The sequence below is a fragment of the Tyto alba genome, unplaced genomic scaffold, assembly GCF_018691265.1.
Source record: "Tyto alba isolate M040663 unplaced genomic scaffold, T.alba_DEE_v4.0 Super-Scaffold_41, whole genome shotgun sequence".
Classification (NCBI taxonomy): domain Eukaryota; kingdom Metazoa; phylum Chordata; class Aves; order Strigiformes; family Tytonidae; genus Tyto; species Tyto alba.
Window position 1 is genome coordinate 22108197 of NW_024881317.1, and position 136571 is coordinate 22244767.

At 42.8% G+C, this 136571-nt stretch overlaps 3 protein-coding genes across 7 annotated transcripts in view; 1 reads left to right on the plus strand and 2 right to left on the minus strand.

Annotated features, from left to right (window-relative positions):
- The window catches only part of CD276 (CD276 molecule), a 13484-nt gene extending 13372 nt beyond the window's left edge, over nucleotides 1–112 (minus strand). Inside the window, exon 1 of one of the 2 annotated variants that reach the window (XM_042804335.1) lies at nucleotides 67–112. The gene's annotated coding sequence lies outside the window, so the exon portion shown is untranslated. The remainder of the gene's footprint in view (nucleotides 1–66) is intronic. The other variant, XM_042804334.1, reaches the window with a different exon arrangement.
- Nucleotides 113–18500: 18388 nt separating this feature from the next.
- Nucleotides 18501–76738, plus strand: NPTN (neuroplastin). 4 transcript variants are annotated; one of them, XM_042804041.1, is made up of 9 exons: nucleotides 18502–18734; nucleotides 43853–44200; nucleotides 49561–49729; nucleotides 54106–54200; nucleotides 63164–63297; nucleotides 64802–65075; nucleotides 75248–75269; nucleotides 75784–75857; nucleotides 76293–76738. In XM_042804041.1, the coding sequence occupies exons 1-8, from the start codon at nucleotides 18647–18649 to the stop codon at nucleotides 75842–75844; spliced, it is 1191 nt and encodes a 396-aa protein (XP_042659975.1). In that variant the 5' UTR covers nucleotides 18502–18646; the 3' UTR covers nucleotides 75845–75857; nucleotides 76293–76738. The 4 variants fall into 4 exon arrangements, with proteins under 4 accessions (XP_042659976.1, XP_042659975.1, XP_042659977.1 ...); XM_042804043.1 differs by having other exon boundaries at nucleotides 75260–75269; XM_042804042.1 differs by having other exon boundaries at nucleotides 18501–18734; nucleotides 75784–76738.
- Nucleotides 76739–77412: 674 nt separating this feature from the next.
- REC114 (REC114 meiotic recombination protein) lies at nucleotides 77413–101811 on the minus strand. The gene is made up of 6 exons (XM_032990380.2): nucleotides 101644–101811; nucleotides 101053–101142; nucleotides 86560–86643; nucleotides 82258–82470; nucleotides 80304–80372; nucleotides 77413–77673 (listed from the first exon to the last, which is right to left on the minus strand). Exons 1-6 carry the CDS (start codon nucleotides 101809–101811, stop codon nucleotides 77512–77514), a joined length of 786 nt encoding a protein of 261 aa, XP_032846271.2. The 3' UTR covers nucleotides 77413–77511.
- Between the last annotated feature and the right edge of the window lie 34760 nt (nucleotides 101812–136571).

The following is a 136571-nucleotide window of genomic DNA, read 5'->3' on the forward strand; positions in this document are numbered from 1 at the left end:
ACCACCTCCCGGGAGCCCCCGTTCCCCGCCGCGACCCCACCCCCCCCCACCCCGCCGGGCACTTACCGGGAAGGCGGCGCGGGACGGGCGGGAACGCGCGCGCCGCCGCGGGCGGGCCGGTCCCGGGGCGGCGGCCCCGGCCCCTGATTGGCTGCGGCCGCTTCCTGCCGGGGTCCCGGGGGGGGGGAGGGGGGGAGGGAGGAAGAGGAGGAGGAGGAGCAGGAGGTGGAGCAGCAGCCCCGGCGGGGAGAGGCGGGATTGGGGTGCACAGGGCGGGAGAGTTGGGGAGCACCAAGTCACAGGATTGAGTTGAATGGGTCCAAGGGATTGGGGCGCACAGTGCTGGGGAGTTGGAGATCACTGAGTCATAGGATTAGGGTGCACTGAGCCAGGGGATTGGGGTGCACGGGGCTGGAGAGTTGGGGAGCACCGAGTCACAGGATTGGGGTGAATGGGATTGAGGGATTGGGGTGCACAGCGCTGGGGAGTTGGGGATCACTGAGTCATAGGATTAGGGTGCACTGAGCCAGGGGATTGGGGTGCACGGGGCTGGAGAGTTGGGGAGCACCGAGTCACAGGATTGGGGTGAATGGGATTGAGGAGCACTGAGCCAGGGGATTGGGGTGCACAGGGCTGGAGAGTTGGGGAGCACCGAGTCACAGGATTGAGTTGAATGGGCCCAGGGGATTGGGGTGCACGGGGCTGGAGAGTTGGGGAGCACCGAGTCACAGGCTTGGGGTGAATGGGTCCAAGGGATTGGGGAGCCCTGAACCAGGGGATTGGGGTGCACAGTGCTGGAGAGTTGGGGGGCACCAAGTCACAGGATTGGGGTGAATGGGATTGAGGGATTGGGGAGCACTGAGCCAGGGGATTGGGGTGCACAGGGCTGGAGAGTTGGGGAGCACCGAGTCACAGGATTGAGTTGAATGGGCCCAGGGGATTGGGGTGCACGGGGCTGGAGAGTTGGGGAGCACCGAGTCACAGGCTTGGGGTGAATGGGTCCAAGGGATTGGGGAGCCCTGAACCAGGGGATTGGGGTGCACAGTGCTGGAGAGTTGGGGAGCACCAAGTCACAGGATTGGGGTGAATGGGATTGAGGGATTGGGGAGCACTGAGCCAGGGGATTGGGGTGCACAGTGCTGGAGAGTTGGGGAGCACCGAGTCACAGGATTGAGGCGAATAGGTCCAAGGGATTGGGGTGCACGGCGCTGGGGAGTTGGGGAGCACTGAGTCATAGGATTAGGGTGCACTGAGCCAGGGGATTGGGGTGCACGGGGCTGGAGAGTTGGGGAGCACCAATTCACAGGCTTGGGGTGAATGGGGTCGAGGAATTGGGGAGCCCCGAACCAGGGGATTGGGGTGCACAGTGCTGGAGAGTTGGGGAGCACCAAGTCACAGGATTGGGGTGAATGGGATTGAGGGATTGGGGAGCACTGAGCCAGGGGATTGGGGTGCACAGGGCTGGAGAGTTGGGGAGCACTGAGTCACAGGATTGAGGCGAATGGGTCCAAGGGATTGGGGTGCACGGCGCTGGGGAGTTGGGGAGCACTGAGTCATAGGATTAGGGTGCACTGAGCCAGGGGATTGGGGTGCACGGGGCTGGAGAGTTGGGGAGCACCAAGTCACAGGATTGGGGTGAATGGGATTGAGGGATTGGGGAGCACTGAGCCAGGGGATTGGGGTGCACAGGGATGGAGAGTTGGGGAGCACCGAGTCACAGGATTGAATTGAATGGGCCCAAGGGATTGGGGTGCACAGCGCTGGGGAGTTGGGGATCACTGAGTCATAGGATTAGGGTGCACTGAGCCAGGGGATTGGGGTGCACGGGGCTGGAGAGTTGGGGAGCACCAATTCACAGGCTTGGGGTGAATGGGGTCGAGGAATTGGGGAGCCCCGAACCAGGGGATTGGGGTGCACAGTGCTGGAGAGTTGGGGAGCACCAAGTCACAGGATTGGGGTGAATGGGATTGAGGGATTGGGGAGCACTGAGCCAGGGGATTGGGGTGCACGGGGCTGGAGAGTTGGGGAGCACCAAGTCACAAGATTGAGGCGAATGGGTCCAAGGGATTGGGGTGCACGGCGCTGGGGAGTTGGGGATCACTGAGTCATAGGATTAGGGTGCACTGAGCCAGGGGATTGGGGTGCACCGGGCTGGGGAGGTGGGGAACACTGACCCACGGGATTGGGGAGCCCTGAGCTAGGGAATTGGGGTGCTCACTGACTCTTGGGACTGGTATTCACAGAGCCAGGGGGTTGGGGTGTATGGAGCCGAGGGATTGGGGCACACAGGGCTGGGGAGTTGGGAACACCAAGCCAGAGGGATCAGGGTCCATGTAGCCAAGGGATTGGGGTGCACACAATCAGGGGATTGGGATGCATGGAACTGGGGCATTAGGGTGCGCAGAGCCAAGGAATTGGCGTGCACAGAGCCAGGGATTGTGGAACACGAAGCCAAAGGGGTTGGGGTGCACACCAAGCCTCAGGACTAGTGTTCACAGAGCCGGGGAACTGGGGTACACAGAGCTGGGGTGTGAAGCCCTCAAAGCTGGGAGGTGCAGACTCAGGGAATTGGGGTGCACAGAGCCAGGAGAGTGGGGTGCACGGAGACAGGGATTTCGGAGACCTCAAAGCAGGGGGACTGGGTGCACAGAGCCAAGGGATTGGAGCACTTGCACCTGAGGGCCTTGGGGTGCACAGAGCTGGGGCTTTGGAGTCCTCAAATTTGGGGGACTGGGGTGCACTAAGCAAGGCTGTGGTGAGGCGGGAGGGCTGAGCCATCTCCTCTGGAGAGAACAAAAGGCAGCTGGAGTTTCCCTAAGGGAGACACAGGCCACTCCCTGGGGAAAAAACCTGGCAACTGATTTACCCACACCCACTGCCTGGAGGTATCTGCAACCCCACGCTGTGCTCAGTGGCAAATTCAGCTGGGGGCTAGAGGGGAACCCCCAAATAGTACTGGAAAGGGACACCCAGGATGGTCTACCGTCTAGAAGAGCAAGACCTCAGACACACGAGGCATTGAGGCAGCCTCCCTCCTCCATCAACCACCCACAGGGATCACAGTTGCCTTGGAAAACCCATCTCACTGCATTTTGGAGTTCACTTTTCTGGGGATGCAGCCCAGCTGGGTCACTTTTAGCCGGGGCAGGGCACTGATCTTCCTCCCACGCTCCCACATGCACAATGTCTGCTTTTATAGAGCCTCGGGCAGGCAGGCACCCAGCCCCGCTCCCCGACACGCACGGGGACTGAGACCGGGGCAAGGAGCAGGGCAGGAAGGGATGAAGAAGAGGAGGAAAAGCCAGGCTCTTTGCAAGGGTGACTTTTCAGCAGCATACACACACAGCCCCCAGATGTTTCCCCAAAGGAAGCAGCTTATCTTTAACCTGTTTTTCGGAGAGGGCTGTGTCCCAGAGGCTCCTGTGGCTGGAAGCTCTGCCCCAGAGCCCACGGGGGAGGTTTGGATCTTTCATTGCTCCAGAACAAAGGAAGCTCCTCACCCTTTTGATTACAGAGGAAAGCTAAAACAACCAAACCTGGACAGCTTAAAATTAAAAGGCAAATAAAAATAACCTGAAACATGCTATATTTAAATCCATTTGATTTTTTTTTCCTCCCTTGCAGGCAAAGAAAGATGTTTGCAGCGACAGAGCTGGTAATAAGGCCGCATGCCTTGACCCAGGCACCCCAGCAAGAAAAGAAATTATGAAGTCAACATACTTCAAAAAGCCTGCAACTAAATTGGGAGCCCTGTGCTCAATTTACAGATGTGCCCTGCAAGTCAAGAGGATTTCTCTTTCCATGCCCAGCCGGGTGTGGGCAGTGCTGGACACTCAGAGCACCTGCGTGATCCCAGTCTGTGCTGGCTCTGGCTACAGAACTCCTGCAGACCAGACATGAGCCCTGTCAACTCTGTTGGCACATCATCCCTGTCCTTTTTGGGGGGGGCTGATGGAGAAGACCCAGCCATCAACCCCCCGATGCTGCAGCAGGGAGATGGGGGTGGGTTGCAGGGACCTTCTGCAGGAGATGTTTCCCTCTCCCAGGAGCAGTAGGTCTGTGGGTACCTCCAGCATCAAAGCTCAGCAACCCAAAACAGCAGGTGGAACCCACAGGTTTCACAAAGACAAAGACACACACACACACACACCCCCTCCCCACAAATGACACACAAACTCCCAGCACTGCCCAGGGCAGGGCTTCACACCATCACAGCTTCATCACTTTGTCCCTTCTCCCAACAGTTCACATCATAAAAGCAGCATCAGGGCTTTGATATCTTAACTGCAAGTGCAACTGCGCTCCTGTTGGTCTTTGAAGATACAAAGTGAGCATCTGAGCAGCAGGAGCTTTCTTAGTGTTAAATAGAAACACACACACAAAAAAAAAAAAAAAAAAAGTAAAAACTAAAGAGCTTTGGAACAAAGGCAGATTTTTCAACATCATCACTAGCTAAAAATTAAAATCTATGCTGTTTGCAAGTCTGCTCATAATTAACAATAAAAGGGCTTCCAGGAAGGAAATCAAATCGTTGATGCTCTCCATCCCAAATGATTATTTTTGGCTAATTTTCCTTCCTTACACCCTGCAGTATCCAAGGTATGTGCATAAGAAATGTGCATAATAATGACCAAAAAAAATATAGAAAGGCAAAAGGCTGCAATTTGCAGGTTTAATTTCATGCTCAGCCAGAATCTGATCAAGGGGAGGAGGGATAGCTGGAGAGGATGGATGGAGGTGCTGGGGCAAATCCAGAGTCTCCCAACAAGGTGGCTGGAGCACGCAGGTCAACTCTGCACATCCCAGTGAGGCTGGTGTGGCTGCTTCTCCTTCCCATCAACAGCACGGAAATACTGCACAGCACCAGCAGTTTCCAACTGCTAACAATGTAGGAATCAAATATGTGATGGCCAGGAGGATCTTCTGGTAATTCCTTCCAGCACAGGGCATTTGGCACACATCTTCATGATCAAATTCAGTACAAGGCAGGGGGTGGAGGGTAAATCCCACCTTGGCTACATGAAGATCTCCATTCCCAAAAAGCTGCCAAAATCATCCATTTTGGAGCACTTTGGAACTTAACAGCAGCTGGATCCACATGGTGGCAACTGCATTATCTCAATATGTGAGTGGCTGTAGCTATTCCACTGCAGGATCCTTGGACACACAGGAAACAGCTTCTGCTCCTCTCGCTGCAGGCTCAGACGAGTGCAAGGAACATCAGAGTGGCAAAAAGCAAAGGATCTGGAGGAGCAGGAAGAGGGTTTTGAGGCTGCTTTGAACCAAGAGGCACAGCAGTGAGCCAGTCCCAAAAGAAAACAATCACCACAGTGCTAACCTAGGACTCCTGAGCCTATTTTGATGAGGCTGCATCTGGATAACCTCAATCCTGCTCACCTAGGAGGAATAGAGCTGAAACACTTTGGATGTGGCCATCCTGAGGCACAGGGTCAGGGCTGGGGACAGTGAGTCACTCGCCACCGCCCGAGCACAGATGTTTTAAGTCTGTGCATGTGGCAGGAGGCTGCTTTGGAGAGAGCTCGGCATTTTTGCAGCACACAAGGGTCATTCATAAGCAGAGAGCCTGGCAATGGACTCCAGATGCAGAACCACTCCAGTGGGATGCCAGCAAAAACGGGACAAATTCCCAGATGCGGGTGCACGCCTGGCCAAGCCCCGATCCTGCACCTGGGTGGCACCCAGGTACACACCAGCCCTTTCCCTTCCCCTTCCCAAGCACAGACCCAGCGAGTCCCCACCACCAACAGATGCTCAAAATGGGGGCTCAGAGCTTTCATCTGTCTTTTAGTTCAGACCAGCTACCACAAATGGTTCCTCCGTAAATTCAAGGGGGGCTTTATCTGTCCTAAAAATCTGGATGGGATGCAGAATATCAATAGCTGAAAGTGCTAGAGGTCTGGGTTGCCAATGCTGGTGCTGCCACAACTGCAGATGAACCAATCTTGCTAATTTATTTGAGAAGTTAAGAATTTATTTGGATTAGCACCTGAAATTCTCACTGGGGACCCCTGGTGAAAGGGAAGGGGTGGGAGCAAGCAATGGGGAGTGGGGAAGGGGCCAGCACTGCAACCACCTTTAGTTTTGCCCAAACTGTTGTGAAATTGCCCTGAGGAGCTTTCAAGGGTAATGAGGGAGGGTGAGCACAAGGTTACCCCATGGCATGGGGATCTGAAACCCCTGGAAAATGCTTACAAAAGCCCATGCCAGGAGAGCCCTTCCAACACATGTGCATGCCAAGGGCAAGTATCTGCCTGCTGTGCCCGGCAGCCAGCCAAGCTCACACAGCCTTCCCAGGCACAGACCCAAAGGTATTTATTTTTTAAAACGGTATTACATTTGCAGCAGTGGTGGAAGCAATCCTTGCAGTGTATCCCTTCACTAGACCCTGCCACTGCTCTGCTGGGCACAGCTCAGGCGAGGTCCTCGGTGGGGCTGGCTATTCCCCAGCACAGAGCCGGAGCATGTTAAAGGGGTTTTGCCCAGATCTGGGCCCCAAGCCTGTCTGTGTGCCACAGACACCCCGAAACCAGTCACTCCCTGCCTCTTCACTTCACACAGGGGCTCTCAGGAGCAGGAAGATGAAGCTGCCCTGCTTGCAGAGGATTTTCTGCAGCCTGCCTTGGAGCAGACGCTGCAGGATGAAAAGGTTCCTCTGTTGAAAAGGCTGCCTTGCCTTTGAGGCACACCAGGACAAAGAGCAAACTCTTAGGCTGAGCTGTGTACCAGGCCCTTGGAGAGGACTACACACACACACACACACACTTACTTTTTCCCAAATCTAAGAAATATGAGAACTGCTCCCCCAAAGGCACTGCCCCTCTGTGCCCAGCTCCAGGCACCGCCAGAGCCTTCATCTGTCCCCACAGCATCCTCTGCTGTCCCAGAGCCACCCTCATCATAGTGGGATAGCCAGGGTCTGTCCCCCCTCATCCTCCTCCAGCCAGCCAGGCTCTGGGTACCAGCCCGGAAGGGAGAAGGCAGGAACATTGCACCTGCAAAACCTGGGGTCAGAGAAATGCCCCGAATCCAGCACCGACAGCTTTACAAAAGGCATCACCCCATCCTGCAAGTAACTGGGACCAACGAACACCCCAGCTCTGGTCCTGCCGTGCGTGCTCTTTAATGTAGACTGAGCTGGAGATGGGAAGCTGCAGAGTCCACCCTACCATGGCATGAAGGTCCCATTGCACTGGCAGCTTCCTCCCAAATTTCACATTGCAGAGGCAGAAGGAATGTCACAGCAGGGATGTCTCATCCATGCATTTCTCCCCTTACCTGATGGATACTCCCATTAATCTCCCGAGCTCTCATTGCTTTTCAGTGACAAAAACCAGATGAAGCTTTCCAAACACTGCCCCATCCCATGGCCACCTCCCACCTGCTTGCCATCACCCATCATAAGCACATTTACCTGGTGTCCCTGGACACATCCCACTGTGTCACGGGCTCCATCTCCCAACCGCACCAGACAAATTGCCTGTTCACAGAAAAGCAGAGAGGAGCGTGGGGTTTTCTGGTTCAGTTACAAAGCATGTAGTGCATTTTGATCTCCCAGGAAATTAATTCAGTTCAGAGCAAGCTAGCTATCTGTAAATATTAGCAAGGTATTTTCTTATCAGAGAAAAGTCGCAAGGCTTTTCTTTTCCCTAGTAACACCTCTGCAAGATTACTTTCACCATGGCTTTCATCAAGCCACGATTTGGAAAAAAAGTAAGTTTTATCTGTAAAGCCTTTCCTTAAGGTGTTTTCTTCAATAAACTCAAAAGCCCACATTGCAGCAATAAGCAAACTCCACGTAGGCAGCACAGCAGCAACAGCACAGCCAACTTCATGTGCCCACGCAAGGGAAATCAAGCAGAATAAATACCTGGGCAGTGCCAAAGTGGAGCCGCAGCACTGGATCACCCTGTCCCAAGGAAAGCGGTGACATTACAGTCCAGCCACGCAGAACTTCAAAAGATCTCACGCTGGTGAAGAACAAACCATGCCTGGGCCATTAGCTACTCAACCTGCTTACAAGACAAGCTGCAAAGGATACACGCTGCTCCCAATTTGCGTGCAGACAAACACTAGGTTTGCCTAAAAGCTGCACAAACTCTTAATGCAAACTTAACGGTTGACTCAACACTTCTATTTACAATGACAAGGTACTCGAAGTTGGCCAAACCTTACAGCAGGGCACGACTGAGCTAATGCAAAGCTTTATGCTATTCCCCCCCAAAACATAACCTTAATCATCCACAGGGCTGACTTGTAAACAAGCGGGGAGTCTGAGGCTGCTTTGCACCCAGATTCTCTTCGGATCTCAGCTCCTGCCTGGGAGATGCCCACCAGAGACCACGCAGGACCTGGCAGAGCAATGGGCAGCAGGTCCCTCTTGGCAGCCTCCACCACCCAGTCGTCCCTCACCATCTGCCACGCGAGCTCCGAAGGCAGAGCCTGCTGTCAGCCTGCAGACGGACACACAGACCTCTCCCGTGCAGCACCCCCACTGCTCCAGCAAAAGTTTCCGCAGCGCAGCAGCCACCCTAAAGGGACCACGATGCCATTAGTGTCCCAGCTGTTAGACACACCAAATATCCCTTTTAAGCCCAGTCTCCTAGGAAAGCTAAGTGCTGATCACACTGCTGGCTGTCCCTCTTCTCCCCAGGAATGCGCTAGCAAACTTTACCTAAGTCTGAAACGAGGTCAAAGCCTAAGGGGTGGTTTGGTTCCTACCAGCTTGGGTAGAAATTAAGCAGAAGGATTCAGAGGAACACACGCAGCCCAGGGCGGCAGCCAGCTGGCATTGCAGCACATCCTGGCTGCCCATCAGTTGCTCCATCCGAGCCATAATCTGTGCCAGAGCTGTCCCGAGAGGTCACAGGGGAGGAGGAGTTATTACAGCGGTGGGAAAGGGATGATTTGAAGGAAAACGAAGCCTTGAGAGGGAATCACCCCCACGCTGCTGCTCCCAGAAAGCCACGCGCTAGTGCACCACGTTTCCAGACTCACCCACACATTTTTGGAGCCCACCCTGCGCTGCACAGAACAGAGCCTTTTCCAAGAAAAGCCCTTCCCAAAGCAGCTCCTCCATCTCAGCCCCACCATCCTCCTCCTCCTCATTCTCCTCTTCCTCCAAGACAGCTGCCAGCAAGGGAGTACAGCAACTGCAGAAGTCACCATGAAGCTCATTTGCAGCTGATGCTTTAGGCTTATAAATTGCAGCTGTCCCATGGCGACACGTCAAACACATCACACACAAGATGCTGCGTTCACACCATTATCCCCATCACAGTCCTCCTCATCACCATCTGTTTGGAGCTGGGCCCCCTCGACAGGTGGCTGGTGGGACGGCAAGAGGAACCGTCAGCTTTTTCGGGGATCTTGCAGCACGGGATACACCGACTTTCTCCCAAATATCTTGCTGCCTGCTTAGGAACAGTCCCACAAGGAGATTCCCACTCCCAAAAGCCAGGCAAAGATGCTGTCACGACAAGCTGAAGATCAGCTGTTTGTTCCCCCACAGTTTAGCAGCAGCTTGATGGGCCTCGGGGGAGGTTTGCAGCACAGTCTCCCTTAACTCATAGCAGGACCCACCTGGGGATGTGGCTGCAGGACCTACCTGCCTTGCCTGACCCAAGCAGGAATACAGGTAGTTTCAGGACAATTATTTGAGCTCATGAAAACACATTCCTCTGGCAGCAATTCTTTTTTTTTTTTTTTTTTTTTAACCTTTAGCCTGCGGTTTGTTTACACTATGCTCAAATCTAGCCCAAAGAAGGGCAGATGTCAGCAGAAACCTGAAATAACCACATACCTCTGCACCCTCCTCATTTGCTTTTTCTGGAGACCACGTGGCCTCGGGACTGAGGTTTAACTGAAGTTTGGGAACCGTTCCCAAAGCCCACCAGCATCATGGTGTACAATGCCACATGCTAGAGCCTGGAGATGGGATGGAGGGTGAAGAGATGCTCCTGGTCACAGCTGCACAAGCACCCACCTCTGCTCCGAGCACCCCAGCCTTGCTAGAGCACAGCCATCCTCCACCACCCACCCAACCACAGGTTTTGAGAGGCAAACCAGCCAGGACTGCTGGCAAGGGCCTCCGGAGATGAGATTTCCAGCCTTCCTGCCACTCTTCAGCCTTTCCCAGACTTGCCTCTTGCTCCTGGCAAGCTCAGAGTGGGTTCCCTTTCCAGGCATACATGCCACAGCCTCAGCATCTCTCTCTAAAGTCCCTTTTAACACATCCTTTGCTCTTCTTTAGGGGTTGCCCTGCCCAGTTTATCATTTTGTTTCCAAAACTAGTTCTGCTTTCTAAAAGCACATGGGAAGGAGGTTTCAGACTTTCCACTGAAACAAGCTTTTTTTCTCCGCCTGTGCTTCCCTAAAACTGTAATTCAAACAACTTTAATTGCACACTATTTTTTTTTTCTGAATTGCCCCAATGGATAATTTATCTTCTTTCAGTGTAGCTGTAGGGAATACAATCTTATCTTTCAGCTCCAGCAATGATGACAATTTCCTATCTTCTGATGCCTTCTGCTCTTTGCTATGTTGGGGCTTTGTTATATAGCTGATTAAAGCAAAATTGCTTTTTGCTGCAGTTTTACTGCAATCTAACCCAGAAATGCCCAAAGAATCATAGTCATCTTTCACAATGCTCATCTGCTCACTGCTATAAAAGCCCTCCCTGCTCAGTCTGGAGCATCTCTAATTCCTTACCAGACAATGTTTGCCATCAGTTAAATCTCCCCCATTGACAATCCTCAGAGCTTTTGTAGGTGAGATACTGAAGATATTCAGCTGAGCCCATCATCACTCACTGCCATCCCCCATTGTTCATTTTCTCCTATCAATAAAAGTTCTTCTGCTCTGAAATCACTTTACTTTTTTGCATTTGCATCCAGAAACTTTTCCCAACCCCTCTGCACCACAGCTTCCTCAGTAGCTTTTGTTTCTCAAAGGTGCAAAAAAGTCTAAAATGCAAACATTATCCCCAACACACACAGCCTAAAGCATCCATAAGAAATCCCTAATTCTCCCAATTTAGCTTATTTCCAGGCCTTAGCAGGTCATGGCACCACCTAGCACAGCCCCAGCCCTGAATCCAGTTCTTGGTGGGTTATAAAAATGCTTTTGGGCTACTCTAGGTGACTCAGACACTTTTGCTATCCCCAAGCACCTAGGAGGTTTCTGGATCTGTATAGTGTATCATACTTGAGTTTCTGGAAGGTTTTCAGCTGCACCATGTTGCATCCCTCCTCCTCCAGCACCCAAGGAGCAGCAGCCAAATATATCATGAAAATGGCCTTTTCCATTACCCTGACAAGGCCTTGGAGTCTCACAGGGTGAGCCCATGCTTGCTGTGATGGGGAGCCCGAGCTCCCAACTCCAAGGGAAGGGGCACAGCTATATTGGGGGGCACAGCTTGCAGATCAAGAGACAGAGGTGGCACTGCCCCAGGGCAGGATCCTAGCAAGGCCCTACCTGCTAAGAAGGAATATGCAAGCCCCCGTTTTGGTTCACCAGCACACACTTCCTCATTGCTCAGACAATAAGTCAAGTTCAAGGAATAGCTCCCGTCTCAGACATGAGGGTTGCTGCTACCAACAGCCCCCCCAGACCCCACGTCAAGTGGTGCCCAGGCAGAAGAAAAGCTGGCCTTTAAAGGGCAACAGACTCACCACCTTCCCCAACCACCAGTAAAGAACAGGAAGGGGTTGAACCAAGAGACAAAAGTGACCTCACCAACAGGGACCATCCTACAGGATCCAAGCAGCCCCAGAGAAAACATCCATGTCCAGGATCCACCCAGAAGCAGCAAGACAGAAGATGGGGCTACCTACAATAGACATCTGGAGCCCACCCTAAAAAGGCAAGACCAGTCCAGGAGCCTAAGCTAACACAAACCCACCCACACCCCAGCTCAGACCAAGGGCAGTACCCTGGTGCTGAGCTTATATTGAGCAATAGGCAGAGAGTGTGTGGGTGGGGGTCCCAGGTGAAGCTGCTCAAGGCCATTAAAGCCAATTAGCACCCACAGGGTTGGATCCAATTCTTTCTCATGACTTTCTCATTACTTTAGGTGTCATACTCTCAGGGAGAAGGGAGCCTCAGGTTTCAGCAAATCACTTTTATTAAACCATTGCATCATTGGCTAAAATAAATGTGCCCCAGGCCCACCCAGACAGCCCCATCTCAGAAAGCCTGAGCAGAGAAAGCCCAGAGAGCGGCTGAGGCTAGAAAAAAACACATGTCTAATCTGATCTGCATCACACAGGCTTAGGAAAATTGTATCTAATTGCATCATTTACAAAGGCCGGCTAATACTTTTAATTTTGATTGAGCTAGGAAAGGATGACCTGCAGGGGTTGCTGAACATAAGGATCATGTACAATGGATACGATAACCAGCACACATGACGCATGCGGTCACCCACTGCCCACCAGCACGAGCAACCTGTGCGGCCACTGGCTGTTGTCTGTCAGCTGGGTAATGAACTCCTGGCCAGGCTCTTCCCTCTGCCATCCCCCAAAGATCCAAGCCTAATCGTCCTCATTTCATTTTAATCATCAGCGTTTAGTCAAACATATCGGCGTTTCTGCCTGGTTGGCTGCGTGTGGCTGGGACCCAGGGGGAGGCAGCGGGAGGACTGCGGTCGATGCGAAGCCATGACAGCACAGCTGTCATCCACGTGTGGGTCACTGGGCTGCCTCCGTCCCCCTGAAACCAGGCTCGAGCACCCCCACAGTGGCACCTGTATGTGGGTGCTCCTTTAGGAAGAGTGGCCCATCGTGGGGGGAGCTGGGACCGGGAACCACCAGCCCAGGAAAGCAGAGCAGAGAGGCAGGGTGGCACGGCCAAATACAGCCCTGACGAGGGGCCACAGGGCTCACTGAGGTGTCCCTTGACGTAAAAAACACTGTGTAGTGATTTGAGGATGGCACAAGCCCTTCTACCTCTTGAGCAACCTTTGCCTGCAGGCTGGGTGACCAGTCCTGGGGGAGCCCCACCTAGGACTCCCACCCAACCTTGGCCAGGGGCTTGGGAGCCCTTTTAAACTCAGCCCAGAGCCCTCAGTCCTTGTCCGAGCTGTGCCCCTGGGGTGCTGGTCTCTAGTTCAGCCCCAGCTACACTTATACCTGAGTCCTGTTGATCTAAACCTGGATCCAGAGTGATTTCCCAGCTTCATCTCCAGCCTGTTTTGTCACTCTGGACCATGCTGGGGATCACCTGGCTGTTTCTGACCCTGGTTGTCCTCACCAAGATTGATCCTGAGCTATGGATTGATTTCTCAGCTTGATCTCAAGCCTACCTTATTGCTGTGGACGTGCCTGATGATTGGGACTCTTGGCTGACCGTGGATGCCCCCTGCTCTCCTTACGCAGATACCTGGGGGGGTGGTCGTTCCCAACCAGCCATGGTGCCCCCATCCCTTAGGGAGCAGTGCCCTCGCTACTCCTTGGCACAACACCCCTGCTTGCTGTGGGCACCCCTTGAACAATGCCAAGCCTGATCCCTAGGCTAACAAAATGTGATAGGAATAGCTTGGGTGATAAAATGGCCATCCCACACAGGACACAGAGATGCCCCCGTATGCAATAAGAGAGCCCATTTCCCTGCTCTTCTACCTCTTCCACAAGATAAAGCTAAACCTGAGCGGCAGGCCTTGCCCAGGGTGGAGCAAGCCCTGCACTAATCCATGGGTGCCACCTGCCGTCTACTTCTGATGGCATCACCCACAGCTTCACCTTTGCCTCATGCAAATTGCTCCCGATGTTCAGGTTTTCCCCTGTGCCTTCTTGGAGGCCTCTTGCTGGGACCCACAGCGTGTGAGAGCGAGTTGGGGTGCAGTGTGGCTGACCCTGTGCATCCTGCCCGTGGAGGGATGGAGCTGCTCCCAACGAGAGCAGGAGGATAACGTTATCCCTTTCCTTGGGATAATGAGGTCAGGGAATAGTTCTCATGTATCTGTAACTGGAAACTAAGCTATTGGACCCGGTTCCCTAAAAAACTGGGTGGAGAAAAACATTACCACATGGCTGAGCTGGATGAACAATTTGCAATTGAGAGAAGTAACTTTGAGGTTGGGTCAGAGAGCAGAAAAAGCACTTTCCTTTCTTTTTGTCCTCGCTCCTTTTCTGCCGAAAATCAGGTTAGACAAACTTCAGATTCTTGTCATAACAAAGATAAAATCAAATGTGACGATATTTCTCATTGGACTATTTGTTTACATTGCCAATCATTCTGACCAGAATTACCCTTTCTGTTACAATGTTTGTCTTGCGTGAAAAGACATTTCTTCTCAGAAAAAAAAAAAAAAAAATCAGTTAAAACATTTTAACCAGTTCTGACAGGAACACTTGAACATGTAGGAGGATGGGAGATTGCTCGAAATAACCAAACCGCCATTACCCAGTGGGGTTGAGATGTGTAAGCCAGCTTTCTGCAAAATAAGAGGGAATATCTACATTCTCTTCTCTTCACTACCCTAGGATCTTTCCTCTCTTTTTTTTTTTTTTTTTTTTTTTTTTCAGAAAGCCTGTTTCTCTATTTTATGAGCTTTTTCCTTGCCTCTCATTCCTCAGTGTGCTACTTCTTTTGCAGTTCAATCCTTCTCTGGCTATTTAGGATGAAAACTTGTAAGGAGTCCCCTGTGCAGCACACCCCTGTCTGCAAGAAGAGCCAGAGCGCCCTTCTGATGAGTCACTGGGATGGGTGTCACCCCTGTCTGATAGCTCCATTCTGTTATCTGATTAGGCTAATGGTGTTCCCCCACCCGATGTTGTGCTTTTGGAGAGATTTATGTACATTAATCAGATGTATAACCCAAAGGCCAGAGCTACCTTTTGGGATGCTTTACCTCCGGCAGTACAGCTCGCCGCAGAGCCACACACCTCTGCCACGCTGCAAGGCAGGCAAGGACCGCCGAGGGCCAGAAGCCAGAGTTTGAGTCTCTGCCCTTATATAACGTATATACACGCACACACGTATTGCATTGTGTTTGCTCAATCTTCTCTCCCCCAAAGCACACAAAACAAACGCAGTGCAGTTATCTTAATCATGCGCTTAACAATGCAGCCTCACAGCGCCGAGGCATTCTGGTTTGCAAATACACCCCGTGTGTGCGTGTGTGTGTCTACGAGCTGATCTGAGCCTGTTGGATATGGATCTGTGTTTTTCCTAGCATGTCGCCCTCAAAGTATTAACTGATGTTATTCAGCGTTTTTCAGCCCTGAGAGCAGCTGCAGTCGCTGAGTTTCACTGCTAGACGTCAGCGAGTGTTCCATGCTCTACCCTACATTTTCAACTTGCCAATAATAGATTCAAAAGAAGGTGACTGCAAGTGAGACTTCTAGAGGCAAAGCCTTCTCCAAGTGCCAAAGCATATCAATAAATACATTGATATAACAGGGATCTCTTAAAACACTTCAAGTTGCAAGAAGAGAGGCTCAAAGATCATCCAGTAAAAAGGACCGTGCCTCTTTGCTGCTCTGCCAGTGCGAGAACTGAAACTCTTTCCCGAATTTGCTGCTTGTTATGTTTTGGCTTATTTTCTTCCTCTTTGCTTGTTTCAAATCCAAGATTTTCTGTCCTGCTTTTGCTGAAGGCCTAAGGAATAGTCAGAGAATAATCAAAATTAAGACACCCCGGGTGAAAAGATGGGTCTTGACTGAAGGGCAGGGATTTTGAGTTACTGTATTTGGAAACTTTGACATGCCTGAGTTCCCCCTGCCACTCAGGAGGTCAGGAATCACCATACCTACACAAGCAAAAGACATCATCCATAAGCCTGCGAAGACTCTGTCTGGTGGAATACCAGCTTTTGTAAAAAACCCTGTCTCCTCAGTACCAAGCCACTGCATTGAATTCACTGCTGGTGAATCTGCCTTTTCTCCACAACTCCACTATAAGTGCAGCCTGTTGCAAGGGGATGCACTCGTGCATGGTAGAACAGGGTTTTACCCTATACTAACCATGGCTGGATACCTGAGTATGGCATGAACAGAGCTTACTATATATATTAAGGATCTGTAGGAACCTGTTTATGTCCCCCAAACGACTCTTGAAGGCAACAGCAAGCTTCGGATCTGGTCCATCAGCATAATCTTCTTCTGGCCGCGGCAATCTTCTGCTTTGATTTTTTGTGCTGTATGTTCACAGCACCTCTGAGTCAACCACAAACCCACAAGTTAGCTCAGTCTGTGCAGCGTCTTCGCTAACCGCTCTGAGTAACCATCCCTGATCGGAGCCTTCGAGGGAAACCCCGGCGTGCCCCAGCAGAGCAAAGCTCCCAGCAAGCGCCCGCACCAGGGTGAACCCAGCGGTAAAGGGGCAGCAGGTCCCCGGGGTTGTCCCCAGGACAGAAACAGAGCAATGCGAATGTGATGGGTGAGTTATGCAATTGTGGGGAGAAGATCTGGCGAAACAACAGTGTGCTGAGCTGGTTACAGAGGGAAAAAAATAAGCCTTCTGCTAACTTCGGCCCAGGCCTCTGGCAGCGTGAGTCATGGTGAGCTGCCATGGTTACGAAACAAGTATTACTGTGCAGATACCAACCATGCTTAGAGGCAAGTACATCACTGACTAGTTCCAAAAAACAGTCGAGTGTAGGTAAGGCCTAATACCGAGTGGGTGTTTGCAAAAAGGAGAGTTATAGCAAAATCCTCTGGAGCTAATATTCAGCAGGCAAAACAGCATGCAAAGAGCAGAAAGCACACCACCATGTGAAACCTTGATTTCTGGATCTTTTTGCGTATTCCTTCTGGTTTGGAAGGGCTACTGTCAGAACGGTTCCACAGAGAGAAGAAAAAGGATGTTTCTGCACCATGGCAAGAAAACAAATAGTAGTGTCACAGATGATTCAGCTGGCACGAATAGTGAGTCATGGAAATGCACCATGGAAATTCTCCAGCGCAGAATCCACGGCACAGTGGAATATCTGATGCGCATCCAATCTAGCACCACAGCATCCTTGGAGAGTTAGGGGCAGCCAGGGTTAGTACAGCACTAGCACATGCCTAAACGTTTCTCACGTGTGACCTCAGCTCTGTGAAGCTGCAGTTGTTAAGCCCACGATCGTCATCAAAGTCCTTGAAGTGCTCAAGCAGCGATTTCACTGGCTTCAAGCCAGTAGCGGGTTTTTCATAAAAAAGGTGTGTCCCATCCTCCTTTTCAGTCTTTGAGTCACACCAACAATAATATGACTCTCCTCTGAGTCTGTTTGCTAGCGATCAGCTGAGAATACCCAGGCCAGGGTAAAGATTGAGGGATTCAAAGCCAAGTGGCTGCTTTGAGGGGCGAGGGGGAGCAAGGGCATGATCTGTGCAGCCGCTGCATGCTGTGCCCTGGGCAAATAAGCTCTCGCTGTCACGGTAGATTGGTGTGAGGAATCACAACTGTTTTGGATGTTTCCAGCACGAGGTGAGCAGGTTCTGCACCTGCTCCCCAGTCCATCGCGTTGCAGGTTCACCGATGCCTGCAGAAGACTGGCAACAGAGGACTCGACAGAAAGAGAAGAATCTGTTCTAGAGGGATTTTCTGCCTTTTAATTTTCCAGCATCCTTCCCTACTGGTCTGTCCAACAGTCTCCTGCAACTCTTGCATCTCCCCCACTTCAGGTGTGTATTAGAACAAGCAGCTCACACTCAGCAGCAGGCTCCAGCCGTTCGTGCCATCCCTTGAAGGAGAGCAATCAGAAATCTGGTTTAAGTAACTACACTGAGTTTACCAGCAGCTGGGGTCACCAGCGCAGCAACCAGTGTAAGGAGTAGATCCGACCTTAGCATCTGTTTTACAGACAGGAAAACAAAGAGAAAACTTGCCCAAAAGCTCATCAGCGGTCATTTTTGAATGCTTGGCAAGCCCGGTGAACTGGGAACGAGCTTTTATGCCCAAGCCCCACCACTAATCTGGCGCAAACACCTTCAGTTCTTGTGGCCGTAGTTTCCTACCCGTGCAAAAAGAAGAGGGCCTTTGGAAAAACACATTAACTATTTTTTTTTTTGTGTGTGTGACTGATAAAACGGTATCTAATGTCGCTTTGGTCTTCCACGGCCCTAAAGCTGAGCGCTTTGGGATGGATTCTGCATCCCTCCGACACCCCCCGACCCCCGCAGAATGGCGCACAGGTCTCCTCCGTTACCCTGGAGGCTACGCCCGCCGCTCCCGGCCTGACTCTCTGCCGTTACTCGGAGCCCACGGAGCCCACGGAGCCCACGGAGCCCACGGAGAGGCAGGGCGGCGTCCCGCGCTCCCGGCAGCCCCGCTCCCCCGGCGGCAGGAGGGACGGCCCTGCAGCGGGGGGGGGGGGCGCCTCCTCCTCCCGCCAGCTCGGCGCCTGAGGGGCGGGGGCGGGGACAGGCGGCAACATGGCGGCTGAGGGGGGCGGGCAGCGTGACGCGTGACACACACCCCCCCCCCATACACACACCGTCGCCCCCCGCCCCGCACGGCGCGCGCGCCCCCCCCCCCCTCCCACCCCGCCCCGTCAAATCTCGCGAGAGGTGGCGCAGGCGTCGCGAGAGCGGGCGCAGCGCTGCGGTAGGAGGTCGGCGGAGAAGGACGGAGCCGCTTCGCTCCCGCCGCCCGCCTCACCCTGCCTCCTCCTGCCTCCCCTCCCCGGCCCGCGGACAGGAGGATGCCGCGCTCCGGGCCGCTCCCCGCCGCCCTCTCGTTGCTGCTGGTGACGGCCGCCCTCCTGCCGGGACCCGCCGCGGCGCAGAACGGTGAGGGCGGGGAGGGGAGGGGGGGGGCGCGTTGCTACGGGGGCGGCTGGTTGCTACGGGGGCGGGTATGGCGGTGAAGGGGAGTCAAGCCGGTGGGGGGTGTGTATGTGGACCCTGGGCTTCCGCGGTTGTCCCCTGAGCCCGGGGAGGGGGGGCTCGACCCCGGGTTTTGGGGGGAGCACCCCGGGTTTTGGATCCCTGAGGGAAGGGGGGGCTGGCAGGGCCGCGCCGCGGCGGTTCCCCCCCCCCCCCCCCCGCTTCTCCTGAGGCGTCTCGTGCTGCCGGTAAAATGGAACATCTCCTCCCGCCTACTAAACCTGCATCTGCCGGGCTCCCTTAAATCATTTATAATGCAATAAACCCGTAGTTCCTTAGCAACTAAAGAGGTCTTCTGATAGGAGCGTAAAAGAAGGAGGAAAAAAAAAAAAAAAAACCCACAACCTCTCTTCCTTGTAGGATAGCATGAGCTAAATCTAGCGCGGCATGCCTCCTCCCTGATGAGTTTGCAGCCAAGTGCATGACAATTAGTGGCAGAATCAAGCAGGGCCAAGAGGCTGGCCTAACCGACTGCGAGCCTCCTGCTCGAAGGAAGGTCCTGCAGCGCTTATAAAAATGCATGTCTTATCGTGCCATCCGAAGGCGAGAGCGAGCTGTGGAGGCAGGTTTCATCTGCTCCAGAAGTGCCCGAGCACAGTCTTTCTGGAGCGGCTTCTTATGCAGCATCACGGTGAAACTAATGTCAGGGATGCTTTGGCCTGTAAATGCTGCAAAGGGCAGGGATCTTGGCTCACAAGAGACTCCAGTTTATGTGCACTGGGAAAATTTACCTTGAAGGAAGGGATACCTTACTAATATACCAATCCCACACAAGTATTCATCATTTCATACTTCTTTCTCTCTTCTTCCTTACTGCTCTGCAGATATTGTTCAGTCCAAGCATTTTCCCTCTAGTGAAGTAAATTTTGCCTTGCAGCATGAAGTCAGCTTTGTTGGCTCTTTACTCTAGAAGAAACGCTGAGGCTTTCAGCATATTTGTCAATGCTGGGAGAGATGTAGATGAAAGAAATAATGTCCCAGGGATGCCAGATCAGAATTATTGCTGTAGTATGTGCAGATTTTGCAGTCTGAAACCAGAACCGAGCTTCATGTCTCTCTCTGCTAACCAACCAGAAGCAGCTTTGGCATCCACACTGTATGAATGAAAACTGTAGGCCTTCTGCAATATGAGGGACTTTTTGTGGTGCTTAAAAGAGCCTGGGCAAATCCCACTGGAGTTCAGTGGGAATTGGGGACCTGACTTCCCGTGAGCTTCCAGGAATGTGCTGCTGAGTTGTGGATGAAGTCCGGTTCTCTGTTGCAGAGATGCTGTCTGCTTCCTGTGATAGCTGTCCCATCTGAGCATCACCATCACAGGGTTAATCTACCGGTGCTGTGTTTCCTCCCCTTGTATCTGGGTGGATTGAGATGAGCAGTCTTCTGAGGCGCAAGTTAAATGGGTCATGGGCCTGAAGCTGTTCCTGTGCAGAGTTAGCAGGCAAGGTGTCAAATGCCGGCAGCTGGCATAACAATTCCAGATAGCTGGTAGGCAGTGCAGACATTCGGTGTTTGACAGCAGTTATCTGTCTGGAGGTCGACAATAAAATAAGTTTTTGGGATAGATGGAAGGCTTTAGCCTTCCAGTGTCTTAATCATGACTTCCACTCTTGACAGAAGCTAACCAAGCAGTAGCAGTTCTTGGTGTGAGGTAAGACTGTAGACCCCAGGTGTATCCTGAAGGCTCATTAATTTTTATGTGGTTAACTAGAATCATCCAAGCAGTTAAATGGTAAGGGAGGCTGAGTATTTGTACTGCTGTAGGAGTTTACACAGGTGAATGAAAATCTTCTTGGAAAGGAGGAGAGCGCTTTCAAGTCAAGTGAAAGGTGGAGACTCTTCTGAATAAGGTTTACTGCTGCTGTTGAATTTCTACACCAATTCGAATGCTGTTGTAACAGAGGGAGACAAATTTAAAGATTGTAGGACCTGCCGCAGAGGAACTGTTTTCTTTCAGCAAATTAATGGCCTGTGAGATGCTTCATGAAACAGAACAATTCCTCTTTTGCTTTGGCATGAAGAACAGGTACAGCCATTTCCTGAATTGTGTATACTCCTTGTAAGTCTTAAGAAAAATGATGTTTTGGTTTGAACAGGCACGTGCTAGTATGTCAGTGACAACTCCTTTAGAAACAAAACATATCTAACACACAGGTTTATGCTTTGAAGGTATGTGGAAGGATTCCAAAGTGTATATGCAAGAAGTGCATTATCTATTATTGATACAAAGCTGCTAGTATAGCAAAAGGTGATAGTTCAAGTAACACATGTGAGTTTAGAGATGATAAAAGAATGGTAATGTTCATGTTGAAACTGCAGGGAAGGTCACCGCTCACCTTGCACAGAAGATGCTCAGTGGAATATTGAGTGTCTGTGGGAAGCAGCCTTTTTTTCTGCTTCTGACAGGAGATCACGGTTGAATTGCCAGTGATTTTTCCAGAGTTAATGTAATTCAGAATATTTTGAATCAGACTCCCCTATAGATTTAAGCTTACTAAAACTGGAAAGAGGTTTTTGACACCCGTGTGGATTATTTTTTAAAGCTCTTGCATAAATACCTAAAGATCACAGAAAAAATTGCATGTCAGAAATGTAATTTTTCCTGAATATTCTTCAGAGAAACTTGCCAGGTTCTTCAAGGCTGCGTTTCTGATGCATGCTAGCTTGTCACTTGTATCCAGAGCATAGTTTAGATGAAGTGACGGAAAGGAGGGTTAGAAGAGAGATGAGGAAGCATGAGGAGGAACAGCTGGAAAAAGCCAGTCTGTCAAGATCATCTGTGTTAAACCTGTAGTTTCCAACTGGTATTTGTTGGAAAATCACTTCAGTGCTTCAAAAGTGACAGCATCCTCCTTATGGAATGGTGCTTGACTTGCTCTTTGGTGATGAATAACATGCCTTTTCCAGTTGCTGTTTTTTTTAACCTTTGCGATATTTTTGTCTCTCCAGCTGCTTGTTTAGAATTAAAGACTTCAGTGTACTAATATTTTCACCTCAGAGTGTTTGGATTTAAAGGAGCATGGCTGTATCTTTACTGTTGTCTAAAATAGATTCTTGGACTGCCCCCATGAAATCCACAGTGTTTCTTCAGCGCACCAACACGTGCTAGCAATTTGTCAAGTTCTTCCCTTTTCAGAGTTTTGGTCTGGCAAAGTGCGCTTAAATCCAGACTTTATCATGTATTGTGTAGAGGAGGGAATTCTTAAACATCATCACACTTTTAAAACTGAAAGCTGACTTGATAAAATTGTTTGGGTTATTCAAAGCTAGACATAAGTGGAAATAAAAACATATTGTTAGGTGGTACTTGCTTACCTCTGTTCTCTTCATCTGTTTGGATGAATGAGATGGAACTAACTAGCTGTCCAAAAATAGAACGTGCCTTTTCTGTTGGCAGAAACCAATAGAGAAATGACCATAAAATCAGGCAAGAGTAGCTTCTTAAAATTAGTTTCTTCTTAAAAGAGTAAGTGAAAACCCATCCTTTTATGCTTGTAATGCTGTTTCTGACTAATGATTCTCATCCATTTTGCACTGATTGTATTCTGACAGGATTTTAATGGTCCCCAGATAAAACTAAGGAACAGTTTCATACAGCATTTATGGAGCATGAGTGTGGGCTGGGCATCAAGGAAAATGTTCAAAGTTCTGTTCTCTTTCCCACCATCGCTATTCTCCCTCCTACAACTCCCGCATAGGAAACTTAAATACAAGCAGTATGACTAAATTGTATACGCTCGAAAATTGCACGGAATTCTGACACATCTCAGCTAACAGGTAAAGAGGTGATGACTGCTAGTACCTAAATTTCAAACAATAGTTTTAATTATGTCGAATTATGCTATTCAAAGCAAGGGCCGCAGTGAAACTACTTCTCAGTGGTGAAATACACTGAGTCTGTTAACTGTCCTTATAACATAATACAGTATGAAGACTACTTCTTGCTAGATTCATGAATGAGGTGCATTCTCTCCTTCACAATGAGCTGTTTCTTTTGCTGTAAGTACTACTTTAGAGTCGGCAATTGTAAAAACTTGCATTGTAAAGGACAATGATAGCCTGTGATTCATCCTTGGGTTGTAAAGCCAGAGTGTTCAAACTCTTCTTAACTTCAAGTGCTGGAGGTGCTGCAGCTGCCGCTGTTAAGATTGAAAGTTAGATACTGTTTTTGCTTATCTGTTAGCTGGAAAGTTCTTCTGTAAATCTAACCTAAATCTGCTTTCCTATTCTTTTAGGCTTTTTATACTTTTTATTCATGCAATTTAGAGTGGGGGAGGAGGGTGTTACCTTCTCATCAGCAATTCCTTTCTGTACTTCTCCAGGTTAATTGTAATGGATGTTCTTGGTAACTTGTGTTTTCCTGGCTGTTCCTGCTGCTTTTTGGTGGATTTTCTTAAGTCACGTTTTCTGGAGTGTGATGTGTAAAACTAGATGCCCTTCCACTTGGGACCAGACCAAGATTCAGTGGAGTGGAAGGATCACTTGATGTGTCTTACATATGGCATTCCCGTTTGCATCACAAGACAAATGGTTTCTTACACTAAAACATTTTTGATTCATGTCCAGTGGGATCCTTTATGGTGGTCAGATCTTACATTGCAGGACTGCTACTTTGCGTTCTTCTACTTCCTAAACCAAGTAGTTCTTAGATGTTCTTATTAAGTGGCATCTCGCCTCCTTCTGATGTCTTCCCCCCGTTGTCAGAAGTCCTATTCCATCTTGAGCATGCATCCCTGCTTTAGCTTGCTTTGGTTTTATCAGCTTAAGAGACCCTCTAGCCCATCATCAGTCTTCGTTCTGTTTTCCATCTACTTGTTCATGTGCTGTATCTCAAAAACACGCACATGGTACACCAAGCTACATTAATGAGATTTTATTTTTGGTTATGAGGCTCTTGTATAGGGCAGTATTAAAAGCTTTACTAAAATTAGGAAAACTGCGTCTGTTCTTTGTCCTCTAGAGTCACCTTTGGTTTTTATTAACTTTATAGTAGGAGGTCAGATTGTCACAGGCAAGCTGGATCAAACCACGGGTAGGTAATTCAGCTTGTTTTTTCCCTCCCCTGGGCTTTTCTCTGTTTTTGAGCACTTCCAAGCATATTTCTTCTTTTCTTTCTGGAGACTGAAATTGGATTGATTGGTTCATGATTCCACAGTCTTTCCTTTTTAATGTTTTAAACATGGTCACCGTCTGCCCTTTCCCACTCACCCACCTTCCACGAGTACTGCAGAAGGAGTTGCATTAAACCCAGCAGCTTGACACCCCCAAACTTTCCAAAGCAACCTGTAATCTGGTTTTAGAGCTCTTCCCCGAGACTGATCGCTATGATCATACATTGTTTTGAATGATGGCAAGATCTCCTTCCAGTCTTTTCCATGCACCTGAGCTTTCTGCCCACGCCAAAGTTGTGCTGGGGTTGTTTGCAGAAACCCACCAGTGGTTAAGGTGCTGCTCCTGCTGCCAGAGCCAGGGGCTGAATGTGCAGATTTAGCATCTGATCCTGCACACAGTCCTGCTTGAGGACAGCCTGTATATGTTCAGTCAAACGTCTTAAAACAAGGTGCTTATCAGTATTTCACAGTGATTGTAGTGGCTTGTCATTTTTCCCAGTTAATTCTAGAATATGAAACTTGACTTGTGTAAAGTTGGAGGAGGGAGAATGGCTGTTAAAACATAACTCGTGAGTTATCAGAGCTCCATATCAAATATAATACCCAGTTGTTCAAATAATGGTAGTTATCTGAAGCATTATTTGTGTGCCTTTAAAAATCATACTTGATGTGTTAAACTTATTTTCACTCGAAGCTAAACAGTTTTTTGATGTCTTTTTTTTGGTGTTGAAGGAGATTGACTCTAAACTAAATATAATTTCAACCTGGATTGAATGTCTGTAACTGTGTCAAAACTTGAAAGTATTTATCCCCTAGTAAGATAACTACTGTAGACTTTTAAAAATTCATGCCCTGTTGGTAAGGTTGAAGCTTATTTGGGTCATCTCTGTGGCTGAAGTCACCGCGTAGGCACTGATGCAAATTCATTCAAGGAAAGAGACAATAATTTTTCAGGCTGTGAAGGTTTCTTCATCATGTGGTGTCAGAAGCTGTAGATCTGCTATAATTAAGAACGAAGTTTTTTGAGAGCAAGATGGGCGAGTTGTTTGTTTGTTTGTTTTTTTCACCAGTCCTGTTAAGAATGCAGTGGAAAACAGCACCGTCATGTCAGCATAGTATTTCGGCTGCTGGAAGGTGTGTGTGTGTGAGGGAAAGTGTGAACAGTGGGCTCTGATCCTGGGAAGCAGATGTGGAGTAGATATGACCCCAGATGGCACACTGTTGAAGAGCTGTAGGATAGGACAGGCTTTATCTTGAAATGGCTTTGATGTTGAAAAAGGGTAGGAGAGCAGAGATCTTTGCTTTGCAGCTGCTTTTGAAGGGAGGAGGAAGTGGCATCGTGTCCGTCTTCTGCTCTTTGGGGATGTAGTTGTAACTTCGGTATGTAAGGTGGAGTCTCAGGGACACAGTGTTTATATTGGCTGTGTTAGCTTTTGATATCAGGTTGGAAGCCTTTTGATGTATCAAAGAAAATGCAGGGGCAGGGGTGTTCTGAACAAACAAATTTCCCAGATGAGGAGGAGGAAAAGTGCCCAAGACAGTAGGTGACTAGCTAAATGGATTTGCATTGTGAGACCTTTTTGTAGAGAAAATTAGATCATAATGTCCTGTTCTGGTTTGAATAAAGAATAAAATAAGGTCTTCGATTGCTCTAATTCATACAAGCTTGTTTTACATTACATGTTTTAAAATGCTACATTAACGAATCTATTGAGCCAAAGTGCTACTTAGTGTAGCTACTTCCCACGTTTTGTGAATTGTTACCAGCTTTGAGTATACATAGGGATCATGGTGGCTCTCCCTATAGCTTGTGTGTTTGTTTGGAAACCTAAGCTAAATGCATTTTTTAACAGGCATATCGAAGACCTGAAAAAGTAAGAGGAAGGGGAATATAATGGACTAGAAAAGGGAAGGCATGAAAAGCTGCAATCAGTCCAAAACATCAGCAGTAGAAGTGGATGAAAAAATAATTTAATTCTGGGAGGTTGGTAAAACTGACAAAGAATATATTTTAAATTAAAAAAGAGAAGATTGAATTTAAATGCCTAGAAAAGAGCTTGACAAGGATTTTGGCAATGCACTAGGCTCCCAGCAGACATCATGGCAGACCAAAGGCAGACTGAAATAATTCAGTGAAGGCGTACAGCAGGAGTTTGAAAAAACAGATGCTTGAGAGCATTTTTAAAAACTGAGTAGATACCATATTGACTGATCACTCTTGGATTTTTTTTTTTTTTTTTTTTTTTTGCCTGGATTATTAGAAAAACTTTGTAGTGGTTAGCTAGGATAATCTACTTTATGTAAATGTAGAAGTATTTTAATTCCTGTCATTAATTCAAAACTCCTTATAATTAATTAATGCTAAACTGGTTTAAATACAGTTATAAATGGAGTTCAGCTGCAGTGTTTTCTGTTCGTCTTGTTAAATTTTCGCAAGCATTAAGAAGCTCTTCTCTTTCCGTGATGCTAAAAATAATATGTAATGACTGATACAAGCATTCAGAATATTATGCGATACCTTCTCGCCTGAGGAAAATCTGAAATTAATATTACAGTCCAGACCTTAAAAGAACAATGAGGATTGCCACGGAGATGGTTCTGTAAGTTAAGGTTGTTTGGCTTGGAAAGGAAAGGAAGGTGCTTTGACACAGGATCTGAGATTGAAAGATATCACAAGACCTGGATATGGGTGGTTGGTTTTTGTTTTTTTTTGTTGTGGTTTTTTTTTTTTTTTTTTTTTTTGTGTGTGTGTTTGTTTTTTAATTCTTGGTACAGTAAAGGATAATTAACAGAACTGTAGTTGAGAAGGACAAAATAAATGCTCTGTGGGGATTATGTTGATCTGTGATACATAGCTTTCCGTGGCAGTGTGAAAGCTCGTCTCTTCTCTTGGGCACAGGACTGACAAGATCAGCTGGGCTACTGTGTGTGCAAGGATTATTTTTTTCCCCTGAATTATTGGTGGGGTGAAGGGGTAGCATGGTGCTAAAAATCCATAGTGTTACAGGTTTTAATTCCCTGTTTGAGTGGGTTAGAATCATTGTTACCAGGAGGTAATGCAGGCTGACAGAGCAAAGAATGAGAAGATCCATAACATACAGCTTTGTAGTATGTTATTGATCTTGTCTTCTATGTATCTTCAAGCAAGGACAGCAGACTTCAGTTGGTTATCCTTTGATTGTAGATTTCTGCTTGAGGCATTCTAACCTATATGTACAGACAGTTTATCTAAAGTAGCCTTTCACAGGGAACATAATATTATTTTGTCCTCTCTCCTTTGCTTTAAGCAGCTGACTCCTGCTCTCACATTTTATAGTATTACATATGTGTGTGACTTTTATAGTAGTGTGATGACATATTAATTCACATTTTGGGAGGTCTAGTTTGAAATGGGAAAAACTTCTATTACGGTACCTAACTTGAAATATTAGTTCTGCAGTGATCCTTAATCCGTGCAGTCCAGTGTAATCTTTATTTAGAAAGGGGAGGGTATACCAGAAAAGATTTAAAGCTATTTCAGTGAGGGTTGAGGAGAGAGTTAAGAGCTTGAGATCAAAGCCAGGAATAAATGACATGGAGGAAAGAAATATGTATATAAAGCAAGTCTGATGGATTTAGCACAGTAAGAAATGTGGTAACAGGATGTACAAATTGCAGTTTTAAGCCAGATAGTCACAGAATAAACTTTTATTCTGAGCTGGAGGCATTATCCTGTTTCTTGAACTTGTAGCTGAAGACTTGCAGTGTAGGCTCTATCAGGTAGCTTAGGTTATGCTTGTGATTCCCACAATGACTCCAGGAAAATAAATAGGAAGTTCATTATTTGGAGATACCATTTTATTAAGTGTTTGCATATGGTAAGACAAGCTCTGCAGCTAACTACTTCTTCTTGGTATGACTGCCAGGCTACATAAACAGTGAGTTCAGTTATTAGTTGGTGTTGAGGTTTACCACTTTGCTAGCAGAGAGTTGCCTTGGGGGAGTGTTTTCAGAATCCAGAAGCAGCTGAACATCTTGGTTTTGTGACTCAGAGCTACTCTGTGCTTGGCCTCTGGAAGCCTCTGGATGGGCTTTTCCCCATTTGTATGTGTTTGGAAAGCTAGGGCTTGCCTGGTCTGGCTTCCCCCCACCCCACTGCATTTTCATGCTGGAACGAAAAAGACAGGTCTAACAAAGTGAGCAGAGCTGTTCCTGTCTGCTACGCTGTATATGACCCATCCCACTAGAAACGAGTGATTTTTTTTTTTTTTTTTTTTTTTTTTTTTTTTTTTTTTTAACCTAATGGTGAAATCTGAGTGTGTCTCAAGGCATGGGAGGATTTGGCATAGCTAGTTCTAAATTGCAGGTGAAAGGACTGTCTTTGGCAGTTACTTGAATAAACAGTTTAGTTACACTTGAAGAGCTTTTCTTTTGTACAATTGCTCTAAATCTGCACAAAGAGAAAAATACCTTCAGATTGCCATACCCTTTGTACTTCATTTCACTTCTTAAAGTGGTATGTTTGGTGCTTGTTTGGTCCCCATAATCTGGGAACTAACACTGCCAGTTACGTCTGTCTTCTTTCATTTGGGGTACTTGCCCTTTTGCTCTTACAAGCTTCACCCCTTTGTGCAAGCCTGGGGATGACCATTGGTCTCTGGTCTGACATCAGTGTTTTCAGAACTGCCAAAAAAAAGTTGCATTTCACAAAATTGTCCTCTCTCCCTTCTGTATTTGAGTTTGTGTTTATGTTGATGACTAGCACCCATCTTTAGGTCGCATTCGCCTTTGGATTTCCCCTTCCTGTGTAAGTGCTATCACCTCTGACCCTTGTATTTTTGGAAGTATTTGAGCTTTATCCTATTTTTACCAATTCTTTCATTATGCAAAATGGTTGGTAAAGATGCTTGAGTACCTGGCTGTAACCATTCTGTACTGTGAGACCTTTTCTGCTTGTTGTCAAACATGACAGCAGTGTAAATGTTTTAATTTCCCTCTGTTGTTTTATTTGTGTTCAGATTTGTTATGGTGTAACTCTCCCCATTTTTGTCCCTGTAACTTTGACAGAGAGGACAGTGTGTGGTAATGCAGCGTTCCCTTCCTGGCTCTTTGCTTCCAGAAGCAAAATTGCTTGGTGTCAGTGTGACAGTTTGCATCTCTCCCAGTTTTTAGGGTACTGAACTCAATATGAGACTTGGATAGGCAATATCAATGGTTTACTTTCAGACTTAATTTGCTTAATTCTTAACTGACGGGTTTTTCAACACTTTGCTGCAAGTTCTGTGGTGCTCAGTAGCAATTTACAGTCTCACTTAAGGGTATAAGATAGTTTTAAGTAAAGCTGCACGTTTTAAGTCTCAGACTCCCAAAGCTCCTATTTTTAGCAATACCAGGATCAATTTAGTGACCCCAATCTTGAGCCATATGGAGTAAGTAAAAAAAAAAAAAAAAAGTTGTTGTTTCTAGGAAGAGAATTAGTTGGGAAAATGGAACAATAATGACAGGATAGAGAGAAATAGCTTTTAAGGCGTTGTAAATAATGGCCAAGGCAGGAATGGTAAAAGGGTGTGGATGAATACAGGACTGTTTAGTGTCTTGTCCTTCCATGTACCTTTACCTTCATCTTCTCAAGTATTTTAAGTAGATGCAATAAGGTCTGTAGCTTTTTTAGTACACTGTAAGCATCTGGGAGTTACAGGTTTGTCAGTGGCCTATATTAACGGTTTTCAGCAAAGCATTATCACATTCTTTATTGTTGTCCCTTTAATTATGCCTCTCCTAGGCAGCAAAGTAACTGCAGAGATGATTTATCCTTTTAACAGCACCTGCCAAATGTTAACCTGGCATTGGCTGTCAAGACAGTACAGGTATGAGCGTGCTCTGTACTGCATTGCTGCTCTCCTGTTTCGGGGCCTCAGTGTGACAAAATGAAGTGGAATTCCCAAAGGGCTTTACAAATATTACATTGTCGTCCTCCTTTTGCAACTTGAGACAGAGCTCTTCCCTCTCAGGTGGAAAATTACTAAATAAAGCTTTTTTATATCTTTGTGGAAATATAAACTTGCTTTAAGATGGCAATGAAAACATCACCTTTGGTTTAGGAAAACCCTTAGCAGCAAGTTCTTGAAGGCTGACAGAAGATTATGTTGGTCCTGTTCTTACATTCTTGCCACAACCACCACTGTTAAAGGCCTGCTACAGGATAGCTTCTGTCAGTGCTTTTATCTGGTTTCTAGTAAGGTATTTAAAAGAGATCTTTTAATGCTGCTGTAAAATGACTGCACAATTGAGTGTGGTCTTTCTTTCAAGAGCATGTGAAAGACTTCTTCGTGTTGTCATCATGTTATTAAGTATGACAGCTCTTTAACAGTGCTGTGATATAAAATAGAGGTAGTACCTTTTTTACTTGAGTTTAGGGAGATGATTCAAATGAGATTTTAATAGGTCACCATTAATACTCTTCTCAAACACCAAACAAATCTCTAAAATCTAGTTTAAACACTCCTAAGTATATTGCAGCTGTGCTTCTGGATTCCCTGGTATCTTGCATAAGCTGGACTTGAGTTCTAATGGTTCAGGCATGCCTGATCTTGCCACTGCCTTCTGTGTAGTACTTTATTTTTCTTCTAGATCTCATCAATTTTATAGTGATGTCATCTCAAACACTTCCCTATCAAGCTTCTAGTGTTCACTCCCATCAAGCTATCTGCGTAAATGCATTCTATCGGTGATGTGGTGGTGCTGCTGCTGAGTTCAAAAAATCAGAAGAAATTCCGAATCAATGTTTAAAGACTGCTTAGTGAACTGTTAGGGGGCTTTACTTGTTACATTTAGCAGATACAGTTTTTGTTTCAATGTTTAAAGACTGCTTAGTGAACTGTTAGGGGGCTTTACTTGTTACATTTAGCAGATACAGTTTTTGTTTGGTGTTTTTTTTTTTCCTAATTTTTTACTAATATTCAATTGGCAATGGCAGCACAGTCGTGGTGTTTTGTGAATTTTCTTCTTTACACTGAAAAAAGGAACAGGTGTCTCTCAGAATTTTATGTCATCTCCCTTTTATGCTGCCTGCTTGAAGAGTCCAAACCTGCTTCATTCTTAATTGGATTGCTGCTTTTGCTGCAAAAGATAGGGGAGCCTACTCAAGAGGGCTCTAGTCTGTGTTTAAAGATATAAGGCTGACTCTCTTAGATAGAAGACCCAGAAGCTCAAAAATGGACCCCCCCTTAACCACAGCTGGCATTTGGGGGAGTTTTGTTGCCCTTCAGCATGGAATCTGTGAGACATGAGGCTGAAGTCAGGAGGTGTGAGTGGCTCAGAACCCTGTGATAAGCAGCCTTTGGCTGCAGGAAGGTGATTTCTGTGTGTGGATTAGGATGCACAGTGTGGGTAATCACAAGTTAGGCTTGCATTAATCTTGGCTGATTCTGAGCTTGAATTTCATCTCATAAATAGTGATATTCGATGCTGTAGAGGAGCTGCCCTTAAAAGTTTATTTTTGTGTTAATAATCTAAGTGGTGTCAGTAGGCCATCAGGGAAATCAAACACCCAGTCCAAGGAAGGATCTGATTTATGATGTAACCCTGATGCAGCTGCGTGTGCTGGTATGAGGCGGTGGGAAAGGCAATTCCTATTGGCATGGCCTATGTGCAGATGATAAGTGTTGGTAGACAGCTTGATGGGGATGTCTGAGTTAGCAGAGCGTTCCTGTGGTCAAAGGCATGCTTTTAGGTTTTGACACAGATGTGTCAAAACAGGATGAAGCTGAACTGCCTTGTAGAAATGGCTTGGGGAACAATATTATTTGAAAATGCAACTGGGAACAAGCATCTCTCGATTTGCAAAGCAGTGTAAATCTGGCAAACAAATTGTGGCATCTCTGCTACGTGTTATTACATTTCCTTCTTGCCTTCCTCTTCCCTGTAACTGGAATGCTGTAATGGTGTTCTTCTGGAGAATAGCCTGTTTTAGGGGCTGTCTGCTGCTGTGTGTATGCACTGCATAGCTTGGCTGACAAGGGAAATCAAGACCTGAGCGGCTAGGGATCTGTTACTCTGAAGTTAGCCATTAGTAGGCAGTAATTCTCTCCAGCTATGGAGAGCATAAACTTTTGAAGTAAATAAAGCATCCCTCCTCTAAATCTAACCCATCTCCTGCAGCGGGGCTAGTGTTTTTACGTATTATTAGGCAGATCTTTCTCTGTTAAAAATTGAACTCTGGTTTACACTTAAAAATATATTGTACCTAAAATGTCTTGTACCTTTTGCTAATAGCATTTCTTGTGCACATAGAGGAATTTTTTTTTTTTTTTTTTCCCTGAATGACTTGTTCTTAGCCCTGCCTCGGATTGTGTGACCTGTTACATAAGCCAACAATTCTGCAAAGGGTGTTTCTTTTAAAAGGTCATTGTATTAAAATGTCCTGCTGCTTCATCACTGATGAGATGGAGCAGCTCATACTTCTGCAGAATGCGTAAAAGGGAAGAGAAGAGGTTTGCCATTTGGTATGTGCTTTCTTCATGCTAAAGAGAAATGTAATCAGTCTCCTTTCAAATACACGTTTGTTAGATCAGGAAAGGTCAAAGCAAAATTGAGGAGTACTTTTAAACCTTTAGCTTTCTAATGACATAGACTGAGGATTTTAAATAACTAATGAACACAAGATATTTTTCATTATCCTCACCAACATTTTATAGTGTTTTCAGTATTTTTAAGATGCAAGTCTAGTGGTCTTAAAAATTTTTTGAGATCTCTAGCAGGCTTCAGTTGTTGTATTACACATGAACACTGGACAAATTTAAAATGTTTTCTATTGTAACTCTGCTTTTCTGTGTTGTGAGGCTGAATTCCTTCCCGCTTATTTCCAAGGAGTGGGTTCCTAGTTGTTAACAATTATTTTTTGGCAATATCCAAGAGGCTTTTTGCTCCTGTGTCTTTCTCCTTTAGAGAGATTCTTGTATATTCCTTAACTGCAACAATAATATTTCAGTAGTGACTTAAAGTAATTAAAAGTAATAAATGCTGGATTATTTAGTGTTTGGGTTTGGTTTTGTGTTTTTGTATTTTTTTTCTTTTTTCTTCTCCCTGCATGGTTGATTGTAAGCCTTTTTGTCCTTAAGTTGTACAAGGGAGAAGCAAAAATGCAAAGAACAGTAGAGCAATGCTTGCCTTTTCTGAGAAACTAGTCTACAGATTCTCCATGGAAGGTAGTCTTGCGATCAATGCTTCTTGATGTGTTCAAACCAGCTTTCTGGCAGTGTGTGCTCTTTTAGAACAACCAGGTGTGCAAAAGCAGCATTACATTGTTTTAAAAAGGCTTGGTGTAGCATCCTGTGCTATGCTGGAATCAGGCAAGCAACAGCCGCAGCGCCTTCACGTGATTAGGTTGGGTGCCTGATACCAACAGCCAGTTAGAAGTGTCTGTAGGTAAGGGGATTTTTTTTGCCTTTGGATTAGAATAGTTTATAGCTCAAGGTTTTACTGCAGGGAGAGCATGGATACTTAATGAACCTGATTACCACTTACACATCTGCTTTGAATCCTAATCAGTTGACTAGAGAATGAAAAGTGCCTTAAGTCACTTGACTCTTGCATCAGCCCTCCAACACCAAGCCTTTCAGACCGTAGTCAGCCCAGGGGAACATTTTCTAGTCATGTGTATAGCATTGAGGAACGTGATGATGACTAGTCTCTGTGGGATCCTAAGATATTTTAATATTAAGACTGGCTTGTGTTTTGCTGGCGTTGCCCTGATTTGAGATGCGTGTCCTCTGTGAGGACCAACTTGCTGCTTTCCTGGAATTGCTCAAATGGCTTTGTCATCCACATTTGCTTAATTGTTGTTACATAAGTTATTGGTCTATACGAGCTGCCGAATGAAGCTACCCAGACTTGCCTTTTTAAAAGCACGTGATTGAAATGCTACATAGCTAAATATAATTCTGTTTCTGATGTTGTCTTGTGTGCTACTTGCAGCATATGTGAGCTACTTCAAAGATGGCTAGGAGTAGTTCTTGACTGACATCCTTTAATATTTTCTTTGAAATATGAAGAAATGTGCATTTTAAGGCACTGTACAAACGCATGGACTTGCTCTTGATCCAGATCCCATTAACCATTTCACAGGGAATTTAATCTGTGAACTGATCAGTTAGAATCAGAGTTAGCTTCATAATGTCTCTGCTGATCTATTGTTGATTTGGGGAGTGTTGGTCCAAGTGTTATAAGCAAACGAGAGATTTTTCTATACTTCCTGTAGAAGTGAATGCTTTGATATCATGTCTGCAGTAATATTTAAAAAGATCTCTCCAATCAGGATATCTCGAGCAGAGAGAATCACTTTAATACATAAACTCACAGGGCAGGGAGGCTTGGAGCTTCCTAGTTTGAGTCCTTCCAGGCCTCTAAGCGGATGGGCTTAAAACAAAAAGCAGACTTTGATAAGGAAGAAGTATAAATTGAAGATAGAGCTTGCACTCAGTAGAAAATGAGCCATGGCAGGGACTGCAGAATATGCTTTAGGGACAAGCTTGTGCAAAAATAGCATCTTTTTACCCCATGTCTGCTCCTCATGTGTCATCTGAGCAGTTAGTTTATACATGCAAACCACTGCTTTAGTTATCATCACTTTTAAATCCTTTACAGAAAAATACAGGAATTGACAAGTTAAAGATCTTTAACAAAGAAAGCAATTACATGTTGATATCAAGCTTTGCTTACTGCTTTAAAGTGGAATGTATTTCAATTTTGTTCTGTCATTTTTCCAGTAACTAGGTGAAATACCAACTTTCCCAGTTGTTTGTAAAAGACCTAAGTCAGCATTCCACTTACTACTTTAGATTAGATTATGCTCTTTTATAGCACCAGAGAAGTAGAACAACTTTGTTCTTTCCAGTTAAAGAACTGGGAAAAAAGATCTGTGAACTCCTCCACTTCAAAATGTGAACTATAGCCAACAGGCTGAAGTCAATATGGAGCCAAAATGAGGGAGTAAATATTAATTTATTGTTCTGACTATTCATCTCTTGCTGGCTATTCTAAACTTGAATCTATGTTCATGTCTCCTACTTTATGGTATCAAACATACAGCTATGGGGTTGTTACAAAAGTAGAAGAATTGTAAACACTGTCCACCACTCATGAAATTGTGTGTGAATATGAGAAAGATGTCCGGAGAAGGTTTCTGAACCCAAACAATTTATATAATGAGAATGTATCTGGGGTGAAAGTAATTTCCTGAAATTGGAAGTGCATAACTGTAATTGCTATGACACACTAGTGTCTTTTCTATCCAGTAGTGTTTCTGTGAACTGTGGTTTGATGCATTTTTTTTTTTAGGGAATTATGGTTACTGAGATCAGGTTTTGCACAATAAAAGTGACCATAAAATAACAGGTACACTTGAAAGTCATTGCAGTGTGAAGTTATGCATTGCTCTTTTATTCCGAGGAGACTCTTGAATAAAAGCATCCATGATGTGAATGTGTGTGGAAGATGATGAATGGATAGTTTGAAGGTCCCCATCTGATCTAAGGGGGAGGTGGTTGGACCAGAGGACCTTCAGAAATCCTTTCCCATCTGAATTCTCTGATTTATAACCCAGAAGCTGATCACTGTGTCCGTTGTCCATCCATCTGTGCAGATAAGTGTCTCTTGGCTATGTGGGGCATATTTCCAGGATGGCCTCGCAACAGCGAAGGCTCTGAAACCATTTACTTAAGGACTCTCTGAATTTTACTTCAGCAAACAAATGCAATTAGTTTGTCCATAAATCTTTTTGCATGTCAAACTAAGCAAGGTTTTCTAATGCACCGAGAAATGAGGAATGTTGGCCTGTATCCAGAAAATATTAATCCTCATGTCTGCAGACCTGAAGAAAGTAATCCTCAGGTTTCCCTCTCTGTGAAATTAATCTAACGCTACATCATGGGCTCATGCATTTTATATGATGCTCTCTGGGTAATGTTTTCCTTTGTAGCAAGTCATAACCCACCTCCAGCTATAGAAAGATGAGATTGCAGGAATTGAATTTAATGTATTGCTTCAGTTCTCAGTATGCTTATAGATGGTATAGGCTCATCTGGATATCTGATACGCATGTCAAAGTGCTCTTTTTAAAGCGGCTTCTGTAGTTGGCTAAAGAAGAGGGCAAAACAGACCACGAAAATTAATGCCAATTTTTAGTTTATGGAACTGGGGCAGTGCATTTTGGAGACCATAGCCCCTCTGATGCAGCCCATGATGGTTATGGTTGCTGGGGCAGCTGGGGAGTCATACTTGGCAAAGAGGACAGGGAGGGCACTGTAAAACTTGAACCCCTCTCTTATTAGTGAAGTGATTTAAGACCAAATTCCTTTCTTATCAGTGGTATGATTAAAAGCCATGCTCTCTAGTGAGAAAAAAAATAGGAAACCATCAAATCTACTAGATGATAGGTGAAAAGAGGCAGTATTCTTTAGTGCTTTCGGTGGAATTGAGGTATCTTCACCCTTCTCCTCCAGCTGACATGCCGGCTGTCACTTCTTTTGTAGATTTGACTAATTTCAAATACCTTGGTTTAGTAAAGGTGAGCACTGGGAAGAAACGAAACGTTAATTAGATTGCCTTTTTTCCATCTTAAATGAAGTAAAAATGCAATACTTTGACAAAGTGATGGTGGTTTTTTTTTGCCCTCAAAAAAATTATCACTTAATTAACACCCTCCAGTGAAGAAGAAAAAGGTGTTAATTAGATAGGGTACCAGTTTAAGTAGGAGACACCTGGTGCTGGTGTTTTCAAAGCCCCGATGATGGGTGCAGTAGGAAAATGGAGAGGGGAGAGTAGGAGGGCAGCTTCTTATTTAGTTTTCTTTGATATTCTAATGCAAGTTAAGTGAGACTGTTGCCATGTAATAAAGGTGAAAATAAGTTGAAGTGAGGGCAGAGCAAAGCCAGCTGAGAAGGGGCTTTGTGGACTGCCCAAGATGATCTGTGCTTTCATATTTTAATGAGGTCTTTATAGCTAGCACTTAGTTTCAACCGCTTTCCTGAGACTGGGATCGATCTGGTCATTCCCTGGAGCTCCAGCCACGCTTTGAAGCTGCTGAGTCCTGGTATCAGGACCAGACTTCCCTTGGGAGGAGGTGGTTGTCAGTGAGGCAGTACTCCTGCAGCCTTTCAGGAGCTTGTGAAGTGTTTGCATCTGGTTAAGTTACATTCTTTCCTTTTGAATCCTCATAACTGCAGGTTTTTCTTAAATCTCTTGATTTTCTGTAGTGGAATTATCTAGTTGCTCTGAAGCATGTGCCAGTGGTGGTAAAGCTTTGTTTTGTTTCACCTGTGCAGAGTCTAGGGTGCTTGGAAAAGTTGGAAGAATTTCTTTTTTGTTTTTAATTAAAAAAAACCCATAGACTGCATAATCCAGAATACCAATTAGAAAAAAAGTGTGAGAACAGTCTAATGAAGAGACATCACTGAACGCTTCAATCCTAATGCCTATTTTTGGTAGCAGAGCTTCAGTACCAAAGGTGATGGCATTTGCTAGAGTAACATCAGTATTTTACCTGGAGCATTTTGACTAACAGTGGTCTATAGAACATACAAAACTTCACTTTGGCAAAGATACTTGCTTTTTTTGCTATTTCATTTAGGAAAGGCATTCCTGAAGGCATATATTTACAAAAATGAATTACATTATGTTAATAAGGAAATTTTTAATGGGTTTTCAGAGACAAAGGAAAGCAAAAAAAGGGCCGGCTTGGTTGTTTTTTGTTCAGTCTATAAATAAGTGGAATTGCAGGCAAAACTCAATCAATGCACAGAAATAAAATCTCCAGAACTGTGCTAGAGGCCTGAGAGCAAAGGAGCAGCAATGAAATACAGGCACATGGTGGGCTAATAAGACAAATAGGAAACATCAGCCTCTTGCTGTTTACATGACAGTTTTCACTGTAAATATAGACAATCCATAAAGTGTTTGGTCCCTAAACAGTCTACATTTTATCTGTGGTTTGTGGGTTCATCCTAAAAATCAGGTTTATTTTTGCACTGGCTTTATAAACTCTCTTTTGTGAGCTTTGAACTGTGTTTTCTTTCTTCATATAAGTGGAATTCTTTACAGGATAAAGATAGGATCAGGATAGGAGAGGAGCATTATCTGGCTTGGTGGAGATGTGCGCTGCTTTGTCCCGGACTATAAAATTGCTTTGTTAAAGCTATGTTCTTTGTGGTTGAAAACATTCTTGGAAATACATTGCATTTCCTTCATCTGGGTCACCTTTGTATGTTTTTGTGCATGTGTCCTGCTTGGAACCTCTCTGAACAGCCCCTTGTGCTCTTGGGCCTCATAGCTTCTTGTTTCCCGATCTTTGCAGACTCATTTTTCAAGAGAGTCTCCTCTTGCTATTTGATGTTGATGGTTTTGTGCTTGCTTTCAGCTTTAATCTTCATGCTTGATACACGTAACACAGAGATGAATTAGTTAGTTCTATGTTGTTAGGGCTTTTTGCAATACCTGCATTTCATTTAAACCTGGTTGTTTCTGTCCTTGTTGGGACTGGTTTAACACTTCTTTCCTCATCTAGCACTTACCTATGTTTTCTTAAGGCAAAACATAGCTTTATCTTTTAAAGCCCTTTCTTTAGACCAGTCTTCAACTTGGGGAGATCAGTACTCTCCCCTGCTTTGCTTCTCCAGTGCCATGGTCATTGATTTGTTTGCAACCTCGTGCATCTTGTGTTAAATTTCAGTAACAAAAGGATATTTAAATCAATAGCGCAATCACTTCTGCAAATCAAGGGTGATTCTGTCAGGTACTGCTTTCTGTATATTCTTAGACTGCTAGCATATTTTATAATAATTGTTCATCTCTCTCTCAAAATCCTATTTTGTGTGTTGATTCTATCAGGTGAGAAAATTGGGAAGCTCTTTGGTCATTGCGGTACTGGTTTTAAGCTATTCAGGGGGGCTCCAGCCAGGGTGGAACACAAGCTGCTCTACAGGCTTCAGAACTTGGTCAACATTACAGTTAAATATTTACCACCCGCTTCTAATATGTATACATTTCTAGTTGCATGCTGTATTTCATCCTACACATGATCACATCAGCAAGAGGATAAGCCTTGTTCCTTCTCTCACCTGCACTTCTTCTCAGAGGTACTTGGTTACAGACTCTTCGCTGGCTTCTGTCAGTGAGGGAGAGAGCTGCAGTTGGAAGGGGTGCTGCTGTCATGGGGAAGTTGGAAGGGGTATTGCTAGTATGTAAAGCTGTGATTCATTTATATGCTAAAGCTGGAACACGTAGCTTGGCTTGGCCTCACTTGCTTTTGGCCAACAGGTAACTCATAAATATTGACAGAAGGAAAATTAATCTGCAAAGGTGTCTTTCATTGATAAAGCCTCATTAATGAAAACAGGTTGCTCAGGAGTGGTAAAGCTAGGCGTTTATGCTCATTTAAACTCTCCATCTTAAGGCTGCTTGTCCACTCTCTTCTGAACTCTATATTTGTCTAATGTGGAGATTTTCCAGCTTTATGGTTCTGGGAGTCTGCTGCTTAAGTTTCTCTTACTGCATATGGAAATATTTGACTGCCCTTTTGAATAGCTCTTAGCTTTTCCCTCACTCCTAGTGTACCTGTCCTTCAAAATGCAGGTTTTTTTCTTAAACTGGATTTAGTGGTTCTTCACTACAATACAAATTTTTAACATACAGTTTGTGAAGAGCCCTGCTGCACGCTGGATTTCTGTAGTCTTTGGCAGAATTGTATGTGGAGACTGACCTGTTTTTCTAATTTTAGAGCATTAGTCCATTGATTTCATCACCTTTATCCTCACAATTGGTGGATGAGATCAAATCTTCAATAACCAAACATCAATTCAGAATTGATATAATATTATTGCAGCTTGTTCTTAATTCTGTCCTTCAGTCACATAACCACCAACTAATAACAAAAAAAAAATATTGGTTGGAAACATAATAGTGTACTTGAATAGCTACACCTTCTGAGCCATCGTATGTTCTCTTTCTTGCATTCTGGTATATCACGAAGACTTGTAAAGACCTTGTGAGAGATATTTAACAATAGGTTTTCTCTTGTTCGTTTATGCATGATAGCAATTAGCTTTGAAAATATCCAAAACCGGAAGAACCCTCCCCTCAAACACCTTCTTTTAATGTGGAAAACTTGCTGTATAACAGAATAACTAATTTATGACTATAATGAAGTAAATACAGTTGTCAATATAATGAAAATTTACAGTATTAAAACTTCAACAGAATGTTTCCTTGTAAGCACTTGAAGATGCTTATTCCTATTGTATTTGACATTAGGGATTCTCGTAAGATGGGGGCTATTCTGCTACTTCCTGTGGGTCTGTATGATTTTAAGGAATGATCTGTGGATTACTGCCTCCTTCCTCCACCCTTCCAAGAGCCCTGACCTTTGCGAGCTTTTGAATAGTGGCCGCAGTTTTGCTCTGCTGTTTTGTACAGGGCTGACACTTGCAAGCTGAAGCTGACAATGATTTTTGCAACCAGTGCTTCTTACAGTTTACACATTGGAAATAAGACAGCTATAAATTACAGATGAGGGCAGGCTTTCAGTTTTAAACAGGTACAGTAAAATCACTTTAACAACCCTGATTTCTTGGATTAGTCTGTTTGTATTTTGGTGCATACTTGTTCTTTTGATGCTCCAGACTCTGAACTGTTCAGACTGTGGTAATAACAAAGCAGCAAGTACTGTGCTTGGAGAAGACCAAGTAAGGAAACTGTTGGGCTCCAAAAGCCTCTTATGTAAGCGAAGAAATCTGTATAGTGTCATTTTCTGTTTGGTTTTGAGCAATTAAGGAAATCGCTGACAATTGCCAAAAAGCAGGAGTACTTTGGTTTCCAGACTCCTGTTGTTACAAGGAGCATTCTCTGTAATATTTAGCCTTTTTTTTCCTTTAAACACGTTGTCTTATTACTGGCAGATTTTGGCTCTTTTTGCAGCTTCTGGCTAGGTGTCTTAATCAGAAATGGCCCTCTGGCAGATGTACAGTAGCTGGAAGCATTGCCTCAACTTACTGATGCCACTTGAGGTATTGCCTTTGCTGTTTCTGAACAACTGAAAATGTAAAACATTAACCTGAGACTCTTGTGTAGAGTTTTCAGTAGCACTGCTGGTCCTGTGTAATTAATTTGCATATGGAGGCTTTTCTACCACCTTCATTCACATTTGCCCTTCCAGGATTTTATTCTAACCTGGAACACCCTTTTAAAGAGCACTTCATCTCTTGGTGGGGTGGGAGGGGCCACCAAATTCAGTTTGTGCTTTTTCTTTGCCATCATTATAGAGTTATCTCTGCTGATGACACGATTACTCGGATAAAGGTTGTGTTGCATTGAAATGCATCATAACTTGAGGCATTTTTCAAGAGGATTTGAAACTAATGGAAGTGTAGGATTTAAAACTTAAACCTGGAGAATATTTACTAAAGAGACCTTTTGATGCAGTTGTCCAGTTCAAGTTTAATCTTTTAAAATTATTTTTAGGCTTTGTGCAAAAGTTATAATACTTTTAACAGCTTAGCGAATGCAGAATCAGATTGAAAACCAAAAGCTTTTGACAGCTTCTTTTAATCAAATTAGAGATACTCCTTTTAATAAGAGGATTTACAGTACTCTTCCATACCACATATGTCTATTGTGTAGCCTCAGCAGCAGTGCAGCTCACAGTTATTTTAAAATATACAATTACACCCCTTCACCCCTGCCACAAAGTCTAGGTAAGAAGCCTTTCTTGCAGAAATGGTTGCTTAGTAGCCAGGACATCTGGAGAAGTAGGATTGAATTTCAACTTTGGGGTTTTGGGTCACTTGGCCTTTGACTCCAGGGATGCATCTCATGGTGGGGGTTCGTCATCTCTGTGCATCAGTGTTTAGTGAAAACTGGGAACCTGCAGAAGGGGGATCATTTTCTGGGCAGTCTTCCCTGAGCTACTGCCAACTCTTTGGCTGTGAGTGGCATTTCACTATTATGGTGGAAGGTATGTAAAGAAAGGCTGTAGCGTAGGATAGAGAACCACTAAGATTGGGAAAGAAGGTAGCCTATGGTATATGCTACTGCTTTAGCCTATTGCGTCTAGAAAACCACATTGAGATAGATGCCAGTCTCGCTCTTTGATTTATGCCTCTATGGGAATACAAAATCTTCCTCGTTCAGCATCCCTTGAAATGGGGACAGTCCAGCAGAGCAAGATCATAACCTGTTCTCCTGTTTTACCTCAAACAGCAGTGGGAAAACAGTGTGATCCTTGTTAACCTCAAGAAGCAGCAACAGTGGTCTTAGTGCAATTCGTAACTGCCAGTAATTAGGGCACTTCTAGTGCAATAGCTTTTTCCCCTCTCTCCCTGCAGCAGCGGATTATTTGCTGTAGTATTTCTCCTGAGCGTAGTGCTCGCCTCCATTAGTGCTGGAGTACAAGGCTGGAGAATCCTTGTCAAATGAGTTTGTAATTGAAACAGTTTGAGGTTAGTATTTTTTTCTCCTGAGTAACTTGTTCTTGTAAGCTGTTACTTGCTGCTACAACGCAGTTGCTCTTCAGTGCCAGCAAAGACACTTGTGTGTGCTCTAGAGACTCTTGGTCTTGTTTTCTTGCCATTCTTTAGAGATGCATCTATAGTGCAAACTTCCCATGTAGTTGTCTGTCAGTGTATATATAACTGTTTGCTTCACTGTTTCATGAGTGTGGTCAAACAATCTGGGGAGGGGTGGTGGTGCTATTTAAGGAATGTGCATCAGAAATTTTCCTAAGGCTTTTAAGTCCACCTTTTGATTTTCTGAAATCCGTTGAATTGTCTTTTAATCCTCTTCCTGAGAATAAGCCGTGAATTTGAGGAGGGATGAAACTGAGTTTTATCGGCTCTATGGCCCTTGATGAGAAGTCCTGCTGCCCAGGGAACACAGCAATATGAGGGGTTTTGCTGCATAATCTGTCTGGCCAGCTGTATTCTAATCTTTTAGTTTGGGGGGGGGCTGCTGGTGGGGAAAGAGACTAGCTTTTAAGGCAACACTGTTTTCAATAGATACCTTTGAAAATAGGATTGAAAGACAATTTAGTATGTCTGTGCTCTTAACGCAGCTGTGAAGCTGGTAAGTATTGAAGGATCTTGTGCCATAATAAGGATATTTTGGCCTGATTACGAATGTCAGCAGGGCAGCTTGTTTCTGAAGGCAAAAATCGTGTGGTCTGAAGTACTTTTGATGCTGTCCATTTCAAACTAATGAAATGATCTTTTGACCTGTGTGTGTATATACCACTGAAATTCCCTTTACCTTAGAAGGTTGTGAGACTCCTGGAGCTGTGGTGATCCAGCTACTTCAGGAAAGTAGGTCATTTGTATCTTGGGGAATTCCCTGCCTTGGAAGTCCAAAATAGATGGGAGAAAAGGTCAAAGCAGAGTTCACGATTGCAAGCTGTGTAGGGCAGAAGGTTAGGATCTTGCCCTTTTCCCCCCTGTAGATAGATCATAGAAAGCAAGAAATGCCTTCAGAGAAAAGACATCTGGCCATGAACGCTTAATACTTGCCAAGTGCAAGGTCCACGCAACTGAAAAATGCTTGAGAACCCATCAGTCTGCCCCGTGTCTTGGAGGTACCTCCTTGCTGGTGTGTGTTGCAGCCCGTGGCTTCCCAGGTACAGGTGCCACGGGTGGACTCCCCGGAGTGGTGAGGATGAGCAGCTGATGCTGGGAAGCCGTGCCTCCCGTGAATACTCCGAGTGGAGCGTGCGGCTCTCCAGCTGTCGGCCTCCACCCGCAAGTGCTCCGCGTTGTGTTTTTTCAATGAAAGTTGTGTTACTGTAGATGCTAATGTCTTATCTAATTCTTTGTTTTCTGCACCTCATTGCTTTGTTCTTTATAAGATCTTTTGTTTTCTGCTGCTCTGTCACTGCATTTCTGCTGCCCCTCCCTCTAGCTGGGTTTGTCAAGTCGCCCATGTCAGAAACTAAACTCACGGGGGACGCCTTTGAACTGTACTGTGATGTGGTTGGGAACCCCACTCCAGAGATCCAGTGGTGGTATGCTGAAGTCAACCGGGCTGAGTCTTTCAAACAGCTTTGGGATGGCGCTCGGAAGCGCCGTGTCACCATTAACACTGCCTACGGGGCGAATGGGGTGAGTGTGCTGAGAATAACCCGCCTTACCTTGGAAGACTCTGGGACTTACGAGTGCAGGGCCAGCAACGATCCCAGGAGGAATGACTTGAGACAAAATCCCTCCATAACGTGGATTCGAGCCCAGGCTACTATAAGCATCCTTCAGAGTGAGTCCGGCACCCTACAGTAGTGGTACTGTAGTATCTAGAGGCAGTCTAGTGACCCTTACCCTCCCGTTACCCCGATAAAACCCTCTGCTACCTTGTCCTGTTGTTTTGAACCCCCCAAGACTGCTCCTCCACCAGTAGTGCTGACGTTGTCTGCCATCTGTGTCTCTTCTCCTCAGGATCAAAGGACTTGGGAAAATCTGTGGATCTATTTTGTAGCTTCTGTGTGAAAACAAGCCCAGTGTTGAATTTGTGTTTCTTCCCTACCCCCTTCGGTTTTGTAGTAGGTTTCCAGTCACCTTAATGCTGGCTTCTCCATGAGTGCCTTTACATTCTATTTCTGTGTTCTTCCCAGGTCTAACTGTTTTATTTTTATTTTTATTCTGTTCTCTTGGAACTTCTCTGAATGCCTTCTCACACGGTTTTGGTTGCATATACGCTTCTGTACAAATCCTTCCCTTTGTTACACGTGACCTTTAATGTTTAGATTTTTCCATGAAGTCGTGGTGTTTATTTTCCTTTCTGAACAGCACAGTTTTCCTAATGAGTTCTCTGATGCAGCAGCACTGAGCTGATGCAGCTATTCTTAATCCAGCCCATGGAAGGAGGGGGGACAATATTCCCTTTCCCCTTGTGTTGAGCTAATAACTTTAGCCAAACGACTTTTGGCTGAGAATGCTACTTTTGGCAGCAGAAGAGCTTTCAAAAGCAGAGAATATGGTTGACCCAGAATTGCTTTTTTTGTTCTTTGTTACAAGACTTTTCTGCTGTGTTCAGCTCGCTTCTAGAGCAGTCCCAGACAAGTATGGAAATTTGCGTTGTCAGAGTCAGTAGGGAAGAGCTCTGTTTCATTTTGTGTAAGATGCAAAGCTACATTTGCTAATAAGGATAAGCAAATGTCTAATGAGTTATATGTAGAGTGAATTAAATCTGCAACATGAGCATGCTGCATGGAGGTGCAGGAGAATATTCTTTCTTGGTGATTCCTCAGTGTCCTAAGGTAGCAAAGAGTGGAGTATAGGTGTTGTCTTGCTGTTGTGCTCAGTGCATAAATAAACCTTTTATGTACCACTTTGAGTTTTGTCTGGGTACAAAAATGTCAAACTCTAATTAGTTATGTTTCTGGATAATTTAAAAAAATTAAAGCCCCAAACTCTCTCTAAAGCGTGGTGCTGCCCTCAGCACTGCTGAATCAGAGACATTCCCTCTGGAAAATGGAAACGATACATGTGAAAAAATAGACAGTGAACCCAATGATGTGGATTGACTTGAAAAATTTAAGTGGCATTGGGCTGTTCAGCTGAAACCTGCTCAGCTTTCAGTCCTAAATGCTCGATTCTTCCTTTGTCATTTGAGGTGCCAAAGGACTCAGATGGGTAGATTGCTTGTGTGACCTACAACAGTAAGAGCTGTGCAATTTTAGGAAATGACAGTAGCTTAAGACAAAGCTAAAAAATTTGTCTTATAGGAATAAATGTCTCCTGGAAATCCCCTCTGCCCCTGTTCAGACCTTTAGTGTTTTTTTGGTTTGGGTTTTTGTCTGTTTGTTTGTGGGTTTTTTGTTGTGTTGTTTTTTGTTGTTGTTGTTTAGTTTTTTTGAGTGTGACAATTCTGCAGTGGTCCTGTGCTTCTCTTTTTGTGTCCAGTCAGCTTTAGTGACCTACTGAGGGTGAAAATCCTTTTCATATGAAAAGTTACCATTTGGGAATGAATTACTGTGAAGATGTCTCCATATGGAAAGTGAGTTTTTCCTCTCTCAGGCCATTGGTACTAACCTGCTCCAGGGATTGAAGTTTAACCTTCCGTCTTCCTCCCCAGTTAACAACATCTTGTTGCATCTGGTGCTACTAATTCTGGAGTGTGTATCGTGACTTCATTGCAAAGTGCCTTGTGCCTGGGATAGTTCTTCTGCTTTTGTGTTTTACTCATGGAGGGGGAAATGTTGAACCAAATATTTTAATGCTTTAACTCTGTAATATTGTGTATGTTAAGATATCTGACCAGCTACTGCTTGGGGAACTGACCACTTGGACATCAAACTCCTGCGTGACCATGCTGGAAACACAGATAAGGGGGGGAAGCAGATTTCCACGCTGTCCCTGGAAGGTGGGGACCAACTTATCTGAAGCTGCCCAGTATGTCTCAGCTGCTGTATTGTGTGCTTGAGCAAAGTTTGTCTTTGAAATGAGAATTTTCTGACCTAAACAGTGTTGGAGTTTCCAGCCAATGGTGGCCATTTTACTGCTGGCCTTATTTGACATCAGTGTCACTGAAAGGGAACATCAAGAGCACAACCTCTTTTCACTGTTCTTTATATCACAGCTTGTGTCAAATACCAAAACTCCAATGCGGAGAGGTCAAGTGCAACTTGATTTTTAAAAAGTTAGCACCCAAGAACTAGCATGCATCTGGATTCTATCTCATTCCTGATTTGGATAAAGCATTTCACTTATTAATGGTTGGGGGTTTTTGGTTGATTGATTTGTTTGTTTAACTTTAAAACAAGATCTTGCATAAAATAAGCAGTTTAAGTCATGTGTAAAAAGAGACTCTTCAGCATCTTGCTCTTCCAAGTGAACATATTTCTTTGGATGTCAGTGTCCCAGTAGTATTCCATTTGCAGTATGTCTTCTATAATTAAATCAGGCTAGGGCTGCCCAATTGATTTTTTTTTTTTTTTTTTTTTGTAACAAACAAATTAACATAAATGCAGGTAAAAGATGTAAATGAGACTGCAGTTGCCTTTAATTTTCTCAGCCTAAAACTTAAAAAGCTGCAAGTCGGACACAAAGGTCCCAGCAAACTCCAGCAAAGCAAGCTTGAGACAGCTGTAAATATTTTCTGGATGTTGCGGTTAAGCAGAAAAATAGGTAAGAATAGGTGGGAATTAGCAGTAGTAGTCATTGGAGCTGCAGGCAGGTTTTTGTTCCTGTATGCTCAGGCCCATCAGTGTTAGAGGCTTGCACAGGCAGCAGTGGTGTCTCTTGTAACAGCCCTCGCTGGGTGCCTCACAGTCTGTTACAGCAGCCTGAAGCCTGTCCCACCAACGTCCTCCTCCTAAAAGTCAAACACTGCATTTATTTCGCAGGCCACAGACTTGAAGACACTGCTTTCATCATCAAAGAAGAACATTTAAAATAAAACCCCAGTATGATCAGTGAATTCTAGCAAAAGTTATTTCTCTAGATAAGTGTTCTGACACTGAATTACTATTTCAAACACATTACAAAAAAATATTTCCAGAGTGCTGTTAGTGTTTTTCTGAGGATGCACACAAGCTTTTTGTTGGGAATGGAGATGCATATAGGGCTGTCCAGTAATATGGCTTTAACAAAACAATTTTGTACCCCACAGAGCCTAGACAGATCCTTGCATGATTAAAATTCCCAGTATGGGAACAATGAGGCAGAAACACAGTTGAAAAATGTGTGATAAAAGCAAGGTGTCTGTGAAGTGTCAAAACCCCCTTCCGTTACTACAGTACCTGCCAGTTTTTCTGCAGTTAAATGGCAGTCCTAGTTTTAAATAGCTGTGAAAATAAGGTACTTAGCCAGCCTGCTGAAGAAAGGGGGAAAGAATATACAGGAGTCAAATGGCTTTGTCAGGTTATTAGTAGGTAGCTATTTTTTTCTCCCTGCCTCTCTGGGCAATAATCTAAATATTGGATGGGTTAATGTTTTATGTGATGAAAAATGCACCGTTTCTGACAGTACTGGTATTTTCCACTTCTCCTCTTCTGTTTCATAATTTGTGTCCAAGTGTTTTGCAGATGAATATCCAAAAGACTGCCTGGATATGTCTAAATTTATATTCCAAATATGTTACCACAGGGCATAACAAAATTTACAGGATTAAAAATCCTTTGCTGACTTGCAAGAATCATGCAGACTTTCATTACTGAGCAACTTCCTCACCCTCCTGCCCTTTGCTGCCGACCAGAATGCAGAGGAGGCAGCCCTTGTGCTCAGAAAGGTTGACACTGTGGGAGTGTGATTGGTGAAATGAGCAGCTGGCAACAGCTATGTCATCGGAATTCATTTCACCCTTTAAAGTAAGGAAATACATCAAAGACAGAGGACACACAGCAGCATTTACATGGTAGAGACTGCTATAGCAGTAGCCTTTAGTTCAAGCTGAAACCATAGCCAATACTAAATCTAGATAATTTTGGAAGACTAATGTCAAGATTTCTTAAATTTCCTTTAAGCTTTGTCATCCTATGTTGAGGTTGTTTTTTTTTTTTTTGTTTTGTTTGTTGTGTGGTTTTTTTGTTGTTATTCCATTTGTTTGGTTGTATTTTTTTTTTTACACCAGAATACTTGAAACCAGCTGTGAGCCATAAGACCTTCAATAGATAGGTCTTTCTTCCAAGTTTGGGAAGAAACCTGTCTCTGACTATTCTAAAAATTTATCAGCCTTATTTGCAAAAGAGTAATAGCCATCTGCATGATCTTAAGAAAACATGGTTATCAAATGTAAGGACAGTGCCCTCATTAATCTTGCCACTTCTGAAAGGCTTTTCCCTAAAAAATGTGAATTTGTTGCTACCAGGTAAGATTGTAATACGAAACAGCCTGGGGTCAGTTCCTAATGCAAAGAGTCAAGTGTGTAACTCTCGTGGTCTGTTTATGCAATGAGGCTCACTTTGTTTTTTTTTCTCTTCATAAATGTTTATGTTAAAGGTTATTTTAGAAATGAAATTGTTCCTGACTCTAATTTTAACTTGGTGTATATTCTTACTTTTTATTGTTAAGCATTAAGGGCTGCTTTCAGGCATTCTTCCTCAGACTTGTGCCTTATTCACACTGGGTGCTTGCTTGAATTTCAGACATCAGAAAATTTGTTCTATATGAAATATCTTGTGTGCACAGGATATTTTCCATAAGTAGACATCAGTCTTTTTGCAGGGGGAAAGCCAGAGATATTATTCAGAAGACTGTCTAACTTTGAGGGCTGTGGTGTGTAGAAAATGGATTTGTTTTAAACCTCAACGTAAGTAGAGGAACCAAGTAATAGCCAGAAAGAAGCTGCTTCTGAACGACCAGCTGATCTGTTACGTATGGTCAGTAGTGTGTAAAAAATGATGAATGGTGTTACACAGAAATCTGTAGTGATGTTAAATATCAAAATAAACAATCTAAAATAAATCTCTTTTTTCCATATAGGAATGCTGATCCATAAGGTGTTGCCTTCAGTAGTGGTCAGCAGTTTTACTGTGACTTTCTCGATGTCTCCCAAATTAGTGCAGTGACATTCCTTGTGTAGTCTTTTTCCCTTCCCGATTCCCCTTTGAATTTTAGACTAGTGTGGCAATATTGCCAGTGAAGATTTGTTGCTATTTAACGTGTCCTTTGTTTCAGAGCCCAGGATCAACGCCAGCGAGGATGTAGTCATTCATCTGTACAGCCCGGCCGTCACATTGCAGTGTAACCTCACCACAAGTCCCAGCCCCCTTTCTGCCAGTTTCTGGGTGAAGAACGGAGAGGAGATCCCTGGCACTAGAAAATCTTCAAACACTACAGAATACAAGTAAGTCTCTTCAGAGTAGACACCCTGCTCTGGAATGGATGATGAGATGTTGGGACTCCCAGGGTCGCTGGTTCAGCTTCACAGTGGTCAGACAAATTGAGTTCATCTGCATTAGAGGCTCCACAAAAAGTACATGTCTAATAGTCTTAAAATGATTTTGGAATAATTGTTGTCTACAGCTGTCCCAGCTAGCTCATGTAAACATAATGTCACCAAAAACATACTGTAAACTTCTGTCGATCTAAACTCATTTAGTTCTTCTCTAGAGTACACGCGATGCGTGGACATAGGCACGGACACACAGTGTAGTTTTCTTTTCCTGAGTGTATTGTGCAGTCTCTGTCTTATGTCTTCATAAAGATGGATCTGCAGCTGTGCATTTTTATCATGCAGAGAAATGCAGAACATAAATCACTGCTGAAATCAGCTGGTTTAGTCATTTTCTGGCCTTGGGAGATGAAAGACGGTATTGTCTGAGTTGTTACTGAGGAGTTGTCAGACCACTACTATGAAATGACACCAAATCTTGATTAAACCAGTACAGCTGTATCATTTGTGCTTATTTGTCAGTACATCCACATGTTCAGCATCAATCTGTTCCACATGTGTATGCTCTGGCTTTGTTTGTACCTTCCATCTAAGGGTGTGAAGGAGAACAGAACCTGTACAGCCACCTCTTTTGTTTCACCGTAGCTTGCATTGAGCAGAAGTCCTTTGAGGGTTTCTGTATTCCTGAAATGGGGCTTTCTTGCCTTGGAGTTGATGAGAGCATGTGAAGCTTGCTCAGTGATGCCATCAGAAATCTGCTTTGTATGTGAAATTCTCTTGTTTTGTTTCATGGCGTTTTTTTTTTTTTTTTTTTATTCTCTTCCATTTTCTTCTCTTGATGCCAGCATGGATAGCAAATACAACTTTATGTTCAGTGTTAAGCTAAGATGAAGATCGCTTAAGAAATGTCTTAACCACTGGTGGTGACTTAGACTTTTTGGAGACATTAGACCACTCCTGGCCCTCTTACTCAGCAGTTATGTCAAAAAAAGGTGCTTATGTCTGGGCGAGGCCCACTCTTATTATACTGCATCTGGTTTACTGTGCCTTGTCTCTGCACTAAAGCAAGGAAACATACCCACATACTCAACTGCCTTTTTTCCGTCTCTGACAGGGCACTGTGGGCTCTTTACCACACTAATGTTGCTTACTGGCACTGGATTAAGAAATACTCGAAGCTTTCATTGCCTTAGAAAAGCACCCTTTCATCCACAGGATTATGGAAGTTGTGTTTGAGTCTGATAAAGAGGTGTTCAGATTTTTCCTTCTGTTTTCCACTTTAGCTCCCTTTGTGTTATCTGTTCAGTTTTGCAGTTAAAAAAACCCAGTCTAAATTAGTTCCATAATTACATCCTGGTTTTTATTCAGTACAGTGTTTAACACTGGGTCTGAGTTTTAAAGGCTCTGCTTTCTTATCTAGCAATTAACTTGATGAGCAGTCTTGTCCAAAAGCACCAGCCTGAGTGGTACAAAAGGTACATTGCATCAAGATTACTGTATTGAGGCTGATTTCTCTATAATCTCTTCCAAGCTACGGTGGGTTTTTCCTTTCAGATTCCTCAGTAAAAGACAAATTTAATTTACTTTCAGTTTTAATGTCCTGGAGAAGGAAGTAAGGTGGGCAGACTGTAAGAGAGTCACTTTGTTCCCAGTGAATGAAGGGTTGGTAGAGCATGGTGCAATCACAGGACAGTTTGAGAATTTGGGAAAGATTGTATTTGCAATGCAGACCTTAAATTTCTGCTCGTTTATAAGCTGCTTGGTTATATATTGTGGTTTCAGACTTTCTGTGGCATTTCTTTGTTGCATGTGGTCACACTGCATTAGATCGGTCACACTGCATTTGATCTGTTCATTAACTTCTAAATTGATTTGGTTACTTACTATTTTTTTTTTTAGATCCGGAAATACCAAATTCGTGAAGGGAATGTCAACATCATTGTAGTTAAAGAGGTTATTTAACTTCAGCATTTTTAATAATGATTGATTTATCTCCTGCATTGTACTGAAAAAAAATATTTCAAGATGTGATGTTTTGCTATGAAATAGTTAGCTCAATGAAGTCCAGCGTTGTTTACCATTCGGAAAGCTTCAGAATTTGTAAGTTAAACTACATACCTTAAAAATCCTGCTTCATGCAGCATTAGAAGTTGAACACATCTTTCTTAATTCTTCATTTGATCTTGACATAGCTACTCTTGCTGGAAGGTAGCCACAGTCAGAACGTTCAGAGTTAAGTATAGCTCTTTAGTTCACCATTTTTATTAAAGATTTGGAAGAAGTATTTGTAGTGTATTCTTTCACAAGCAGAAAGTGCCTGGAAGTGGTTCTGGCCACCCTGTGCTTTCATTCTGGAGACCTGTCTCCTAGGCTACATTCCTAGTTTGGAAGAGAAAAGTAGTGATTTCTTTCTGAATTCCTCATCAGTTAATTCAGATCTGAGTAGCAGGTCACTGAGCTAAATCAAAGAAAATGGTATTTTGGGTGTGTTTGCATCTGCTGAAAAGTCTACATCTACAAAAAGCTGGACTCTTCCTAAAACCACAGGAATGAGGGAAGTTGTTGGTTAAGCAAACTTGTTTTGGGTGCTTGTTTGTCTATAAAACCTTGCAGCTGTATCAGTTTACACTTGCTTTAATGATTTATGGTAATGATATTCTAGTAGAGGCTGCTGTAGTTTCACACTTTAAAAAGAATCTTACGTAGAGCTGAAAGAATAGAATGTCTTCCTCCCACCTCCTCTTTTAAGCATTGACTACAGTGGATAAAAAGCAGTGGTCAGAGTGTGATTATTTAACTATTAAGGTCCTAAATACTGTTACAGAAATCCGGGTATTCCCTGCCTTCCCTTGCTACTGCAGAGTTTTACAGTAGTTTAGAAATGGAAATAGTTGGGTGGAGTTGTGGCGTTGGGGCGGGTGAGGCGGGCAGGGTGCGCAGGCGCCTGCGTCCTGAGGAGACTTTGCCTGCCTGCAGTTTAAACACCGCCGCTGCTTTGCTGGTTGATACTAAAGGATCATTCTTTCTGTCATTAAGATCATCTTTAACTGTGGGAAAAGAGGGTGTATTATCATTTATCTGACAGACCTGTTAACTTTGTAACTAACTTTAGACTTTCACCGGTGACTCTGGAAAGTGCTGTAAACACACTGAAGACTTGAGTCAAAGTATTGTGCTAAACTGAGCCGCTTCTTCCATGGGTCTAAGCAGTTTCCATGTGTAGTTAAATTATTTTATTACAGTGCTCTTCCGCAGGGTTTCTGTTCGTCTGCATGCTATTTACTTAATGTGTTTAAAAAAAAAAAATTAAAAAAAGGCAAGAAGCCTTTCAGTAAAGGGAGAGAGTGATGGGGAAAACTATCTTATTCTGTGCTGTGTGGAGATGTAAATTCTGTGTCACGTCATCGTATGCTTCTCTAGTCTAAGATGTCTTTTGCAGGTAAATATGTGCAGAACATGTGTAGAGCTTTTAAGTCATTTGTATCCAAAAGCTTTTCAAAGGACAGCAAAAGCTGGTGGACTTGAAGTTAGCACCGTCTTAAGTGTAAATTCATCTTGGGGTTTTAGTGGTGGGTTTTTGTGTGGGTTTTGTTTGTTTTTTTTTGTTTTGGTTTTGTTTGTTTTGGGCTTTTCTGCATTTGTTGCAGCTGTGATTTTCTTTTGGTTGGTTTGGACCTGTTTTTCCCCTCTGCTGGTTGTTATTGCATTAGTCTTTCCTAATTTTAAGTGGCAGCAGTTTCCTATGTGGTGTCTTCCTTCATGAGTTGACCAGCTTTTGCAGTTTTTCCACATCCAGTCTGAATCGGAGAAGACTATTAATGGACCAGTCTCATATCAGTTATGAAAAAAAGACGACAGCTTATGAGATGGCAGTGTCAGCCTTGATTGTATCTGTAGTCTGTGTCTTTCCAATTGGCCATATATGATTTTTTTTTTCAATGCAGTTAATACATACAAATCACGTTCTTCCCTCAATGGTGGGGGATATCTGCCTCAGGCTAGTGACTTGAGGATGACTTACATCAAACTAACTGTCGTGCATAATTAACAGGTGTCAGGCTCCTTCTTTGCTTTTAAACTAAATGCAGCTTCTTCAGCTAAATTGGTACTGACTTTCCAGGCTAGAGCTCACCTTTTTTCTAGGCAAAGAACATCCTTTATTTCAAGGAGGTACATCTGTACAACATACTTTGAATTAACAAGTAATAGCTGTGAAATTCAGTTAAAAGATTCAAGTATGGGGGTGGGAAAATAAACTCCTAGCCTGCTCATTTTTGGTTGCTAACACAGTACTTAACATGGCTCATGTGTTCTCTCCCTGTCTGCAGGATTTTGAAGCCCAGAGCAGAAGAGTCAGGGGAATACTTGTGCGTGTTTGTGTTTTCAAACTCTCCTATAGCCAACGCCACTATAGAAGTGAGAGGTACTCTTTTTATTTTTGTTTTGTTCTGTTTCCTCTCCCTGAAAGTGAAGTGCTTTCACTGCCTCTGTACAAGAAAGCTCACTCAGGAGTCCTTTCCTCGTGAAATAGAGCCTGTGTCTGATCCTTGGTTACGATTTCAGGGGAATTCTTGCACGTAGTCGTGGGGAAGGATCTCACAGATATGGGAATGTGACCATTGCACTGGTGGTCAGTACAGAGGGTACTAAAACACCTTCTAGCACGTGCTTCTGCACTCCTTTGGTAAATCTGGTTAATTAAATGGTTAATTAAAATTGCAAGATTTACTAGGATTGCTATTCCTGCCTGTCCAGCAGGATAAAGATTGCTGTAGAATATATCTGTGCTCATGCAAAGGCAGCTGTGGTTTCCTCCCTGATTCACAGTAAATGAGGCCACCTGAATGTATTCAATGTACTTTGAATTTGTCTGTTCTGAATAGGAAAAAAGTAAGAACCAGCATCTCAGTGTGGCTGCTTGGAATTGGGTTTTGTCTGCAGAGACTACTTCAGTTGCCGAGAAAGCCTGAGTTCTGGTTAGGACCGATGTCTTGTACCAGACTGGAGCTTTCTACTTTCATGCACTTTTTTTCTGTCTTGTGCATGTTAGTAGTCTTCTGACATCTTTTGGACCCTAAAATCATGGACAGAAGCTGCAAAATGTGAAAGGTTTGCACCAAGTTTTACTGTAGTTGCTGAACGAAAGAACACAGTGTTTTAGATGTGCAGCATAGAGGTAACATGGAGACGATGGTGTTCCATACAGTGTTTAAATTGCAGTTGTTTTTCATTGAATAACTGTGGAAATCACCAGCCCCCTGCCCTGCAGTAGCCATGGTTTGCCCCTTATGAGCTGCAGTAAGATAGAATCGATGCGTCACAGCTGCTTTTGTAGTCAAAGGCAGATGAGTTCACACAAAAACGCATTAAAAAGTCTTGCGACCAGCCTGTGCACATCGAGGACTCTTCTGATGCTTGTTTTCTGAAGGTGTACTGTAAACTCGTTTGAAATCTAAGTTAGCACTACTTGCCATCTTTCTTACATCCCCAGCTTAAATGCCGAGTTTCCTCCGCTGCTGTTTGAAAAGAGCAAATGGGAAGGAGGGTGCTTCACACTATTTTTCAGCATCCCTGCACCAGTGATGCAGCCTATCATGATCTATATTGTGACCATTGTTGTTCAGATTAGGTAGCACACATCTGTAGCAAAAGCTGAAAGCTGACCTCTTTCTGCACGGTCAGGTTCCTGAATCAGAAGTGAGGCAATGGGAGTAATTCAGCACTCTGTGTGAACTGACAAATGCACAGTATTATCCTGAATGCCATCTCTCCTCTTCAGAGAACATCACCTTTTGAACCGTACAAATGGTTTCCTGGGGAAGAGAAATTTTGCCATATAAGTAAGCATTCTAACTGATTTTGTACCAAGAAAAGCTTGCTGATTTCCTGTGTCGATTTTAAAAAAGTTTTTTCAATGATCTTGCATAAAACAACCTATCAAAATATATCCAGTATTTAACCAAATCTGGTGCAGAAGCTATCTCTGCAAGGAAAAAGGAAATCTAAAATATGTGCTCATGCAAATGTACCACAAGTTCCTGTTGGCCTAGGATAAAAAAAATCTGACTGCACCTCTAAAAATAATTATTGCCTTGCTTATAGCAAATGGAATTCAAACTTCTGTTGTACTTCTGGTGAGCTTGTCTTCTGGGTATTCAAGGTACATAGGTGCAGGTTTTTTCTTGGTTTGAGGGAATTTTTTTGCATTCTGCAGTTATGCTGTAATTGCTAAATCTTCTCATATTATCTTAATTAAGATCTTAAGTAATTTCCACCTTCTCTAGGCTGCTTTGGGTAACAAACCACTTACAGAGACAAGAAATTTGACTTTGGTAATAGATTAAGACCTCTTCCAGCTTTTTATAATCTCTCAAAAGACCTTTCAGAAAAGTTTGGCCTAGGGCTTCTCTGCTCTCCGGTGCCAGGTGGGGACACCAAGAGAATTTGGCAGAGAGGTTTATAGGGAGATAGGATTTAATGTTGTAGAAAGAAAAGCCAATATATCTGGTTGAAGTCCTGTTGCAAAGGGCAGAGGGAGAATTAATAACTAATCCTACTAACAACTTTTCACAGGTAATTTGCATAGAAATACAAGTGAATAGCCATCAGTTAAAAGTTAATGACTCCAGCCCCACTCTTGGGGGGTATTACACCTGCAGCTTACTTGGCAGTTGCAGTTCCAGGACTCGGTAACCCCGTTCCTCCAGCTCCTCCTTACAGCATCACAAGAGTGGGCCTCAAATTCCTCCTTGGCAGAGAGAAGTACCAGGGGTTGTCTGGAGCGGGAAGTACCTTGTCAGGTCTTCTGCAAAGTAAATTGGAACTGAAAAGCAGCTTTCCTATCTGACTCTTGTTACTTGGAAACTTTTAAAGCACAAGTTAGAGAACTTTGCAGTCTTCGTGCAGTCCTAGCACCGTACATAAATTAATTCTGCTCAGAGAGTACTCATTTGAGTTACTGCTCCTGGAAGAGCTATACAGTTACACTTGTGTGGTGTCGCACATATTTTCTTGGATGTAAATGTCTCTGAATAATATCCATGCTAGTTGCAAAGACTACGCAAGCTTTTTTTTTTTACTTTGCAAAGGCAGGCATTCTCTGCGATTCCTGCAGTTTGGTGTAAATATCCTCCACATTCTGCCAAAGCAGTTCTGGTTCTCAAAGCAAACAGATTTTTGATACTACTTGATGTGTAGAGATGTTACCTAGTTGTTAATCAAGGAATAGGTGATGTATCAGTGATGCATGGATCTTGTTTGACCATGCAGATGCTGTGATTTAATGTTGACCTGCATGTGTGGCCTGACACAGTATTTGTGTAAATTGTACACAAATTCGATTGCTAATCGTAATTATATTGCAATTTTTAACTGCTGATGCACATAGAAAAGATGGCTCTGAATATGAAAGTGCTTGTGGACCAAAATAGTGACTTTCTGACAACTTGCGAACAACTTTAACAAATGCCTCGCAGCAGATGCAATCCAGGATATACCAGTGCCATTTGCCTTTTATGTAATGTTGCCTTTTTTTCTTCCTGACTCTACATGTGCTATGTAAGAAGATAATGCAGAAACGTGAGCATCGATGTTAGAATTGCTAGGTGTGCTTGTGTATTTAACGCAGGTTTTCTTGGTAAAAAAATTACTGGGGCGGCACTAGTGTAACAGCAGTTGACAATAGTGAGGTTTTAATGTCAGTCTCAGGGTATTCCCAGGAATGGCATCAGTCTGGCTTCCCTCATACACTCGGCTTTTAGATGAAGTGTCTGGTAGAGACTGTGAATATTCTTGCTCAAATCCTGAGAGCTGTGTGAGTGCAGCTCTAGGCCTGAAACACCAGGCTGAGCAAATGCTGATATTGGGAAGATTCTGCCTTGAAACAGGGACCTTCTCCCACCCTTTGCTTTCACAGTGAAGTCAGCTGGCTGAGAGCATTGCAGGTAACCAGCTCGTGATGTATGATGTGGTTATTTTCGGCAGGGAGGGTGATGATGAGCCTGCCAGGCACTAGCCAAGATGCAGCGCGCTATCGACTCCCCATCTGGAAGCAGGCTTTTTTTAATTGCTCTGTTGCCACACAGTGGAAATACCTGTGGTGCTTTTGCTGTTGTTGTGATACTGGAGCTCTGAAAACACGAAGATTAAAAGAAAAAAACAAAACAACAAACAACTCTGAAGAATTCTGCCTCTGCAACCTTTCTGCTCTTACCAAGATCCGGGGTGGAGGAGGAGGAAACAAGTTTTGTCTTTCTGTCTTCTGATACTCCACGAACTTGTCTGGTGCAGAGCAGCAGCAGTGAGAACCAGATAGGGAAGAACACGCTGACAGTTTCCCCTGGCTGCCCAGAAGTAGTGCAGACGTTGCGACTCCTGGGGTGTATCTGTTCTCTCTGCCCTGCCTTCCCATCAAAGGCTCCCTTCCTTCCGTGCTCCTGCACAGGTGGAGCTTTGTAATGCCCCTTCCTTTACGGCCTTTCTGCTGTTAGCTCATCAAGGGGATTCTTCTGATTTCCCTCCTCGCCCCTCACTCATTTTGCACCTCCCCAGCTGCTGTTGATTTCCCAACAGCAAGTGCTCAGGCCAGTCCTGTTTGCTGCTTCCGAGAGACATAAAACTCACCACTTCGGGGGGGCAAAAAAGCTTATTATCCCCCCTAGCTTCCGCTGAGTCGGACGGGCTTGTTTCACATGCAATACCTGCACTCAGAATGTTCCTCTTCTACTTCCACCCTGGCTCCAGCCCAAGCAGCATGCTGGAAGAGGAGTGGTTATTTCAGCACCCTTGGAAGATGCTGGTTTCTGGACTCCTGGCTGTCTTAAGAAACCTCTGCTGCAGTTTCACGACGCTGTGCCAGAAATAAACTATGAAACGAGGCATTCTTTTAGCACAACTGCATCTTAGATTGATCCGAAGCATTACACAGAAAATGCATGTCACATTCTCCCTTCTCACGGTACCTTTGGTGTCTTAGCTCTGCCCAGGCTATAAAGGTAGACATGGATTAGAATTACAATGCAGGAAAATAAATCTTCCAGAGCCTTTTTACTAGGTCACCCATAAGACATAATAGTTTTTACGTGCAAGAATATTTTTAGGTGCTTTTGCCCTTACTTTAATTTTGTCTGTTAATGGGAAAACTTGAAGGGATTTTTGTTAACTGGGACACGGTTTGCACATATTAGTTCTCCTCTCCTTTTTAGTAATACTAGTAAAATATCTTTAAAATACCTGGAAATTAAGGGCAGAAGACTTTCAATATATCAAGAAATGACATTGCATGCACTAGGACAAGAAACCTCCCTCTTTGCAGGCCTGTATTAAAAACTTACCATTCAGAAAGATGCTGTGCAGTGTATTTTGTGCCTGCTGGGTACTTGAAGCATGGAGGTCCAGTGTTTATTCTGGCACAAACTTCCTTTCTCTTGTGATCCAGTTTAAAGCTATCAAAAGAATGATGCTTATCAGAAGTTTACTCTTGGGTCACGAGTGGCTAAATCTGTATTTATTTTGATTTTTTTTTTTCGGTAGCAACTTTTTAGACTTAGCTCTGCTTCTCTTTGCCCTTCCATACGCTGTTTCAAGCAAACCTGCAGTATTTAGTTTTGCTGTTTCACAATGTAAGAATAAAAAATCTTGCCTGCTTTTATCAGGGGCATTATCTTGGTTTTGCTGATGTAGGAGCTGACGTAGCATGTTGTGCCCACGTCTCCACAGCCGACAGTATCTGAACAGAGATGTGGATTCTGCTGCTTGAAAGCTTGAAGTGAAATCCAATTCCTTTCTAAACAAAGCCTGCTTCGTTCTGTGCTTTATCTGTTACTGGCATTGGAACAGAACGGTATAAGAAAAATCTTGACTTGAAAAGCTTCACAGGAAAACATCGCTCCGTTGCTAAATCTGTGACTGAGGTCAGCTGCAGCCATATTTTAACTGTAGTTTGTACAGCCCAAATACACTTAGCCAAACAGTTTGGTAGAATAAGTACTGGATGAAGGTCTCGGCCATATCTTGAAACTGGCTAGCATCGTGCTCTGAACCACCGATGTTCCCTGTAGCGCTCCCCTTGGACTGCGTACCAAAATAGTCCCTGTCCTGGCAGAGCTGGAAATGGCTGCTGCCTAACTGTGCCCAGCAAGGAAAGAGCAGAAGATATTCTTGTCACTTATGCTCTCCTTGGCATAACCTGGCGAAGATGTCCTCCTCTTAAAGAAACATAATTATCTCTTGGCTGCAGGAGAACACTAGGTCACCCTGCAGCAGAAGTTAAGGTGTCCTAGAAAGCTTTCCCTCTTCCTTTTTCTTTCTTTCTCTAGCAGCAGCGTTACAGAAAAAGTGGGCCAGCTGCAGAGTGCTGACTTACTGCACCCTTTTCCCCTGCAAGGTTCTGCTTTGACTCGCTGTCTGCTGGTAGATGGCAAAGAAAATAGAAGTGCTGACAGATGGAGACTGTGTGGGGCTTCAGCTTTAAGTTGCTGAATCCTATTTCTTCTTTTCCAAACGGGGATAATTTGCAATCGCTTTTGACAGCCCCTCGGTGCCAGTTCTGGGACAGTCGCCACCTAAAGCCTGTCTCTTGTCCTCTGCTGCTGCTGGCCTTTCATTTTTATTAGGTTGGCTGAGATCTCTGCATATCATCCTCGAGTAAGCACAAACTGCAGGGAAGTCACTGGGCTTCTTTGCTCCCACCTAAAAGAGAACCTTCCAAGCCCAGCAAGGAAGAGATGATGCTTTTTAGTAGATCATGAGGTGAAATTAGCTTCTTGTTGAACCACCGTCTTTTGGAATAAATGTTGTATTCTTCTTTGAGGCTGCAGACAGTGGTCTGAAAGGACTTTGCAGGTGCATATTGGTGCTTAGTATCCTGAAGGTGTAACGCAGCACACTCAGCCCTAAAGCTTGATTTATTTTCTGCTTGGAGACCTTCAGCTTGAAAACTTAACTTCCTCCAAGTATTATTGCCCCTTGTAGGCACAGGTGGTATGTGATCACTTAGCAAGTGTGGAATGTTCTTTCCGTTCCAGCTTGCTTCAGTTTCTATACCTGACAGCTTCTTTTTGCACAAGACCAGAGAACTGTAATGACGTGTCTTCATTCAGTTCATGTTTTATGTCTCTTGAAGTATTTTCATATTTGATGTGTAAAGATATATTTTAGGTATCAGTTTTCTTAATGATAAAACTCCTAGCTCCTTGTTCTTCTAGATCATGCTTATGGTTAGCATTGTCTTGCAATCAGTCAGCATTTGAGCTTGCTATATGATCATGTATATTGAATATTGTTAGCAAAGCCATTATTTTCCTGTGTGGATACTTACAGGTTTTGATCGATTGCTTCCTTCACCTTCTTCCTTATGGCATGATACAATGATAGTATTTTTCTTAGGTAATGAGCTCTTTTTCAGCTCCCTGATGAAAAGGTGTTTGTTTAAGAATCAGGGAGGGAGGGTTGGCGAGGGAAACAAAAAAAAAAACCAAAACAAAAAAAAAACCCAAACATGCTTAATATACTAAAATACTTAATATATTAAGCTACTTTAAAATGGCATAACTTCCTGACAGGTTCTACCAGAAGCCCTGGAGTTAGTTCTCACTTCTGGCAGGCAGTATCTCTGTGAAGGAGCTGGTCTCTGCATCTTCTGCAGCAGCGTCCAGCGTTCAGCTTGTCAGTGTGTGCTGGCAGCTCGGGCTGTTCCTGAGCTGGAGCAAATCACGTCTTAGAAAATGCAACTAAGAATTAATAATTCTGTAAGCAGCAAGTGCATGTGTCTTGACGTGGCAAATGGTCAGAACTTGTGCAAAGCTCACGTGTGTTGGAAAGCCTGGTTGAGTTTACATGGGCGTTTTGAGAAAAGCCTGGGTTGATCAGCCTCTCCTGATGGTGTCTTTTCAGGTGAATGTGCACATACAAAGGAATACTGTAGCTTAAGTATTCTTACAACCATGATTTTTCTGTTGTTCAGAAGCTTATTTTAATTCTCACTCTAACAACATTATCAATCAGCTGCATTACTGTCCGAAAAGAATCTTGCAGGGGTGAGGCGTGGGATGCTTTCTGCGTTTGAAAAGCCCCTTGCCTTTGAAATAGGATAATTCCTTTAGCACTTAAGCTTGCCGAACATTTTCCCCAAGAGTTGTGATGTAATTTTGGGGAAGAGCAGGTTCAGCTGATGCTGTCTGGTTGCACAAGATGTTTTGCTTGTTTTTGTTTGCTGTGGCTGATCAGAATTGTGGTACTTGCTTAATTATTTTAGCTCGCGGCTGCAGATAAGTGGTCGGTCACAAACCTGTACTCCCTCACTATAGCTGTATGTAGGGGCGACTTATGGTAAAGGGAACTCTCCTCAGATAGACCCTTGTAATAAACTCGAGTGCCCGGGGGTCTCTTCCTGGAGCACTCGGCTTAGATTTGGACTGGATTAACAGATCAGCGTCCTGCAATCACACAGCAGGTCATGTGTGACATAATTAGCAAGCTCGAAAGCGAATGGGCTTTAAAGGTGGTCACTACAGCACCAGAGCCATCTGCTTAAGCAAATGTTCAGCTCGGGCAGTCCAGTGATCCACCGTAATCTCCCGTGAGGTATTAGGCTGCAGCGGGCTGCTGTGACAAACGTGGCAAGCAGCAGGGACGTTATTTATAGACTAAATCGATCCAGAAGACCCTCTGCGGATATTTAGGGCCGTGTTTTGCTTGCGGTTGCCCAGTCTCACCTGCAGCCCTCCTTAAAATATATGTGTGCATGGGCTAAATGAAAGGATTCTGCGTTGGAGGGATTTTGACTTCTGCGGCGTTACAGGCACCCAGCAGTACCTGGGAGCAGCGTCGCTGTAAGGTGTAACGAGTCACAGCGGGTCTGAGGACCAAACCGAAAATCTTCCTGCAAGGAAGAACACCTTGATTCGGCTTTCAGAAATGCATGTGAAGACAGTGTCAGATCAGAGTCCTGACGCAATGGGCAAGTTGTAACCAGAATCTGACAGCTCTGCTTCAAAGCTGAGGGTACTGCAGGGCGGCAGGGGCCTCCTGGGCGGTGGGGAGGGAGGCGCGGGTGGTTCCCGGCTTCCTGCACTGGGGAGGGGCTGGGCCATCTTCATTTTGTGGGTTTTTGGTAGATAACTCAAGTTTCAGGTTGAGATTTCTCCCTTGTCTGTCAGTTTGTCTGGCAAACCAAGCCTGAAGGACGTTCTTGCAGATCTTAAGCTGAAATGCTGCTTGGAGAGACACGGGAATCACAGTTTTTCTTCTCTAAGATAGACTCCGTGTGGGAAGGGAGCAGCTTCCAGGGAGCTTGTAACTTGCTTTCTGTTCAGATTCTCAGAGCTTGAAATAACCCTTTCTTCAACGAGCAGCTTGTAAATGCAGTTTTTTTCTTTTGTTTCGTAGCTACTCCTGACATCACTGGCCACAAGCGAAGTGAAAATAAAAATGAGGGGCAGGAGGCACTCATGTACTGCAAGTCTGTGGGCTTCCCCCATCCCGAGTGGGTGTGGCGCAAGAAGGTCAACGGCGTATTTGAGGTAAGGAAACCAGGTTGTCAGGCATGCATTAACCTGCCAAAACCCCCAGTAAGGAAGGAAACGAGCACCGTGGGTTTAGGGATGTATTACTTAGGGTGCCCTATAACTTCTTGAAATGCAGTTCCTCAAAAGTCTGGTACGTTAGTGAGTGGAGCTGAAATTTCTCAGCAGCAGGGAATATAAAATGAATAGTTAGGTGGTGGTTGTTGTGTGAACAGAGTTGCTCATTGCATTGCTGCTGGGCAAAGTTACAAGCTGTCCAGAAAGATAGTCTGTTCAGGGTATCTGCTACAAACGTGACTTACAAAATGTGACTTTTATTTTAAAAACGCATTTGGTCCTAAATTTCTCAAACTATTTTCCCGTTTTACTGGTTGAGCTCACAAGAGTTAATGTGAGGATGTGGCAGTGATACCTACTAGTGTTTCAGTGATCATATTTCTTCCATGTAGCCACTGATCTAGTGAGCAAGAAAATTTGACCAGCAATTGGAATAGCAGAAGACAAGCTGGAAGTTGCTAAATCCTTCAGCCCACCTATTTTTACGTTGCTGTATGATCTGCCAGAGAGGTATCAGTTTGATTATAGATGAAGAAAAAATGTTAAGCAAATAACAATATGGGTTGATTGTTCACTGTTAAGCGTGAGCTTAAAGTTTTATGGGACAGTGCTCTCTGAGTGACTTACCAAGTGCTGCAAGTCATCAGAATCCTCTGTGGTGTTGTGCAGATTTCCCTTCACACCGTCTTTCTGGTGAAGTTATCTGATAAATACTTGACCCAAGATTAACTTTCAGAGAGATCAGTTTTGCCCCTTTTAAATTCTTCAAACATAAGCAACTCTGAAAGTCTGTTTTCAAATAAAGAATACAGTGCCTTGAATTCCAGCTTCTCTAAATTTTCCTCAAGTCAGTGGCTTAGGCTGCCTGACCGCAGATCTGTGAGCAGTGCGCATTTTTTTTTTTTTAAGCATAGCAAAGGAAAATTTTATTAGGGCTGTCATACCTTAAATGGTTAGAAAACGCTATCTAATGCGGTGTAGAATAATCTTAACTGATATGACTTTTCTTTCCTCCTCCCCCCTCCCCCCACTGAAATTGTCCCCTGCTAGGGAATGTGTCCTCTCTCCTGTTACTTGTTTCATCTTAGAGCTGTTGACTGGTGAAGGGAGTGTAAGGGTTTCTCTTGAAGCAGAACACCTAGACCATAAGGTGGTAGCTTACGTGATCGCAACCGCCGGCCTTTCACGGCCGATACTGTTTAAAGTAGGATGAGAATACAAATTGTCAGTTAAGCTGACATTTTTTGTTGTTTTGAAGCACAGCTCACTTCAGTAGGAGGTACAGAATAACACTATCAGTGGGCTTTTCTGTTGCATTAAGGAACCAGCCTCTTCGCAAGAATCCCTCAAATCTGTTCTCGTTGCCCTGACACAGAAATGCAGAGGCATCAGAACTTACTAAAGTTCTTTCCCTTTTCCCCTTCCACCTTTCTCCTTTTATCAGGACATCAACAACTCCTCTGGCAGATTCTTTATTTTAAATAAAGACAACTACACCGAGCTCAGCATCACAAACCTACAGATAAACGAGGATCCTGGCGAGTACCAGTGCAACGCAACCAACCAGGTCGGCTCTGTCTCGGTCACAACCATCCTCCGTGTCCGCAGCCACTTGGCTCCCCTCTGGCCCTTTTTGGGGATCTTGGCAGAAATCGTTATCCTCGTTGTCATCATAGTTGTCTATGAGAAAAGGAAGCGGCCGGATGAAGTCCCAGACGGTAAGTGTGCTCAAAGCCGCTTATAAGGAGGAAAAAAAAAAAAGGCAAAGCGAACTTTTGGAAGCAGAATGGAGTGGGGCTTTGTGGCAGAAGGATCGGTAGCCCAGTTCGTTCAGCTCTGAGCTCTTTGTTTTCTCACCTGTTCCCTCTCCGAACATTAAGCCCAGCGAATGCAGAGGGTCCAATTGCTGAGCAAAGTCCTAACGCTGGATTCCCCAAAGATCTCAGACTGTGGGGTGACGGGGTGGTTATTTCAATATCTTTAAAGCTTCTGTTGCACAAGGGGTCTAGCGTTCCCGTCTCTTTCCTGCTGTAGTAGCCCTGAGAAATCTTGCACGTCAGCCCGAAGGAGCGTAGGGCAGCACGGGGGGAAGAGTTGGAAACACTGCAATCAGCGATGGCACCCCCTCTTCCATGTGGCGTCTGGATTGGACACTGGGCAGGTTTTGTAAAGGGATCGGGACCACAGAGATGCTTCAAAAATAAAACATGTTTTCAATGTTAAAAGGGGGGGGGGGGGTAGGGCTCTTACTTAGGTGTATAACTGAATTTCTATTTAAGGAATGCTCTGGAAAATATATCTAATTGTAATAGCCACTGACTTATATTTTCTAAAGAACTGGTTTTTATTATCAGGTTTGATGGTAGCGCTGATTAGTTAAACTCTGGTCCACAAAAAAAAAGTAGCAACTGTTTCATCTTTGAGCTGCTTCTGCATACTTTCCTCTTTAAAAGGTGGGGGAAGGAAGGGGCAGTTTGAGGCTAAAATGAGTATTTGAAAGAACCACATTGAGAAACATGCGGCACCTGGCTGCTCACTACAGTGGTTATCAAGAAAACTATTCAAGGAATCCATGAGAAGCGGCAGGTGTGCCATCATGCTGCAGGAACATGATGCATCCAGGTGGTGGAGCCGGGTGCTTTAGGGCCGGTGGAGGGAGGGCAGCGTGCTGAGCCGGGACGGGAAGCACTGAATCATTCCTGTCCTCCTGGGTTGGACCAGCCCTCTCGCATGGTAGGTCGCTTCCCGGGGCAGCTGTGCTGTAGCTTGTGCAGCAAGGACGAGTTGTTGTCGAGCCGCACAAGGGATTGCTAACAGTGCAGCACGCTGAAAACAGAGGTGCTGAAACAGTGATCTGCTCGTGAAGGTTGGGCAAAACCAGCTTCATGGTTCCTGAGCTGTTGCAGAGAATGAAAAAAAAGAATAATCTTACGAAACAGAAAATAAATGTGAATGCTTTGAGAATGGCTGAGGCTTGGATCACTTCTGTAGCAGATCAAAACTGTCTTCAATAGTGCATACCTAGAGGAAACGAGCTTTTGACCTTAACCACTTGAGTAGCATTTACTAACTGCTTATAGAGCATGCATTGAGACTGGTCTAGGTGTGTATCCGACAAAATTTAAACTGTGTAGTGCATGTTCCTCTGCATAACTAACAGCTTCACGGTTGCTACGGGGTTTATACTGCCAGCAGTTTGCCCTCAGAGTGGCTCTCAACCAGCCCAGAAAACTTCAAAAAGGACAATTGCAACGTTCTCTTGCACAGCTCCCATGTTGCTATGCCTAACTTTGATGTCAGGATGGCCAGGGAGAATCTCATCTCTTTGGTGGCTTTTCGTAGCTCCCTGCGTTTTAGAATTTCATTTGATGAAGTTTCACAAGAATCAAAACAAGATACCAGATTGTAATTTGATATGTAAATATTCATTGCAAGCAGCCTCAAATGGACTCAATCTAATACAAATTTGCTTTGACTTGACCAGATTGCAACACAACCACGGTGTTAGTGCAATTAAGCGCATGCTGGAGGTGAAGAGTTCGCTACCTCTTTGTTTCAAAGGCTGAAGTTTTCCTGGCTGGTCTGGCTGCTCTTCAGATGCCTGAGGGATCCTGGCTCATCATCTCTGGTGGAGGTGTCCAAGATGATGAGCCAAGCAACTGAGGTTACTAAATTTGCTTGCTCGGTCTGCTATTATTTTAAAGGCAGCTAAGCTTGAGTCCTGGAGAGCGATGCACCTCTGTGGTGGACAAATGTTCTCTCTGTTCACTTTCTTGGAGAACAAAATCCAATACTGACTATCACAGTCAATAGCTGCGTGTGAGGTTTGCTGGGATGAAGGGACACAATCGGCACAGCAGCTTCTCAGCCAAAGGCCGACTTGAGTCCTACATTCCCTTGGATACTCCTGCATTTTCTGTAATGGCATTTGAAGCTTTCTGTGATACCGTGGTGGGAAACACCCTGTAAGCAGGGATATTTTACAAATGCATCTGTGAGAGATAGTTGATAGTCTGCTGATTTCCACACTTCGATGTTTTACTTAGGTTATTCTTAATTTTCTTATTTTTAAATACATTGTTACGAAATGCCAAAGTTAATGTTTTAATGCAATGGCATGCTTATAATTTGGAATTTAAATTCTGCTTCCAAAATCATACATCCGCCTCTGCATGCTGCAGTGAGCCGTAGCGGGTAACATCAGTGAGCCTGTAGCTGAGCCAGCAACTCATGCAGATATTAGTCTAAACACCATATTACTTAATATAAATATTATTTGGCAACAGCCGTGATCTCTCTCAACTATCGGCTGGTTTTCTGAATATTCTTTTTTTTTTTTAAAAAAGTATTGGTTTTGATGTGTTAAGCTTTAAGGACAAGAGTTGTGCTTGTGCCAGATCTTCACATGAAGCTGCTGCAGCAATGATTGAGGAGTTAGTGCCTCCTTGCTAGCAGGGTAAAAATCTGGTAGCCTTGTCAGCGGAGTAACCTCTCTGATGGCCCTTCTGGCTGGGATATGAATTTTGTCCTTGGCCCCCTCCAAATTTTTCCTTAGACACTGAGATTCCTTCATATTCCCCACCATCCCCCCCCCATCTTCCATGGCAGGGTAATTCTGGACCTTCCTTACTCACCAGATTTCGCTGATGTTCTTCCTTTGCTCAGGAGTAGCAGGCAGAAGCAGCCAGAAAACCCCAGCCACGTTTGAGGGCGAAGGGCCATTTTGCATCTTTCTTTGGGCCGCTGCCTTGGCGAATCCTTGCCACGTCCTCCTGCTGCAGGCTGGCTGTTGGGCAGATAAGGTGTCTGTACCGGTCACCAGCCTGAACGCCGGGGGTGCGAGCTTTGTACTTGTCATCTTGCCCCCCCACAGTGCTGCGGGGTGGCCCGTGGGGTGCCGCAGATGCCACCCGAGGGAGAGGTGTCTCCCGTGGTCAGTCAGGATTGCTTTCCCCTTGCGAATCCTCTGCCGTACCGGCTAATAATGTCTGTCCTGTCGAGAGGATCTCGAGAGTGAGGGTTTCTGCGTAGACCTAGTGCAGAGATGACTTCTTCAGGACACTTTAAGGGCTTTGGAGAAAAAACCAGGATGCTAAATGTGGTAAATTCCCCTGTATACGGAAGAACCAAAGCCTTTCTGAAGCTGAAGGAGCCGTTAAATCGACAGGCTAGAAGTACACCCGCAGCCCGTGCAGAGCCTGACTGCTGACAGGGGAGGATGAGATGCACTTGAGCTGCGTTTTATCTTGGGTCTTGCTGGGAGATGCTGGTGCCCTTGCTGAGCTCTCGCCTCCGGCGGTACCCAAGCGACATTGTTTCTAGGGTGGCTCTGTTAAGCCTACACGAGTTTCGGGCAGCCTTTCGGGGTGTGCTGCGTCCGTTCCCTCGGACGAACCCAGCCCAAGCTGAGCAGTGGAGCAGGATTGCTCCAGACCCTGCTGGTAACAGGCACGCTGAACCGGGATCCTTTTACCTTTCCCAGCTGTCCTAGCCTGCCTTCCCTGAGGTGCCACCTTCCAGAAACTGCTCTTCTTGCTGCTCTTTTTTCAGAACTGTATTGAACAATTTCGCATTGCCACATCTCCAAAGAGTCCTTCAATTCGACATAGCATAAGGTAGTGATACAGCAAATCCCAGGGGCCCCCCTGCTCCCCCCTGACTGCTGAGGAAGATGATGTTTCTCAGGGAAACCTCAGAAGTATATAAGCCTTTGATAAACCAGGTCAGTAATTTCAGTGTTGGCATTTGCAGTGCGCTTGTATACACGCAAGAGGATTTTTGTAAGAACTTCATAGAAAAGTGAGTGGTCTTACAGCTGCATCAGCCTAAAAAAAAAAATAAGGCTTGAGTGCTGTACCTTTATGGTGAGTCTAAACAAAGAAACGCCGAAAAGGACTTTTGATAACTGATGCTGAACAGAAGCACCCAGTTGCTAGTGGGGAATGTGACTGTTTGGAGAGAAACATTATCTCTGCCCCTGAAAGTGTCTGGGATGCTTTGCAGAGCGCTTGGGAACTCTACCTGGCCAGCCAAAATAAAGCCAGTTGAATTAATTCCCGTTCCCTTTCTCTCACCTCTGTGTTCCACAGGCTAAAAATCACCTGTCTTAGCGTGCCAACTACCTCATCTCTTGGCGGATGGGTAGAGTGACAGATAGCCGGTTAGCTTTGGAGCAGTTCTTCTCAATTTACTGTGTAGCTGTGGAGTGAAGCTGCTTAGGTTTCAGAGTTTGGGGGGGATGAAGGGCTGTGTGTTACAAGACACTTTCCCAACATATTTGCTGGCCTTAGGAGAGGCGTTACCTCTGTCCAGAAGCGCTGCCATGCTGGAAGAGCGAGGACACTCCTTTAACTTTGGCATTTCCTGACTGCAGTTTGCTTTTTTTGGTTTTGTTTTGGGTTGGGTTTGGGGTTTTTTTGGTGTGTTTTTTTTTTTTTTTTTTTTTTGCATGGACCTTGCTTTTTGCGTTTAGTTGAATTGCTTTTTATGCCACGGAACAGGGCTGCTCAGTAGCTCCTTCACTAATAATTCCTCCTTCCCATAATTGAGATTTGTAAGGTTATTTATTCTTTTACCTTTTTTTTTTTTTTTTTTTTTTATTTATTTATTTATTTCCCCCTGCTGCTGTAGAGCAGAAAAAGGAACTTTGCACCCGTGAAATCTGTATTTCCAGCAGCAATGGTGCACGGATGGCATTAGCAGATGCCCAGTGCAGGTTCTTGCTGTCGTGCCTGTGGCCGAGGGCCATTCTCATCCCCCGGGGAGGGGAGGTGACTGCAGGGAGTATCTCCAGTAACCTGCCCGCAGGGGCGACCCCTTGCATCCAAATTATGCGCTGGGAGGAGGAAGGGAGGGCAGATTGGGCTTGAATTCCTGCATCCTTTCAAAACGAGAGTTCTGACTGGCTTTACATGTGGTAAAGCGACACACAGATCACGTACCTTTTCCAGGGAGCGGCTAGGTTTTGTAAAATCCAGAGTGGGTGAATAACGTGGAGCTTCCAGTGGCTTTTGGTGATGAAAGCTGCATGAACGTTGGCATGTCAAGGCCAGAGACGCTGGCACATCACTGCATGTACGATGGGAAACGGTTTCAGCAGGGGACTGCTGATGCATTTTGCTCAGAATGCAAGTTGCTTGGACTTCCCTTGACACTAAAAGGAAGCAAATAGCTTTTTATTCCTCTGTGGTATAGCTTAAGCTGCTTATTTTTGATAGATTTAGGGATCAGCCATTGTGACCTGAATGTAGTATATCAAAGATTCCTAAAGAAAGTGGCTTTTCTGTCGTGGTTGGATCAAATAGCCTAAAACTAGCAGAGACGCTGTTTTAAAGGGTGTGTTCTGGGGTAAGTAGAAAGTAAAAACTTCTTGGCTACATTCCCGTGTGGGAATGTAAACAGTTTTTACTTTAAAATCCGCATTCGACATGATCTTTAGTTCAAAGCCATGAGGTGACTGGGTTATAACATGCCCTTTTTCATTCTCCCCTTCTCATTTCTCAGCTTAATACAAAGACTTTCCATAAATGTTCTTCTGCTCTGGCTCTGCAGAAGCACCATCCACATCCCCACATTCTTTCTAATACTCTTTTTTTTTTTTCTTGACTTACCCTGTTCCTGCTATTACTGTAAGTAACTTAAAGAAAAAAAATGTCTTCACTGAAACGGTTTATCTTGTAACATTTTTTTTTTTTTTTTCCCCCTCTATTACCTGCACCTTTCTCTCCCACACTTAAAATCCATCAAGGGGAGAAAATTGTCAGGCATATTGCAAGACTGTGTAGCTACCAGCTGTACCTAACAGCAAGCATCGTTATATCACAGTGGTAATTAATAGCCTGGCTCCTCCGGGCTTTTATATATTGATTTGTTAGGTGCCATTATAGGATCAGAATTCCTCCGGTCTGATGTAAGTAGCCTTGGCCAGAGAGTCTCTGTTACTGCGCTTGTGCCTTCATTCCATTTCAGTGCAACTGCTTTATTTTTATTGGTTTGCTTTAATGGAGCAAGACAAGCGTCTCCATTCCCCTCTTCTTCCCCCTCCCTCCAAAATATTCCTGTTCCTGAAGGCAGAGAGAAGAGCGTTGCTCCAAACCCGACGGGCATCGTGGTGGTAAATGCCGCCTGCGAATCTTTGCGTGCGGCCGAAGCCCCGACTGGTTAATGCAGGTGGTAATGCCTGTGTCCCTGCCAACTGCTGCCTTGTGGGGAAGCGTCCCGGGCCTGCGGGCCGCTTTGGGTGTTCCGACTGGAGCCTTTCAAATATTTTGAGTTAAGAACGGAAAAATGTATAAAAAATTTTAATTTTTTTTGACTCGGGCAAGCGCATCTAAATTCTTACAAATGTTCTGCCCAGAAGTTTTCGAGCTGCTATCACATTTTCTCTTCCCAGAAAGCAAAATCTTAAAACTAGCTTTTTAAATACAAAAATTCCCCAGCGGTCTCGGTAACAGTTCCAACAAATTGCTTTGCAGACCCTGGAAGTCGTTGCATTGTAACAGGACCCTGAAGCTGCCACAGATGCTGGCTTTTTCCTTTTGAGCCTCTCAACAGAAACTGCACCAGAGTTTCACTTTCATAATGTTCCAGTTCATGATTGATCTGTCAGGGCAGGTCTGAGGGTTGCCAGGAGCTGGCGGGAGAACCACTGCTGAAGGTGCTGGCCTCGGCTCCGCTCTGTGCAGGTTTCTGCCCGAGTTTTAAAGCACGAGCAGAACCGTAGAGACACTTTGGATGCAAGAATTTGAATCGTAGTACTGGAAGTACCTGCTAGTGTTTCATTTTTAACTTCCACCAGTCATAAGAAGCTACACAAGATTAATCGGATATTAAAAATAAATACTGTAGCTTTTCCAAAGGGGGTAAAAGAAACTGAGTAACGTCTAAAATGCCTTCTAAGTTAAGGCTGAAAGTAAATGGGGGGGGGGGGGGGGGGGGGGCACAAAACAGCTCCCTTCTCAGACTGCCAAAGCATGAGTTATGTTCCCAGACAGTTAATACAAGTGGAGGAGCTAAAGCAAATCTGTTTGTCATCATCTTGCAATTTTAATGTCCATGGAAGGACCGATTCCACGTTACACGATGTGTTAAGACAGCAGCAGTTCCTCAGAAATGCGCTATATCAGGCCAACACCAAGCAGATAATCACTGTACCCACAAGAAAGTCTTGGCTGGGTGGGGATTTTTTTTTTTTTTTTTTTTTTTAAAAACCTTGTATTATATAAACAACGGGGGGTTTGGAGTCTGCAGATCCCCTCCAAATTAAAAAGGAAATTCCTGCGAAAGGAGGGGCTTAATGTGGTCAATTATAAAATTACAGCTCAGCGGGCAGCGTTTCGGGAGCCCCGCGGTGCACACTGGAATGAAGCAGCACACTGGGAGGATGTTTTCTGTGGCCATAGGTCTGACACACTACCAGAGACAATCGGTTACTAGAGCAGGTCTTCTGGCATAAAGGTTTTGAGTTATATTGATATTTGTCGGTTACTATGACTTCTTTTTTTTTTTTTTTTTTTCCCCCCCTTCAATTGCATCATACCCTTAAAAATACGGTGGTAAGTGAGAGATCTGCATGCTTTGGAGTTTGTTTAATCTCCGCTTCAGTCTATACAATGCACAAGTCATAATGTTAACACTTTTTCTTAAAACTTCTTCATTCACGTTCACAACTAATTTGGATTTCAGTTTGCTGTTTTTAATCTTTATTTAGTCTAATTTTGTACTTCTTTTTCTGTTGTTCTGTTGCCCCCCCTGATTTCGCTACGGTTTCGGTCTTTGTCTGTACTGTGCTGGGGATGCTTTTCCAGCAGTGAAATGGCTGACCAGGGTAGGAATGCGCAGAGAAATCTTCCGCACTCATTATCTCCGTTCAGGTTATAGATGGGAACGAGCTGAGGGGTGGAGAGCCACCACGTAACCCTAAGTATTCAAATAGCTATTTTTTTTTTTTTGTTGGATCATTGTTAGGAAAACACCTGATGGCAGCCTTTATAAATGTGAAGCTTTTTTTTTCTTTTTTAAACATGCAAACCTACTTATCCAAAAGAGGCACCGAACTATTTTAACAGAGAAGGAAAACCGGTTATTTTAGAGCAAGAGAGAGCTTGTATCTTAACAGTGCAGTTTGCTATCGCTGAAGTCCAGCCAAACAAACTCTCAAAGATGTCGATTTTGCTTGCTAGAAAGCTGAGGTAACCGGGTCTCAAAGCAGAGTGGCATCGGTAGCAGTGCTGGGGGGGGGGGGCCGGGGGCAGCGAGGGGCTTGCTGTCTGTCCGGGGCTCGTCCCAGCCAGCGTGCGAGTGCGAAGCGCAGCCTGCTTGAAGGTCTTTTGGGAATCAAAAGATGTTTATGGAAGGAAGTGCTAGATTCACTCTACTGTGCTTTGTGTTTCAGTACCTGATGTGTCTCTGTATATCTCCACTGTATATACAACAGCACATTGATGTCTGGTTGTCCTTACTAGTCCTAGTTCTCTGTATCTTGTCCGATAGTGTACTGTTGCTGGTAATGGACTTCTGTGGACACTGGTGTGTCGCTAGTGTGTTATTTTGGCTGTAAAGCTCTTGGTTTGTGGTTAGTTCTTTATTTTTTTGAAATATTTTTTTGTCCCGGTCACTGTCTGTGCTAGCGGTGGCTTTGCCTATCCGTTGCCTCGAAGGTTCGGGTGGAGTAATGTCCCCTCTGACCGACATTACTCCTAGCGTGTGCTCATGCGGATGCCTACACTGTTAAGACCGTAATTTCCATAACTGCTTCATGTGCACTAAGCACCCTTGTGGAATCCTGCTGAGAGTTTCTTAAAGACTTCAGTGAAAAAAAAAAAAAAAAAAAAAAAAATATCCCTCTGGCATGAGGTGGGAACGGCAACTGTCGAGTGCCAAAAACAGCAGGTCCTGAATTGGTCCCCCCCAAAATACTCGTACAGGAGCGTTAACTTTCTGGATTGATTTTTGTACTGCTGTTTAAATGCACTTCTGTCTTCTGTACTGCAGCCTGGGAGCAAAACAAGGTGTTCTGTAATTCAAAAAAAAAAAAAAAAAAAAAAAAAATGCTCAATTGGTCATGAAAGAGCTAATGTGAAACATTGCGCATTGGCAGATTTATTTTTTTTTTTTTTCCAATTCTTAAAAGAGAATAGTTTTGCCAAGAGACACAGGCAGAGCAGTGCTGTCAGTCTTCTGTAGCTGAAGTCTGTTGTGTCTGGAGGTATTACAACACCCCCACCTTCTCCTGGTGTTTTGAGCCCCGTGCTCTGTCGCACGCGTGCACAATGCTGCTATCCAAGGACTCCATCTGGGTACTTGAATCAAGTATTGCACCTTCAACCTCCTCCTGACCTGGCCCGTTCTAATTAGACGTTGAGAAAAATGGATTCTAGAGAGGTTGTATCATCCCTGGGGGAAGATGAGCACGTGGTGTATATACCCTGTTGTGTATATACCAGTAATTACCCATCAGCAGTTGAAGAATGGCTTTAAAAAAAAAAAAAAAAATTAAAAAAAAAAAAAAAAGCGCAAGAAAACAACCAGCAGGATTTTACAACTGAAACGTTGGTTTGTCTTCTCATCTATTTTTTATGAGATTGAACCACTGGAACTTGGGGACAAGATGAGTCTGACCATATTGCAACAATCTGTCCGCTACAGTTGCAGTTCTTCATGACAAGCATTCAAAGTGTTAACTAAAACCATTGAAGCAACATACCTGCCATTAAAACTTGAATCCAGAAAAATAACTCCATGAACCTTTGCACTACCAAGTGGAATGGCCTTTAATGCTGTAGATAGATGGGTTTGCTGTTTGCAGTTTGGCTGGCGTACGGTGCAAAGACTGACTCTCTTCTTTCCTTCCCTTGTCTTTCCCTGGATCGTGTCGGAATTCTTGCTGCAGATGATGAACCAGCTGGGCCAATGTAAGTGCATTTTTTAAGAAAAAAAAAAAAAAATGTTACTGAGCTTAATCTGAGGGTTTATGGGAGTTTACATAGGATTGATATGACGTGTGACATGACTGCTGGTAGCGTGGACCCTTTGGTTTGTGGTTTGTCAGCACTGGAGCAAAGAAAAGTGGGGTCTGCAGGGTCCTTGCTAGGAAAAAAAAAATATTGCTGAAGGGACCTGCGGTCTGCCTGACTGGCTGGTGTGGCTGATCTGATAATACTGCTCACAGGTATCATAAGCAAAATCAAAAAGCTTCTTCAGCTGTAAAAAGGAAGCAGTAAAACTAGGAAGCAAACGGCAGGCGTAGGGGGTGAACTGCACTGGGCAAGAAGGTGGCAAGGTTCAAGTCTAGAAGTTGTGTTGGTGCTCAGCCACTTAAGAGCAGGAAGAATGAAACGCTGTTTAACTGATTGTGTGCAGACGTTTTTTCCTGTGTTGTGATTGACTTCGTTTGCGTCTTTTTTTTTAATTCTTTTCTTTCTGCAGGAAAACCAATTCTACAAACAATCATAAAGATAAAAACTTACGCCAGAGAAACACAAATTAAAAATGCTTATCATGTAAGTATGACTCGCACACGTCTCCGAAACGGTCAGGCTAAAGTCCTCCTTGTTCTGTGGTGGTTGGGGTGCGTAAAGAGAACTTGTTCCACGGGTTAAGAAGGTCCCAGCTGCTCGGGGGAGGGCACTACCCTTCCTGCCACGCTCCAGAGGGCACTGGGGGTTATCAAAAGATTTTTGTCATAAAATACGCAGGTAGCTTAATGATCCAGTAGCTGTCCAACTCTACGTAATGGCTGCGATTGCTAATAAAAAAGAAACCCAAACCCTTCCTCGGTCAGTCTTTAAAACCTGGAAGCTCACCTTGGTGGGAAGCCTGTGTCTTCGTTTAAAACCCGAACGGAAGTTAAGCGCTTTGATTGCACGCTGTTACGGCACGCGATGTTGAAAATGCTGCCAGGCATTGACTAGCACCTTTTCTCATTTCTTTTTTAGAGCTTTAAGTTTCTGAGAGACTGATGGCAATATGACCTGCTAAATTTAAGGGTTGGAACTCTTGGTTCTAGAACTCCAGTTCTGTCTGACTTTTTTTTTTTTTTTTTCTTTTTCCTTTTCAAGTGAGCAACAATATGACTGTCTAAAGCATGCCTTATTTAGCCTCTCCTGTAAGGATGACCTAGCCAGATAAATCTTAATAATGCTTCAGTGTAGAAGGTGTAAACTATTTTGGGCTTGATGTGCTGTGAATGTTGCTTTTTTTTTCTTTCTTTCTTTTTTTTTTTTTTTTTTTTTGTCCTTAATCTATTTAAACATTAGTATTAGTAAGTCTGTTCACGCATGCGCCATTTTTTACTTCCTGTAGCTGTTAAAATTGGCAAAGCTCTAAAACGCACTGCTGCCATCTAGTGATACTTTTTGTAAAGTACAGCAAAACTTAAAAATATATACAGTATATATTTATATTTGGGGGGAGGGGGAAAACCAAACTACAGTAATTGTGTTTCATTTTTAAGCTGCTGATGTTCATTCCTTACTGTATGTCTGAAAGATGAGAGAATTATACTGTTCTGGTTCTTAGAGAAGTAATATAAATTGAAATTATCTTAAGGGCTTAACCTATAGAGAGAGACTTGGGTGTGTCCTATAATCAGACTTCAGAAGCTGGAACACTTCGACATGGTGGTGGTGGAATGCAGTTGAAAACAAAAACAAAACTTCAGTTTATAAATATATATATATATGATTGCTTTTTAAGTGATTTTTTTTTTTTTTTTTTTTGTTAACTCATGTAAATTCTCAAATCCTTTTGCACTGATGTGTTCAACATATTCTTGTACATTCAATTCAGGCAAACTTTTATAATTTTTTTTTTTGTTTGTTTAAATGATGAAATGTTACAGCATGGTGATATTCTATGCAACTAGTTATATTCTTTAGTTTGACACTGTAATTTCTCATGATTTAAAGATTGTAGAAATAGACCTAACAGGGTTCTCATGATGTGCGTAACTGTAGATGCATGAACTTGGGTTCTGTGTATTTGTTGAAGTGCAATGATGTATAAAAAGTGGATTCACCTGTTTTTAAAAATAAAACACTGACAAAAAAAAAGAAGTGTGAGACTTTTTCAAGTATTTAATCACGCTTAAGCTTGTGTATCCCAAGTGCTGGGTATCCTGGAGTATGTCTTCCAGTGGCAACAAGCTGGTGTTTCTCAACCTTCTGTGAGTTTTTTCAATTCCTTCTCCACGTCTTCCACAAAAGCTGGGAAATTGTGATCCATGAGACATAAGCGAATGAAGGGCCCCAGCTCCTGCGCTCGCCACGCCGAGTGCCGGTACGCAAGGGGGAGCTCAGAGTTCTTTTTCAGCACAGACTGCGAAAGTAAAAAACCAAAGGTGTTGCACTGGAACTAAAAAAAAATCAAAGGTGTTGCACCGAAAGCAAAAAACCACAGGTGTTGCACCGGTTTTTGTAACAATGCAGCTACGTCAAACTTTTCCTTCAGTATTTAATAAAGATGCATCTGCCTTGTTACTAATGCTGCAATTGAATACTTTCAGTCAGATATGATTTCTGTATGTCATTTTTTTCCCCTCTGATTCCAATATAGCTTTTATGCATCTCTGAATTCCTTCGCAGTTATTTCAATTGGAAGTGCCAACTTCCTGGGTAACACGGCTTCCTCGTGAGTATCCACCCAGTGTAAGACAAGAGGATCCTGTACGACGCGTACGCTCTGCCACTTGAAATGTGTAATGATAACCAAGTGCGCAGTTCTAAGCTTTTAATTTAAAATTTAGCAGGAATGCCTTTTGGAAGTAAATGATGGGGCTTGTTAAGGGTGAAAACATCCTTTCCCTGCCTGTTTAACTCCAGCTGCTTCCCCGCGGTGGTGGGGAACGGCGTAAAACCAGCGGTGGCCGTGGGGGGCTGGGGCTGGGGGAGCCCCGCCGGGCGCCTCCCGCGCTGCCCTCCCCGTGGTGAGGAGCTGAGGCAGCTCCACTGAAAGGCCCCGGTGGCCCTGCTGCAGCTTGTACCACCGTTTTCCCCCTGCTCGGGCTGCAGATGTTCCACAGACTTCACCGCCCCCTCGGCCTTTAACTTTCTCTACCCGGCTGGGCTGAAGTCACTAAAACTGCAGCGGCAGGTGCTGATGCTTTTTGGATGCTCCGCACGGGAGAGCAGAAGCGAAGAAAACCACTGAAGTCTTACTTTCAGGGCGAGGTAAGTGTGGTGTGTAGGGGCAGCTGGTGATGGGGTTGAGTGGTTCTGTTCTTGGGGGGAAACGCCTAATGCTACCTAGTCTGCACCAGGCTTTTAAAAACTTCATGTGCATTTTTCACATGCAAAAAAACCTTTTTTTTGTTTTGTTTTGTTTAGAAGCAGCCCAAGTTAAACCAAGCCTCTCCGTCCGGGAAAGGCAGGATTGCTGTTCACTTCAATCAGCCCAGGTTCTGCTGCCCCAGCCTGAAATGGTGCAAACCAGCTGGCAGATGGACTGGGCGTGCTGACAGCTGGAGCGTAGCTCTGTTGGGCTTGTGGGGAGGAAAAAAACCACCTTAATATTTTTTGCTAATCTAACTGTTGGTTCACATTGCCCTGTTGCTCTTTTCCTGACGGAGAAAAGGATCTTTAAAGGTTGTTGTCTTTTTTAAAAAAAAAAATCTGCAAGAGAATGCTTAAAGCCAGCGCTTCCTGAAGTGGTGGAAATGGAGAAATTTTAACTCTAGAGTGTTCCAGAGCGCCAGCTGAAAGGGTGTTTCTAAAGTTCAAGTTCAGCCCTGAGCAAACTGTATGACAACCTGCAGGCCAGGGCGTGGGAGATCCCAGCTCAGTGCTGTTGTGTTAAGCTGAATAAGAAGTAGAGGGGCAAACAGAGGGGGATGTAGGAAACTGCTACACCAAGGAGTCTTTCTGCCGGGGAATTTTAGTAATTCAAGCAAGAGATGGATGAATGTGTACAGCAAACGGAGGTCTTCCTGGCAGAAAGCTTTGTTTGAAGAAGGGATCACGCTTCTTGTCTTACACAGGGACCAGAGAATGGCAGTTTTTAGAAGCACAAAGTTGTTTATGATGTTGGTGTTAATTTACATTTCCTAGTATTACCTCTTAAAGCAGGGATTGGCCCTGAAAAATACAGTTGGTAAAGGCAAGCTGCCTTGTTTGATCACTCTTGCTTGTTGATGCACACTTGCTGCATTGTACAAGGCCAATAACAAAACCGGTGGGAATCGAACAGCAGGGCACGCGCTCCAGCTCTCCCCACCGCAAGGAGAGTACAGGGAGCTCTGCTTCTGAAAACGGAGGTGTTTAAAAAAGGCTTTTTTGGGTTTAAGAGATGACAGATTTGTAACAGTGAGCACAGGAATTGCCCCTTATACCACTGATGTGAATAAATACTGACTTGGATCACCTTGTGAATGTGGAAAAAAGGTAAGACAGAGCCATAGAAGCAACAGCACAGGAACAGAGGCTGGAAAGAGTGGTGTTTTCTTCTTAGTTATCCGATCCTGCACTGCCCCAAATTCACAGAAAACAAGCAGCAGTTAACTTCCAGTTGTTTTTAAACACAGCTCTCCCCCAGAGTTCCCCGTGAAGCTGTCGCTTGAACTGGGGGATCTCTTGCTGCGGGTGAAGGCTGATGGTATTTTCAGACTTAAGCTATGACTGCAGAAGTTATTTCTGCAGAGCCAAGAGAGTGACAAAGCCATTTATTCGGATGTGACCTCTGGGTGTGTGTTTGTTCTCAGTGTGTGGTTTTGTTCTTATGCAAATGGAATAATTACACCATGAAATACCTGCGTTTGCAGCTTATTTCCTAGCTGCAGATCATTACACAAGATCCTGTGTTTTTGTTGGAATAGATGATGTCATCCTGATGTTAGTGAAGACGTTTACCAGATGTTTACAGAATATGAGATAGCATTCATGCTCTCTCTCTCCATGCCCCAGAGATTCAGTTACAGGATTTAAATATTAGATTTTTCTTTTTTTTTTTTTTACCTGCGCTAGCTGCATTACAGATCTTCTTTCTCCAAGGCTTGTACAGAAATCTGGTAGAGGCTCATCTGGCTAGAAAATATCAAATGCAAATAAGGGCTTGTTACCAGGCAGAGTGTGGGTATATGCAAGGAGGGAAGTAGTTCCATTTTTAGAGATAACGGGAAGAAAATGTGCTCAGCTACCTTATGCAGTAAAAAGGCATCTTTTTATGGAAGCTGAATGCACATCTGCTCAAGTTTTTTAAAATGAAAGATGTGAAATAATGGGCCTGTAGTTAAACTGTCATGTCTAAACTAAGATAACTTTTAAATTCCTTACTGGAAGTAACTTTAAAAATGCAGTGTCTGAATGCTCTCCAGGAGCATGCTTTTTGCCTTCCCGTGGGTCACATCACTGAAAATCTTTTCCATCTTTATTTTAGACCATTTGGTCTAAGTTGTCAATTCTATTTTCCGAGTGATGTTTTCAGTCTAACTTCTGGAGCAAGAGCATTATCAATGCAAGCAGCACGACTGTTGGTGTTCAGCAGCATTCTGCCATGAGGTGGTTCCTTCACCTTTCATTCTCCCCTTTAGCTTATCAGGAAGGGAGCAAAGCCCCAAGTGCAGGTAATCTGCTCAGAGAACAAACAGTAACTCCTGAGTATCAGCTCTTGAAGGTGTCTCGTATGCCTTCCTGGAAGTGGTGTGAGTCAAATCAGCAATGTATTTTTTGTCCTGCACTTTCTCTAACAAATACGATTCCATTGACCAGTAGAGCAGGAGCTTCCTAGATTATATGATGAAAATGATGTAGCTGAAAGCTTTGACGTTCCTTTTTCAGGGATCGCTCTTGGTCCTGATATTTTTACCACGTACCCAAGAGCTTTCCTGGCTAAGTTACCTGCAGGGATGTTTTTCAGAGCTGGTAAACGTGATCCTCTGGATACCCAAGAGAGCATATATTTAAGAATTAGTCACCCTCAGCAACACTATCTGCCTTTGCCTTTTCCATTTACCTTAGGTCTTTGTCTTGGAGAGGGGAAACTTTCTGTTCCTACCCTGAAATGACTTTTAAATGCGTCAGCTTAAGCTCAAATCAATACAATTGCATATTTACAACTATGAACACTGCAAAACAGGAGTAGGTAAACACAACAAGGAGAACACAATTCATGGTTACTTAAATGCCTCTGGTCATTTTTCTTACTCTGTATCATTTATTTGAAAGTCCGCCAGGTGGTTCCCAGCAGTCTTAGCAGAAATCCACACTGATGAAGTTGTAGATGTGTTGTTTTGGTAGCTATTTGGCTCTCCTCTGCCCCCTATTCTTGATTATTAGCCTCTCAGCAAAAAACATCCAAGTCTTCCACCAAACCATGCCACCATCTGATGGGGAACTGGTAGATGACACTTGGCTGCCGAGTTTGCTGCCATTTCTTTTCATGGTTAGTAACCTCCTATGTTTGCCTAAGCCCTGCATAAATTGTTCTCTTCACTTCCAGGCTCCCTGGCTAAGGAAGAGTTCAAACCCCAGAGCAAAGCTTTTTCTCCCATCTACAAATCTCATTCCATGTGCTCGCTAATAGTCTTCCTATAACCACGTGGAATGTGTGTGTTAACTTTGGTTATTAGTGACCTCGTGGAGGCCAAACCGAGGGCATCCGATTGCTCTGAGGTATGTTACAATAAGCTTGAGGAGCTAGAACCACTTTTTTGAGCATTGTTCTGTTAACTTTTCTGAGGTGTGCTAAGATAGCCAGTGTCAGCAGCTGGCTTCCCGAGTAACCCCAGCCCTGGTCACTAACTAGGTTTCTCTACATTGCAAACTGAATTTTGGGTTCCCCAAATTGTCTTTCAGGTAGATGGTCCCATAGTTGCAAAAAGCTTTCTGCAGAATTAAGATCTGTCACAGATCTAACGCTAATAGTTGATGCTTTTTCTATTTTTCTGTCTGTATGTTCTTGCTTACTTACTGTATGTAGTACTGACGCATTTTGTTCAGTGCCCTTCACTTGATTTTCACCACTAGGCAGCTGACTGAGACCGTGATAGAGCTGCTGGCTTTGTTCATCAGTTACTTCAACCGGTACATACTCTGCAAGTTTCTGAACACAATTGCAGCAGTGTTCCAGCATCTCTTCTTTGGAATCTCCACCAAACTGAACACGAAACATGCGGCATTCATTCTGCTCAAAAACCAAAGAGAAATTAAATTAACTGAATCCCCTCAAACTACTCTGATTTAATTAAATTCCTATTTGTTGAAGTTAGGAAAAAAGCGATGAGTTTTTGGATCACTGCACCAACTTAAAAATGAATAAGCAAGTTTTACTTGCTGTATCTTTATTTTTCCTAGCAGCTAAACCAGAAGACTATGAATCCCAGTTAGAAATTCAGTTAAAGAACCCCAAGAAAATGGTGAGCAGGGCCACTTGGAAACTAAAGGTCTAGCCAAGTGAGCAAACCTCACCACGATGACAGTTTTTAGATGTACAGCTGGGAAATTAAGTTCTTATTGTTGCTGCAAGTAGTATCCTGTAAGGATGTGCCAACTCTGAACAGTTAATTTGTGACAAAAAAATGAGATGACACTAAAGTAAGCAGAAGTTAACTTTGGAATCTAAACTAAAAGTTCTGGAACTGTACGTTCCATGTAGCATTTATGTTCCTGTCTGCACCAAACCCAGCCTTGCCCACCTCCGTGGTCTGCCTGCGCGTAGCTAAACAGACAAATTCCGTTTGGCACTCTGGCTGTGAACGCTGCTGTTCCTTGAATAGAAGCTAACAGGATCACGAGTACAAGAAACTCAAAAACGCATGACTTCAAATAATGAAATAAGACTAAAAATAAAGAAGCCTGGATTGCTCCGACTCCCCAGTATAGGTGGTTGGGCTGCAGCATAATAGATATTTTAAGTGCACGAGGCCAAGCAAGCTGCACTGAAAATGGAGAAGAACTAAAGAGTCCATCGGGCAGGACAAGGTTTTCCTAAGCACATTCAGCTAGTGTAAGGCAGATGCATACTGAATGCTCTCGTTTAGGGAGTGAGTTAATGGGACTTTCCATTTGATCTTGAAATTTCAACTTTAAAACAGAGTTAAAGTACTAGAAAAGAAGCAAGTTTTCCTTGGACCTACCTAGCTTATTCAAGTCTTCATCTTTCTGAGATTCCAATATCAAAACCGTTATTTAAATGACTAGATGTGCTGCTAGACTGCTGATCACATGAATACAAGGACATCTTTCACTTTTAAAGATTTTTGTCTCAGAGATGAGCCAGCTTTTCCTGACAGCCTGTACGTTTACATGCATGTTACTTTAAGATGCTTGTGTTGCAGAAAATGATTTTTAGGGCGTTGTAAGCATAAAAGCTTGTCTCGGTACCTTTTAAAGGGAAAAATGTCACAATAATTAAAACTGTAGCACTTGTTTTACCAGTGCTCAGTTAAATTTCTTTTAATTAACTGAGATGTCAACTTAACTGGGTCAGCTTCATATAACCCAGAATGGATTTGTGGATGTGCCAGACAGGTGGGTTCTTATTAAGATGACAGAAAGGTAACTTGCATCTTCATTTGAATTCCTTTTGGAGACTTTCAAAGAACACTTGTTTTGGTTACCCTTACATCCATTTTCAGTCTGAGCTATTTGTATTACCCTCTGCTTTTTCACAAGGAATGTTACATACTTAAGACTGCAGTTTATAAACAACAATAGACTTTTTTCCTTTATGGAAAAACAGGGAGCACTGAAATTCAGCTAAGAGGATGTCAAGTTTTAGCCTGAACTGAGCACTGGGCGTTAACATCTGAACCATACAAGAGCTGAAGTATTAACCTTGAGGTCAGTTGGATCACCAAACTTGCTCCTCTTCCCGTGCTGGGGCGGGGGGGTCAAGCTCAATGAAAACAGCAGGAAGGGAAATGACTTACTACAAGAATATCATTTGTCTTGCTACTGTTTACAGATTGTTTCATATAAAAAAGTTTTTATACATAAAGACACATCGAAGACTAATGTGAGAGAAGCAAGTACCAGAGGTGGAGCTGTGTAAAGGGCAATCACAGCCATACAGCTTGCTCTTTCAGCTCAGTGTAAGGCACAGGCACACATCTGCCAGGTATGGCCTCAGGATTACACACTCCTGTGCTTCATGAACAAAATTTCCACTGGTACATCTCAGTTTCAGTAGTGATCAACGACAGGTATCTCCTCTACGTGTCTTGTTCCTTCAAGTCTAGTAACACTAAGCTTCTCAAAACATAGTTTAGAAACTCATTCTGCTAGCTGAGTCCACATTGCCCTACTGAAATTATATTTCATAAGAAATGAGTAAGTTTCACTATAAATGCAGTATTAATGACTTACAAAAAACAAGGAATACAAGAATAAATCAGAGATGATTGATAGTGTAATATTTAGTTGCCCTGTGCCGTCAGATATAGGAACTGGCTTTTGAAAACCTAGTTTACTTTCCTCTGCCTAAATGGCTTCTGCTTGACTCTTTCCTTACTTAGGTCTAGCAGGGTTGAGACATAACCCCTTACATGGTATGTCTGGCTTCCTGAATTTTAAAAATATTTTTGAAGATTAGCACCAAAGCTATATACACTGACAGCATTTAAGGAATCACTTCAGCTACAATTTAAGCTATAGAGAAACTGAATGATAGAACCATTGCAGTGCCACTAAATCCAGTTTAGGTTGTGTGAACTAATGCCAAGTAAACATTTAGATGCACCAAATTAATTTAAAACTCTGTTAGTGTTCCCCCTTTTTTTTTTGAACTGTCCCTCCGAGCTTTTTTCCAGCCTCAAAGTGATTGTGATGTTGATTTTGTGTTTCTTGTGAGATGCAGCAGAATCCCTTAGCACTGTGCTGGGGAGCTGGTTCTATTAACAGATGATCATCTGATTCATCAGAACTAATTACTGCAACAGCTCGATAGTCTTCTTCAGTGATACTCCACATTTTATTAGAATCTGACAAAAATCAGAGAGCAAAGGTGTTTGGGTTTCAGGCAAGCATAACCCATGAATTTTAAACAGTTTAAGATACTTATTTATGCAGTTCCTAGTGCCACCATTAGACTGGGCTTATTCTTAAACAAGCTGAGTCCTTGTATTTAAACAATGTTTATTATGGCTCACATCTGCGTTTATCTTGCAATTAGCAAGACATTCTCCCCTCTGCAAACTATATTGTTTGGTTTATAACATCCTATAAAGAAATATTTATGTGTCTTTCATAAAAGAAATCACATAAAGGATTGAAATAAAACTTAACAGGAATTTTTACAGTTTTCAGCTATTCTGGAAATTGCTATTATCTGCAATTACAATAACCCAGTCTGTACAAGAGTTCCTGTCAGGGGAGAATGCCAGAACATCTCAGAATACTTGAGATGTTTTTATGCCTTAATAGCTCTGTGAACAGGGCAAAGAAAGAAAGAAAAAAAAAACAAAAAAAAAAAAAAAAAAAAGAGGGGTCTCTAGTAGCTACTGAACAAGGGGCTCATCACTCATCTTCTTCCAGAATTCTGTTTCTAACGGCTTCTCTTGTCAAGTACAGATACTTAAATCAGAGGCAGCTGTTTCTGCTGAAAGAACAAAGCCTAGAAACTATCAGGGGAAAAGGGAGAGCTCCTCTCATTTTGAAACAGGCTTTGTTTTTGAAAAACCTGGCAAGTGCTCGGTGTAGATGAATAAGAACCTTCTTAGACTTCACCTAAGAACCAAGAAAATGGAGATTTATACACAAGTTGGTAAAAAGCAAGTGTTGTTTAATTACTTAAAGGCTAGGGGAAGACCAGAAACCTAGGTCCCTTTCATTGTCTTGAATATCAAATGCCTGGATCACCAGCCTGCCACTGGCCTGTGTCACCAGCCACAAAATGGCTAAATAATTGTTTCTTTAGATAATTGGCTTGCCAAAGTGAAGTATGACCCATAGGTTGCATGCTTCTGTACATGTAAGAAAATTGCTTCATCTTTTTGTTAGCCATGGCAGATTGATTCTAAAATAAATACCGAGTTAGCTGTTTTAGTAGCTAACTCTCAGAAAGCAGTCTAAAAGACCTGAATATTTGCAGTTACAAAAGACACTAAGATGATTCACTCCATTCTTGTTTAGTATCTAGAGTAAAAACTAAAATAAAATATTTAGAAAGACAATTTACAGCATCTCAGAACTTCTGGTTTAATCTATCCAATATTAAGAAATTGAATACAGAACTGTGTTAGCCATTACAAATATTAAAAGCAACTCAACTTACCTTTGACTGTGCACGAAGCAACAGACAGTCTGCTCTTCTTACTATCTTTAGCCACTTGTGGGAATCAATTAATGAAAATCCCTCCTGAAATAAAGCAGAACACAAACCACTAGCACAATAAACATGCAACGCTCAGAAGCATGTACTTAGTGTTGTAGTTTAATCCGTAATGACGGTCAGTCATCTGCATACCTGCAACTTTTGTATCTGCCAAACAACTGCCAATGTATAATTTTTACCATGCTAGGCATCAAATCTGAATCTGTAGCTCCACCAACAACACTCTGTCAAGGTACGTTCTAATTTCCAATATATATTTTTTACATTTATATTTGTGGATGTTATGAAAGTCTTCATGAAACACATAAAACAGCTGCACAGAGCGCTTTAAATTCTTCTGCATCCCATGAAGCTGCCCAAGAGGGCAGCAGAGGGCAGGCAAACCCGAAGAATGGGACAGCAGTTGGTTTATCTAAGTCCCAGAGAGGCATTTTCTCCAGATGGAATTCAGGTACACATGAAGCAGCCTTCATAACTTTATAAAGCTGTTTTTATAATCCAATTGCATTAACTGTCAATCTCTTCAAACAAGATGGACTGCTCAGCATTCTGTAAAAATATCCCAGGAAGCCGAAAACATCATCTAAAAATTGCAAGGCAATGGACTGTGTCTCCCAAGGTACTTTCCACAAACTGCCACATAGTCATTAGTTAGCACAGTCTAGGGGATGCAAAAAAACCAAACAAATTTAAGGGCAGGGAGGAAATTACCTACCCATTCTATCTGAACCCATACTGCTCTCAGTGAGTGTGGCTTTTCACATAGGCTGCTTTTCATATGTGTTCTATGGGTCAAGAACAGCAAGTCCTGTCCATCCTGGACTGCCAGCCGTGTGTTTTTGCAAGTTTTTACTATCTTATGCAGGTTCAGGCTGGGAAACCATCTGCCGTTTGATTTTGGTACAAGAAGTCACCTCAGTAAGACACTGTCTTAACGTGCTGGCACTGGCTTTATAGTCCATGCAGCAATTGCATGTGGCTTTTTAACTCAACTTTTAGGAGATGGATGTTTAGAAAGCACTGAAGAGTTGAAACAAAGGCAGACTGGATCACAGACACGTAGCTGATCAGACGCTTGCTGTGATAGGCTCTGGAATGGTTTGAGAGCATGCGAGTATCATTCCCTAAAGATCTGAGGTCAGCGGGAGAAAAGACTTTCCCTCTGCACTGCAACAACAGATGCTGACAGCAGGTACGGCGGGCCCGACACTTGCAGCATGTCTGTTTGCACTGAGCCCATGCAAAATGCCACGGAGGACTTGCTAAAGTGTGAAGAGCCTCAGGGTCAAAAGAACCCGGAGACCTCACTTTGTGACTGGTGGGGAAGTCCCAAGCTATCCTCTCCTCTCACAGGAATTAGTAAAGGAACCCTGGATCCTTAGAGGGACGAACTGCAGAGGACAGACCTCACACCAGGAAAGAGCTGCTTATTTGGTAAGTTGATGTTCTCCAGCCATGCTACCTGGTGCAATCTGGCTGCTGAAGAATGCAGCAGGAGGCTGTGTCCAGCACGCTGCGGGCACCCTCCTTCCACTTCCAGACAAAACCCTTCCTGGCAGCAAATAGGAGGAAGACTCTGAAGAAGGTCAGTCTGCCACGTAGTCTGAATTTATGCCTGACACAGTAAGGGAAGCCTGTGAAATGCCCTTGCTCCTCTGTACCCCTGGGATTTTAGCACCCCTGCATTTGGGGCGTGCGGTTTTAGCCTCTTTTGATAGACCTGCCCAACAAGAGTTTGGTATACCAACATTAAGGTGAGGGCAGTGTTGGGGGGAGAACGTACTGAGGAGAATGCCTGAGGAATGAGATGGGATTAGTAGGCTAAGAAAGGAGCACAGCACTGGTAGAACACTTCTAGAATAATCAGTAGTGCTTCACATGTCATATTTCTACTTGCACCATAGAACATATTACTTTGAAATTTGGCCCCAAAGTATTATTTAATACTGAAAATGGAAAAGCATCAGCAAGTTGTGCTAGCAATTGTGCGCAGCAGAAAGTTATGTCAAAAGTCAAGAGTATCAGTCATGCCAACAACATGGAAATAGCAGCATCTGCAACAGCAAAAAAACAGCATTAATTGTGCACCTGCATTGCAAAGAGCTCTTAGTACATGGCTTTACAAAATACAAAAATGCAGATTTGTTTTGTGTACACGAGGAGTACTTTAGAGGAGACATGGAGTGGCATCCACCCACGATGCTTATCAGCTTGTGCGGTGCTCGTGCTGCCGTAGTTGCTACAAGGGATCTACTAAGGAAGCAAGCAAGGAAAACAGAATTGCAGTTAGAGTAAGGTACAGCTGACAGTGCATTCAAGAAGGGAAACAACTGGTTGCAGAAAACACACGTCATGCAGAAGAGTTTGAAGGGTGCAGGGCAAGGCTCTCAAGTCAGAACATGGAAAGATGGGATATGTAGAACTGGAATATATAAAGCAAACAAAAATATTTTCATCTGTCCTTTCCAGAGAGGGTATATTCTTGATGTTTATACAAATAATCTGAGAGTAAGTGGTCTCACTGTTTGGAATGCAGTAGACCAAGTGCATTTATATTTATTTTTGTGAAATAAACACGAACTAACATAAGGTGAATTTCATCTCGGCACAAGGACTTCTTTCTCTCATTTAAAGCAGCAACTGTTCAACATCTTTTAACTTACTTAGATTGAGGGGAATATCCATACCTTTTTCAAAACACCCGGGCCAGTTCAGAACTGCCCCCTCTGGCCAAGCAGCCACGCTGAGTCCTGGACAGCCAGCCAGCCCAAGAAATGACTTTGTGTTGGAGGATGACGGCTGCTCGTGCTTGCAGGCTTAGTGCTTCCTACCACAGGGAATTTCTCCACAACCACCGGGTCTTCCTCCAAGCCCACTGCCATGCCCCCCAAGGGGAGCATTAGTGAAACAATTCTAGTATCGTGTTCTCTCACTCAGCCTCTTTAACTTGCGGCCGCTTGTGTTTACTCTGGACATTTCAAATAGTTACTGGTTTTGATACACACCAACTATGTTTATGTTCCCATACTAAGTCTATTTTTATAGTGTTTTTCCTTTCACTGTAAGATGTAGGTTGAACAAGTGTTGTCTCTTTAAAATAATAACTGTTTTCAAAGAAATCATAAAACTCAGCCAATGTTTAACTTTTCTACCAACTATTTTATTGGTATTTCCCAGGTTGTCATCCTTTTGTATGTCCTGTTTCTGAGGTAAAGCAAGCTGGAAAAAAACAGCATTTGGAATTTTTATTTATGTACTTCTAATTATCCAACTCCCATGCCAAAATTTGATTAACTGAAATTTAATTTACTTCAAGTTTAATTAACTGAAGAACAAAGCAGAAGGTATTTCCTTTCTTCTTGCACATTTGGTTGATTGGGTATTGCCAAGCAGAAACGAGTATCTAAGAATAGCTAAACCAAATAGAGAAACTCAATCCAGTGCTCGAGCAATACATCAGACCTGATTTGGCACAGACAAGCTACCTGAAAATCGAGAAGGAATCTTTCATCTAAATCTCAGGTCTGTGGAACTACTCAGACTAAACTCCATCATTAAATTGTTGACATTAGTCAGGATCCTCTAGATTTTCCTCCGTTCTAAGCAGCAAATAAGCCTGATTTTACACCGTGTTAAGGTCTAGTCTGATCCTCATCGCTTTTCCATGTTAGCTCAGTCAGCATAGACTGTATTTGAGGCTGCCTGAATTAAGACAAAATAAGATTCTCAACAATGACAATTCTCTCTCTTGTCAACAATTAAATAGTTATAAAGTTAGGTCAATGAATTCAGAGCAGTGGGAAGGAAGACCACAATAAATCTGTCCCTTGTTCTGTCACTTGAAGTCAAGATCTCTGCCAGCACCCAGGAGCTCGGTGTGGGGTGGACCCTGGAAACTGTACGACAATATCCTGAGATTATAGTCCATTTGTGCTTTTCTAGAGATAATTAATTGACTCTAAACCTGCTCCGGACATATGCACCAATAAAGAAAAAAATAGTAGTCCCTCTGGATTGCTGCTGCCACCACGCTGACAGAAATACAGAGAAGAGAGCAGCTGTGATCACTGTTCCCCTGGAGCAGGCACCATCCATAGCTGCTTTACATTTGGAGCTGGGCGTTGCTGTGTGGTGCTGGGCATGAGCGAAGGCAGATGGCAGTGTAAGATTAATCAGGAATATAGACAAAAAGGCAACCTAGAGCTGGGCAGGAACGTAAGACCTCAAGTGTTTACAATCTGAAGAGATAAATGGCAGCACTTTTCTAATGATCATTTGATCATTAATGTTCAATCATGCAGATATACCTTATCGCATTCTCCAGGATCATACTTGTAGGAACACTGTATTAAAGGAAAACAGTTTGATGCATCTCTGACAAAAACCTAGGTCTCTCAGAGGGAGGACCCTGAGAACAATTAAGCTGAAGGAGAAAACAAAGCAAGACATTTCCCAAATATTTTGGAAGCAGGCAAGATGAGACCACACCTTATGAGGCAGAGAAGCCAATAATGCTGGTGGAGCCTTACAGCCATCTAGTCCGTCATTAACTGGGAAATACTTTTGCTCTGATTTCACATTTCAGCATTCAAAAAGCTGCTGGATAATGAGGCCTGTGAGCTATGTTAGAATGTACTGCATGTTATTTATGAATATTTTTATTATTGTATCATCTAGATACCCTGTGGTGCTAAGCAACATAGGAACACAGGAACAGACTATCCATTTTATGTTAGATTGCAAGCCCTTTAGGCAACCCTATCTTAACTAAAAATTAATATAAATTTAAGAAATTTTACTTGTGTATCAGTTTAGCTACGCTGGCTTGTATCGATTAATTTGGATTCACTCATTCATGAGACAGATGTTTTCAAATGAAACTTAACTATGTGTAAACAATAGCTTAGGAAGAAAAAATTTCTTTTTTGCCACAAACATTATATACCCTGCCCTTAAATTACAACCAATATTTAAGAAGACAAACAAAACCCCAGAATGACACACATCCTCCAGTTTTGGCTGCCACTTATAATAGGCTCTTGGAATGCAAATAAAACAGTTTGTTCACAGTTCAGAATGACTGTATGCATTGTATAACGTAATGGATTAAGGAGCCAGCTGGGTATCCCACAGACTGGGAATGTACATTTGCAAGAAATGATGAGTGCAGCATGAGATCAAAGGTATTTTATTGTATGAATGAATATCCCAGTGCATAGCTGCCAGAGTGGTCCTGTCTGATAACTGAAGCAAGATAGCAGAAGAGTGAAACCAAAGGCCTGAGGCAAACTTTCCGCTCTTGCACCATTCTGATTGAGGCTTGGCAGCCGGGTGTACAGAGTTCCCCAGAAAACGGAGTGATCTTCTGCTTGCAAAAGCCCTGCTTAGCTTCCAGGGAGGCCCCTGTGACAGCTCCTTGATCCGTTCCTTTCCCAAGGTAAGCTACCAAGACACTTCTGGGCAGCACAACTAGCCCGGCACCCCTCCATGGTGCCTTTGCAGGGCGAAAGAAGAGATTTGGGGAAAGCACATTTCTGGGGAAGGGTAAGATGTTCTGCTGCTCTGAGCACCCCACCTGCAAGCTCATGCAACACTGCACAAAACCAGTAGGGCTGGCTTAAAAAACCTGCTATTTTCTCCAGACACAGAGGTACTGCCCAGTTACTGTGTCTTCCTACCCAGAATGCCACACCGCGCGTCTACTCACCACGGTGAGGATGTAAGGGACAGTGAGAAATCTTTTCAGAAATAATATTCACTATCTAGGATTAAAGTGTGATTTGTTAAGTTAGAACTACCAACATTTTTGACCTCTAATATTCTAGGTACTACTATTATTTAACATTTACACTGAATAACACCTTGCTTGTTCTTAGAAGTGACTAATTTGTCAACAAAGGAATAGTAATATTAATTCCATGTATCTCCACAATGTGGTTGATACATCTGGTAAAAGTTGGCAAGACTAGAAATACTGTAGTTGAGAAGACTGTTATTAAGCATTATCTGAAAAAGCTTGTAAATTATCTTCAAGTATTATACTAGACAATAAAGTAGAGGCAAACTATGACGCTTTCAGAAAACAAGTGAAATTGGAAAACATGTTCACAAATGTTTGCTTGAAACTTGACATATAGATTATAAACCAAATGCTTGCTTATATCTGAAAAATACCTATTTTTAACTCATTGCCTTCCCAAAAGAGAATGGAAGCTGCCATTTTACTCTTTCTAAATTAGAAAACCGCTTATTCTATTAAATTAAAAATTCTTCCCTTCATTAATGACTGTAGAATAAAAATGTAGTTCCAGCTTGTCGTGGTTTGAGCCTGGTCAGCAGCCAACCACCACACAGCCACTCTCTCTCCCTTCTCTTCCAGCAATAAGAAGGGACAGAGAGCCAGGCTTGGGGTTCGAGATAGGACTGGGATGGGGGAGAATCCCCCTTTTATGATCACGAGCAAAAGGCAGACTCGTTAGGGGAAGAAAAAAAAAGAACATACATTTATTACAGACACTAACAACACATAACAGAGTAGGACAGTGAGAAGCATTGCCACATCTTGAGAACACCTTCCCCCCACCTCTCCCTTCTTCCCGGGCTCAGCTCTGCTCCCGATATCTCTACCTCCTCCCCCAGTGGCGCAGGGGCAGGGAGTGGGGGGTGCAGTCAGCGCTGCCACTTCCTTCATGTTCGGTGAGGGGAGTGTCCAAAACTTATTCCCCCCTGCTCCAGCGTGGTCCCCCCACAGGAGACAGTCCTCCACAAACTTTCACTGACATGAGTCCCTCCCACGGGCCGCAGTGTTCCCCACACTGCTCCATCGTGGAACACCAACTTTCTCCAACTGGATTCTCTCCCACGGCTGCAGCCCTTCCCGAGCTGCTCTGGCGTGGGACTCCCCCGCATGCTGCAATCCTCCCAGCGCTGAATTACAGCAGCGGGGCTGCCTTTTCCCACAAGACCCTGGCCTTCTTTGGGCACAGCGCCTTGATCATTCAGGCAGAAGCCACAGGCCATAAATCAATGTCTGCTCCACCGCAGATCTTCATGGGTGGCAGGGGGGGGCCGCCCTGCCGTCTCCCCACAGGATACAGGGGGGTCTCTGCTCCAGCACACCTCCCCCCTCCTTTCTTCCTCCGTTCCTCCACTGACCTTGGTGTTCACGCAGCTGCCACACAACTCCTCCTCACAAATCCGACTGCCCGTCACCACGTCCCTTCTTAAATACGTTATCGCAGAGGCACAGCTGATTGGCTCAATTTCCCAAACAGAAGTGGAGCTGACTTGGAGCTCGGGGAGCTTCAAGAAGCTTCTCACAGGGGGCTGCCCCTATAGCCCCCTCCCCTGCCACCAAAAAACCTCCACCACTCAACCCAGGACACGGCTTAAAGTTAGACGTCATGAAAATTAAACTTTGAACAGAATTCCAATCAAATTGCCTTGTAACGCACCTAGGAGCAATTTTCCTTACTTGTATCTTTTCCCAAGATCTAAATCAGGCCAAATAGATTAGTTTTTATTCCTGCAGTATGAGCAGTCTTGAAAACTGACTCGAGAGTAGGACATGACAAAAAAAAATAAAATAAAAAAAATCTCCAAACATGACAAATTGTACAGTGGGGGAAGATGGAAGTTGTCCCTGCAAAAATTTCCAAGCAACATGTCAGTGTCTGACTGTATAACATTGTTGGGAAGATGGGAGCACAGCAGAACCCATGTGCTTCACAGGCTGTATGGAACTTAGACCGTAGTGTAAGCATTAGCCATCTCAAACAGACCTGCAGAATACAGAATAAGAAGTAGAAAGAGGTGAAAGGCAAAAAAAACCCCAAAACACCCACGGCAGACAGACAGTAAGCCAACTGGAATAAGGAATAAAAAGATGTTGAGTTCTGCATTATCTTTTTGTACGTTATTTTTTTTTACCCCCAGTCTCCTGGAAGCTGGATCTTAAATCTTGCTATTAAGCTTGTTTGACTGTGTGAAAAGAACGCATCAGGGTTGAGCTCATTAAACAGAGTGCTCTGTCTCTACAGAGGCAGGAAAGCTAAATGAAATAGCAAATACAGGACACATGCAGCCACCCTTGAGACAACCATGCCCAGGGCGCTCAGCAACCGCTGTCTTTCGCCGAAGTAGAGAGTGCTGGGTGCTGGAGCACATGCAGGCAGGTGCCACATTCCTAGGAAGAGTTCCCCCAGGTGGGTACAAACTGCAGCCCCTTGAGGGAGATAACAAAGAAATACTCAGAACCTGATTTCTTTTTTTTTTTTTTTTTTTTTTTTTTCCCCTCTAAACTACACTTCAGAACAGTGACATTTGATCAGGGACCTGGATGCTCATGGGTTTAGCTGGCTGAAGCTCTTTAGGGCATCCCATTAATAAGTCAAGCTAAACAATTTCTTCTTTAATTCCTGATACAAAAGATATACTTCCATAGATCAATGCTATATGTTAAACTCTAACCTTAGGGTAAATACATTTCATTATTAGCTGTCACTACTCTTTAAAAACTGTTCTAATAGTTGGGTTTTGAAGAACTGGGGCAAGAGAAGAGTAAAGATCAGAACTCCTTAAACCTCTTTACTGCTGTCAATCACCAATACATAGTCCTTATGGAACAGTAATGTATCATACCAAACATAAATGGGGAAGCTAATGCAGAAGGATATTCAACTTGTCCAAAACAATCATATCAACAGCACGTGTTGACATGAACAAACTAAAACTGAAATTTTTGAACTATGATTGTGGTACTGAATAAGCCAGTAAAACTAAGATTCCTTCTACTCTTTCAAATAGCAATCATAGGACCTTTAAGAAAAAAACAGCCTTCCCCTAGCTCTGCAGGTACTACCACTAAGCAGCATTAGCAACTTGCTCACTTCCCTAGGTTTCTGTCAAATGTCCTCATTTATTGCATAGGGACCTTCATCTACCCAATGCACTGTTGTGATATCATCTCAAAAATTTGGTGCATACTTTTCAGGCACTGTAAAGAGAGCATCAAGAACATCAGAATGTCTGCTGAATGCTTGCCTAAGTAATGAGGTCAGAATCTACTGTATCCTAAGCACTGCTAGCTTAGAAGTCATGAGGGGACCAGGAAGGCACTAAGGACATTTAGTCTACGCTTTAAAATATCAGGTCACAAATCAATTACTCTGGATTGATTTTATCCTATTAAACAAGTCATCTTCACAATTTCAATTTGTTTAATTTGTAGGATATTAAGACTTCTAGCACTGGAATTAATTACATTGAATAAAACACCAAAATACAGTTTTCATGACGTGCTGATTTGAAGGAGGAAAAGGAAATAAGAGTTGTGGTAAACAGAATGTGATGTATCTTGAGAGTGTAGCCAAAAATTGAGAGATGCTGTTAAGATATTCCTGTTAGAATTCCATTATCTACAGTACGCAAGAATAAGATTTTTCCATCGTAAAATATGTAGTCTGTTAGGCAACACTGCAGCAAAAGCAGGTCCTAAAAATATGTTACGTAATTTATTTCCAAATGAAGGACTTTGGGTAAAAGAAACCAAATCAAAACACTCTTTGATTTGAATTACACATCAGGGATTTTTACATTCCACTCTCTGAAGTTCCATTTACCCTCCTCTTCATTCCATTTGGCTGACCATTGGAAGGAGCAATTGTATTTTAAAAGAAAAGCAGTTATTAAGGTAATTTCAAATATGTGTCTGGTGGTGTCGTTAAAGAATGTTTAAAGTAATCTTGAACGCATACCCACTCCCCAAAAGTTTGCCTATTACAATAAATAATTTGTTTTCTTTTAGTAACTGATGGAAACACCGAACATGTCCACAATTTATTTGTTATAGTAGCATGGAAGTACTTCAACGATCCATTCTGGACCATCCTCAGATACTATAATCAATTGTTTCAAACCTAGGGCACCTCACCACATAGCAGGGTACCCAGCACGAGGCATTTACTCATCTCCCTGGTTTAGAAGTGCTGAGACTGAGTGCATACACTGTAGCATTCTTTCTGGCAAGAAAACAGTATTTCAACTTCCATTAGTGAAAAGATTGCTAGAAGGGAATTTGTTAAATACTCTACTATTTTACTGCTTGTGAAAATAATTTTGTAGTCTTCTATTATAAAAAACCCCTTTTCATTACAAAAATATTTTAATACAAAACCATCACTAGGTAAGATATGTGAATATTTTATTGCTATTTTATAAATGTTCCTAGAAATGGGTGACAGAAGAGTCATAGTCTCACTTGGCTCTAGATAGCAACCATTCTTTAAGGAAATGAAAAGATTTCTTAACACTCCTGCTTAAAGAAAATAAAAAGGACTAAGAGAATACATACATAAATCCCTTACAAAGAAAATATTTTGATATCAAGTCAGGAACACTTGAACATTCTTCCTAGAATGGATCATGTTAATCCAACCATCAATGAAATCAAAGATTTCCATTCACCTCAGTTTTGTGCAAATGGAGTTGTACTGAACGCTGTACAGAGATGAAAGGTAGACACCAAAGAAAAGGATTCAATAACTAACTCACACAAAATCTATCTTCTCTTGTTTTCACACTGACGGAAGAGTATGTTACAGAAAATAGTTTATGTATTTTAGTATTTCATAAATCATTACTGGACATGAAAACAGTTTGATGAAAGAATCACTAAGCAACAGAACAATATATGCCTTCATCCAAAAAGGTTATTTGTAGGGCCCATGCTCACTAAGAGTGCAAACCCTGGGAGCTATCACTAGCATGTTGGCCAAACAGAAATCAGTTTAGCAGAAAACTATGAAGCTGATCAGCACTGAGTTCAGACAAGCATTAGTTCAGTTAACATCATTGTAAGAATGAACAAAGAAAAGTTCTATGTGAAATACAAAACAGTTGAAGTCTGGAAGTTCACACTTTTCAGTATGTGACTTTGATTTTTTTGCTGGACTTTAAAAAGCATCCACCCACAGTATTATCAGCGTAACGCAGAGCTTGCTGGCAGCTAAAAAGGTTCATTTTGGCTTTTGTAAAATGCACACACCACTGAAGAACAGATGCACTCTGACTTTTATCTTCCTAAAGAAAATAGAAAGTACAAACCAAGATAGTTTGCATCTATTAATGCACTGATTTTACTACATTACTTGCCAATTTTAAACCAGAAGAGATAAGAATATCTCATACTACAGTACTACTCATTTTAAAAGCATCCAATTAATAAGTTTTCTTTGTTACAGATGTTGGATGAAAACTTCCTTTCTTTAAAACTCTCTTTTAGGATGGTTCATATTGAAAGTCTTGGGCTGGGACAAGGGTTCCTGCTCCACCGTTACTGCTGCAGTTAAAAAAAAAAAAAAAAAAAAAAAAGAAAAAACCCCAAAAAAACATTCATCACTGAATGAATTCTTCAATTTAGTTAGCAGTTCAGTTCATCCTTGGATTACTGTTAGAGGGGGAAAAATCTCTTTATTATTCATTCATGAAAATTTTACAATACAATACAGTTATTCAAGTTGGGAAGGAAATGGTGTCCCTCTGACACAGCTTGTACCTCTGCATAGGAACACCGTGAGGCACATGGTACAAAGCTACAATAATTGTTATCTAGTTCCCTCAAAACCACGAGCTCATAGTATATCAAAAGGCCTGAAGAGTAGGGATTAGAAGATAGATCAAAAGACTAGACATCAACAACTTAAAGGATGAAGTTACTACATAGCAAGAAACATTTCTGTAAGTACATCAGAAGGAATTACAGTGCAAGTGAGTAAGGCAGCATATATATGTTGGAGAACACTTTGGCAATAAAAAGGAAATATCCAGTAGCCCAGGCCAGCAAGCAGAAATGAACGTACACAGTAAAACCACGAGCTAGCTGAATCATTCCAACAATTGCAGCATTCTATCAAACTTGGTACGTTCCCTCCGGAGCAGAAACTTGAGCGATATCATCTGTGACAAAACATCCACTATAATGGACCCCCAGTGAGAGGATTTGGTCTGTGACATATTCAAAAGAACTATATGTACTTAGTCATGCAAAGCCTTTTTAAATATTGTGACAGGTTTCTGACAACTCTTGAGAGCTGGAGACTAGAGGGAGATAGAACCAGTGTGATTAACCCTTTCTGCAGTCTGATTATTTCTACAGCAATAACACAGACCACACAGTATTGCAACTTTTTTGTTACATGGCATCTCAGTAAGGAGTCTGCAAAACTTCACCAGTGGCCTGTACAGTTCTGGCTAGCTTTAACTCTACTGTTACTGGCTACTGACCAACAGCATCGCTGCTTGTGCTGCTTTCTTCAGTACAACCCCTGTGCATCACCTTTCTGTTTGATGGTACTGGCTGCTTTGTGAAAGAGAATCCACAGACTGTTCTTCAAACACTGAAAACGTATCTGTAGATTGGGACTGTCCCAGGAAGAAGAATTTTATCACTGCACATCAGTCTTGCAAAGCATTGGGAAAAGGGATGCGTTTCTGGGAGGGCATGTGCCTAAGGAACAAGCCTAAACAGTAAAACTAAGCTAGATGTGCTGGACCAAATCCCTTATAAACAGGAAACCTAACACAGTTCTGAAGATGCCTGCCCAGATTCAGAACTAGTGGACTGGGTATTTGCTAGATCTTTCAGCAAGTCAAAAATGTTTGAGAGGAACAGTGCGAAGACTGCAACTCTGAGAAATATAAATAGGCATAGGGTATACTGTACCAGTGCATTTCATGCTAGTTTTGTCCTGTATGCACAGGACACACCTGCAGCTTGATCCCAATTACATGTACCTGAAGAAGTTCACCCAAAAGAACTGGCAGTCAGGTTTTAAGATGCATATGGCACCAGTTTTGTATAACTTTTCTCAAAGACTTAATAAAATGTTGGTGTTGGCTTTATAGTTGGTATAGAAGCACTGCCAAAATAAATGTTTTTTAAAAACCCAAACAAACAGTTTTCTTTTTTTTTTTTCTTTTGAACTCAGTATTACATTTCAGTCACATTTACCAAGCATGTCTGTTCCATCTCTATTCTGCTCTATTCTTAGGCTGTGATTGTTACTGCAATATCTTAGTGTCTCTTAAAAGCTGAAACAGACCTGATAAATCTCAGAAATTCCTCATCTGGCATTTCAAGCAAGGCAGCTGCCTGAAAGCTTCACTAGCCACTAAACCCATGAGCCGCAAGAAAGTGCTTTTCTCAGCCAAGTCTTTATAAAGCTCTTCTTATACTTCCCGCACTCATCCCTTACAACAGCACTTTTATCTGCCCATTGTTACTTGCCAGATCCAGCCTTTGCCAGACACAGTCTTTAAAGGGCTACAGCTTTTGTCTGTGCCTTTTTTTGCTCTTTAGTTAGTTATTAAAACTTAGTTTCAGTTAGCCTTTATATGGTTATTTCAAAGACATTCTACAGAGTGATGTAAGTCTACCAGCTACTAAACAGTTACAGCCATCTCACCAGGATTCTGAAAACAGGACCAGTCCTATGAAAGGTGCATTCTGCACTGACTCATTCCAAGCAGAATTTGGCAAGACGTGGAAGCAAGTCTCATTTCAGTTTTAAGAGGCACAGTAAAAACTAATTTATAAACTTACACATATTTAAAGCTACAGCATACTCTCTTATACATTCTGTATTAAAAAAAAAAGTGTTATCTTAATACTGCAGCATCTTCCAGTGGTTTGTAATAGCTTTCTAATATATTTATCAGCCAATTCCTACTTGTTACCATCACTGACAATTGGCGATATGCACTGAACATATTTGATTCCACTTTCCAGCACAGGCCATCTCTATCAGGAGTATCAAACCAACTCCTTCGAGATGGAGTCCTTCTTTTAACTTCTTTGGTGTCGTTGTGAAATCTTGACAGTTTAGTACCTGCTTAAGTAAGTGCACGCTACATGAAAATCAGTTGACACAACTGTGAAGTTGTTATTTCGTCTCCATGAATGTAAGTTGTATGTTAAATCACACTACTCGACATAGGAAAAAACACATCCTTTGATAAACCAAATTATCAAAACCAAATACTAACAGGTCATGCACAAGAAACTTGATGAATCATTTAGCAAATCTTGTAGGAAATTATAGTTATCTTTTAATTATTTAACAGTGTATTTTCTCTTTTTAGGCAGAAGAATCACAAAAAAATCCCATGTATCTTTCAACATCAGCAGCACTTAGTATTATGTCTTATTCCAGATTTTTAGAACCACTGAAGAAACACTGTTCCTCGGTAGGAAATAATGCATTTATTATTATTCTGATAAATGTAGAGAGAAAGCAGCACATGAGAATTACCATGAGCAAAATGAAATTGCCAGTTTCCTTTCAGTTGGAGAGAACATGAATCTCAGAAGAGAAACAAAGTTAATACAGACGCTAGCATGAAAGGAGAAATGTTCTTTATATACCAGAAACTTACCAGTACTGTTCGCCCTTGGGAAATAAAGAAATGGCCAGATACAACAATGGTAAGGATAAGATGGCCTGATTCTTCATTTGATTCAAAAACCTTTAAAAAGATAGACAAAACAGAAATCTAGCCCTGTAATCACAGAATCTACATTTCCCATTTCTAGTGCAATATGAAAGGCTTCAAAGGTCGATGTTACAAGTCAGGTATATAATTTAGCTCTCAGTAATGCAACTTGCCGTCCTCTCCCAGAGACAGGAGGCACATTTAAGAATTTTTTACTAATTATAATTCCATATACAGACCTAACTACTTTAAACAGCCACCTGGACGCTTCCAACTTGATCTGTAGTTTTTAATACCACAGGTCACCACTGAAGGTAGAATTCTGAAAAAAAGTGGGCCACTAACTATCATACCATTGATGTGCTCGCATTAATAATTCATGAAGCAAAATCTCTCCCAATTCCTGCATTAGCTCTGGACTTACAAAAATATACTTGCAAATGCCTCCCTTATTACTGCTTGCTACACAGCAGCCTCCCAGACCCCACTGGAGCCAGTTACAGTAAAACCAAGCAGCCCCGCGCCGCCCATCACCTTCCAAGAGGAGGTGTTTTGCCCCTCATCCTCGCCGTCCGTCGGGGGTAGGAAGCGGCCGTAGCGCTTCAAAGGCCACGTTCTGGCGCTGCCGAGGAGGGAGGTGTCGCCGGAGCCGCCCGGCTCAGCCGCCTGCCCCGGCTGGGAGCTGCGACGCCCGGCCGCCATAGCTGCGCTGAGGGGAGAAGCGCCGCCGCGGCGGCGGGCAAGCGGGAAGGCGGGAGCCAATCGGAGGGAAGAAAGAGCTTGTGGGGGGAACTGTTCACCAATCAGCGGGCGGCAGGGAAACGAGAGCCAATGAGGGAGCGCGCTCGGGCTCGTGCAGGGCCCTTCTCCAGCGCTCGGTGGCACGCGCTGCCTGAGGGGCTGTTGCTCTCCTTTCTTCAGCGGGGCTGCGCCGCCGCGTCTTGGGACGGGGTGTCTCGTCTCGTCGCCTTCCCAGGGTGTTAATTCTCCGAGGGCAGCGCGGCTACTGCCTTTCCCCCCTTCTCCTAACAGGCTCCGGGTGTACCAATGTGGCGGGACCGCCCAACGGTGCCGTGGGAGAGAGGGGCGCGCACCCCGGGGCACGCACGACCGCCATTTTGTGGAGGGTAAGGGAGCCGGGGCTGCGCAGCGGGCAGGAGGCGGCCGTGCAGGCGCGGGCCATTGCTGCGCTCCGTGGAATGCCTGCAGAAGCTGGCCTTTTCATTTCTTGGAGCCAGGTGCTGCGGTCACTTCACAGAACTTCAGCAGTGCTTCTTGTGGTACCTAAAGTGGGGTCTGTGTTAAATGTCAAAAAGCAGCTCTCTTGTCAATGTGCGCTGCGCGGTGTTAGCACTGGTTTGTACAGCTGGATCAATCAAAATTGCACTCCTCTTCCCATTTTGCTTCCTCTCTGCTATTAGATTGCTTCTAGAATTACGTAATGCTACACTATTCCCTAGAAAAAGAGTGGTGGTGAAATGACTCATAATAAGACTGCACTTAGGTATTACATTTATAGTAAGTATCTTGGCCCATTAACAACAAAATATGTGCATTAGCCAGTCAAGGTCAGTGAGGGGGCATGGAGGAGCCAGTTACTGTTCAGGAAGACATGCATGAGAGTCTACTGACCTGAACAGCCTTTGGGATGCCGATCACCACTAGCCGCTGTTAAACCGTCCGTGTGCTTGACGTTACTATGCCAGTAGCTTTAATTCCAGTTCTGAGCATTGCCTACTGCCAGCAGCACATATATGACCAAGATGAAGCTTGGCTAAATAGTCATATCTCTTAAATTAAGCAGAGCAAAGAAGTTTATGCCACTTTTTTTGCTTTTTGTTACTATTATGGTTTGCACTTACGATGCTGGCCTGGTTGATGTGAATAAGGTTAAAATGGAATGAGTAATTACCATCTCACCTCAAATAAAACCTTCAGGTACAAGGTTGACCTATTACTTAAACTGCAGTGGTTTCATCTGTTAGAAGATATTGGATTGACATTTATGTCACATGGCTGTTGTGTTTTTCATCTGGTGTTATGCCCTGAGAGCCAGATTGATACCTGAGAAACTATTTCCATAATAAACCATTTTATAGTGTTTTCACAAGGAAGGTAATTATCTGAGTGTTCTGCAGATAGGGAAACACAGGCAGAAATGCATTAAATGCCTTGACAAGGTCATCCAGAAAAATGAGTTGTGAAACAGGGAATACAGCATGGGCCTCGAAGCTGCCAGTTGCCTTTTCTAATCACTTCTTTCCCAGGAGGATTTCTCAAATTGTGCTTGTCAAACATTCAGAATTGGCCTGTAGACTTAGAACTTTCTTGAAAACTACGGAAGAAGCAAAATATTATTGCAAGTGAAAGATAGTGTGAGTACATATATTGAATCTATTTTCCCCTAATTCAGCTGAAGTTCTGTGGAAAATGGTTTGTTTGCAGCATCTTCTAGTGTCTAGTTTCCAAGAGTGATTTCTGGCAGATGTGCTAAAGGCTTCTGCAGGAGGAAAACAAGTGCTCAATTTTTTACCAAAACAAAAATTTCAAAATGTTGTTTCAAAAGAGGCAGAAGTAAACCATAAGCATCAGATACTCCCATCAAATCCTTTAACAATAATGTATTATTGAAATAGCATGTGGAAAGGAGTTATTAGGTGCACATAAAGCCAGTCACAGTGTGTAAAGAGCTGTACAAATTCTTTCCTTCACAGCTTTGTTAAGGCACCTGGGTAGTGTATACAGTACCTGCAGTTTATTTAGACCAGAAGCTCAGCCGGGGGAACTCGACCATGACGGGGCTGTATCTCGTGCTACTCTCATCTAGATGTACCAGTCACAGCCATATTTACTTTAGATGCTGAACCTTAAACATGATTCTAACACCCTTTGATTTTTTTGATCATAGGGTCTTGTTTGACTAGTGTCTACTAGTTTGCTTCCAGTTTTTGGACATGAATGCATTATGGTTTTACATGTGTATAAAGGAAGGCTTGAACCAGGAGAAATGAGCATTGTGTTAAGATTGATATACAAGCTCTTGCTGATTCTGATTTCTTTGGGGAATTGCTTGATTAGTTCTGTGTTCAGAGAGTAGACATGTAGGAGGATGGTTAAAATGGGGCTTTTTGTAAAGGGCTACAGGGGTTGCCAAATTTTCAAAATTACTGAATAGAATGTAGAAGGAGGAGACTGGTAGGTGAGCCTGACAGATTAAAATGTGTTTCATCAGAGATGAGATAGCAAATCCCATGTATGTGCCGAGGGTTTGTCATTGTGGTGTACTTCAGATTTGCTTGAGCTTTTGAAGACTGCAGTGGTAAAAGTTAATTCTCTCACTGAAAAAGTACGCAGCCCCGTTAATAAGTTAGAGAAACTGCCAGAAGCAGAGATCCGTGCAGGAAGAGAGATCCGTTCTGTTGCTGCACAATACAGATTTGATAATGTGCTAATAATTGTTATAACAGTTGATTTTGGTACTAGGCATTTTCCTGAGCCATCTACATTTTGATTTTTAATAATAATGGTGATCATAACAGCAACAATAAAATCGTATGACCGTAACTTTATTGTTAAGTGTAAGTGTAGATTTGCCACAAGAGCAAAGGATGGACTTGAATAACTTATACAAATTGGACAAACAATGTGTTAACAAAATAGAGGCTACCAGATGCATGAAATGGGTAAAATGAACAACAAAAGGTACATTTTAAAATTCTGGAGGTTTCCCTGTGGTGCTGCCAACTTACCATCTGCTTCAACCCAGCTGTGTTAAAGGGATAAACAGGATTACTCACAGTGGCATAAACAACAGGCTAGTGGAAATATTCTATTCAGAATACTTGATTTATTGCTTTGATTTATATAATAAACTGTGTTACCTTATGCTGTAGTTGCTTTGTTAGTAGTTGTGCGACTTCCTCAGTAACTGACAGTTTCATTCCGTTAATCAGTGGTTCACATAGCTGTACCTACTTTCATCTGAATGTGATCTGACAGTCAGCAACCTCACTGCCCAGATCTCTCAGTGCTAATGAAATTACAGCATCTCGGTATTTGATTATTGCATAGCAGTTCTGTACCCATCACAGAAGGATCTTCATCCAGTTCTGTCAACATATGTCAGCACCGAGGGAGATGAACTTAGAGTTTTCTTACGCAGAAATGTGAGGCCAAGGACCATGTGGTGTTCTGGGCTCTGGTACGATGGCCTCTGCTATCCTGAGGAGTGGCAGATGTTCACGCATCTATTAGGAGACCTCATTCCCCAGCTGTTGTGAACTGCAAGTTACTGAATTTTACTCATTCAGTTTTATCCCATTTCACTTTTTTCCTTGCCAAAATCTACCCCTTGCAATGAGCTTTACATCTTTAAGGGGAAATCAGAAACCAAATCAGTGCATTTCTGACTGAATGCACTTCAAGTATTATTGTAAGGTAGGAGTGAAGTCTGATGACTTGTGTTAGGCATCAGGATCAAACTGTAATTTGCAGTTATACTTCATAGTCTCTCTTTTCAATGACCATATCAAGATTAAGATTGGATTTAGAATCCACCCTTTAAGCACCACAAAAAGGGTCTTTTCAGATTGGTGTCTTCCAGAATTTCAAGCAGGTGATCCTTCTAATTTTCCGAAGTCAAAACATTCTCTCCAATGAAGTCTTCAATTATCCTTTTTATTTCAGAAGTTATTCAGTTTTAGTGTGTTCAGAAATTGATTGCATAAATTAATGTATGGCTTCTGTTTAATGGTGACCTTCCTAGCTTGTCAAGTGTTGTATACCTAATGACACCTTCATCTTACTCCCTAAATTATATTATTTGTGAGGATGCTTGAGACGTACAAGGAAGCTGTGGAAGTTCATGTAACAGCATATGTTGATGTGGACACTCAGTTATATGACAGAAAAAGTAGTCATGTAGTTCTGTGGTTTGCGTACCTTAATTGTCACTGCCATGGGTTTTGCTGGAGTGTTTCAAATTGAGTCAGAAGCTTTAAGCGTGTAGGTAGATACAGATGTCAACAAAGGCTCTCTACACAAGTGGAAGAGCCCTGTGCCAGTTGTTTTGTGAACAGTCAGGGTCAATATAAAGCAGAGCTTGTCCACAGTCAGCAGGGACAACCAAAACACACCATGACTGAATTCGCATGAAACCCCCTGATTTAATGATGTCTTTGGCCTCACTGTGTTTTGAGACTTTGTTCCATAAATCCTTGGACTTTTTCTAGGGAAGGCCACATTTATTCAAAGCATAAGTTATTTGCATTTCCTTTTAAGTTTTCTAACTTTAGCACTCATGGCGCAGATGAAGGAGCTTCTGCCTCACAGATTTTCCATTTACATAAAATAACCCACCCACAAACACCCTTCACTGTCAGTGCATCCGTTTTGCTGAGTGCTTTTCATTTACCATGACCTTGAAAACATAAGGGCGTTTATTAATTAATTCAAATTTACAGATGGGTGGAGGAGAGAATTGCAGATTGGAGATAAACAATTTGTTGTATGCCCCTTATTTGATGAGGATTGTAGAAGGAGAAATAGTCCTCACTGTTGCCAAGATTTCCCATCCCAATCAACTGTGTTTTTCATTTAACCACTGGTGAGATAGTGACCCTAGCAGGAAGAGAAGAGTCTGGAATTAGAGTAAGTATCATAAACTGAATTCCCAGCAGTCTTGGATATGGACAGGAGCTGTACTTTTTTAACTCGTGCACTGATGTTATGGTTTGAGCCCAGAGGGCAACTGATCACTGTGCAGCCACTTCTTCCTTCTTTCTTCCACTGACCTTGGTGTTTGCAGAGGTGTCTCTCTCAACTCCAACTCCTCCTCCCACCTTCCCCTTCTTAAATATGTTCTTGCAGAGGTGCAGCCACCATCGCTAATTGGCTCAGCCGTGGTGCAGAGGTGGGTCCCATTTGGAGCCGGGGGAGCTTTGAGAAGCTTCTCACAAGGGCCACTGCTGTAGCCCCTCCCTTGCTACCAAAACCTCTACCACACACAAACCAACACTGGATTTGACTCTGGATGTTTCCTAATATAAGCCTGTACATACTGCTATAAATGCAGCAATAATGGAAGGGACTTCTGACTCGTACACAACTCTGTCAAAGTTTGTTTCTGCCCAAACATATACCAGACCCTCAAGAGATTTTGTAAAGAAAAAAACAGATTTTTTTTTTTTTTTTGCCCTTAGGTTGCATTTAACTGGTTTTAGCAGTTCTTGCAGTGATCTTGTACCTCTTTGATTCTTTAAGTCTCAAACCCAAAGATGATACCAGTGAGAGTTATGTGTGCATAGGGAAGGAAGAAAATATGTCTTGAACTTTTGTGCATTCTCAAAGAAGGATATTCTCTCCCCACCGCCCACCTTAATTCTGAATTCTCTTTCTAGTCTGCTGGATTATCGTGCTCAATTTAGGATTTATTGGAGCAGGTGACTAGAGGACTCTAAGTATGTCTAGCTAGTGCATGATATCTGTGCCTCTTTCTTTGTGCCAGAATAGAATAGAATAGAATAATTTCAGTTGGAACAACCCACACTAGAACCACTTAGAGTTTAATGACAGGTCCAAGACTCAAAGCATCCTGTTGCAAATATGCAGCCATTTAAAGTAGAGAAAAATATTTTATAGCTATTAATGATATGAGATTTTGACATGCAACTGAACAGTTGCTATGCCTTCCAATAAAAAGTATACTATGTGGTACACTTAAACCCACCTTGCCATGTTCAGCTGTCCCTCAACATATAACCTGGAATATGTGTCACACAAGAAGGAGCCTCTAGTTCCCTAAATCTCACACCGTTTAGGAAGCAAGCAGCAGAAAGCTAATAAATTTTAATCTCCCTGGTGTTTTGTATTAATATGAATAGCATTACAGGAGCAGGGATGTGCTTATGTAACAAAACGTTCTCCTTCAGTTTAAGGTTAATGTAGTTACTCATATTTACCACACACATAAAATGGAGGTCTTCATCTCCTGCAGCAGGATACAAGGAATTTCCATTACAGTCAGTTATATTCTACTCCAGGAGTGTCTGAGTTAGGGAATGGGGTATTAAGTATTTGTAGTTTCCACAAATGATGTACTATTAGGTACTGGAGTCATTCCCATCTCACCAAAGATGACAGAATCAGTATGTGTAGAAGAAGAATATTGATCAGAAGCATGCAGTGTTACACAGGAAATCTTTGTTTGCTTTAATAGCCTAAAAAATATGTTAAAGAACCATCCTTTCTCCAGCCCTCAAAGACTTCTGCTTTGATATTGGATTTCATATGGTGCAGTGTAGAAATTATGCTATGCTGTAATGTACACTGTTGTTTTCTTGTTAATTAGAAGATGAGAGATTCATAATTTTTTCCTGTCAGTACTTTGGGCAGGTTCCCCATTAGCCTACATTGATGAAATCTCTCTGGTAATAATAGACTGAAACAGTGTTAGAGTCCCTCAGCGTTTGACTGACTCGAAGTCATTCAACGTAAGGGAATATTTTATGAGAGTATCTTTTCTGAATCAGTATCAGACATATCTCTCTGTTCTTGAGTGCTATCTTCCTGTATATCATAAGAAATTAATCTGTTAAATTGCGGTAGGTGCAAATATCAGTCTCTCATGCTCCCATACGATATAGGTGGCCAAACATAACTCCTCCATTGTCCCAAATTTCACTGGGGACATTTGCCAAGTAGGCAAGCATGCGTAAGCTTTGGATGTTTTTTCAAGATACAGTTTTATAATAACCCATATTCAGCTCTGAGCCTGCTTTCGTACTGCTTAGACAAGAACTGGTTTTGTTTTCCGATGTTTTTATAGAGCCAAGTATATTATCACAATTTCATAAATATGTAATATCTTCTCTGTACCCTTAGGTTACATTTTTGTTAATTTTAATACAGTAGGCAGCTGCTTAGTTCAGTATAATTTAGTTGCTGCATAAAAACTGAGATATATCTATTGTCATTCTTTACAGAGCCTGCATATGATTCTGATCATCCAGCAAGTTCACAGCAGAATAGTTTTGCCAGCTTCAGCTGATTTCTTTTTGAAACTGTTTGACAGAAGGTAAAAATGAGCGCCTCGCTCAGTTTTATTTGTTTTTGTTTCACAAGACCTGAATAGACACATAAACACTGTCTTAGTTGTTATTCTCAGCAAAAAAATCAAGTGTGATAGATGGAATGCCATTTGTGATAGAAGATATTTTGGTTTCCTATCTTAGCATTCCAGAGATAGATAGGGTGTTTGCTAACATTTAACAACAGCCTGGTGTCAGTGGAAAACTCAGATGTCATTTGACATAAGCTCTCACATTAATCAAGAAAAATGTAATTTTAAGAGACATTTCTTCTACCTGAACAGAAATGAGGCTTAGGATCACAATGGAAGGTTAGAGATCATCCTCAAGATGATTTTTTAGCTCACATGCTGCAAAGCAATGTTTTTCAAAAAACAGCCCTTTTCCAAGAAACATTTTAATGGCTCCACTGCCTTCTTTACAAAGGTAGATATAAAAATGTCTTAATTACAACAGTGCCAATGTCAAATAACTGGACTGTGGCTGTGCTTTAAGATGCTGACAAGAAAGTATTTTATCTTGAAGAGTAAAGGACTAGCGATGAATGGGTTTGTATTATGTCAACATTTACAGTGCCTTGGAGTCTGTTTCATATTCTGTGTAGTGTGACTTTCTGATTGAAAGCCACTGCTGTAGAGAATCTACAAAACACCTAAACTTTCTACCACTCTGGCATTTCTTCTCCCAAAAATATTATTTGGGTGTGATTTCCACATATCCATGGATTTCTTTATGCTTCCTGGGTGGTCAAGCAAACCTGTTAGTAGTAAGGTATCTTAAGGGCTGCTACATTAAATTACCTTCAGAACAGAATAAAGCTGGCTGGCGTGCTGGTGAGCTTGGCCTATTTGTCTTGGTAGTAACAGCCTGAAAATTGTTTTTAGGATTTGTGCTTTTGGCCATGAAGGTCCAGTCTAGCTGTATGTAGTCAGGATAGTTTAATGCCATATAGAAGGTAATGGACAAGATGACCCTGCTTTTATCATCACTAGTGCTGTCTTTTCCACTTGTAGATATCTCACTAGTGAAGTAAAAGCCATTATACCAAAGAGGCTCAATACTTAAAATAGTAACATAGCAGCAATTTGAGAGTATTTGGCAATTTAAAAGGTATTATTGGACAGTACACAGCAGACTATACTTGACTTTGCTTTTCCGTGTAAGTGCAGGCTCATATGCTTGCAAGTAAAGATAAGCACTCTCCTTATTGAGAAGAAATGATCCTTCAAATCTGTCTGGGATTTTCATTTACATTGAAAGCAGCATAGCAAGGTGATGCAATCTGTAGCTTTTCTTTTCCAGCAGGTGTAAGTTTTGTAAGACTTGTTTCTTAAGTTTTCGAAAAGCAGAGTGGGCCTCATTAATCTGAGAGTTTCTTGTAAAACAAAGAGAAATATATGTTTAAAGGTTTAAGAAAAATGTATAAAAATACAGAACACACAGCTGACTGTACAGCAGCACACAATCTATGGGCCTCTTTGCCATAGCATGTTTTGGATGCCAAAAGTTTACATGAATCTGAGAAGAGAGAAACACAAGAGAAAAAATATCTTTATTAATTCTTTAAAAATATCCAGACAACCCAAAGCAAAAGAAACTCTCAGCATATCATATATAGCATCTAGGGAACTAGAATTATGTGAGTTTTGCACACATATTATTCATTCCACCAGCATGCATACATTCATCCTCTTTTACCTGTTTTAATATAAGCCTTCAAGAAGCAAGAACACCAAGAACACATGTCCTGAAACAACTTCTGTCAGTTACTTAATTGCTAAGTCACCTTTTCTAGACTTGTCAAATCACTTAAACCCAGGCACCACTCATCAGTATTTAGCATATACCATGCAGTGCGACTTAGTTTTCAGATATGTAGCTCTGAACTTAGCTCATCTCATAAAACTTTTTCAGAGTTGTTATTTCCACATAGAAGGATTTCCAAATTATTCCCTGTTGTCAGAATGCAAACAGACAAAACTGGATAAATCCTCAGCTGCGTGAAATATGCCTGAAGACAACCATTAGAATCACAGTTATATGCTTTAAACTCAGATTTTTGTCTTGCCTTAAAATAGTTGTAAATTTGTGAGAATAACCTTCAGAATCAGAAGGCCAACTAGTGGTGTGAGGCATGGGGAAACACTGCTTGCAGTGTTTGGCATGGACAGTAGAATGGGAAAAAAGTATACAACAGATGGCAGTTTTCTGTAGATCAGGTCTTTTGCAACTCTAACTGTTTTTTACTGCTCATCACACCATAGGCACTAGCTAATCTGATAGTTGCACATCATTCACCAGCAGTGTCTTAGGTAACCATCCCCCCTAGCCTATACCTGTGGGTCAGAGAAGAAATTGGGTAAGAAGTGCATAAAACTGCCAGCTTTGACCTGATTCAGAATACAGGGTGTTTTTGCCTGTAACATGAAATATAAATGTAACTCCCTATTGCTGTAATAGGAAATACCACTGACATTCATAATGGTAACTGATCAGCCTCATATGCAAGCTCATGGACTTAAACTGTCAGGACTTTTCTCTAAAGCACATATAAACCAATCTTTTCATGATACAGTATCTTGATCAGTTTTTAAGAGTTCTATCATCTGCTCATAAATATTTAAATGAATAATATTTTATCCCTAACAATCTGTCTGAAAAAAATAATAATCAAGAATCAGTAGGTGAGAGTAAAGGGTTCATCCTATTGCAATGAGCTATGCAATTTGTAATGCCTGAGCAGAATAGTGTGTTTGCTTATTCCATGAGCACCAGGGGATACTTTAGTTACAAAGTAACAATGGGATGAAAAGATGCAGCCTTGCCAGAAGTTCATATGGAATTAACCCTAGCAAGCAACTACCCCCTTACTCCATTGAAGTCATCTTGCTTGCAATTTTTGGCATCAGCATTAATTCATGAGCCAGTTCATCACCTCTTTTGTTCTAGGATGACTGTATGCTTAGACACTCATAGTGTGTGCATAATATTTTCCAAAGTTTAGTTTGCAAGTAAAAGGGCTAGAAATACAACTCCTTGTTTTTTGTTTTTTGTTTTGTTTTTTTTTTTTTACAAGAAGGGTGGGAGTATCTGTTAATGATGTAACACTAATAACCAAGGACCTCAGCATATGTTATAGCTTCTAAAACTTAATCTGGGTCATGTGCCAGAGGGATCATGGTACTTATTGAAATGTATGGATGTATTATTTCAAGGGTATTAGAAGAATATTCAAGAAAGAGCTGTTCAAAAAGGAGTTAAATAGATAGAAAGCAAAATACTGCTCTATCTAGGCGCTTCAAAATGCTTTCTGAAACAGTCTGAATATCCAGAAGGCACTGGCAAGTCATTGCTGATTAAAGAGAACAAGTCAGGTTGTTCAGGTTCCAGCTGATGACTTTTCTTATATGAGAGTTTACAAATTCCATTACACTCATGTTAACTTCAGAATTGTTCTTGCTAACTTTCTCCACTGAAGTGCATTGCTTGAAACTTGATAAAATAGAAAAAGTAATTATAAATTTGGCTCAGAGACAGACGGGAGCTATGTCTGGTTGGATCTGTGGCTTTTCAATATTCATTTTCTTCTTCCTTTTGCACAGTGAAAGGACACAATTTATTTTTACAATTGTATTGAGATATTTTGTGGATGCTATCAGATGAGCAATTTAGTTGGAATCTATACTAAGAAGCTGTTCTTGATCAGTCTTTTTATTCGTACACCTCAAGGGAAAAGAAGGGAAAAGAACAAACTTCATGTGGTCATGTTGCTTAGCATACAGCCGGATGACTGTCAGGTGTAGTGAGGAAAGCAGTATAGGAATCTAGATATCACACAATTGCACTGCACCAAGGAGTGCTACTGCACAGTTCAGGATACAGTTTCTTGAGAATTAGAGACTCTGTTGGGAGCATGTAGCTTGCCTGGTATACCACAAGCTGTAGAATTTAACCCTATACCTCTTACTGCAGCTTGTAGATCAACTAGAGCGTTTTTCTCAAGCAGTGATTCAATCTTGGTTCAAAGCCATTAAATGATGCTGTATCATTTCAGTTTAACCGACTCAATTAGGAAGAGAATTATTTTTTAAAAATTCACCTTGTAAAAACAGTAGTTCCTCTTCACCACTCTGTGAGGAGCAGGCCAGGCACAAGCTGGTGATCATATCACTTTGTATACAAACCCTTGAAGCATTCAGCAGAAGGCGGGTGGTCCTGAGTGGGCCTGTTACTGTCACTGGCTGTCACAGATTTCCTGCTGTTGCTGTGAGTACTGCTCAGTGCCCTCAGTAGGTGGTAAACAGCACTGAGACTGCTACTCCAGATACAAGGTGGAAAGTATCTTATTCTTAATACTCAGGCAATGGCACGTACCTCCTTTGATATTGCACCCCATATTTCCTTTTTGGGCTTAATATTCTCAGATTTATCCCAGCGTTTAGGGTCATTTCATTCCTTATTGGAGGTTGAACATGGAAGCATTTGAAGATGATGTTGAAAGTTCTTGAATAAATTAAAATGTGTTTCTCTCTGTGAGTCTAGGGAAGCCCTGGCTTGTGACATACAGAGTAGGACAGATGGAGCAGTTTCCCTGTCAGTCATTACCGTGGCCAGTGAGAAATATTCCTGCTGGGTTTCATGTAAGTGGCAGGTGTCAAAAAAGGAAGATATGAATCTTAATAGATTCAAGGAAGAAACTGCAGTGTCTCAAAGTCCCTTTGAATTAGGTTTGGGTAGGAATGACTCTTCTTGCTGGGTGATGGAGAAAGGTGGTGGAATCTTTCTCCATGTTGTGAAGGGTGTCTAGGTGTGTGTATGTATATGATGACAGACACTGCTATTGCCTAACCAAGTCCATGCTTACCTGCCACACTTTAAAAAAAAAACAGATGGTAGAGGACATAACAGGCCTAACAGCAGAGTAAACTGATGGACCCTGTTTATCCTGTAAAGCAGGTACAAGTCAAGGTATAGCAACATATGCCTCTCTCAACTCCGCATATGCTTAACCCAGCTCTTGGAGGAGACAGCAGGATGTGAGAGGGAATTCCTACACTGGTATGAGTGAAAGGCTAGTCCGGGACTGTAGTCTGGTTTGAATTCAACTCTGTGTTTAGTCTGGCAGCCGTGGACTCTGTTAGCAGTATCTGCAGAAGGGCAGGCAGGAGGGGAAGGTGTCTGTTCTTCCAAGAGGCCTTGGCATGTGGTTCCACAGGAGCACAGCCGCTGGGCAGCCATTCCAACACAGAACCCTGCCACCAGTGCTGTGTCCTGACTGACCTGAAATTATGACCAGGGCGTAAGGGGGGTCTTAAAGAACTGTCAACTACCTCCCTCTGGATTCCTGCATTTTGTCTAATAACCTGTTTGCTTTTCTGCCTATTACCTATATCCAGCTGTGGGCATACGACACCGAAGCTTCAGTGTTTTCTCACTGACAATCTCCTAAGATACAGTTAGGTATTGCTTAGTCCTCCTCTGGTCTAAGACCAGCAGTGACTCCTGCCATAATTTAATGGGATATTTTTACTCTGAAAGCATACTCTGAAAAGGCTAACTTGTTCTACCATGTATGGCAAATGGATCCGTCTGCTGAGCCACCTGGAAGGCCTCTATTTTTAGGCTCTTTCCTTGGAGCAGTTGTAATTTGAATTGACATATTGTTAGCTAAATGCATGGCGTGCTGGGCAGTAATATGTCTGGAGCCATGCACGTTGTTGATTGTTAACAGCATTAGAAACAGGGGCCCTAGTGAGAGCCAGTTTGCTTTTTCCAAGCAGGAAAACAAGCTTTAGCTAGTATTGGACTTTCTTTCAACAGCCAGAGCTGAGCAGTCTTAACAAGTCAGTTATTCAAAGAGAGCAAAAGGATGAAGGACACATATTTTATCTGTCTGGGAAGAGTTCAGACTGTCAGTTGATATGTGAGGCAGACACAAGTGACCCAAAGTACACCGTTTAGCTAAAGCCTAATCTGTACAGAGCACAAATGCAGTTTTGGCTAACATTGTTACATTGTTATTTTTTCAGTTCTTTAACAAAAGTAGTACCAATAGCTGTTATGAATGTGTTTAATTAGGAAATTATTTCTTCAGCATGTTCACACAGTTTGCGTGAACTTGATTGGGAATTGATGTATCTTAAACTGCACAACATTTTGCACATGCATCTGCTACCTGTACATACTTGACTGATCAGGTGATATGGATGAATTCTTGCTTTGGCAGTTGCTATTTTCTACATAGTGATAGGCTTCTGTCTATACGTACATGTGTTAGTTCAGAAAAGAGTGGGTGTTGGCCTACACCGTCTTTCCCATAAAGAAAATACACATTCTACAACTGTCCTAGATTCACCGAAGGGAAAAACAGAGGGACTATTTCATCCTTCTGTTCCTCACTAAAGGGTGAGAAATCATATCTGGCTAAGGCAAACCTTCCAGGAGAGCATCCAGTCCTCATAAGTAGTTATTAAATGACTGAAAATTTACCATCTCCTTTGGTAGTTTCTTCTGATAGTTAGTTGGCTTTCTTTTGAAATGTACTCCCTATTTATCTCCCACTTACTTTGAGACATTTGTTACCTTTATGTGTTTTTGTGCTCACTTACAAAGTTCTCTGGTTGTTAACGTAATGCCTTTTTATAAATAAGCATATCAGCTCTTGATCCCATTGTATGATAGATTAAACCTATTGAACTCTTCTTTTATTTTAAGGCATTTTTTTCCCAGATATTCACTGTTCCTCACTACCCAGCTGCTTATAGTCCATGGTCACAAAAGCCCTGAGAGGTCATGGAAGCAGTCCTTTTGAGGTGCACCTCTTTGTCAGGGTACAATCCCCAAATCTGCAGATATTTCCATATTTTGTTTTTACATGTATGACCTTGCACATTACTGTATTAAATCATACTTTGTTAAATCATCCCAATTTACCAAAGTGCTCTCTGTACTGTGCTGACAGATAAATTGTTATTTATGACTTTGCCAATCTTTGTTTCATTCACAGAAGGAATTGGCAAAGACTTTTCATGTATGTGGATACTCAGGAAATGAGTCTGAATGTCCTTCCACGTGTATTTGTGTGTGTGTGCAGATGCACATTTCTGTTCATTTAGTTATCACTGTTAAATGTTGGATCCAGAGCTATTATTTCTGGTCCCTTTTTCCCAGATCAACTTGGACAACTCCTCTATCAAGATAGATTTGCTTAGAAATGATTTCCTGTGTGTTCTTGTTGTCTTTTAAGAATAGGGAAGTCTAATTTGTGCCCCAAATTCTATCTCTGCAAGAAGCTATATGCTGAAGCTTTGCCAAATGGAAAACCTGTGCGTGCCCAGGAAAGCAGTAACACCTACATTTCTTGGATTTGTGCATCACTTGTACAAATGGATGCAGTTTAGGTGCTGGTTTTTGTTAAATTGTGAACAAGGGAGTACTTTGATTCCGCTTAGTCAATTTGCAGCAGCCTTTCCTTGCTCTGAAATACTCTCAAAATCTCAGTAATCCATATCCTGCCTCTAAAAACATGCATTCATCGAGTTTAAAATGATTTCCACTTAGTTTTGTGTTCAGAAGGCTGTCAGACTAGTGTATTATCGGCAATTTGAACTGACTGTAGGAGTTTTCTTCTGTAATATGTATCTGCAGCAGTACCAAGGTAAGTCAATAGACTACTGGTCTGTCTGGTCTCAGACTTTTTGTTGAACTAATGTATATGCCCCAGATGTGCAATCATATCTAGAAAATAGGTAGCGTGAGGCACTTCATTTCTGCTGAAATGTTCTCACGAAGTGGAGGGAAACTGCAGGGTAATAATTTCTCTGGCATTATTGATACAAGGGCAAGAGAGAAGAAGATAAAATCTGCTTGGTGAATTGGTTGCTAGGCAGAGCAGAGTGAAAAGTCTTTTTCTTTCCTGTTCAGTTCTCTATAGCCAGATGTTCTTCATGTAGCTGTGAAAAGACTAACAGTGAATGAATGAGGATCCTAGAACACAGAGCTGTACAAAACTGGGGGTCATTTTCTGATTAGTCCTCAAGCATTATTTGCACTGAAAAGATTATGCATATTCCTCAGTCTGTGCTGTACCTCTGTCCTCTAGTTAGAAAATGGAAATGATACTACTCTACTTTATGATTATGAAGAGAGAGAAGTAATGCTAAAATGAATTCACAGTTGTGTTGCATTCCACTGCAAGGGGATGGAGAGCAGTGTGACTTGATGGATTAAAGCTGTTTCCTAAGTAAAGCTAAACTATTTTATTAGTTCCCTATAAATTACAAAGGAATCCAGCTCCAGTTGCTTATTGTGATTGTAGGAAAAGTCTGGAATTTCTACCAACTATATATTGTTTCATTCCAACTAGAATGTCTGTTTCCAGATTATATAGCAAATGGTTTCAGTCAGTCAGACGCTGCTGCCATACTTCGACTCACCAAACACTGTAGCCGTTCAGAAATCCAGGGTAATTGTGGTACACACTTTGACCCTTCTTGTCAAGACAATCAGTAACTCAGGGAGAGGATATCTACCGAGGCTGCAGCATATTCCTGTGGGATATGGAAACTTCTCCCCTCTGTAACAGAGGACGTGATTAATTCTGACTGTGTTGACACAAGAAGGTTATTGAATAGGATTTCCTTGTGAATGGGCAATTCCATTCCCAGCAGAAAATCATTACAGAGATGTCAAACATACTCCCATTGTATTCTGAAAACCCACACCAAGGTTGCATAAAACCAGCTCAGGGTGTGTGCAATTAAAAGTACAGAGAAGCATCTACAAACTTGTGCATTTTCTATTATTATGTAGTTACAAAACAATACAGAAAGGACTAATTTTATTGAAGAAAAATATTAGTTCTGCAGCCTCTCTGTGTCTCCTCAGTCTCTGTGTTTCCAATAGCAACCATCCATTAGTCTCTAAAACTCTGGGATTTTGGTTCATGCTCCTATGTGTCCAGAGACTCTGGTTCCCACTCAGGACAGTATATAATCACAGTCCACATTTTAAGTGGCTTAACAGGTCACTGGCTCGATTCACCCTTCTCCAGACACACCTTCAGTACCATCTGGAATGAGGTTGGCCCATAAGGGAGGAATAGGTGGCAGTATTGAAGGCTGAATGAGGCAGCCATGATGCTGTCAGGTAGAGAGATGTCTTCCTCAGTGCTTGTGGCCTCTGCTGTTTGAAGACACGTGCCTACACTTGACAACTTAGTGAATCAGGAGACTAGAGGAACCTTTTCTGGCAGCAAAGGTCCAGCCCATTATAGATACAGATATACACATTTATAGTGAGGAATTATGCCTCCACTGATTATGGAGAGACGATCTACGTTGCAGACATTGATGTTTGGTCAAACAAATCCTAGCTCTGAGTGCTGCATTCATCACTATTATCCTCTAGAAAGAAACTAAGGACCTTGGCAAATCTGATTACTTTTTACTTCAAATGCAAGGTGCGTATCAGCTTGACATTTGACAACAAATCTGTGCATGTGTAGGTAGGTGACAACTGACCTGCATATACTTTTCCCCCTACTGAGAGGATATAAGAACAAGTAAATGACAGATTATTACTCATGGTGCTCTAAGCACTGTTGGAAGATATTTTGGTGCAAGGTAATGGATGTAGTATAGATGTGTAGAATTCCTGTTGAATGCGTTAAGATTTAAGCGTGCGTTAAAACTGCTTGAGTGCTGCACTAAGGTAAGGTTCCTTTAGACAGCAGTCGCCTTTCTGTTGCTCCATTAAGCTCACTAAAGTCAATGAAAAGACTTGCAGCTATTAAAAGTCACAGAGAAGTAACTCTTACCTCTCTATGAAGTTCTAAAATCCTCTAAAATCCAACTGTTGAAAACCCCCGCCCATGACTCATGAAGGCTTCTCTTTTTTTATGACCATTTCTGGCAGGTACATTTTGGTGGATGGAGCAGTATGTGCTTCTGGAAGGTATAGATAGTTGTGAATACCATTTGATATTTTTATGGTGCCACAAGAGGACTAGATACATCAGCACAAAGCATTACAGCAGTTAACAGGATTGGTGTGATTGCAGAGGCCCTCTTTACTGTCTGGTTGTGTAGATTCGCTTGGAAGAATTTACTGCTTATCATGGTCATAATACAAAAGAGTGCTTCACAGAGAACAAAGTCTCAAAACAAATAAGGAAAAAAATTGATTATTTTTGTCATCTCATTCATATATCAGACACCTTCTAACTAGAAAATAAAGAGGACTCTGGGAAGAATCAAGACATTTTGTACATTTTCTTGCCAGAAGATGTGTTCAGCATATGGTAGGTTTGGGAATTTATTGATTGACTCTCTGAGTCCCTGTCCCAGCTCCCTAGGAGCATCAAACCCCTTAGGAGATTATCTGTTAAAATACTGAATGCTATTAAGAGTCTCATGGTTAGTGAAAGAATGATACTAGGAATTTCACTGTTAATACAAATTCAAAAACTCAGTGCGTAGAGCCACAGGAAGGGAATCAGTTCAGAATTTTTTCTGTCCTCCAGAAGTCAAGAATTAGGATATGGGGATATTGAACTTCAAGTACTGACTGGTATTCCGTATATGTAAGTGCTAGATATATCTAACCTATGTATCACAAATTCTTCAATAGCAAGTACTATATTAAACCCTGTAAATACATGAGTCAACTACATTTATGTTGTTGTTAGTGTGAAATCCGAGAGTTGTCCTTTTACTTGGCCAGATCTTACTGATCAAGTAAGATTTTTTCCAAGTAAAATGTAAATACCAAGTCATACCAAGTCAAATTTCAGTCTTTGTTGCAAAGAATAAATAAATGAGCAAACGTATGTATTGGTCACACAGCACTGCACAGTTACAAGGCATAGCAGGAGCACAAAACAGTATAATTGGGACTGTAAGTAGACTTTTAAAAGCAGTGGGTTTAGTCCTTAAGTATTTAAAATGTTAATAAAATTAAATTTTATTTTCAGCATTGTGCTTATTTCAGAATTTAATGGGATTCCAGGTAGTTGCCTGATCTATTTATTTCTGGTTTTGTATAGTAATTGGTTGTATCATTCCTTCTGCTCCTGAGGTCTGGAGGTGGAAGCTTTACAGCTTAGCTAATCAGTGCTTTTGCTATTTTTATTGTCATTGTGCAATTTGGAATTGGTTAGGGTTCTCTCACCGCTCTTAACAATGTTTGGACTCATTTGTGTTTTGCCCTGTGCATGTGTAAGAAAATGCTTCAGGCCTTAAAAACCCATGTGTTCTCAGCAGCATAGTCACTAATATAATGATTTTGGAATGTATGGCTTTAAGCATTGGCTTCAGTGATACTTAAGCACATTTGTAATGCCAAGCATGAGAACTAGTTTGATATTTTTTCGTCCATTTGGCTATCAAAATAAGCACTTCTTGCTGGTACAACTTCTTTAACCCTCATGTATTTGCTTGATGTCTGCAAGGCAAGCCCTCTCTTAAGCAGTTAACCTGCCTTCAAGAGAAAAGTGTTGGTGGCTGAATGGCTGCTTATTTGCAGTTCATCTTTTCCAACGCATGGTCAGTCTTTGGTCTGAATATATGGGCTTCAACTGTGTTCTCAGTCTCACTAAGTAAATACACAGGAATTCCTCCCAATGTCATCAGTGGAGTTACTATACAGTTTTTTATATTAAATCAGATTTTAAAAATTCATTGTTCTAACTTCTGTGATAGCATAAGGAATTCAAATTGTCTTTGCCATCTGGAAAGGACAGTTGGATCATTTTTCCCAGGTAATGAGTAGAAATCTACCAATGGCCCACTGGTAGAAATCTGATTTTGTTTGCCTCTCTGACCAAGTTTGTTTAAATACAGTTTCTTCAACAATGCTTTTTTTTCTTTTGAGTCTCAAAGTATTTGGTATTTCTCAAATGCAGCAGCTTCCAAATTAAGAGTACAAGGCAAACATCACAGATTCACATTGTTATTTATTCTGGGGGGCGGTCATGGAAGATAACATTTGTGGATGTAGAAAAGAGACAAGTGAATTGTTAAGTAGTCATAATTTTAAAATACATCTCTTGGTTTTGAAGGCATGGTTTGAAACACTTGAAGTGGTAATGCTAAAGTAGAAATTCTTTATGAAAAAATACTGCTTCAATATTGTGCAAAAGTCCATCTGAACCTGAACGAGGCTGTGAGGGCATCTTTGTACACACGTAGTAGGTGATAGAGAAGTGTGATGGAGGGAGAAGAGAGAATAAAATGTCAGGTGAAAGGAAAGATATTCCTTAATAACATTAACTTGCTTTCTTTTGGAACAATGAGGTAGGACAGATAAAGATTTTGAGATGACATTGACAGTCAAGGAACAAAACTATTAATTTTGTACTGACTCCCAGCATATTTCTAGTCCATGTTACTCACCACCACTTGTCTTATACCACAAGTTATAACTACATGGGTTGGGGGAAGGAGCAGGTAGATGTCTGCTGTGTTGTGAAATTCATGCTTTCACTTTAGAAGGTTTTTTTCTGTAGCTGCAAGAAGTAATTCTTTATGATAGCTGTAGAATCTGTCAGATTCCAAAAATAAGCAAATCCCATGTATTCTAGATCTAAGGATTGGGTACATGGAGGTTGTATGCAGTTTTTTTGCGTGTTTCTGTTTATCTGAATAGCAGTGGATGTGATGTATGAATATTTAAGTGAAGGGTTTTTTTAAAGTGCACTATTTAGATTGGGCATATATTGGATAAGAAACCCTGCCACTAATGTGTATTTCTTTGTTTGTTGCCTATATAGGCATTTATATAAATATGCACATATACATGCGTATCTGTACAGACTCTGGAAATGAAACCTCAGTTTTGAGCTTGTGTCTTGGTTGCCATCTGCCTATAAGCCTATAGTATGGCTGAGACTTAGAACACTGCCAGAGAGGCATCATTCTATTTTCTAAATGCTGCAATTTCTGTACTTCGGTATTGCATCTTGGATTATGGCTCACTCGCCGTCCAAGAGTGCAGCTAGGGTGAGATGTGTTGTTCAGCAGCTGGAGATTGCTCACTGTTAGTACCAGTTAGGGGACTTGCTTTACCGTATCCCAAGTCAGTAGGTGCCTGAACTGCAAGGGAAGGTTTCATGTCGTTCATACGTTTGCTGTTTAATGAACATCACACTTTGAACTCCTTTGAGAATGTTGCTTCCATAGCCCCGTCTTGGTTTTGACATGAGATAAAACACTGGACCAGCACTCTTAAGATCAACTTGAGCTAAAAGACCAAGTTAGAGGAATAAATACTTGCTAGTAAATAAGCACAAAAGGAAATGTATATCATACTCAGACCAGTTGGGTGTACAAAATATTATCAAAGGCTCATACTTCAAGGCTCATAGACCACAAGCAAACTTAAAAGAATCCTAAAAGCTTCACGTCAGTGGGGAGAAATAAGTGAAACTATACAGTGTAGAAAATGGCTTTTTATCCCAGTCTGATTATCAACAGGGTGCCTCTTTGTCCAAGACATCATCGTCAGTTATACCTTTTCCCCCTAGAGTTGTTTACTGTAAAACTCTATTTTCAGAGCCATATGTAGTAGCAACAAGAAGAAGACAGGAAAAGAAAACTGACATTTTACCCTTCAGTTACAGAGAAAAGGATCTATTAGTTGTAGGGGATGCTATTTTAGAAGTGTTACCACTGTCCCACTTATACATTGGTCCGATCCATCCATCTACCTTTCAAAAATGTGTAACAATGGCAGAGGAAAAAAAAGCCTTTAGAAATCTGTGTGTCTTGCTCCTGTTTAATTGGTGTGTTGGGTGACTGAGCTCAAAAGACTTTTTCCTTGTGAGTGTCTGTCCCAGTTCCTGCACTGCTGGGAGAGGCTGTCCTCACCACATTCCTGCTGTGTGTAACACAATGCTCAGGCACAGCTGCAGAAGCCTTTGGGTCCCTCTGCTGTATATTGCTGTCACTGACAGCAGGAAGGAAGATAAACTCTATTGAAAAGCATAGATGCACATAGTGCTTTTTTTAACTACAGGAAGAAGTGTCATTCATTTCCAGCTGCAGTGAAGTGCTTAAGCACTGTAAGGGCCCAAATGCCCCATCTGTGTAAGCCCTGCTCCACACAAACCTGCTAAGGCTTTTGACTAATTTTAAGGCTCCATGTTTCAGGGGCAGGGTGTGAGGGAGTTTGAACAGCATGAAGTTTGATCTAGTTTACACTGTCTGTGAAACAGTTCTAGAAGCTGGACATCACTGGAGTTCAGTGCACAAATCCTGACCTTCCTTTTATCTAAGTAAACTTAAGTGCAAGGAAAGCAAATGACTTATGAGTGTGTGTGACAAATAATCCTTACAGTTAGATCTGCTCTGACTTTAAGGCAGTTTTGTTTCTGGCAATCTTCCCCAGTGTGATAGTTATGCTTGAAACTTGCTTAGTAACTGTCTGGTGTTTAGACTGGAAACCTAGATAGTGTAACCTTGCAGAAGTCATGAAATTGCATATGAACCTATTTGTAAGTTTGAGATACTAATCCTGTTCTTGAAGAAGGGCAAGAAAAAGTATGTTAAGTTTCATAGGAGGAAGACTGCTGTGAAAGTGAGCATCATTGCAATTCACATGCTTGAGTGAGACGACTACAATTTGCTGTGAGCTCTGCAGCATTAGCAATATTTTCTTCATTCTGTTGTACTGAGATTTTATAATTCTGTTACTGTAAAAGCAGTATAACATGAAGGCAAATCAACCTATGGAATGGAAGCATACTTTGATGCATACACTCATCCTTTTTAATATCTTTAGACAGGGGTACATCCCATTGGAAGTGTTCATGCCTACATTGTGAAAAGCTTAATATGAGAACTAGAAGCACACACATCCTTCAGATTACTCACCTGCCCAAAAGCCTGTCCCATTTTTCAAATTACAACACTTCCATTGAATCTGTATGATTTTCATAATGATACATATTTAACAGCTCTGGGGAACTTTTTACACATCTATCAAAGGATTCAAGCAGAAAAACTTCTCCGATCCTTGCATGTGCTGCTCTAAAAAGGGCGAAAGCTTGCTTTCCATGGCTCATCCAGTTCTTAAAAGGCGAGCCAGTTTTTGTTTGGGAGCAGAACTGAAATCATTTAATGCTCTTTATCCAGTGATCAAGGCATTGATTCTGGCTCTCTACTAATGTGAGCATGTGAGCTAGATCTGTTCCTGAGGCTCTGGTTACCAGTGCCATTTTCTAGTTGCTCTGTCTTCTTTCTAACCCTATCCCAAATTCATAAGACACTCTTTATTGTATCCCCCATCCTAGTTCTGAGACTATAATTTCATTTTGTTACTGACAATTGACATGATGAATGTATCCAAAAGGAGAGAACTATGAATGAGAAAGTAATTGTGGAAGACTTGCTTCTTTCATTCCACCCACAATCATCCCTATCTCTCATCCACACACACCTTGCTCTCACAAAGAGGTTATAGGTGAAATTGCTGAGTTTCAGGGAGCAGCAAGAGCAGGGCTGTTCCACATGGAAAGGCAAGCCAGCAGCTGCAGGTGACCACAGCACAGGCAAGGCAGCATCCTGTCCCCCAGGACCTCAGCTGGGCAAGCAGGACAGGGCTGATGACAGTAACAGATTCCACCAACAGTCCAGCCAACCTCCGGCAAAGAACAAGTCAGGTCCAAGGTCAGTCCAGGAAAGCCAAATAACAGCTCAGGAACAATCAGGGAAGCAGATACACCTACAACATAGCTCAGGCCAGGACTGGGTGCCCAGGCCTGAGCCTGAATGGAGCTCCCGGAGCAAAGAGCAGAGCTTGTTTGGGTAGGGCAGGTCGGGCAGTTAAGGCTTATCAGTCCACCGAGGACCCTGACACTACAAGCTGAATAGTGATCTGTCTTTACCTTTCCTGTCTCCTCACAGAGTGCTGGCTGGCATTGTGAATGCAGAGCTTCTGTTCCTTTCATTCAAATGAAATGAATCTACTACAGCCAGTCGCAGCCTGACCATTGCAAGCAATTTATGGTAAAGCAAATCTGTTGTTTTCCAAAGTGTCATCACAAGGCAATTTGAGATGAGAGTTTATCTTCCCATTTCTTTAACTGCTGTTTCTTGCAAATGCACAGGATAGAATAAATGAAGAGCACATGGTAATAAATTACTCTTGTTGAGGCTGCTGAGTGTCCAAAATTGCAGACAGAAAGAGATGTCACATCATTGTTGTGGTGACAGTGAAGTCAGTGAAGGATGATTCTTCCCCCACCCTCAACTCTAGTCATGAAAATTCAGATATCATATCTCTTTAGTCCGTGATGTATGCCAGCTGCCACTCATTAAGCAGCAGTAGAGAATTTGCATCCATTCCTACCACATATGATTTACTAACCAGCAATTTGGAACCTTTTCTAAAGGAAACGACTTGTTTCTACCCTCCTTCATACATGTAGCAGCTTGAGGTGGGGCTATCTCTTCTTCCTTAATTCCTAACTATTTATTTTTGAGGCAACCAAATAGCTGACTCACTTTCTAACCACTCCAGTGTCTTCGCATCGTACAGGCTCTTCCATGGGCTGCTGCTGAGCTACCCTTTTAGACACCGCATCTTGGCTTCTGCTCCACAGGATGTTTTGCTCCATTTCAAGACTAAAATATTAGGCTATTCCCCAAAAGAGAAAGTGCATATTTCAGTCAGATGCTACAGCTGAGCGGTAAGTCCTTTCAGTCCCATACTGGAGAAGCAGTACAGAAGTTGCTCATTAAAGGAGAAGCTATGTTTTCTCATTTGGTGTCATTGTTATGAGGTGCTGTTTGGTCATAGGCCCTGTGCTTTGGACCTGCCTGGGGCATTGCATTTAAAAAAACTGTTTTAAAACATACTGTGCATCAGATTCCTGAGAGTTAAAGATGATCTGACAACATTTAGTACCATAACTGGTCTTCTTTGTGTTCCCTGTTTTAGCACATTCTTAGGAACAGAGCTTTGTGATAATCTGTCCCTAATCCTGCAGAAACCTGTTTTTTACTAGGCTGCCAAGGGCTGTGCTCTGTAGAGGCTGGATTTGGGATATAGATGCACTCAGGAGCATGGTCTTTCTTACACCTGATGGGGTCTTCCCAGGAGTGATCACTCTGATTCTTAGCCTCTTATTTTTCGCTACTAAGAAGGGTCTTTGAAAGCAAGGGATTCTTCCACAGATAACCCATGATCGGCTTACAAGCCTGTTGGTCTTCTTTTTCCTTTTTGATGAGAAATGAGCTCCACTTCTACCTTCAGCTTACTGACCAAAGAGAAGGTGGCTGCCAGAGTTACAGCTCATGTCTTCCATAATAAACCAAACATTCCTATGTAGGTCAATGCATTTGAGACTTGTATCACTTTGAACTGGACTACAGCTGGTGGCCCAAGAGCAGAGAGGTGCTGCATCTTTTCATGCTACCAAGATAACTAATTTCATAGAAAAGGATATAAATATTAACAAATGATTGGTGTTCTGGTTAATAAAGGAACCCATCTTCCATCATCCCAGGAGCAGACATTGATTTCTGCAGAAATCCAGCAATGTCTGACCCAGAGAACAAATCTGTCCACTATTTATGACCTACACTGATATGTTTTCTAAAAAAATAGTCAGGGATTTGATCTTGAATGATTCATGAAAATCAGAAACGAAAGTCTGGTGAGTATTTAACAATTGCATGAACATCCTCACAGACTTTATTCCTGTTGTTCAGTTAATGTCTTTGAACTCCTTATTAGTCTGTGATTTCTTCTGTCTTGCCCATAACCATCCTGACTGAATCAAGGTACAGGCAATTCTGTCACTGTCTCTACTAAGCCCACAGCATTCGTTTCTGAGTTACCACAACAACAAGGATTACGTGACAAGCAAATGAAGAACTTGTCAGATAATGGAGTTTTTAAAATGGGGATTACTGGTGCTGAAGATGTAATGGCCTCTTTGATGCTGTTACTATCTATAGCATAAATCCTTCTCAGACTTTGGACTATTGACCTGACACACTGAAAAGAGTCCTTTGCAGCCCCTATTGTCCAAAGAAAGGGAAAAGCTTTGAGCACAGACATCTTCAAGGCACAGGAAAAACACAAGTCCAAGAGATAAGCTTGGTAATTTGAAGGCAGTTTATTTCTTTCAAGCACAATCCCAATGTTTTAGCTGAAACAGATACCCCGATTTTATCTGTGTTGCTCTTTCTCCAAGGTGTGCACTCAATACTTCGTAATTTCTAAAGATAACCTGAGCGGATCTCCTCAGGGCCAGAGCAGAAGCCTTGCAAATCAGTATCTGCTGAAAAGGACTGTCTAATGAGATTTTGGAAAAAACAGTTGTCCCTGACACTTTCAGCCACTGTACTTCTTGGAGTGTCTACAGGCCTCATATACAGTATTACTGGATATATGCCTTTACTACCTAACAATAAACAAATAGCAGGATTTTGGAATAGCTAGGTTGATTGTTCTTGGTTTGGGAGATACCAGTTAATGGCAGTGGAATAATCTGTAGAAAAGTGAGAATTTTTAGCCTTTGTCCATAACGTAATGCTAACTCTCTGCGAAGCTGTTAATGTAAAGAGAACCTTTTTCTGAATTCTGCAAACATGAACCCTTTTCTCTTTCATCCAGAGATCTCTTGAGGTTTTTTACTAATAGTTTATCAGGTTCATAATATTGTGAGGAAATAGGGGAAAGTCATTCTCCCCATTTTACAGGTGAAATTCTTTCCTGAATTAGGGCAACATTATGCTTTATAGCAGAGTTATGAAGGCTGCCTGCAGGAATTTAACAGGCATAGATGTACTTCACACATGTATGTGTACACACACACACACTCCCCCTTGCTAGGTTGTCTGAATAGTGTCTGCTTTTGTGAGAGCTCTGTGGAATATCTGGCAATTAGCAAGTGTTGAACCAATTTCAGTTTGGTCTGAAATTTAAAATATGTAGGTAAAAGAAAACTGAGGGGTGAGGTTGAAAGCTACACTTGTATAGAAGTTGCTTCCCTTGGTTTTGACTCTGCTCCTCAGCTGCATTCAAGGACAGGCGCATGGAAAATAAGAATAGAGGGACTCATTCAAATGCCTTTTCATACAGATACCTTATCACCGCTGTCACCGTGAGTCTCTGTTACATAGCAGATGCTGTCACTAGTGCGTGAACAAGCCTCCCGCTGATGCTAACACATTTGTTTTGTTACACTGCCCAAGTTCACAGAGGCTGGTGCTTCCATTTCTTGTTGCCTGTTTGCAACTAAGGACTGAAAAGAGTTGTCCAGGAAGTTGAAGTATGTGAAGAGTACTCCTACAGTGACTTCAGTGTGTTTTTCAGGGCAACTGTGCTTTGCTTTTCTGTGCTCCAGTTCTGTATATCAGAGCTGTTTAAGCATTTGTGCTCAAGACCTTAATTCCCACACGTTTTGAACATTTCTATCAGTTGCACTGTTCATGTAGCAGCATCTCACTGTCGGGAAGCTGTCTTGTGCTATAACCTATGCTGCCTTTACTCCATTCCCTTTCCCTTCCTTCTCGTTATAGTGCTTCATAACAAACTAAATTTCCCTCCCTTCTTGTACTCAAACCCTTCAGCTATTGGTAGGTGGCTATCATGGGCCCACAGTCATCGCCGAGCCAAGCTATATGGATTTAATTTTGTTAATTTAATCTTTCTTCACAAGTCAATCCTTTCAGCTCCCTAATTACTTGTGTTGCTTTTTTCTGAACTCCCTGCAAAATCTGTCAATGTCTTTATGATAATAAGGGGCCCATGACAGAACACGGTGTTATAGATGCAGCTTCACCATAGTGGGAAAGAAAACGTTTTATTGTTTCCTTGTTTCATAATGTAATGCTGCTGCAGATTCTCCCTCAAAATTGCTTTGTTTTCCCTTTCTTTTTACTCATATATTTTAGTGAAAACTTACCTTCAATCTTCTGTTTATCCTAAGGCCTTGGGTCTTGCCCATGGTCGCACATAGTACATAGGACTTGGGGAAACTATTGGCCTATTTGTAAGAACAATCCAACTTCTTTTGATTGCTTTTTGTGTGTGGGAGGGATAGTGGTCTTACTTATCAACGTGGATAGAGCTAGTGGCAAGAGGTATCCCTCATGGCACACCAGTTTAAATAGAACTAGATTCAGGTAATGAGTCATTGCCAGAGCTGAGAACAGAAGACAGGAGCTCTGGTTACTAATTTTCTGCATCAACCTTTGACCTCACACCTCAGATACACAGGCATCTTCCCAACAGAGGAATGGCCCCTATCTGCAACTGCTTGCTTTTAACTATCCGTGGCAAGCTAAACAGAATCAGCTGCAAATTTATGTTTATCTAGTGTGCAGGCACACCAGGGCTGGCTGTCTGCAAGCCCCTGGAGGGAAAGCAGAGTTTATTTGCAAAAGCAGCTATGCACATTCTAGACTGCACTGTGTGAACTGATCTGTTTAGATTGGAGCTGGTTTAGGTGTTACCTAGTACATAGATAATGACAAGGTGAAAGTGTGCAAATGGAAAATTAGTTGAAGTATCCAAGTGTTGTAACAGAGAAACAGCATTGAGATATTGAACTGGGTGGGTACTCAGGAGACCTTGGCCCTACACCTGCCTTCAGCACTGCATGACTACATGAACATGATTAGATCACCTTCCCACCAGCATCCTCTCTTTGCTCTCTGATCCTTCATCGAGAACATCAAGGCTCTGAAAAAACAGCTGCCTCTCAAGGTATGTTTTATGCGGTGCCTAACACAGAAGGGCCTGGTTTTACTAGGATTCTCTTATAAATGACCATAATGAAGCCCATCAAAATAGAAAAAACTACAGAAATAGAGCAGAGTTATTTGAACTACAGCGGGGCTAAATCCTGCACAATCTGCTGAGGACAAGATTGGCAGCAAAGGGAATGCAAGGAATCATCTGAAACGTGTACAAGCAAAGATACAGTGGGACAAGAATACATGGCCATAAGCTGGCCACAAGTAAAATTTAGGCTGAAAAGTAGAAAAAGCTTTCTAAGCATCAAGCCAGGGATGTTCTGGAAGAGTTTCCCACTGAGGAAGTTGGAGGCAAAAGACCTAACTTTTTGTGCTATGAATGCCCTCTTTAAAGTTCATTAGCAACAGGATATAGGGCTTGCCTAAGACTTTATTAAAACATGGGAAAGTTGTGAAGTTTAGGGACAGATTCCTACTCCACATCTTCCTTTCTCAAAGCTATGTCAGATCTTCACTCCTTCTGTGTTCTTTTCTAGCTTTAATTTCTATGATGAATTTCATTCAGTTAACTTGAACAAGAATCTAAAACAAATTTGTGAAAGAACTTAAGCTCGGATCAGAGTTTGACCTGTCCATTCTAAACCTGAAAAACTCTGGCTTCACAGTCAGTACTTTTAACAGGACTTTTGTCTGGAGCATATTGCCATAATGGACATAATTTGTCCCTTGATTGCATCAGTCCACTTCAGGAAGCTTGCAACTTACGTATACAAGCAAATGTACATTCTTCACTATCGGTAGGAATTGAGCCTTGGCTCCCCTGCCTGCCACATTTGATTTATGCAGCACAATCCCTAGGACTTGCCTGTTTCTTAAATAGGTCAGTCAATATGTAAAGTGGAACCTTAGCTAGTTATCGCAGGTGAGAAAATCAGTGTCTTGGGTTTCAGCACAATCTGCTGATACAACCTGGTGGGAAAATGACTTCAGTGTAAAAAGCTACTTTTGTGAAGGAACAAAGCAAAGAGGAATTTGAATCTACTTTAGAGTAGCTGAGAAACTCCGCTTGGTATCTGTCTGCCTTTGTCCCACCTAACAATGCATTTGCTTTAAAGTATATAACAGAAGAACAAGCCCAAAACTTCTTGGACTGTAAAATCACAGGAATTCTACCTGAGCAAATGAGTGTCACTCTAGGGCCAGAAGCATGTCTCTGACAGGACTGCTGGATGTGAAGTCCAATCAGAGCCAATCATAACCTCAAGGCCCAGGCAACACTCTTTTGTAAGAGCTGGGTTTCCAGCATCCTTTTCCGGAAGGTTTTGCAGGGTAATGCTTATGCTTACAGGCAGGCAGGACTATCTTACATAGACCCTGCACTTAAAGAATTAACACATTATGTGGAGTGAGAAATACAGGCTGGATCAGCTGTTTCTGTTTGAGGTCTTCCTTCAGTCTATGATTCACTGCTTAGTCCTTTCTCACATGATGGCTCGTCCTGGAAGGCGAATTGCAGTTGCTCTGTCCCTTTCTACAGGGATAAATGCTGCTGAAATTAGAGTCCTGGTACTCCTATAAAGGTACTATCTGATACGGCCCAGTCAGAGCCCAGTACAGAATGTTCTTTAGGGCTTCCAGCACTTCTTTCTGAAAACATCTCAGCAGCTTTCCTGGCAAGGAATCCCTTCCCGATGTTTCTACCTTACCTTGCTATTTTGTATGTCAGAGTGAACCTGATCAAAAGGTTATTGCTACTAAAAGAGGGAAGCTTTGTTTCTCCAGCTACCTCCTACACTCTGCTGCTTTAACTGCCTCTGGCTCTCATCAGGTGCTTTAATAAACTGATGTAGTCTACTAATCTGTCAGACAACTAAAGAAGCAAAACAAAAAACCCCACTTCTGGATTAGCGCATAGAAATGTTTGTTTGTGAAGGTCCTATGAGTGCAAGGAAAGGGGAAGGGAGAGCAGAGCTGGAGGGTGAAGACTTCGCTTCTCTCAGCATCTGTCAGCTGGTAAATCAGTGTGTGAAACCTCAGCTGCTCTTAAACATTAGGAAAAACTGAAAACTGAGGACCATGTTTCATGGTTCAGGGAGATCTCTTAATTATGCAAAAATATCTACAGGGTAATTACCACAGACCACAAAGCACATGAATGTAGTTTCCATTGTAATTCTAGTACTAGGTATTTTTTGGCAGAGCTCAACCCTTAATAGTAAATATTCTCCTCCTTGGGTGGAATCTGGGCTAGACTCATATATTGAAAAAATTTTAAAAAAGAAAGAAAAAAAAGAACTAGCTTGTCTCAGTGAAACACAGGGTGGTGATTTTATGTCTGTATTGCTGTTAGAACTTCAATACATTCTGGATGCAGACTCTTCTCTTCTGCTTCATACTTAGCCTGGTTTCATCCATCTGGAACTGGCAACTGCTAGGGTTTGATAAATGCATTGAAAGGTCGTCCAGCTTCACTGTGAGTGTCAGCCTCAGAAACTCGCTCATATAATGAGTTCTTCAGTGATTCAGGGCAGCTATCCCTGCCGGAGCTGCGAGAGGCAGCTGGGAGAACCATTCTCCTGCTCTCTAGCGGTAGAAGCACAAAAAAGCCGAAAATGTGCTGCTGCTTCAGAACAAACTCATACGTGCATGCCTTGTTCTTGCTGCACAGACGTGAAAATGGCTGCCAAATTCCAAGTTGGCAACTTGGAAAATGGAAGTATCTAAACTATTACAAGAAACAGTTTAATCCAGTGTATATGTATATGCATAGTGTTACTTCAGAGTGTCAGAGAAATCATTATGCTAAATTCTGGAAGCTTTTAAAGTAAGAACTTTTTTCTTTTCAAGGAGCCCTTGAAGGGATGATTCTGCAGACTGAAAATTTCTCACTGCCATTAGCAGTAGAGGGCCCAGGACAGAGAGTTGCTCCGTTTGGTTACAGCCTGTGGATAGCAGCAGATAGCAGGCTCACTCACCAGTTTGCTGCCATGTCGTGCTGGGATAGGCAGTGCAACGCCTGGTGAGCAGCAGCATCTGTTTGGTGCCAGAGTTGAACAGCCCTGTGACATGGTTCATTAGGGAATAGAAGAGGAGCGTGAGGCCGTCCTACATGCCAAAAGAAAGTGGCAGCCTCCTGCAGAAGATGGTCATCAGCGCTGTCTGCCAGGGGCATCTCAAAGGCTGCTCCTGGCAATTCAAGGAAGATCAGTGAGATGTAGGTTCCTCCTTGGGAGAGCAGAGGTCCTGTATCTAGCCACAGCTAGATGATTTCTTGACAGGGTCTCTAAGCGGTGCATACTGTCTTTTCAGACTGGAAAACTGAGAGATCAGCCAGTACAAGTGGAGGCAAAACTAGAAATAAAGTCCTTACCCACCTCCCTGCGTTTTATCTCAGGGGTAGCTAACTCATTGTTTAATTGTGGCTCATGAGTGTGCTCTGAGGACATCAGCAATATTACACATTGTCTGTGATCCCTTCTGCTGGCATAGCCACCATGATCTGCATGGAGTGATCTGTGTAACTACCACTCCACCTGAGACTGGGATCATATAGTAAAAATATAAGGGCAGGAAGCTACAGGCTCATTGGCTGCCTGTCAGCCAAGGACACAATCCTTAAATGCATACCTGCCAACACATACCTATAAATATAGTTGAGTCCATACTAAATTAAAGGTGAATCTGGATTTTAAACATGCAAATATTTCAGAACAGTGACGTGTACTGGAGCCTCTCTACAGTCCTGTGTAATAAAAATAAACAAAAGGTTCCCTTTAAGGCTTGCTTTAACACACGCAACTCAGAATAGATGAGTCAGTGCTGGAAAACTGCAGATTATTCCTTTTTCTGTCCCCATCCAGTGGAAATTAAGGAATATAAGTTTTTGCCCACAGTCACCTGCTGACATGTGAGTAGTACATGGTTTGACACTTGGATGGGCAATCCTCAGTTTAACTGCCTCAGTTGCTAAAATATCTATTTTAATCAGTGTTGTACAGCACCCTCTTCTGCTGAGAGGTGATGAGAAGTGGAAATCCCTGGTCTGTCTTTCTTTTCCTGTCGCTGATAGGCATTTATATACTGTAGAACAAGGTAAGTATAAAAACTCAATTACAGCAAATAGGGAAGAATCAGTAAAGGACTGAGAAGCTGGCAGCCACACAGGTGGGGGTTTATCTCCGCAGCAGAATCCTGACACACAACATTACAAGAACATAGAGTGCTCAGATGAGTTATGAAGATTGATATTTATGATGATGACTTGCAATTGTGCTATTTAAAAAAACCACCTATTTGGTAATGAAAACCTGCTGGCAAGATCTGATCAAAGAGGTGAAATTGCAGGAAGAGTAAAATAAGATCAGTAAATCAAATGCTCTAAATCATCAGTGAGGCACACTACAATTAGGGTTGAATTCAAGAAGGCAGAATTATTGGAATTGCAAGCATAAATCCATGTCATGCATGTGCTGCCATTTCTTCTGGGAAACACAAGCTCACCTCTAGTATTTCCAGACTGACCTCTGTCAAGGGCAAAAAGACAACCGTTTCCTAACAGAATGATTCCCACTGACTGTGTCACGTTTCAGTTCTACAGCGGCTACACAGGCTTTGAGGATCCCCATTTTATTACTTTAGGAAGGCTCTCAGATTTTGTGTCTTCACATCAGCTTTCACATCAACTTGCATAGAATGTAACCCGTGATGTTCATCTGCAGAAGTGGCCCATGGTGCGTACAGCTGGATAGGAGGAGAGAGACCACGTGGCTGTTGGTGGAGGCTCAGAGGCCTTAGCTGACTTTACCTGGGAGATTGTTCATTGTTACTGATCTAAAATGCAAAACGACCTTGAAGCAACAGTGCCTGCTACCTTTTCTGACTACAGCGCTTGACTTCTTTTTTTTTTTTTTTTCAAATTCTACCTGCTCTGTTTGTCTTATGAAAACTTCCAGTTCCTAATCTTATGCTTGCTATTGTAGAATATCCATAGCACAGGAATCCAAGGTGCGTAAGGTCCTCTGAATAATTATTATCTCTTTGCTTATGCACTGGAAGAAAAAATGTGAGTCTATCTAGTCATAAAGTTCCAGCCTGGGATTTCTTTTTTGGTCAGAGATGTCTACTAAGAACATTCATATCAGATGGAGATTGAAGCAACTCGTTCCAGTTTCAATGGTCATGGCAGCTGGTAGATCAGGTTTAGTGAAAGAAAACATGTTTTAGAATGCATTAGGGAAGTGCTTAGCAAAAGCTGCTTTGAGTTCAGTGACAGCAGCTGGATTTTGGTTTTACGAGGCAGTGTCGAACAAGCACATGTGGAGAGAAATAGCTTGTTCCAATGGACTGATTATGGGATGAGGAATTAGGAAATCCTGTATTTTAGTTCCTGGCCTGCCACTGCTTTGCTGAGAGACCTTGGTGAAGTCTTTTAGATTCCTTGTAGTAAGCATCTTACTTATTTCATCTCATGTAGCATTAAAACTTGCTTCAGTGAACAGTCACAAAGGCTGGCAGCTTGATAAAATACCAGTGTGCCTTGTTTGCAAAATTAAGCAGTGCGTATGGTTTCCCTCTTTTAATTTTTAAGAGGGAGGGAAATACTGGCAATCGGCATTGTCCCAGCAGCGCATATGGGAGCGATAACACATGCAAATTTCCCATTCTCACTGGGGGAAAACACAGGTCTAAGAGTGCTTCTTTCTAGTTTTGTCCTATTTCAGGAAATTCTCTCTTTTTTGTTACAAAGAGGAACTGGATTGAAAGAGTGGATTTATAATGAAAGAACCCCTCAAACTGCTTTGGATTTTTTGAGATCTTTAGCTTTTTAACTTTCTTCCTTTGTAATATGCTACGGAATTGTGACTAACGTTTAGGAAGTGACAGCAAGGCTGTTGCAAGTTTTTAATTCTGGGCCCTGCACTGACTTTGTTGTGGTAATCTGGGCAAGGTAACCATATTTCTTCCTTTTCCCTGCACAGAAACTAGACAGAAGGTGCTCAAGTGAATTGGTGCACTGACTGTCAGTAGCATCTTTGGTGCAAAGTAGAGTGGACTTATTTCAGTAGTTCCATGATTTTCATTCTATGTTTACTGAAAAACTGCTAGAGGGAACTTAGCAAATGAATGGTTAGTTATTATTCAGTCTTCAGAATGGCTCCATCCAGTTCTTTGAAGTGCCAGTTTATTAGTCATTTTACTTAGCTACAAGGCATTAATAAAACGAAAGGCTAAAGCTGACGACATTGCACTTGGAAAGCTGAGCAGTATAGTTACACAGACTGGGAAGTCTCGTTATTTTGCATTTGTTTTCTACAGGAAAATGAACATTATGGACCAGCAAAGTTTACCATTTGTAGTTTTTAATTTCGATTCACCACTAAGCCACACTGCCACTTTCCCAGCAAGATATCTGCAAGATGCAAAGGGATGACCCCTGAGAATCCACTGTGAGTCTTTCTTTGAAGCAGGTCCCTACTGAAACTGGAACTGTGATGGTCCAGCCTGGTAGAAGCTCTCAATACTTAGCCCATAAAAAAAGTCTGTATGTACTCCCATTTCATGTGGGCACAAGCATCTGACAAGTGTGTGTGAACCCTCAGGGGATGATGACCCAAAGGCCATGTGACGCTGTCATTTTCCATGTAGGCATATTAGAAGTTCCATCAAG

Coding starts and splice junctions, on each gene's coding strand:
- NPTN (XM_042804042.1), top strand. CDS start 18,647: ATGCCGCGCTCCGGGCCGCTCCCCGCCGCCCTCTCGTTGCTGCTGGTG. Junction 44,201..49,560: donor TACTATAAGCATCCTTCAGA/GTGAGTCCGGCA, acceptor CCTTTGTTTCAG/AGCCCAGGATCAACGCCAGC. Junction 63,298..64,801: donor AGGTCAACGGCGTATTTGAG/GTAAGGAAACCA, acceptor TCCTTTTATCAG/GACATCAACAACTCCTCTGG.
- REC114 (XM_032990380.2), bottom strand. CDS start 101,811: ATGGCGGCCGGGCGTCGCAGCTCCCAGCCGGGGCAGGCGGCTGAGCCG. Junction 80,373..82,257: donor ATGCGTCAGTACTACATACA/GTAAGTAAGCAA, acceptor GATATTTTCTAG/CCAGATGAGCCTCTACCAGA. Junction 77,674..80,303: donor CTGTAATGCAGCTAGCGCAG/GTAAAAAAAAAA, acceptor TTACTTTCGCAG/TCTGTGCTGAAAAAGAACTC.